The sequence below is a fragment of the Drosophila erecta genome, unplaced genomic scaffold, assembly GCF_003286155.1.
Source record: "Drosophila erecta strain 14021-0224.00,06,07 unplaced genomic scaffold, DereRS2 tig00000126-arrow-pilon, whole genome shotgun sequence".
NCBI lineage: Eukaryota > Metazoa > Arthropoda > Insecta > Diptera > Drosophilidae > Drosophila > Drosophila erecta.
Window position 1 is genome coordinate 13,511,691 of NW_020825209.1, and position 144,179 is coordinate 13,655,869.

Below are 144,179 nucleotides of genomic sequence, written 5' to 3' on the forward strand. Positions count from 1 at the left end.
TCTCTCCTCTTTCTCGGCGCTTTTCAGGGTCAAAGGTTAAGCGTTTGATGGACTTAATTGGTGGAAAGCTGGCATAAAGCGTAGCACAAATTAAAAGTCGCACGGCTCAGTTGGTCAACATATTTTTGTTTTGGATACATTCAATTAACTACATTTCTTTCGATTCATAGCAGGGCTATTTAATTAACCGAAAGGTCAAGAAATCCATATTGATTTTAGAATTGTTTGAGCCGTTGCATTGGAATTTAATAAATTTAAAACTAGCAGTTACACATTATTTTACAATCATTCAATTCCGTTTGAATGATAACTGAAGCAAATAGGTGAAAATCAATGCATACCCAAAGAAAGACATCTTTGGCTTAAGTCGGGGAGCGATTTAAATGAAATATCCTGGTAAAATAATCGGATTTCCCCAAGCACCGAGCAGCGCCGAGTTTCCTTTGGCAGATGCGCCATTGCGACGCCATCGTGGAGACAGGCCGCAGGATGTTTCCTCCAGACTGCATCCTGCATCCTGCATCCTTTTTCCTTGCAATCCCTGCGCCTGCTGTCCAAATCCTCAAATCGCATCTCTCGCATCGCAAATGCAGCCAGCACATTGGTCAAAAGCCCGGCTGGCAAACTACCCACATTGGAAAACATACATACATACATATACCCGCATATACACACATACTTGCATACGTACATATATACTGTTTGTGTGTGGGATTAGGCTCGTGTCCGCTGTCAGAAATTCCGGGGAGGGTGTGGTCATCTCGTTTTCGGGGTGGAAAATCGTGCTATTTTATTTCACTTTTTAGCCTAAAATCCCCTAACAAAATGGTAGTCATCTGTGAATGGGTTGTTTGCCCTACAAATTCTGTGCATTTTATCCCCTAAATAACTTCGATTTGTTGACCTCTTCAGCTTGGAATTTTCTTTCTTCATTTTGCTTAACCGGTTTTCCTCCGTATGTATCGATGTGTGGGTGGTTGATTCGCACATGTGTGTGTGTGTGTGTGCGCATGTACAATACACAATGGCGTCTCTTATACACACACACACACACATGGTAGCGAGGAAAATTCCATTTTCCATACTCAACTGTACTGCTTCGGAATTCGAATTGCTAACCGAAACATTCGCGGCAAAAGTGTTTCGGTGGGTGAGTGGGTGGGTGGTTTTGGGCGCTTTTTTGGGTGGCTCTGTACCGCCTCTCTATCTGTCTTTCCAAACGCTCTTTCTGTGGCCTGGCAAAAATAATCTGGGTAAATTTTTAGCATTCGCAAAAAGTTTGCAGTTCACGGTAAATTCCCATTCGATGGCCCGCCCCGTCCCACAAAAAAGTGATTTTCCCTGGGGAGTCAAGTGGCTGCTGGGCAAACAAGTGGATGGTACACTGAGAAAAATATGTACAAAAGCAGTCGGCAGATTCTTGATACCGAAGGTGAATAGAAATGGTTTTTGCTGCAATAGTTTACCATAATTAAACATCTATATATCGGTGCTTTTGTTTCTGAGTACCATTTGTACAAAAAAAACAATGTCTTGTCAAAAGCTAGAATCAAAATGTAAAGCGTATTTATATATAGGAAATTCTTGGTTCTAAAATATATATTTTCTTGTGTGAAATGAAAATGAAATGGGGATGTGGCAGATCAGATAGAAGGAGTTTGGCCAGGATTCGGTTTTCCTGGACGGCGGGTTTCCCGTTGGCTTTGGCTTTGGTCTGATGCCAAGTGATTTATATTTCTGATATGCAAAACACTCGCAAACACATCGCCAGCCCACCACATCGAACATTCCCTATATATGTATGTATATACCCGTATATATATATATTTAAATATATGTATTTGCGCACGACGACCGTTAGCGAAAATCGGAAAATTTGCAAGAGGCGAATGACAAATATGCGAAGGACATAAGCATAAGCAATGGCATAGGGACACTCGCACAGTCCCAGGATAAGCAGTCGAATAAGGAGTAGTCTTCCACCGCCCACATTTTCCCATTTTCCCCATCGTCCTTGTCGTTCCTCCCCCCAACGAAAAGTCCCCCACGGAAATCCCCCCCTTTCATCCGCTTTTGTGTGTGCCCGGATGTGGTCGTTAGATTAATGCGCTTTGGCAACTTGCCAGTACATAAAATCTATGTATGAGCACCGAAATACGAGTACGTGTGTATGCGCGAGTGTCCTTACATACACACGTATGTATCCCTATCGCCATACATCGCACATATACACACTGGAGACTTCGGATCCCATTCGCTTGGTGGAAAACTGGGAGCACACGTTCCTCGGCTTTCCCCTTTTCTCCACTTGCCCCGCGAAACTCTCTGCACTCTCTGGTCCAAATAGAGACGGAGATATCGGGAGAAGGACAAAAGCGGCCGGGTGAAATGGGGGAAATCAAAGGAAAGGGAGCAACTCTGGCCAGCATAAGCGGCCATCGAGGGTAATCATAGGCTTGGAGTCGAAATATAAATGCTCTACAATAGGTGCCATAAGATTTTCGTAAAATTATCTTGGCTTAAATACACAGTTGCAATTTACTAAATTGCTAATTTATGTGCGTCTTATCTGAACTATAATCTTATTCTGCTTGAAAATGTAGCTCTTTTACATACTGTTAAAATACCAAATTCTCTACCGTTATAAGATGAAGATAATAAGGATATTTTTGCTCGATTTTTACATCTGATATACGTACTTGGTATCGAAAGTCCGGGAGGGAGTAACCCTTGGCTAGCCATCCTTATATGCATGTCGCGCAGCCACTCTCGTTAGTCCAGATCCAGATCCGCTTGCCTAGCATTATTGGATTTGAATTTGCGCTGCCAGACGCGCAGGATATTGATGGCTTTTGCCTCACAGCCTCAGCAGCTTCAGCAGCCTCGCAGGCTCATTTGCATATGCCGCCCAGGATGCGGAGGGTGGACAAACACACAGAGTTGGTCGCCAGGGGGAATCAGGGGGATATGCCGGGGGTATTCAGGACATAACGAGCGATAATGCTAATGCCTTTATGGTGCACACATAAAATGTCCTTTTTCGCGAACATTGTTGCTCGTACGGCTGGGGAGGGGGGAGGGGGGGAGTTATAAAAAATGGATAGAAAGAAAGTAAGGTATCCAGGGTTATCCTGGCGATTTCAGCAGGGGGCGGAAAGGGTGGTTTGCGAAATGAATAACAAACCCACCACTGGCCCGTGTGACCAGTCGACCGCCACCACCCAAAAGGGACACCCACCCGCCAACCGCCGCCACCAACACTTGCGAAAATTTCAAATCCACCGGGCATTGGCATTGCCAAAAAACCAACCCAGGACATATGTAAATGGCGAGCGAGGGTGGCTCCTTTTGGTTCTTTCGCTTTTATCTGTGTAGGTGTCTGTTTGTGTGTGTGTTTGTCTCGATTGTAACCGTTTCGTCCTCTTGGTTCTTGGTGCTTGTATGTGTGTGTGTGTGTTATGTAGATGCCTTGGCCCATCATATATGTGGGCTTATGTACATGTGATTTGGACGCCCGCTTAGGGGATGGTCGGCAAGTCTGACGGCAACAACAATACCCGATGGCCCCACCACCTGCCCGCTCACTTAAGCACCCACCCACCCACTCGCTTTTGCTGATGGACCAGAAATCGATCGGTTTTTGATTGGGTTTGCCGACTGTACTCCCTTTTTACGACCAAGCAATCGGTTTCTTTATAGCAAACGATCTTGCGTTGCCTACTTTTAGGTGCTCGATCGCTCACGCTCAATTTATTATGGTTAAATTATAGCAATCTTTCCATGGCTTTACTTTTTCAACAAAAAGCCGATCTGCTTATCTGCTGAATCAAATAATCTGCACTTCTCTACTTAGTTTTGCTTTATTACACGTATTTTTATTCATAAAATTGGAACTTGAGATAATTAAATTATATATAAATTAATTATATATATAAATTCTTTAATTTGATATGCATCATTTTTTACAATTAGAATATTTATATATTCCGAGTTTTGAAGCCTTAAAATGACCACCAAACGCCACCTGTTGGCCAGGCCAGTTTCAGCCGTTGGCCAACAGATGGCGACAGTATGCTTATTGGACACGCGCAAACGTAAATGCCAATTGGAAGCCTCGAACTGGTTGCCATTTGGGGTGGTTTTATGGACAAACGCACACCAGTTCACACATGTGAGTGGCACACTCACACACATACTAGGCTTACACATATGCAAATCTGGATATACATACCATACTAGAGGGAAAATGCAAGGAAAAGGGTCGAGAATTGGTCAAGGAACCCGATTTCCTTGGAAGTTGTTGGGAAAAGTGGAAATTCGATATGATTCGAAGGGTCAATTGTCGCAGGGGTCAGAGGTGAGAACTCTTGTTGAACATTTCCTAATTGCCTATTATATGATGACCCAAGATTGCGCAGAAAATGGACAAATTGCTTGAAGGGTGAAGTGAGTCAGTCGTATTTTCTTGACTCAATTTTCATTTGCAAACGAGAAAAACGAGTTACCTTTTTCATCAAATTATTTACTTGAAAGAAGGTTTCCCGGTATATGAAATCTAGTTCAGCATAAACATTTTCTTTAGCAATTCTTTTTTTGTATTTGTTATTGTATTTCGAGTGGACCTGCACAACTGTACATTTTCTTCTTGACTTTTCTCCATTTCTCCAATGTGGACAGCAAGGAATTCGAGATCCCTTTTTGTCGCGCCTGAAAATGTCATAAATAAAACGCTCGAGCTGTGCTGTTTTTATACTTTTTTTTCGTTGTTTAAGTTGGGTTAGACGATGGAGCGTGTTTATTGAACGGGAACCCAGTTGCACATGTGCTCCTGGATAAAAACGGGGACCCGCAACAAACGCCACGCAGAACTCGAGATCCAATTGACAATGATAAACATAACATCCTGCAGTTGCCAGCCTGTCGTCGGGCATCTCAGATCTTTGGGATCTCCTCCAGCCCACATACACACAACATCTCGAGTGTCTTTCAGCGCGACGAACATTGCAAGTCGTATAGGTTTATGGCAACTCTGGTGCACGTGTCGACCGAAAAAAGGGTTGCCGATGAGCCATGGATCGTAATTTATGCCTTCAAGATGTGCATAGTTTAAAGTCAAAATCATTACACGTGCGAAAAACGTTTTTCTTAGTTAATTTCAGTTTGAAATCAAAGATTGTTCAGAGAAAAAGCGAAATTGAATGTAATCGGTATGTGTGTGTGTTATAAAAGTCAGTATTCCACTATTCATTCATGTTCATCCCATTTAGTGGAATTTTAGCTGTAGATCTTTGGAATTCTGCTCACTTGCTAATGCTGATCAATGGGTTAAGTGCCTTTTTTTAGCACCGAAATCCGCTGGCTGTCACAGCTGCCTTTTGCGCACACCATCGACCCCAATGTGTTGTGCCAACCGATTGCCCTGCTGCAAAAGGTCCTTTGTTGCCGGGTGGCCAGAAACGGAATCAGCATCAGCATTCGAATCGAAATAAGAGGACGAAGACGACGACCAGATCCTTGGACCAAGTCCATTGTGCGCTTTCGGAGGCTGTCAGGAAATCGGCGAGCGGTACGTGCAAAAAGCCGAAAAAGAAATCCCCATATATTCCTATATGGCGATTTAATATTTACCATGCTGGCTCTTCGTCGTCCTCGTCATCTCCATTTTTTACGAGTATTTGCGTCAGGACAATGCCGAGCGAAAGGTCAGCGTTGTGTGTTGTTTTTTTTCTACTTCTTTTTCCTCTACTCTCTGGTTGCCCATTGTTTTGAGAGATTTTTTGCGGTTTTTATGTAATCTCACGTTTGACGTATTGGTTTCAATGGCCCATGATCCGGGTGGTCCTGCTGCCTGTGGATCCTAGCTCCTGCTCCTTGTTCTCCATGCTTTTCGACAGCGGCAACACGTTCCCCCTGGCTGTGGCCCTCATCTGTCCATCAAATCGGAATCAATCAGCTTGGATCTTTTGTCCCGGAATCGAGCGAATTAGTTTTGGTCGCACCAGGCTGCTAATTAACGCCATATCTCCTCGCACCACCAAAAACCTCCCACCTCAGCGGTATACGTATGTGCGGCATTCACATGTATTGGCAATATGAAGTGACATGAATGTTTGTTGATATCGACACGCCAGTCACACACAATCAGGCCTATTGTCTCCCAGCCGTATGCAAATTGCTCGGAATCATAAAAACAATTGGCGCAGCACTTGTCAGGCGTTTCGATGCGGTTTCGATGATGACGCCCCTGTCAATAGTGTCCTGCCCGCACTTCCTCCCTTTTTTGCCGACGGTGGGAAAGTTCCATCCAGATTAAGCTGGCGAGCTAGAGAAATTAGGGGCAAAAATGATGGCTTTGTGTGGCAAGCATTGTTTAGGTATTGTAGATTTCTCAAGCTTAGAAGGCGCCTCAAAATCTGCGCGTCTATAAACACCACATTTAAACCGCTTTTGGAATATTTTTTAGCCCCTACAGGACTCTATACATTTAGCCTCCAGTGACGTTAAAGATGTATCAATGATATACATACTCGTATAATTCATTTTTTGCCGGTCACTTGGCCATTGTTTTTACCCACAGGAAAATTACGGGGAGAGGGAGAGGAAGAGGGGAAGAAATCTATGAACAATGGTCGAGGAACGAACCGTCAAATTGTTTTATTGGCATCTGACGCATTTGGCACGGCGATAAAATCAATTTGCCGCCCGCTAAACTCCCTTTTTTCCTCCACCGCTTGTCCAAGGGTCCGAGTGCAAATTTTTGCCAGAATTTCGAGCTCCGAGCACCGAAATGCAAATCCAGGGGCGTGAGGTATATGGTTTTCGGTGTATGCAATGCTGCACGCACGATTTCCCTAATCCATATTCAAATTCTTCGGACAATCGTACGGACAGCCGGCCGCTGTCCGTTCAATTGAACACTATGTTTGCGGTTGAGATTTGCTTTTATTGAAATGCGCGCAGGCGAAAGGCATACAAAAATGCGGCAACAGAGTAACAGAAATTAGCCAACAACCTAGAGGGCTGCAAATGGCTTTTGGGCCTTTTGGTTTGTTTGAAGAGTGTTTTCCGAGGGCGGCAATGGCTCATCAATGTGATTTGTAATTTTTTTGCTTTGCTTTCAGATCGATTGGCATCATCGCTGCGAAATGTTTTCTGTTTAAGATCCAGTTTGGTGAAAACCCCCCAGCATTAGCTGAATGTCTTGGCTTCAGCTCACTCATTTAAAAGTTAGTCAATGGTATTATGTCCAAGAAACGATATCTTTGCGTTTATTGCCCAAGGATGTGGTGATGCGTTTTCATTTTCATTTTCAGAAAAATTCTATAACGGGAAACTGTCAGAGCAGCGCGATCGCCGTTGAACTTGACTTTGGCATTGTGGAAAATGCGGGGCGGGGGAAAAATGCTCAGCGACGGGGGTGGGGGGGTTGGCGAGGGGACCCTCGAAACATTTTGGTACCGAAATAGATAAATTCTTATGACTGGTGGGACGCAGTGCAGCGAGCACATGGAGCGACTAAAATAAACATGCGCATCCGTCGAGCTGGAGTTCTCTTTCCCTCACGGATGCGGATGGGTGGACGCGGCCGCTTCTTCTTCTTCTACTTCTTCTTCTTCTTGTTCATCTGAGCTGATGACCGTGAGGATGCCACTGAGGCGACAACTCCGGCATCTGAGCTACACGGCCACAGTAGCGCCTCGCTAAAACTTACCGAAGATATTTACCAGCGAAGATTTTAAATGGCACTTCATTTCATTTTAAGTAAAACCTGGAATTTCTCTATGCAATTTACAAAATTTGACAATGGTTTTCTTGTGTTAAAATTTTCCGTGCGTGGGAGGTGCCACTGTGTTGCATGAAGCACGGAGGTGGGGCTGCGTGGGACGGGGATGGGGGTCCTGCCAGCGGTGTCCACACGGCCTCTGTTCCCGTTACATGGCCACGCATATGTGCCTGACGTCGACAGCGGCGTCGGCAGAAGCAGAAGCAGAAGCAGAGGCGGGGGCAGCGGCAGCGGCAGCGGCAGCAACGGTAGCAGCGACGTCGACGTCGGCGATTGCGTTTGACATTGACATGGTTGCTAGTCTGTTTACTTAATGTCGCTTCGAATGTGTTCCATTTAGCGAACCGTCCGGCAGCCAGGGGAACAGCCTCCCCACACCGCCGGATAATCGAGGAGTACTCCGTACTCTGTACTTCTGGTAGCGGTAGCAGCGTCCACATCCATACCCATGGCACATACACATCCTCGGCCTCATCCGTGCGCTCCTTCCTCTGATGCAACCCAAGGCGATGGATGGATATTGATGCGCCACAGCCGGCGTCTTCTACTTCGTCGTCGCGGAGGGTGGCTATTTATAGTGTCCGCTTCGATTTGTGTTACTGTACACAGCAGGCTTTCCCGCTTTTCCGCTTTTCCGCCACAGACGCGAGATATGTCTGAATCAGGCTTGATGTAACCCCATGAATCGCCAACGTTCATATGCAATCATATTTATTGGCACAGCTAAAAGAGATGAAATGCTACCTTGAGTGGCTATAGGAAATGTTTAAAAAATATCTGAGACTTGGAAATGTTTATCAAGTAGTCTCACCGTCAATAAAAAACACATTTAATCAAAGGAAAACAGCATAATAAATGAAAGGAGCTATATTGTTATATGGTAAAACCCAAACTCCAAGCCGATTTTATAAAAAAAATGCGCAGTTTAAACTGTACATCTTCCTTTTTCAAAAATATCTCCACTTTTTACCACTCCAATTCCCCGAAACCCAGAACACATTGACCTAGGCTCTAATAACTAATAATAGTGGCGGGGAAAGTGAAAAGGAGCACTGATTCTGGTGCAGGATATGTGGCAGATGGGGATGCGGCATTAAATATAGTGTAGTAAGTGTTCGGGGGAGGTCTGCGATGCGACAATCTCTTGGAGTCGGACCATGTGACACATGTGTGTCCATTTGGGCTCCCCTTCGGCATTTCTGGATTGCGGGCGCCTTGGATCTCGACTTGGTTTGGCTTACATTCGGGGATTCGAGTGGAACAGCGATGCCTGCATCCGCTCGCTAATGATGCACTCGTATCTGTAGTGTATATGTATCTGTATCTGTATCTGCATCCGTTTATGTATCTGTATCTGTAGCCACTGCACTTTGATTTATTCGGGCGCTTTTCAATTCCCACGACACAATGCTGCAGATGCAGTGAAACCCATGTGCCGCTTCCTGTACCCGCGAATATTGAATATCCCAATATCTGCGCCTCCTTTTACAATTTGAATTTTTTTAATATGTAGCCTCGTCCCAAGTGGTGCAATGTCCTGCCAAAAAGAAAAAAAAATAAATAAATGATCAAGGGCTGCGAAAAGAGTTTACCCCTTCGAAAAAACCGGAACTAATAGAAAAAAAACTATGCAGACAGTTTTTTATGGGCCCAGGGAAAGGGCGAGAGGCGCATTAGTTGACTATAATTTATTAATTTACATGCGTCCTCTGCATACAGACACATAAGGGTGTGGGCAAGGGTGACCCCGAGAGGGGTAGCTGTAGGGTCACCGCATCTTCGGGGTAACTCCATCGGCAGACCTCGGTTGACCCGCCACTTTATTTGATACGATACGATACGAAACGATACGATGCCATCCCATCAGAATCTGCATCCTCTTCCGCATTTGCATTGTCAATACCAAACCAATTTCGCACCCCATTCTCATTTTTTCGTGGTTCCGGTTAGGGTTCACAGGTCACAGTCACACACACTTCATAAAAAACGAGAGAGGCGATAGGTCGGGCTCTGATTTCCATATCACCATTTTGGCCATTTTATGCTGGCTGGCTGTTGACCAGAATATGTTTATTCATTAATGGGATGACTGATCACAAAAAAGGAAACCCCCACCCAATGAAATGTACTTTTTTTCACATTGAAAACTATTTAATCACATTCTAGTATACTGAGATGTACAATTTAATCCTAGCCAAAGTTAATCATAATACTGGGCATAACCTTACTGTGAAGGTTAAATTCCCAATTCACTCAGTTCCAAATACATTCCTTATTACCTCGATTTCTCACTCCCCTGGAAAATTTTTTCTATTTCCTCCAACTCTTTGCCGTTCAATGAATTTTCGCCGACTTTTCCCTTTTGTCCGGTCAATTGATTTGGAATGACCAAAGCATTTGACTCACCATCTATTTCATTAGTTAATGCCGGATTCCCTTCTTTTTTTATTGTTGGGATCTGTCTGTAAATTGCATTTCCCTCGCTTTTTGTTTCCCAATTCAGTTGGCTAAGGCAATTAAGGTGTAGATCCGCAAAAGGATCAATTGTTGGACACTTGGTCGCTGTGGTTTCCCTTGTTATTTTCCGCTTCTATTTTCCTACTTTTTTGATTTTGCCGTCTAATAATTAAGAAGGGGAAACTCGGTGAGCTAAGCAATTTTCGCTCATCACCAGCAGTCGCCGTGAAACAGAGATTAGGGCCAATGTCCTGGCAGGAAGTCCTGCCACTGACCGCAGTCGACACGAAAATGAATCGCCTGCCAAGTGCAATGTGTGTATGTGTGTGTGGGACCTGCGATGACCTGCTGGGTCCAGTTCTTGGTCGGCTCGCTTAACGGTACCAGATGTGCCCAGAAAACATAAAACTCGGCCAGAATTCAGGTAGAATGGCATCCTGGCGCTGTCCTTACGGTTTTGAGCTCTGTGTGTAGCTGTGATGTGTTTGTAAACACGCTGAAAATAGGATAATAGATCACAGCAGATACAGCCAGATACAGCAACACTGAAACAAATATGTCCAATTATTTATTTTGCACAAAGTTCCTGAAGAAGAAATCTATACCTTCATACAACTTTTGATTCGTGCTCCTAATAAATACCCAACATAGGAATGACGATTATAAATGATTACAATTTTTTCTCAGTGCCAGTATAGAAACGCGATCAGCATGCAGAAAGAGAGAGAGAAGAAACGGCTAGGAGCCCGGTATCCTGTGGATCCTGGCACTTGTGATGCGGGTGTACATGTGCAGGGCAATCATCAACTGGCGATCGACTGTGGGAACCACCGGAAATCATCATCTCTGTCCGTCCAGGGTCCATAATTCCCCATGCCATATAGTGCAGCGTAGCGATTTCCGAATTTGTAACACACATGTTCCATTCACTCATTCAATCGTCTGGTGTTTCCTCTCGCCCCAGTAGGAGCATCAGGTGTTTCTGGAGTTTTAGTTTTTCCAATGTTTTTCCGAGCAGTGAAAGTGCGCGATTAGAATATTTCCCACGCGAGGGTCAAGAACTGGCTTATTACAAGAGATTTCCAGATGGGCCAAGTCGGATTCGAGATTGATCGATTAGCACCTTTAGAGCGGTGAGGGTAAAGGTAAAGGACGATGGTGGAAACCAATTATACATGGATGCAAATCATTGGATACTCGGGGATAGACTTCTTCTCTTTCATTTTCTTTTCTACGTTGTTAATACACATCTTAGTGCCTCTGCACCATGCAACCACTTTCAATGGGCTTTAGATTCCTTTAATTCCCCTTCTTTGTCAGATATTTGCTCTTAGTTTCAGACTCTTGAGGAGCTCTCAACTTTCCCATGTTTCGCAATCTATTCAGTTTCTCCCATGACCAGCGAGGTGAATTGAAACGACCTCTGACCCCGCTAAACCCTCGACATTCCCTGCCAAATACAGTTAGCTCTTGGATTATTAAAAAACAGATCACAATGCCTCCTGCGAGGGATCCACCTACGACGACCTTTCATTGGCCGTTCAAAAACATTCAATAGCGAAACGCACAAAAAAAAAATAAGCAAAACAAAAACGAAACTTAAGACGCTCGGATCGTTTTTATAGCGGTACCAACATCCTGATACAACATCGAAGGATCGCCGGACGCAGGACGCAGGCCGCGTACTTGAGACACAAATGCCTAGCGGTTTCTCCATTCTTCTATTCTTCCCCCTGCTTTTTCCTTCTTTCTTGCTTTCTTCTTTTTTTAACAAATATTATACAATGATCTAGGGTTTCCGAAAGTCCTGGCCCCATACATTTTTTCGCACGCCAAAAGGGACTTCTTTGTGAGGACCCCGATAAAAAAATAATAGCAAATACCGACGAGATGGGATTGGGCCGGCGAAGAGAAAGGAAACTCGCCACGATCCCGATGATGAGGATGGCTTATCTGTTTATGAGGCCGCTCGGTCCGTTGCCCGGAGAAAATGTGATTCATTTTAATTGGGGTTTCTTTCCAGCGCATCTCGTTGTCGTCTTTCGTCTGTAGGCGTTTATACTCGTATAGTACGTAATACCATTTGCCGAAAATACTCGTACACACATGCTGGATAAGATCTGGGGACATCTTTGCTGTTCCGCTCTCTTTCGGCATCTGTTGCCAAAACCCATTTCGAATGTGTGCAAAATCCATTGGATATGTGAGATTGTTAGATCGTTTTCGATGGGATTATGATCATCATCGGCAGATGGATGTGGAGGCGGAGGCGGAGGAGGATGTGAGGAGGTGCCATCTACTTCATCTTCTGCGTCCCGCTAATGGACTTCCCCTGTGGGCCCAACCGGCCCAGACTAATTGAGATTCCAGTGCTCCGGTCCCGAGATCCGAGATCCGAGATCCCAGATTCCGATCATGTTTCGCCATTTACATGCTAACTTGGCTCGGACACGATCGCTTACATGTGTAAGCGACGAAGGCTTCTTAAATCGGCTTAGTTCCGAATTTCCATTTCTAATTATATTGTCATATGAACTGTGGAACAATTCATCTTGTTAAGCCATCATTACACTTAAAATACATTCTTGGCTCAGGAAGTAACTGCGAATTTGCGTCACTAGAAATACCCAGAACATTTATAAGTGCAGCGGTGAGAAATGGCTGGCCATTGTGCACTGTTTGTTTGAGTGGGCCTAACACTTTCAGCTCTGGCAACGTTCTTGGCCAACGGAATCCCCTGCCCCCTCCCCGAATAGCCACGGCTTCGGTTCTTTTTGGCCCGAAACACATAATGTGACTGCTGTGAATTTCACGACTCGCCAGTTAGCTGCCTGTTACTGTTACTGCTGAGACTTGGGAACGCCAGAGAGCGGGAAGAGTTCAAATTGCTTGAACTTTATGGTGTTCCAAATAGACCAGAGGACTGGACCTGGCCAATTCGGTATTGGTTGGTATTGGTATTGGTATCGGTATCGGTATCGGGACGGGGGCAACCTGCCGGTTTGTCCCTTTTTTGGCCAGCAACCCCGAGTTTCCAAGGGGTTTCCTCTGGCGGAGCAGTAGGCGGATGGGGGAGGGGGGGAGTGGCATGGGGCAGGGGGCAGGGGGCAGGGGGCAGTGGCTGTGGAGCATGCAAGCATGACCAGCGGTCATGAATCGCAATTGAAATTGGAATCGTTCTATGGCCAGTTCGGTTTCGGTTTTGCTATTTTGCTTTTCTGTTTAGTGACTTTTCTGTTTTTCTTTTTTTCGCGCAGCGCTTTACTATTTTCCACTGCGGAGAAAAAACGAAAACGGTTTCCGTTAAAAATATATTGTAGGCTCATAAACTATTTTTTGTATAATATTTTTAAAATACCTATAGAACTATGAGTTTAACATGGTGTTAAACGTAGGTACGTAGGACTTGTATGCACATTCCAAGTAGAAGATTTTCCGGCTTTTCAGTGTATTTCCTTGCTTTTTTCGCTGCAGCTTCGTTTCGGTCAGACTTTTTGGGGTTGACTGAAATTTGCCTGGCTGCTTCTGCCGGCAATCAAAAGTCAAAATCTTTTTGGTGGCTGGCCAACGAAAACGTGATGCAGTAGGAACCTAACCGCTGACGATGACTCTTTGGGCCTCTGGTGGCGCAGCCCATGATGGCATTTGCTAGCCACCAAGTTGGTAAAGTGCTTAAAGTGGCTAACCCACCAAGTGACTAACTGGCTAACTGACTGACTGACTGACTGGCTGACTGGCTGACTGACTGAGTGACTGAGGAGCGTCTGCGACATGGACCTCAGACATTAGCCGCCAAATGGCACAATTGCTTTTATTGGCTGGCGATGGCGATGGCGAGGGCCGTGTATCCGTATCTCCGACCGATGAGTGCAGAAGCCGCTCCCGTTGACAACTGGAGAATTATGAACATTTTGCGGGCTTGGCTCCAGCTGCGCCCCCCATGAAAAAAAAAGACGAAAAACAAAAAACAAAAAAATAGCCGTCTGAAGAGTCTGAATAGACCCCCTTGTGGCCCCCAGCTGGTGCGAAATCTCTCGCCGGGAACTGCCCACAAAAAAAGGAAGGCATAAGCACAACCTCAAGTTCACACATTCGCACAAGCGGACAAATTGCAAGTGCGGCTCAAAAACTACAAGATACAAGATACAGATACATTCGCTAGCCGGCCAAATGCAAATGTGTCAATTGCTTCAGCCGGACATTTATTTGGTATTTATGCGGCTCCTCTCGACTTCCAACCGAAAGCTGGGAAAATCAGACAGATAGTCAGGCAGACTTTTCGGCCAACTCGTGAGCCGTATTTGGCATACAATATTTTGACAATCCAAAGGATTCTTCACCTTTTGCCGCCAAGCGGGGGAGAATCGCTCGTGCAATGCACTGCTACACTGAAAACTATACACATTCCTTTGCAACCACACCAATGACTGTTTCAAGATTTATTGCACACCCGTATATTACTCATATTTTCTCTCCGTGCCTTGTACCCAATGGTCTCAGATCAGTGGATCTGCAGCGAAGTTGTGAAACCGATTTTGGCGAGAGGTTCGTCTTTGGGCCTCTTTTTTTTGTTGTAATTTTTGGCAGTGACTGGCACAAAAAAATCCTTGCCATCGGTACCTTCTATTTTAAGAATTTTTGCCGAAAACAATTTGGCAACGATCTCTTACCTTGGCATAATAACGTCGCCATCATCACCACCACCACCACCACCACTACCATCACCATCTCATGGTGGATGATCATCATCAGCACCATCATCATTATAGTCATCAGCGTCATCGGCGATCATCATCGAGCATTCGACAGTTGCAACTTCAGATTCGGATTCAGATGCAAGCTCAGCTCGCAATCCGCAACGCCGCTATTTACATGCACTCGCTGGCTAAAAGCCGGGCCCAAAGCCACTTGGCCGAAAGTTTCGGCAACATCTTGGGCAGTCATGAACATGTGGCACTGAGAACAAACTTCAGAAAACGCTACAAAATATACTTATGTTAAATCATATAAACATGCTTAATTTGAAATTACGTTAACGAAGTATAGAAACTTTAAATACTTAGATTTGAAAATACTGTGAGCGAAAAAGGCTGGAGATAAGCTGCTGCATTCGCTCAGTGCAGCTGATCGACTCCAGCCGCCTAAAACACTCATCATCATGTCGGACAAACAACCTTGTTGCCTCTTGGCTGGAGTGTGTGGTGGAGGGTAAGTTTGGGATATGGTCTATGAAGGAGTACGTGTTTCGCATGTTGGACTCCTGCTCCCCGAAGCGCCTGCTCCGCCTTACCACCAACTGGGTTACCCCTGTCACTGGGTTCTCGTGGCGCTAATGTGGCCGTACTTGCAAATCGTACTTGGATGGATAGCTTGTGCTTGCTCCATTAAAGCCCGAAATCGAAGTGGAGGGGGTTGGATTCTGATGCTCAAGCCGCGGCCCAAGCAAAAAGCCTGTCGCTTATGACAGCCGATGGCGCTGCCTGCCTGCCTGCCCCTGCCCCTGCCCCACCGACATGCAACCGAACCAACTCTGAACAAGTGAGAATTGCGCCAAAAATACCGGGCTGTCTCTGCAGGCATACCCTGTACTTTTATCAAATAATCTGATCGCAACCAACCTAACAAAACGTAAATACTCGTATGTATATGATTTAATAGCTACTTTCACGATTGGTATTATGTTTGCTTGTTATCTTGCATATAGTTCTCTCGTTTTTGTGCATTGTGCGCTGAAAATATAAGTACTGCTATCAATTGTCTACCGAATATTTGCCGCGTATACCCGTGAACTTTATGTTAGATAATGGATAGTTCAGCGGTGCGCGAAATATCTCGACATGAAGACAATCTTTTAATGATCGTGTGTAATTTACAAACATGTGGGGATGGGATGGGATGCACGGTGCCACCGTCTAAATCGGATTTTCAATTCGAGCTGGGCTCAGTGGCTTTGCATTGGTGGTTGTAGCTGCATTCGTGATTGTGTTTGTGTTTTGGAGTCGTAGCCGTCGTCCATCACCTGACCTCCGCTCGACTCCAATACCATCACTCATTCGGCAGGGCCAAGTTGCAGTTGCTGTTGCAGTTGCAGCAGTTGCAGACGTTGCAACAGTTGTAACAGTTGCGACTTTCGGTTGCAGTGCACCTTGATTCTGGGCATCAGTCACCCACTAAACGCGACTGGGATCCATCTCTATGCGCAGTTCCACATACAAAAATCCTGGTCGCATTTCGCAAGACGCTCGTTCACATGCCACTCAAGAAGTCGTGGCTCTGGATAAGCCCCCTTATGCCCCCCCCCTCGAATCTGCTCGAAGTCCCCACAGATTCTCCGCCCCGGAGAAAGAGAGAAAAATAGCGAGAAACAGAGAGACCGAAGATGGATTTGAACGTTTTGGGCAATTACAATAACTCAATTTGTACGGCCAGGCAATCGTTTGTCAATTGTTGTCCCGCTCTTTTGCTCTTCAAGTGGATTTCCCGGGGGGATCCCCAAACCGAACTGAGGGGGCAGTGCTGGAAAAATCTATGCTCTGCTCTACTCTGGGGAGTTTTTCCAATATTTTTTTCGGTCTCTGTTTTCGTTTTCAATTAGCTGCAGAGCAGTGCTATGCCGAGCAAAGAGAAAGGCAAAGAGAATGGTCTGACTTAATGGGGTCCGACTGTAGGCCAAGCGATTGATCAATCAGCAAAGATGGATGTGAATTCTACACAACTGAGTTAGGGAGTTGATTAATTTGCTTATTGTTGTTTAGCCAGTACAGCTTGCTAATAACTTGGTATTACATTTCGAATTAAGTACGTGTATTATCCAAGTTGCTTACTTTCTATGATCATCAGGTGCCTAGCTTACGTCACAGATGAGAGTACTCGATTTCCTACCTATTTCAGTGGCCACTGTCCCCTTCGATTTGACCCCCTCCGCAAAACCCCGCAGCTGAACTAATTTCATCGATATTCGCACGGCCTTTTATGTCTTGAATGCCCCAGGCGATCCTCGGACCTGATCCTCTGTTTGTTTCCCTGTCCGATATTGTTATTGCATCTGCATCTAAATCCAAATCGAAAAGCCAAACACAAATACAAGTCCCAAGCCGAATCCGAATCCGAAGCCGTATCTTTGGCTGTATCTGTATCTGTTTCTGTATCGACATCGCGTATCTGTATCTATGACTGTGCAGCGTTTAGGTCGAGTGTCTGGCGTTTAGCATTTTCAATTTACATATTACACGGCGAGTCCAACAAGCGAAAGATTTGTGGTCGACCGATCGGTCCATCGAGTGCACTACAAGAAATTGACCACTAATTAGCTTGCCAGCTATATTAAGTTTGCCCATTAGGTGTAGTTTATTTTAAGTGTAGAGGTACCTCCTTGCACACATTGAATTGTAACTGCTTAACAATTATGCCAAGATTTCGCATCGCAATTCAGAGTTAGCACTAAATTATTAATAGTGCTGAAATATGTATTTAGTGCATGATTATTACTATTTCTTTTTGTGCGAGTTAGTGGGCTGATGGGTCCGATTGGACCTACGAAAAAAGGCCAAAACGAAACAATTTATTGTGACATGAGGTAATTGCCATGGGCAGATATTGCTAATGCTGCTGCTGCTGCTGCTGCTGCTGCTGCTGCTGCTGCTGCTGCTGCTGCTGCTGCCCCTAGCTGTTGGCAACTTACAACTTGCAACTCGATAAGGGCATTGTACCGAGTCCGAGCAACTCGAGCATCACTGTCCCATGGAGAACAGTGGGATGGCAAATCGGGGGCAACGAGTGGGCCAGAAACGGTCATCAGGGCCGAAGATAGATCAAGGGGCCAGTTAGAACCAGCACGATGGCTCTAAGTCTGGCTTAGGCAAAGAAGAAGCAGCAGCCGCAGCCGCGGCAGTGAAGAAGACATAGAAGAACTTATTTGGTGTAACAATTATTTCGTGATTTAATTTCGACCTTTAGCGACCAATTTAATCGATCCACACAGGCACATAGCTGCCATAGCACCATTGTTGGCTGCCCAACAGCGTTACCCGAGTTACCTGACTTGCCTCAGTTTCTTTTGGCCATGTGGCTATGCGGCTATGCGGCTCTGTTTTCTGGCCAAGACTGGGAGTGGGCATTCGGCACTCGGCACTCGGCACTTGGCTTTTTGGCGCTGGAGGAGCTGCAAATAGTAGGAGCTGCAGAAAAGTGGGAGCACAAGTTGGACGGCCCGCGTGGTTCGCCTTCATTGTGTTTCATTGCCCCGCAATTCGTGCGCGATATTCTGCGGCAAGCCTAGCAGCCCACGGCCAGCGATGCACTGGCAGAAACTTGGGGTGTGTGCTCTAGCAATTTGCTATAAATTGAAAGAAGTTAACTGCACACGCATTCAGACATCTCGTAATGAAATCAGTGGAGTTCGGTGTCAGCTCTTGGCTTATCTCTCCTGCCAATTACCTAATGGGACGACTTTCTCTCAGTGCAGACTGCTCCCAGCAGCGTGCAGCAGCGGCAGCAGTTGCCGTTGCCCAGCGGGCGGATTGGGCGGCCGGAAGGGGGAAGCTTGGCTCGGACTGGCCTGGACTACAAGTAAGTAAGTTCCCACGTCTCCGCTCCATGGCAAGTGGAGCTCCTCCTCCTCCACCTCCGCCTCCTGCTCCACCACCTCATCTTGGACCATCTCACTCGCTCCTGCCTTCGCTGGGCGACAATGTCCCCAGAAGCGTTTCGAGCGAAAAATTTAAATTTCGCACCGAGCGGCTCTTTGTTTTGCTTTGGTTTCTGCTTTTTGATTTTGATTTTGATTTTGGCTTTGTTTTTTGTGGCTCTTGGCCATGACTTGGTTGGTGGGTCAGGTCTTTGTTATTGCTTTTTTCCGAACGGATCTCTGGTCAGCCGATCTGGCCGCTAATAATTGCCATTGATTTGGATTCGGATGTGGATGTGGATCATGGGAGCAATGGGCAATGGGCAATGGCAATCCAGAAGCCGGGGCAATTTGTGAAATTACATAAATCAGCTTTTATTTATTTAGAGACGGAATGGGCATGGGTGTCGTGTTTTTGGCTTCCTGCCATTGCCATTTCTATTACCATTCCCCATTCCCCATACCCCATTCTCAGCTCCCAGTTCCCATTTCCCATTTCGCAGTTACCAATACCAAATACCAAGTACCGAATGCCCGATTCCCATTGCCGTTCCCGCCATTGATTACTTATTTTCCCAAATAAATATGCATAGTAAATTGGCCTCCTCGTCGTTTTGTGCACAAAACTCATTTGAGGCTCTCTACTTTACTTTGTTGTGCCTATTTTCCAATAGTTTTCCTTTTGTTGGCAGCAGTTATCGAGCGGCCATCTCGGAGACAAGATAGAAAAAGTAAAAAAACGGTGGCTAAAAGGCCCGTCCCCTCCGGAGTTTCGGTTTCTTCAGCCTGGATTCATGATGATGCTGCTGCCCGGCTGAGTTATCGTTAATCGATCGCCGGCCTACACTAAAACCAAATCGCATATAAATAATTGAAAAGCAATGGGCGTGAGTTCAGGGACCCAGAACATTGCAGATTTCCATATGCAAGTCAGTGATAAGATAGGGTAATTAAGTATACTTCATACTACTTTGTTCCTCAAACATGCTAATTTTTTTAAATTGATAGTGAATTGATAGTAGAATCTCAGGCTTAAACAGTAACTAAACGCCCATTTTGTCTACCTTCTGGTCTTCAAAAACCCAATCACTGATCATTATTTGCCACAATTTATGGTCGCTGTTCGGTTATTCTCCCACATTTGTCGTTTTAAATCGCCTACATTTAGCGATTAATCAATCGAGTCCCAATGCTTTCAATTACCGATCCCACCGATGACCAGTCGAATGCGCAGTTTACCTGGGAAAATGCATTTCCAGGTGAATGCAGGTGGAGAAAACGGTGACGAGGATTTATGAACTCGTAGTCGGAAGTGATTAGAGTTCGCCCCCTTCCCAAAACCAAAACCAAAACCAAAAAAGACGAAAAAAAAGAAATATGTACTGCTAGAGTGTGTGTCCGAGTTCGAGTTGCGGTTTGTCCGTCCTGTTTGTTTCGTGTTCGATTGACACGTTCCAAGACCGATTTACCTCGCATTTTCCCCGATTTTCCCCGATTTCCCCCGATTTCCAACCAAAAAAGCCAACACACCACGCAGAATGGAACTGCGAATGCGAATGTTGGCAATGCGCAGACGCCGAATTCATTCATTGAAGTGGATCCCTGATCCTCGTGGCCAGGCAGTGGTGCAGTGCAACGGCGTGGGGCAGAGCGATCCGCTGGAGTCGTGTCTGCGCTGAAATTGAATGAGTTGTGCGCGTGAGCCACGATCGGTCCGCGGATGCAGATGGGTCAAGAGCGGTGCGGTGGGAGTGGGCACACTCAAAAAAACAGGCTTTAAAATTAAAGCACACCTTGCTTCTCCCTTTATATAATTTATAATTATATTAATTTATGCATTATAATAACTTGCGAATATTTCACACATGTTAGTTGATTTTGTTACTTTAGTGTTTGGGCCCCGTTTTCTCTCAGTGCTGCGTGCAACTGTAACCTGCACATAAATTGCGTGGCGGGGTCGCCAAAAAGCGAGCACAGTAGTAATTCATGTTCTGCGATGGGCGCCAACTGCAGACACAGCCTGCGGCGGCAACGGACCCCTTAGCGGGTGCCCACTGTCAACTGGCAGAGCGTGTGGCGCAGCGTTGTTGCAGCCCGCTCGCCTTTCGGTAATGAAGAATTATTGTGGCTCATTGTAAATGTCTCTAATTATGGTTCATTAATCAATAAAATTGTTTGAGCCGCTCGCTAGGATCTGAATCTGGTTATTGGGCGGCATGTCCATGGCATCCTATACGCTTGGATAGCTGGAAGTGCCTCGAGGTTCGCTGTTTGGTATGTTCGCCTGGCGAAAATTATGTTTTGGCGCTGAGCGCTCGGCGTGAGTGAGCTTTATGTTTGTATAGCCAGGGCCAAGCCAAAAACTATGTGTGTATATGCACTATGTATCGACACATGTCTGCATGTTGGGCCAAATCGTGATGCTTTTCGTAGTGGACACACGTTGCCTAAAGTTAGACCCCCAGTCCAACGCCTCCACCCCCACCATAGATACCATATGGCAGACTAAACTAAGCCTGAAATTGCTCGCTTCAGTTCCGCTGAACTTTCTTATCGCCCTGCATTTAATGGCCCAATATGAGTTGCACACACATTGACAGTTGTGGGGCCGCCGTGGCCAGCGCCAGTTGATAATGGCCAGGCCCTAACCCTAGGTTCTCGGTACCCAGTCCACACCGAAGTTTGCCAGCCCCGGTCCAAAGTCGCACTCCTTCGCGCTCCACTGACTGACTGGAAAAATAAGAGCCGGAGATCGGGGAACCCAGAAACTCGAAGAGCGCGCTTTTGTCGCAGTCCAACTGTCATTTCTAAGGTCTATTCCATGCACTGAGAGAAGTGCATGCTTGTACATTTGTTGGCGTATTTGAAATAATGTTGCAGGTGCTGATATTTTACAAGGAATTACAAGTTATCCAAAGCACAAAGCCCATAATTGTAATTAACAACATTTGTGCGAGTGTTTTTTCAGTGTAGTGGTAGTTTCAGTTCCGTACCGCCAGGGATCACGGCGCGTTGGCGACATTCGCCATTCGGCGAGTCCAAAAAGTGTACGTCATGCACATTTAGACATTTGCCAGGCAAAGGGCCACCACCTTGCCCAGGCCAGCTCCATCTAAACTGGGCTCTTATTCTGGATTCTCCTGGATGGCAGAAGGCATGAAGGCATGCGGCACAAGGTAGATGACACCATCTGGATCTGGGGTTGCAACGCTCTTGGCGCTTTACCGGCGTGAAATTGGTTTAACCCACTGGTCACAATTGCACGCACAGCCACAAAACAGATAGCCGAGAATACTTTGGAGCACATTAACATTAACTGAGCCGCGAAAGCGACAAGGGGCAGTCAGCCCAAACCGACCAGGCCAAGACCGAAGCTAACCCCACTGCCCCGCAGTCCCCCGCACCGCCTCCTTCTCAATTTAGTGTTATCTCTGTCTCGGTATCTAAACATGTGTGTTTGCTCTCGGCCCGGCCAAAACAACTTGGCGGCAACTGTCCAGGTACCACTGTAGATACTCGTATAGGCATGTACGCCTATATGACAAAACTCAAGTGCGAGTGCCTAGTCGCATTTAAGTGGAGTCGCGGAAGTCATTGCACTTGCAATTAGCCCTACCTTACCCACATATGTATCTAAAAGTTTGTTCCAGACCCCATCCCCAATAAGAATTAGATGGTGCAGTCATCATATGACTGAAACCTCGTGTAATCGCGCTCTGAAATCTGGAGAGTCCGATGAGTGGGCCAAATAATACTTGACTGACTTTGAAGATTTTTCAGGAGGGTGGGCCTGATTTTCCCTAATTACATCTAAAGCGTTCCACATATGCTGGTGGTCTGTATAATTTTAAGCAATTATATTTGTTCTTCTAACTGACCCAGAAATAAGGAACAAGAGCTTGGCAGAGGGCAACACGCAGAAACAATTCATTTAAAAGGGTTCTATAAATCGAAAAATAATATAATATATATGATACAACCCATAATGGCAGTGAAATCAGCATAATTAAGCCAACACTTGCCAAGTGTGTGTGGTATTTGGCTAGAGATCACCTAGATATTAAACTGATATTTTACTTGGGCTTTCCCTGCAAGCTTCTCGCTTTTCGCTCGATGGCCCTCATACTCCAAGTATTCCCCGTACCTTACGTACTTTCCGTACTCTCCGTACTTCCCATTAATTTGGGTAGAAACTCGAGCCCACTTTATCGGGCCATGGGCATCTGGGCATTTCCAGTCAGCGCTTAGATGCGCTTAGCCCGGCTAGGAGTGATTTTTAATAATCGTCGTAGTCTTTTGGCATAGTCGTCGTCGCATCATCATCATCATCATCAAGGCTTTTGGAAGCGATTAAACGAGGCAGCGTCACCTGCCTGCAGCACAAACAGCACAAACAGCCGAGAGCCGCAATATAAATACATATTTCTAAACAGTTAGTTACATTAAGAGCCGCAATGAAAACAGTAACTCACTTGTAAAAAAATAATTTGACTCGCACTTGGACTTTAATTTGCCGCAGAAGCCACAGTCACACATGGAGAAAATCATTGTGAGAAAGTTGCAAGATATATTTATACATTTATATATTTTCCCAGCCGAGGCGTTTTGGTCTAATATAATATATAGTTGCGCACAGCAAACCATGCTAATTGTTTTCACTGCACGAGCGCTTCTCGTTTTCTTCTCGCTGTAAGGAGTGTGGGTACGGGGCATAACGCTCTGATTTCCAGGGGCGTGGGCAGGGGGTGGGAGTGGGAGTGGGAGTGGGAGAGGGGGGGGGGGTGGCAGTGGCGACTTGGGGCTTGGAGAGGCGACAGTCAGCGAAGCGATGGGGCAACAACAAAGCTGGCTAGGCAGCCACTCACACGAGAAGCGTCTTCTTCGCTTTTGTCTCTCCGCTCAGTTCCGATCTTTTGATGATAATCAGCGGCTGTCCTCAGGTCCCCCAACTGGCAGCCACCATGGAGTAACCAGCAGTAACCATCAGCAGCCACCAGTTGGGCCCCCTGCACCACCGGCACCACCGACACCACTGAACAAACATTTGCTTTTGGCTTTTCGGTGGGCAGCGAGCGTGGAAACAGTTTTGGGAAATCACATGCGACATTTGCTCAGGAAGAGGAGCAGAGGCAGCAGCAGCAGCAGCAGCAGCAGCCGGCAATCTTCCGCAGATACAGATACAGATGCTCCGCTGGGCGAGCACGATTCCCCGGGGGCCCCAAAAGAGAAGCTCCTCCTCCTCCGGCCACCACATCAACCACCCGCCCTGTGGGCCCCGTTACGTGGCAGCCATTCGGCGACAGCTCCACCGAGCTGGCTACTGAACTGCTGGATCACTGGATCATTGGATTCCTGGATTCTCGGATTCTTGGATTCTTGCATTACTGGCGACAATTTGCTTTAAATATAAATCACGAAGAACACCAGAAGAGACAGAGACCACGACGATCTGGGCAATAAAATGGCCAGTCATATTAATAATGGCCCGGCCAATTGCCGCCGCTCCTTTGCCAGATTGGGTGCAGTTTTCCACATTTTCCTCAAGTTGAAATGCAATCGAATGGGAAATATATATCTTTCTATGAACAATACCCTACATACCTGGCAGCCAGACCAGCAAACTAGTCTTTCAATCAAAGAAAAGTAAATGTAGGCAATTGTTGCATAAATAAGCTTGTTAGAAAAACTGTCAACATGTCCTACAAAATATAAATCCAACTTTTCGTTGGTTTCCAATGAAGCTTTTGTGATAATTAATTGAATGCTAACCCGTGGTCTCGTTAGCCATCCATTGTCCGCCGCCCACTGGAAGCTTCCGAGCGATTTGAACTCTGGGAAATGTGGAGTAAAGGAAAACCTATGCCCATGCGGAGGTGTTGAGCCCCCGCCGCCCCTGCCAACAGTAGCACCTGGAGGAAAAGTACGAGCCAAAAAAAAACGAAGGCAAGAAAAAAAAAGTAGGGGGTCTGGGAGACGTGGCACATATCGTCTGCGGAATTGTCAAATGATTTACATCCGACACATGTATGCTAAACTCACGAATCTATCTGCGGCACGATTAGGACACAAGCTCACAGGCTCGGGCTCTCCGATTTTAGATGGTGGTGCAGCATGCTCGTGTTGCACCACCGACTCTTCGCTGGTTTCTTCTGGTGGCCATATATAGTATGTATGTATGTAGCCCTGGAAAAAATCACAAGAAGAAATAAAACGAAGGAATTGTAATCGTGGTTATGACTAATTTCGATGCACCGCCTGTCAGTCGGACGGCGACGATATGGGTGCTTCACTGTACCGCCACGGCCATCCGCTGAGCCCTCCCCCTCCCACCCCCTCTAAGTAATTGGGACCTTTCTCACTTTCACGCGCACAAATTATACGGTCGCGCAATTTTTGGTGTCTGCCCGAAATAATGTACGAACTTTCTTATTTCAGTTGCTTTCCGCACCAAAAAAACAAAAAATAATTCCCTGGCCCCCGATTAGGCCCTAGCTTAGCCAAAATACCCCAACCCCAACCCCAACCGCATCCCCATCTCATCGCTTCGTGTTTGGCTAGTCATGACTTCCGCTCTGCACTTTGGCACACATCCAGACAGCCGGCGATGATGCCCCATTATGTGGCATGTAGAGCGATGCAGTCCCATGCACAGCAAAACAATTATAAATCAGCAGTCAAGGATTTTGTTTTGAAATCTTTATAAACTCGACCAACCTAAGATATGCATTTAGTCAGTTTTTGAAAGAAAAAGGTTAAAATTCGGTAGCTTGTGCTTGTGTACAAGTTATTTATCATATGTGCTTGCCAAATGTATCAAGTTTTTTGCCGGTGTAACGATTGTTGCTGCCACAGTGGCAGTTGCAATGTTCCGCTGCCCACACAACAATCGCAGCTAGACAAACGCGATGCCATCGATGCCATCCCGCCTCGATTGAAGTCCGTTCGAGTGATTAAAAATTCTGGCCCACAGCCGCCCAAAAAAGTGAGGAAACCAGCCACCCACTCATCACCTCATCGCCACATCGCCACATCACCACATCACCCAGAGCTCACAAGCGTATCTCATCTGCGAAGAAGAGTCCGGCATTAATATTTCATACGGGGCCAGGTCGTCTTGGCCACCAGGTCATCGTTATCTGGCCCCCAGCTCGCTGCTTTCTTTTCACCTTTTCAAACTGGCCAAATTAAAAGTTTTGTTTGCGTTCGCATAACTTTTCAAAGACTCTTTGAATGTGGGCTAAAATGCGCTGCTGGGTGGTTGTGTTCTGGTCATGTGTGTGGTGCGTGTCCTCCCTTTAAATTTCCTTTCGGTTCGGGGAAAACTTTTCAATTCTTTTCCTGCGTGTGGGTGTGTTTTTTATTTTGTTTCGTATTTATTTGTTCCTGTTGTGCTTTTGCTTTGACAAAGCAAAAGAATGCAGGAAGGCTTATCAGTTGGACAGGCTGTATTTTAATTGTGGGCACTCGAGTGTAAACCACATGAAAACCCGGCGTCAGGTACAGCGACCCGCACAAATGGCCAGTAGAAATCCTCCCTCTAAGCTCCCAAAAGTTGTATTTTTCAATGGCCAGCAGAGAGAGAAAGTTTGGGAGCTCGATAACGATATTTCTATTCATAATCTTTTGCGTTTAGCAAACATATGCAACTGACCACACTCCAAAAGTTGTGCATAAAATGTTTTAAAACCCTCAAAATGATATATGTAAAATAATAGATGTCCAAATTGAACGGAATTGCTCGCAGTGCATGGCGATTGTGGCTTATCTGTGGCATTCGGTGTTTAATCGTCATGCGACTCCTGTCCACAAAGCCCAAAATTGAGTTTGCACAATAAGTGGACATCGAGTCCATTAGCTAATGGAGTGCCCCTTGAAAAATGTGAGTCCGCACAGAAGCTGTGCCAGATGGCCAATCTCCTACAGCCAAATCTCGGCGACAATCTGTGTGTGTGTGTGTGGCTCTTCCTTTAAGGTTTTTTGGATTTTTTTAGTTTGGAGTTTTTCATTTTTGAGTTTCTTTAGCTGTGACTGCTCCCATCCGCCTGTGGCCTGCATTTTGTGGGTGCGGTTCGCATTGGCTTTGGATGCGGATAACTCAGTGCCACCCACTCGCATTTGCATGTGCGGCAATTGCCAAGCCCAGACCGGTGGTCAGCTAGCCTTTATTGATGACTTTTAGCAGCCAAAGCAGCGTCGTTTAAATAATGAGCCCATGGGTCGAGGCCACCAACCGGCAACATCATCATCTCTCTATTTCTAGCCACATGCCCACACCTCCGCATCTGTCAGGGCAAGTCATCAATGGTTCGTTTTGGATCGGATTGGAGCGGTTTGGCCCGGCCTGGCTTGGCTTGGCTTGGTTTGGCTTGGCTTGCATCGATCCATCTCCATGGGTCCTCCTCCGAGATCAGCTGTCACATTGGGCAATTTCTGTTGTCCGTTCCGTTGCCCAATCTGTGCCTTTGCCATGACTAATCCACAATTCTCAACTAGTTACAATGCAAAGTGCCGTGTCATCTGAAGTTCGGCAGTTCGTAGGTTCAATCTCAATGTCCAGCTGATTTTGGGCCGGGAATTCACTATCGATTTTGCGCTGGCCGCTGGCATTTCGTTTGTCAACGCCGCTCAAGCGCGAAATTGCCACAAAAGTATAAAAGTAAGGCAGCTGAAATCGCAGCGTTGCTCAAAATCATAAGTTCGAGGTCCGACACACATTGGTGGGAAATGGGGTGAGCACGCGAAAAAAAAACCCATTAACAATGCCAGGCAGGAAAATTTCGATAAACTGGGTGTTGGGCCAACGGTGACTACAATTTAAACTCCTAAACGAATTCTTCAAATGAGCATTTATAAGAAATGCACATATTTCTCCAAGTGCTCCCAGCTCCACTTGGATCGCCGGCGATGAGTCCACGCATATTGGTGCCATATGATTAGCGGAGCGTCGCCGATGCATGACAATCCATCAGATGGCGATGGCGATGGCGATGGCTATGTGTACCCACACCAGCTCCGATTCCACGATTCCGACTAAATCTTGGCCCAGGCTTGCCACCAAGCGAAATAACATCATCATCGTCGTCGTCGTCGTCGTCGTCGTCGTTGTCGTCGTTTTTTCTTGGGCTTGTGCCATTGATGACCAGGAAAGCTGGGCGTGGCCGGCATGCCCCGTCAATTGCCCAACTTGGGCAGGGTTTTTTTCTTCGTCTTCTCCTGCTGAAGTGCAGAGGGGCAGGCGCACCCAAAAAAAACAAAAAAATAAATAAACCAAAATCCAAAAAGTGCGATCGCTTACAAGTACAAAATTGTCCCAGCCTACGCTTTTGGGCACCCCATAGCCCCATCTCTGTTCACTATATCTTTATCTTCCTATGGATATCTCGCTCTGGTGCGTGCAGATGCAGCAGCTGCGATATCTGGCCAAATGGGAGCAAGACATAAGGTATCCCGATTCCGATCCCGAGACCGAGCCCGATTCGAGTAGGCCCACAAACTCATTTCATATGCATCGATGTGGGGCACGGCCAAGAGATCTGTGTAGGATCCAATCCAGCAGGAAGTGGGCCCAGAGCTGGGGGTACCACCACCACCCCTGGATATATATTTAATCATCTCCGGCTAAATAGTTGGACTTGGCCCAGTAGTTGTGCGGCGGTGTCATGCGCCACCTTAACAGCATTTGCCAGCCAGTCAGCCAGCCATTTGTCATTGGAGTCGGGCTAGGCCGCAAGTAGAAAAAATAGTAATAAAATAGCAGGCCCAAAGATTAAGCACCGAAAGAAACGTGTATCTATCTGGGCGTTTTATGCCATAAAAACTCCAAAAAAGTATCTCAATGTTGCACCTCGTTAAGCTTGTAATTGGGTTTCCAATCAATTTGCATTCAAATCTGGCCAATTTAATTGTTGTTTTTTTTAATTTAAATGCGAAATTAAATTTTTTAAGACCATCCATGAAGTGATTGTTAATAGAGGTTGTAGCTGCACAAAACAGTCAGCCATTTAGTTGATCACTCTATTTTTTGACTGGGTCAAAAATACGGCCAATAGTCATGAGAAATCACGTGTGATTTATTATTGCATTGATTGCTTTACGCTCTTGTCCTTTTTTTGTTTTGTGTATAGACCAGGGACCGATTCATTCATTATGTGGAAGATCTGGTCGGGGCAAGTCATTCGAATTCATAGCGCAGACTGCGTGGGTTGTCGTCGCTTAAAAGCTAAAGAGCAAGGCGAAACAAAAGATTTTTGAGTTAATAAGCTTCAGGTGAACTGTGCATACCCTAACCTGCTCTCGTGGGGAGATCGCAGCTCATTTGTCATATCTGTCCATCATTTGGGAGGCGTCCGCACACCCACAACTGGGATTGCAGTGACCCGACGACAGATCCAGAGATACCAGTATATACTATATAACCCCCGCTCAATGCCCCGCCGATAAATTCGCATTGTGTGCACGCAGATTGCCATCGGGAGATATCCCAGCGATATTGCAATTAAGATAAGCCGCCTTTTGGCTAGAGAAACCCAAAAAGCTAAGGCAAACCAATGCAGACCAGGCCGAAAGAGCCGCTCCCCCTTCGTTCGTGACTGTGTCTACGGTTGTCTACGGCCCCCAGTCCCCAGTTCCCAGTTCCCTGTCTGCCGTCTCCAGTCTTTAGTGCCCCAGTCTACAGTCTGCTGCAGTCCCCCAGCTCCATGCTCATTCCCAACTCACGCAACCAGCAGCCAGGGAATGAGCCAGCTTCCGGAATTGACCAGCCAGACCTAGATGAATGTCCGATTAGGACTAATAGTGGCATAAAACAAAGCTAAAGTATAAATATGCACCATGTTGATGTATCTTCTTAAGACCAAAATTATGAAGGAGCTTTCTAATATATTTCTAAAGATTCTTGAAGGTGCAGATTACGAAGAAGTTCCTATGCCGTGACTTCCACAACAAGGCGTAGCAACCCTGGACCTATAAATAATAAATGTGAAACTGTATAATAATATCTCCGGCGCATAACGGCGAGATTTTCAAGTTCACCCCCTGCTATGAATATGTTCCGATGTTCCCGATGCGTCTATCTGTCCGATTTCTCCCGCCTGGATTCTTGAGCTCTGGAGGGGCTGGTCAGATGTGGAGCGCTGGGAGTGGCAAGCGTCTCTGAAACTGAACCGAAACCGAAAACCATTTCATTTTCCATTGCCACACCAATGTCGGTGTCAAGCCAACTGACAGTGTGCCGTCCATAGCATATCCAGTATATTGTATATTGTATATAGTATATAGTATAAGTATAAGTAGCAGCATCCCGACCCCAAGTCCCTCGCACATCCTCCCATACCCGAGATCTGTGCTCTACACGGCGGCGTGGCTTAAAATAACAATACTCGGGGTCTTCTCATCGGAGATCGGAGATCGGAGACCCGGGTCCGCTGCTTGGCCTGAGTTGAGTTCGCCTGCTCACATGTGTCTGCCATATGTTTGTCCGTGGGACAAACGGCCAGACTGGCGACTGGCCGTGGGGCTGTGGCTGTACTATATGTTATATGGCTATATGCTATATGCTGTATGCTATATGCTATATGCTATATGCTGTATGCTGTATGCTGTGTGTTGTATGGGAGCATCTCCCCGAATCTCCAGCAATCTCCCAATATCTCCCCCACTCTGCCGCCCAAGATGGCTGCCTTTGTCAATGTTCCATTTGTGGACACACTTGAGATTCCATTAATTCCAAAATATTTTCATTTTGTCGGAAATTTCAAGAAGGCAGCCAAATCAAACTACATCACATATCAAGTGCTGTTGTTGTCACTGGGTTTTATTTATGGCCAAGCGCTACTGTTTCGAATCCCTACCCCCAATAAAAATTGTCACTTGGCCAGTGATCGCATCATCGCAGCGGGAAAACCGAGATGGAGAGAATGGCACTTGGGGGGAAAGGGTATACCCCTGATACAGATACACTTGTGGTCAAAATAGTAGTTTTCATAGGCAAATTCAGTGTATACTCGAACGTATATCCTAAATACGTATAACATTTCTAAATCTAATCTAAAAAATGACATATTTTTGTCCCTATGGAAAAGTTTTAGATATATGCATTAAAATATTTCCCTAAATCAATGGTACCAATTTTGAAGTGGCTGATTGATTGCGACTTCTGCGACGTTTTGGTTAACCGCACTGAAAATCGAAACTGAATGTACACCGAGCAACCGATTTCAAGAAATATCAGACTGGAAGTGCCTCGGATCTCGAGTGGAATCTCCGATTACAGGCAGGACTCTAGGACATCGCGGCCAGTCAGGATACTTTCAAGTGGGCTCAAGTGCTCATTGCACTTGTCCTGGAATTTCAATTAACTGTTTTCCCAAAAGAAGTGCCGACGCTTCGAAGGGGGTAAAGTCAAGCAAGGTTCCCAGGCCAGAAAAACCCAGATGCGAACTCTATGTAGAGACATCTTCTAAAATAAGGTATAAATCATTCCCATATAAACGATTTCAAGTACATGGAGATGTAAAGTACTTGGCCGCTGTGGATTTTTGAGATTGGAAAATGGTAAACCATTTGAATAAATCGAAATGTGACATGATCTAGCAAACTAATGTAGGGTTAGTGTTCTTCTCAGTTCAGACAGCAGCATTATCTCTGGAACACGGGAGGCTCCTCTGTTTCAAGTAAAAGACAACCTTATTTCCACTGGTGTTCCTTCACCTAGTTGGCCCTACTCCTACTCCCACTGTTTTGTTGGGCCGACAACGAGGTCCGCCGGGGCAACCACCGCAGCCAATGAGGACAGTCGGTGGCTTTGCGGCCCAAAAAGGACGCGAAAAAGGACGAAAGGACGCGAGGACGAGGGCAGCCCTGTTGTTAGCCTTCATGGCCATCGAATGTATAATCGATCACTTGGGTGGCCAGGACACAGGCCGAGCCGAGTTTGTTGGGTCATCTAAACAAAGCCGACTGAGGCCTTTGGGGCAGAGGAACTCTGAGACGCGGACGGAAGACTCCAAATGTGGCACTCGCTCTCTTTCTCTGGCCGATGTTAAATTTGTTAAATCGATAAACTTTGTTTAGTGCGCGGAAACAACAAGAAGTAGTCAGCCAGCCAGCCAGGCGGTCGAAAGTGCGGCCAAGCGGGCGATTGTGATTGCGACCCCGTCCCAAAACCACAATCCACCAAAGGAGACCGACTGCTCAAACATCCAAGCACTCGCAAAAATAACGTTTAAAATGGGCTTCTTAACTTAAATGGCTGTTGCCAATTTAACGTTGAGGTATTAGATTGTTTGGCAAGAGCGTAGATATTCTAAGATCTAGTGTACTTGAAGTACTTGAAAGCTTAAAGGCGCAATCCTTTATGAAAGATATCTATTTTGTATAATATTTAGTATCTGATAAGTTTTTTGCCTGTGCATATAATAAACTATGCAACTCTCACCCGAAAATGCCATCAGTTCCTTGGATACGCGGCCTTACTTTGCTTATTTTTTTTTATTTTTTTATTTTTTGTTGCCTGGATTGCGTCAATCAACAATTTGTCAACTTGGCGAGCGGACCGCGACTTCTCTTCTGCTTCTGCTTCTTGGTGTGACATTAACTCATTGCAGACCGCGTCCCCAAAAGGGACCGCCCACTCCTCCAATCTCCCTCCGCTCACCTTTCAGCAGGTCGTTTAATCGATCAACGGATGGCCGCTGGCATTGAGAATCGAATGGGAAATCGGTGCCACCGAATCGGGTGGCTCAGTGGGTGAGTGGGTGTGGGTGGGCGCCTTGAGTGGGTGGGTGGTTCCAGTGGTTGACATAGCGGTAGCCAACTGGTGTGCCTGACCCCCAAATCGATCTAACAAAGCTGTTCACGCGACAATTAATAGTCGAACAAAAAAATTGGGGAACGAGATATCGTGGCATAATAATGAAGAGAGTGGCACCCCAAACAAAAAAAAAGCACAAAAAAAAAAGGAAGACTGATACCAAAAGTGGGAGCATAGGGATATAGGCGCTTTGGTAGCAGATAGCGGGGAATCCAGAACCGGTAGCTGTGATAATAGTCAGCCGTTGGCCAAAACAATTTGTGGCCATCAAACGATCGCTGATGCACTGAGAAAAACGCAACAGTTGCACAAACTAACCATTAGATTGCCCATGAATTTTAGTAGTTAGGTAGTTTCAGCACAGCAAGCATTCAACTTGTCTTATTGAATTTTTTGTATATTATACTGATTTACCTTCAGTGTAGCTAGCCACTTGGCTAGCTGGCCACTTAGCCGAGCGGCAATCACGCAGCTAATGGAGCTGGCCAAGAACTATGAAGTGGCCATTGGCCGTTGGCCAAGTGTGCTGGCCACGTTGATGATGGATCGCCGATTGAGCCGAGGAGCTCTCTGGGGCAATTTGTCGACACTTCTGCTGTTTGGGTGCCCTGATGTTTTCATGTTCCGATGTTCTGATGCTCTGGTGCTCTTCGGGTCCTCGGATGTTATGGTCTTCTTTTTGGTGGTGAGGATGGCAGCCGCAGGACCTCCAGCTGACATAATGATGCAGCAGTTGTGGCTGGCGGGCTTCTGCTGCAACTTCCAGTTGCAACTGCACTTTCGGAGTGCACTCTAAATCTCAAGCCTCGCTTCCTCTGCGTTTACGTTTTTTTTATATTTTTTTTTATTTTTGTCTTGCCTTACTTTCCCTCCTCGCATATGTCACATGCAATTTAAGAGAGAAAAAAATCCCCCCCTGTCTACCGAAGTCGCCACCCCCTTGTAATTGTCGGCAATTCTGCAATTTTCGTTATTGTTAATGGCGGTTTTTGTGTGTTTTTTTCTCAGTTTTCGTTTTGGTTTTTGTTTTAATTTCCAGATTTTGGTTTTGCCTTTGCCAAGAAATAACAAAAATGGAAGCGAAAATCTCACATCTCGCCGACAATGGATCGGTTCGGTTCGGATCGGATCGCATCGGATCGGTTAGAGCAGGCGTCCATCGATGGCTGACGGAGCCGGGCCTCCATCTGCATATATTAAAGGTAAGAATATGCACTGAAAGAATCGTTCATTAAACATATTTATCCAAAGTATATGCGTTCCACAACATCGCTATTATATAAACCATTCATGTTGGTATACAGAAATGCAGATTTTTAGCATAAAGTAATTTGCCTCCGAGAGTTTTTTACTCAATCCAATCATTTTTCTCAGTGCGTGCATATGTTATGTATGTGTAACCCCGATGATTGCGTACGATGCAATTGCGAAGGTTCCTCTCAAGTCGCGAATAGCAAGTCTGACAAATTCGCACTCGCCTTTCGGATTCGCGGGTAATTGCGCGACTCTCCAACCCTCCCTTCTCTTCTCCTCTCTTCCCTTCACCAACATCTCGATCCCTTTGATCTCGCCGAATCGGAATTGGAATCGGAATCTCATCCGCATAACTGCTATGCATGGGACAGAGGAAGCCGCCCCCACAAGGTTTTACCTTTGGCGGCCATACATACTCGTACATAGATGCCGAATGAGGTCAGTCGAGATATCGGGTGAAAACTAATAACTACAATCTGGGAAAACAGTCTAAGCAAAAGCGTTATGCAAAAGTTCAAAATAGGAGGAAGCCACAAATATAATATTGTGATATGATATTATTTTATTTTATTATATTATATTCTATTATATTATATTATATTACAATACATTATATTATAATTATCAGAAATGAAATTTAAATTCCGTTTCCTATTGAAAACCCAATTGGCCAAATATAAATATCTCCAAATTATAGTTTCTTCTAACAAACAAACTAAGAACTCCATTTACATCCCATTTCATTCCGCCGAGCGACTATTCCATGTGAGCGGTTACCGTTCGACTGATAAGAGTTATGGCGATACCCGGCGACCCCTATTCCGGCGACCCCCTCCCCCTGGACCACCCACTAGCCCTCACCTTGGAACTTCGTGGCACACATTGTTAGACCCCCAACCCCCTCCAACCCATTTCTTGCCCACCTCGGGGTGGCTCTCTCTTACCCAGCGAAATCTCTCTGTTCGAGTCGCTCTCTCCCCTACCCTCTATCCCTCTCTCGCTTGCTCTCAGCTACCTGTGTGCAGTCGGTTAGAGAGAGCGCGGCAGGTGGGCGGTGGGGGGATGGGGGTAGGATGGGTTATGGCCAGGGGGGGGGGGGGGAGTGTCAAACAAATGTGCGAGAGCCAATCGATGACGAACGCGCGTGTGCGACGCCACATATGTGTACGAAAATGCGTGCGAGTGTGTACGTTTGAATGCATGTTGGTGTGTGTGTGTGTGTGAGTGTGAGTGTATGAGGCCAGAGCGCGAATATGTATGCTACATGTATAGCAGATAGAAAAACTAGGAGATCTTCGTGGACCTAATGAGGGATCAACTTTTTTAGCACCAACAGAAAAGTCTCTCTTCACAGCGAGTTTTTTTTTAATATTCTGTTATCATTAATAACAACTGTTAACTTGAATTCGAAAGCAATTGATCTTTTAAAAGGTTAATTAGCTTAATAACATTAGCTCATTGGATATAAGATATGAATAAAAATATATAAGATATAAGATAGATAAGATATGCAAGCATACAACGTATGTTAGAATAGGCGAAGTAAAGGGGGGAAAAAGTTTAAGGGGAAACTCGGACCTGACATCCCCATTCCCTATTGTTGCCCCCCACCCCCCACATCCTACACCCGCAACCCACAAAACGAAAAACAACAAAAACAATTCGCACACTCACACGTATACAAAAACTACACATACGCACAAAGACTCGCACGCACACTGGCGCACAATTGGAGCTCTCATATGTGAGAGTGCGCTGATTCTCATATCAAAGAGCCTGACATTAATGGCAGCAGCGACGTCGGCTGCGGCAGCGGCAGCGACGCCGGCAGAGAGCGTCCAGTTTTTTGTTTTCTTTGATTCTTTTTTGCGCATATGGGTGAGGGGGAAGGGGATGGGCTCGGCGGTCCAGTGGGCAACATGTTTGATGTTGCGGTTGAAGGGGTGTGAGGATGGTGCCACATAAAAGGGGGGAAGATCGTTCATTCAGGGATGCAGCTAAGCCGAAGGTTGTCACTAGAAAATAAACCCCCACCACCCCCCAGCCGCCGTGACCTTTGAGGATCTCCGAGAGCTTACAACATGTTGCAAGTTGCAAGCTCGTCGGCTCATCTGTTGGCTCATGCGATAAGTGCCAAGCTGCTAACGGGCTCCATCAGACGCCTTTCGGCAGCCGAGCGAGTAGGTTGCGCTCCAAAAAGCGGTATGAATCAGTGGTTCTAAGCACTCACTCTGAATTGAAACAATTTAAATATGCATTTAATATGCATATACCATATTTAAATATGGTATATTTTAATAAAAACAGCAGTTATATTCTGACAAACTTGGCTTTAAATTAAAAAAAATCATTGATAAAGAAAATTCTTTAATATAAGATAAGATAACATTTTAGTTTAGACTTATTTCGAGTTCTAATCTATATTTCAAACCAGAGCTATCCTTTATATAAGCAATCAGTTGTCTAACTTTTGGTGAAAACTTAATTTTTTTCAAGTTCACTATTCAACTTTTCTTAGGCTTTTCTACGAGGTACCAAAAGAATCACATTTTCGCTGCGTCCTTGGCGCGATTCGTCACCTACGTGACCCTCTAGCGAGTTGTGTTCGTCACCTACGTGATCCTCTGCCGAGTTGTGTTCGTCACCTACGTGATCCTCTAACGAGCTCTGTTCATTGTTTTGATTTTTAGCGCGAAAGGTGCGCGCGCGCCCTAAACTCTTGTGGACTTGTGGTCATATGCCGTTGTCCTTGTTTATGTCCTGCCGGCGAGAGGGTTGCAAATGCTGGCTTTCGCAGCGAAAGCCAAATATATCTGTATGTAAATCAGAGTCCTCGCCCGTCGATTGACCAGAGTGACCAGTTTGAACGGCAAAACGGCACCACCCCTTCGCTATTCTTGCACGTGTTGTCTCGCTCTCGCGCGCTAACGGGTGTCGTATGTCCACCCCCACATACGCACACACACACTCATATATACGCACACAAACAGGACCGTACACTCGCACACATGACCGGCGGCAAATAAACAAACGCCCGGTTGCCACCCAACAACAACCCACCACCGCCGCACCACCCAAAAACACCGTTAGGAAAGGGCTGCGTTGGCGTCGGCGTTGCGTCGGCGTTGACGTCGACCGAAAATCAAATTGCCAGATTGGCATTAAAGTGCAAAAGCCTGAAATAAAATTGAATTATCTGCAGTCGCTCGCAGGACATCGTCGCGTTCGGACATGTTCGCCTAAGAAGCTCGCGTCTGGAGTTGGCACTCTCTTCTCAACACACACACACAAACACACACGCACACGGTACACGGTACACAAACCACACACTCTCTCTCCCTCTCTCGCTGAGCTGTGACGCTCTCTTCTTCCGGCGCTCGCAAGCTTTCGTCTTGCTTGCAACGCGTTCGCTCGTGTTCGTTCGCGCTCGCCAGTGTGGGCTGTGCGGCGTGCTTGAGCGTGTGCCTGTCTGTGTGTGCTTTGTCGCACTCTGGTTGTTGTTGCCCGCTGGACAAAAGCTGCCGCGCTGCTGCAGCGAAGTCGCCGAGAGCAGAGGCAGCGAAGACGCGCTCGCCGCTAAAACGTCGCAAGTAGTCGCGTACTTCCGCCGTTACCGTTAGCACCACACACAAAACGGAGCTGCTAACCGCTATACTGCATTACGCCGCCAAAACATACTAAAAACAAAAAAAAAAAACAAAAATAAAACACCGCTTTTTGTCGATTTACCGTTAGCCGTCGCGGTCATCCAAAATATAACTAACTTGGAAACAAAAACAAATCATAATACAAATTAAAAACCAAAATATATTTTGGTATATACTTAAAAAAAAAGGAAGAAAAATCAAAAGTATACCTATACACACTTTGTGCAATTTTTTTCAAGTGTCTCCGGCGTGTGTTATCAACAAAAAATACAAAATCCAATTGGTTAAACATACAGCCTGCGAAAACCCAATTGGTTTTCCCCTCTTTTCTATACAAATGAAACCGCGTGCGTTTGTGACAACAACAACAACAACAAAACTGCCAAACAAACAAAAAAGCCTTTAAGGAAGCAAATAAAAGAGTCCCCGTGCTTAAGGTTCCTATACTACAATTCAAATCACAGATCACAAGAGTCATAAAAGAAATACAAACCAAGTGACAAGTGTACCGAAGAATAGTTACTTTTTTTTTGGAAAATGGCAGCCCTAGAGAAGCCCCCAAAAACCAAGCTGAAGCTGTCTGATTAGGAAACTAAAAGCTAGAGATTCCAATTGGTGAATGTGTGATTGTGATTTTTTTTTAAACCAAAAACGAGGTTCGTGCAATATAAATAAAAAAAGGAGAGTAGGCCCAGGAAGAAAGGAAACAATAACTTGAAAAACTTTGTAAACGTAGGCCAATTGGAAGTTGGCATCCCAGTTGGAATTGGGAGATCGGCAGGACATTGCCCTTCGCTGGGTTTGTGTGCCTGTGTCTGCGAAGTTTTGAAACACCTTCGGAAACTGGAAACAAAAATGAGAATTAAAATGCCCGCGGTTCGAATTGCACAAGGTAAGTGGGATTGCGATAGCCTTCAGTTTGGGGCAAAACTTTTCCAGCTGCGATATCCCAATTGGGCTTTTTTTTATTTTCTGGCATAGCGCAAACAGCTGATGGAAGTTTTTGGCAAGTGCTGATGCAATTTTTATGGCCTAAAGAACTTGGAAATGGATTATTTTTAGGGCGGCCTTCGAATTCATATATGTATTTCATTCATTCTTCTTAAGATGTCTTTCAAAGATCTCTTGCTTTTCGATTTGTAGTTCAGAACCGAAACTTAGATGCGAGTTTTTGTGGTTCAAGTAAGATCTTCAGTTGGGTAAAGTTTATTAAGCAACATAGTTTTAACATAAAGCTAGTACAAGAGTAAGCATTCCACATAGATATCCTTGAAATGGGTTGACATTTCCTTAGAAATGGAGGTCAACCCATCTATACCTTCCACTAGCCAGACAATGAAGATGTGTTAACCGTGTGACGTGTGCCGTGTGGTCAGGCCATATCAGTAGGCCATGTCACGCATCCGCCGTACACCCGCGCCCATTTTATTTGCCATATGGAAGTTCTCCTTTAGCTCGCTTTTTTTGTTTTTTGTTTTTGTTGCTTTTTGTATCTAGTCGAGTTATCGCTGCGATATCGCCATACCTAAATCAGAACTCGCCTAGGTGTGTTTTGCAATGATTTCTCAGATTTGAGGTTTGTTTTCGGTTATTGTCCGCTTTACTTGCCTGCAATCGCTAGTTGGAAAGATTTGCTTTATTTTCTATATTCCGCCTGGTCATTCCGTGCAATTTCCCTACGCTTTTGGTGCGATTTCTCGGACGTTGAGAAATCCGTGCGGAGACGGAAAACGGCTTAGTTCAAAGGGAAATCAGGGCCGTAAAGTCATAAAGCTTGTATGGCGGGGCCACATTCATATGGCTTGGCAATATCATTGTCATAATATGTGGATTGTCCCGAGCCATAAAGTCATAATTTTTTCGCTCGTTTTTGTTTTTGGACCTGGTTGGCCAGTTTTTTGCACAGATTTTCCATTTGCCGAGTGAGCAAGCAGTGTTATCAATCTTATCTAGATAGCGACACAGAGCGAGTGGACAGTGACGCACTTGACGCGGCCAGTTGCCCACTCCCCAGTTGTATAGGAGGCATACACCTTTAAATTTTCTTTGCTTTTGTTTTTTCTTGAAGAGCCCCTCTCGATCCCATCCCCATGTCGTCAAACAATTTTAATTGCTCGCAAAGTTGTTTGCTGTTCTGGGGTTTTTTTTTTTCTTTTTTCTCCTCGTTTTCGGTCTATTTGTCTTACAAATCAAAACCAACAAAGCGGGGTGGCTCTGCCGCCCTTCTTTTCCAGGTAATATATTGTGATAAGAGAAGGTCTAATTGCTGACGATCGGAGCTCGGACTTGTTTCCAGATGGAGAGCATCGGACTTGGAGTGGTAGTAACCATCCTTATCGATATCTGATGTCCCCAAAATTGCTGTTGTTTGGCCTTTTTCTTTTGTGCCCCTGCCCCTCCAATATCCATTCTATCATAATTAATTGCTACAATTTCAATTTCGATTCGTTTATTTTTTTTTTTAGCTTTTTCAACACCCCAACCATTACGGTTCCTCTTTTTTGCTTGTTGACATTTTTCGTGGCAGTGGGAATCTTTTTGATCTCCGCAAGCAACAACAACAACAATATGAGTTTTACAGCATTTCGTCATGCCGCCCATGGGCGGTGTTCGTCTTATCGGAAACATGGGTTAAAGGGGGTTGCGAGGCGGGACAATGGGCCTGATGAGTAATTTCCGAGAACAAGTCGCAATGTTCATGTACAACAAGTTATTGAGAGTGCCTAAAGTGGGTGGGAGCCGAAGAAGAAATACCGGAGGGGTGAAAAGTCGGGAGATTTTCAAAACTTGACAGTCTAATTGGAGTTGGTTTCTGGGCCATGCCAAAAGTGTATTTCCAATTCAATGCATGTAAATAAACTTAGGCAAGTAAAAGTAAAAGCATCGAACGCAAAAAATTAAACAAACTAATCAATGAATCGATGGCAATTACAATATTCGATTAAACAATACACTTTCAGCTGTCGGCCAGTTAATACCTGCATATTCTGCAGACCGTTGAGCTTGGGTGAACAAACATCCTGTTCGATTCAACATTCATAACATGTATGGTCAGCGGTAATCGAGCGGCACGCTTTTGGGTCTACCGATTGCACCTGCCCACGTGCCCACACTTAACCCGCTGTTAACCCTTAACCCCTCGTTGACTGACCGACCGGGGGCTTGATAATTTACATTTCATCGATGGGTGGACATCTCACGGTCGTCCTGGCGCCTGCTCTTGTTTTTCTTCGCTCATTTCATTTTGCCATACCATTTTTAGCTTTTGCCTTTTTTTTTTTTGTACCTGGGGTTTCTTTTAATTTGATTATCGACCAAACAGTGTCCATTAAATGAGCGACCGACCGACCAGGCGACCGCTGCCGCCTTTTTTGTTATCCTGCTCATGTTTGCCATGGCAACGTCCTCCTCGCGTTTTCAGCCGCTTGCAATTGTTATAACAAATAACAGAGGTGCCCCTGCCACTGATGCCCCCGCCCCGGAAACCGCCCACTCCCCGAGGGTCCTGCACCCGCAGTGTCAACGTGTCGTCATGTGGACGTCAAACTTTTGTCCAGCTGCGGCCAAACAGTTTTGGATGTTGGCTCCCAAAGGGGGCGGCATGGGTAGGGCAAAAATACCTCGGGCTGAATGCCAACTCTAGTATTAATGTATAATTAAACTGCTCACAGATATTAGAAGATATGCTGCACAATACTGGCCACAACCTTAAAGTTGCATCTGTAAAACAGAAGCCAACATATCAGACCATTCCTTCAGAAAAGGTTGTTGGTATTTTTATTTTCTAATTCCAATCTTGCTAATCGCTTGTTAATTGATTTAGGGTACGCATAAGGATTTAATCGATGTTTATTTATCATACACCGTTTCTTTTGGGTTATCCTTGGGAGGCAAAGGCCTTCTTTTCTTTCGGTGTAGAAAACTGCTGCATTTGAATGCTGGCGGGGGGCAAGGACATGGCGGATATAAATTGAAACTGGCCCGTTCTGGGCTGCTCAGCGGGAGAGACGCCAGCGTCGCTCACATGGTCCAGACACTAGTGGCCCCTTCCCCATATGAAACGCCCACCGAAGCCCACTGGAAACCCGCTGAAAACCCCCCTGTGAAAACCCCTTTGTGAGCCCTTTTCCCTACTGCCACTGGCAGCATAATCAGCCACAACAGCGCTCAGCGAGTTACTTCCGCTGCGGCGAGTCTGAGAATCAGACGGCGACTGAAACTGGAAATGGAAACTCTGATCCGCAGGACTTGGTCCAAACTGTCTCGCTAGGTGCATCCGTTTTGGCCAGCGCTGCATGTACTGGCAAGTCCTGAGAGTCCTGTGTGTGTGTCCTCGCTGTCCTGGGAGTCCTGGGAGTCCTCCTCCCTTTCTCCCTCTTCCTGCATTCATATTTCACTGAATTGTTTTGCACCCGCCTTTGTTTTCCACTCGGTTTTTCGGCTTTTGTTCGGTTTTTGTTTGCCGACTTTTTTAATTTTTAAAGTTTTTCACTGGCACATAAAGCGCGCATAAAGTGAATAAGTGTGAATGCTTTGGTTATTATTCGCTGACTTTTAGTTACCAGTTTTGCATTTCAGTTTTGGCTTTTACACTTTACAATCGGGGCCATAAAGGTGTGAATAAAATTGAATAGGTAGGTGAAATTCTAGAAATACCATTGGCTTTTATTATTTACTAATTTGTTTCCACACCCACACTTCAACCTGCTAAGAGATTTTCGTTGAAGCGAAATAATAAAACAGCAAATATTGTAAAATAATGGCATTGCAGTGCAAATTGCAAGCTTTAATGCTCCCTAATTTACTTATAATTATTTTATTTGGCTAGCCAACTTGGCGTATACTTAGCCTCTACCAAGAGCAAACACCCGAAAAAAAACCCAAGAGCAACGGGGAATCCCAGAAAATGACTTAAAACAGAAGCTAACAAGTTAATGAATCTTTTACTCTTTTGCCTGCGTTTGTTTTGACGCGCATTTTCTTTGGAATTTTCCTCTATTTTTTGTGTGCCGGTTTTTCTTTTAATTTTTTTTTTTGTACGTTTTTTTTATGACGTCCCGCCCCGCACTTTGGCAAACTTTTCACTTTCAATGGCGAACGGAGGGTGGCTGGCTGGTGCGGCAGAACTTGGCACCTTTGTCATAGTTAAAGCGCCACCCTCCAATTTTCCCCCCTTTTTGTGTCTCTGCAAACACGCTTTCTTGTTCTCTCTTTTCTTTCGTTTGCTTGTTTTTTTTCCTTTTCTTTTATTTAACGCGTAGCCGGCGAGCAAAACAAACCGCAAAATGTTCGAAGGCGAACATCTGACTGTGAGTGATGATGGGGTGGAGTATCCTGCCACGCCCCCGCCGCCCACCGCCGCCCCTTTTCCTGCCTGCGCACGCGCTACAAATTTGCCTAGGCGCGAACGAAAATTTCAATGGGTTTTCCTTGGCTTGCTTTTTGTTTACTATTGCCATCTGCACATCTGCTCGCCCATCCCCTTGTAGCACGTGCCAAAAGCGAACCGGAAATGCGGAAGATCCCCCAGCTCAAGAAAAGCGGGTAAAAACCCAAAATTATTGCTGGTTACGAAAGAAGAAAATAAAAAATAATAATTATTTTGCATAAATTAGGCCAAGATCAAATAACTCAGCTGCGCAAAAGATGGGCGGTGTTTGCTCGACGAAGAGAAGCTGCAGCGTGATTAGTTTCGGGCCATGGCAGTCATTCATTAAGATCCACGGGCTTGGCAGCGCCTACGCAGTGTCAAAGAAACCCAAAGAAACCTAAAGAAATCCAAAGAAATCCAAAGAGATCCCAAGAAGCCTGAAGAGACCCAAAGAAATCTGAAGAAATCCAAAGAAACCCGAAGAAACCCAAAGACCACAGAGGAAGGAAGCGCGAAGAAGCCTCCAAAGCTCTATGTTGACGGTCTTTTGTCTTTTCCATCAGGCCCCCTCCTAAATAGGTTCGGCATGGGGTCTTAGTCTTGGTCTTCGTCGTTTCTTTGTTTTTAATTGAGCCAAGCAATTATTATTGTGCTGGCTCAGCGGCACTAGCTCATTCATTGATCCGTTTGCTCATTCATTGCGTTTATAAATAGCTCGGGCGACCAACGAGCAGATTGGAAATGCAAAGCCCACGCAATCCGTTGGATTGCCGGACCTCCGAAACCTCCGATCCGATCCGCTCCCCCGAGAAGTCGAACCCAGTCGGTGCACACACCCATCTATAAGTCGGGGTGGGTACAGTGCGTCCCGCAATTGCGCTTCTCCGTAAGGCTACAAAAGTTAAATATTTAGAAATTATTATAGGTCTATCATGCACTTATTGTTCTTTAAAGTTTGCATTGTTATTGAGTTTCTCATGAAATGTAGATTTGAATTTTACCTAATATTTAATTACCTCGCATCACTAGCATAGGTGAATCAATGTATAGCACACTGTAGCCACATATATTGGTAACAATTTTGGGATTTGGATTTGGGCTCTCGGATTTTGGATTCTACACCGTGGGCCATGTGGGTGTTTTGGCAGCGAATTCAATAAAAACTTCACAGCCAATGAGCTGGAGATAGAGATGGAGATGCTGGCTGGATTGCTGTTGTTTCTGGATGATTTTGGCATGTGACCAACTCCTCCTCGATGATTGCTGTCGTCTCCAGGTTGTGGGTGTGGGTGCGGCCAAAAAGGCTTGGACGAGTACGTGTACGTGTACCTCCAGATGGATGGATGGATGGATGAATCTTGGTCTTCTACCCTACCTCCCCACCTCTCTTATTTCGTGTTTCGCCCCGGCATAATTTAATTCAATGATTACCGATTTAAAACGAAACCAAGATGCGAATCCCAATCCAAAATCCGTATGTGCGTTGCCCCGGCACAAATAAATAAATCAATCAAAGGCCTCTGAACGCTAAGATTGAGGTCTCTGGAGGGATTTCAAAAGGGGACGGGGAGCGGCGGTGGGGGGCCTCACCTCAAATGCATGCGATGGTTCTTTGGGTCCACGGCACTCCCCATTTCCGTTTGCCAGCGATTTATATCAGCGCTTGGATGGATGCCCCAATCCCCAATCCCGTTTCCTCCCGTCATCTTTCTCTCCCTGAGCCCCACGCATCTTATCAGCATAATTATTATCATTAAGATGCCATTGTCACATTGCATTGCACACCTTAAAGTGGAGCTGGTTCCAGAGTCATCGAAGGGGATATGCAGCTGGGATGGCAGCGATGCGTTGGACGATGTTGGATGATATCCCTCCCCCGGGAATGGAAAAAATGGAAAGAACTTGTGAAGGAGGAGCCGTGGAGTATTGACTTTTTCCTGTGGGTGGAAGTGGGTTATGCGCAGATTTTCACATAAAATGCTCGCCTTATTTCTGGGCTTATTAAAGCTGTAGTTCTTCAAAGTAATATCATAATAATATAATATGAGTAATAATATAATAATATAATATATTTTCCCATTTCGCTTAGATTCTAAAATGCTTATTTAATTACTAATAAGCTTAATCTCATCGTGAGTCAAGAAAGTAAAATCTCTGAAGATCTTTTGACTTTCAACTTTTCCCTTCCTCATCGCCAAGTGCAGCTTCTTTGAGATGTACATAGTCATACATATCATATCATATAGTGGCTAACTGATTTTGCCCATTCGCATATACATATTTATGTATGTATGATAGCGTATTGGTTTTATTTTCCTTAGGCACGCGTGCGTTTTGCTGCGTTTCAATTGCCTCGTTTCTCGATTCTTGATTCGCTTGCTCGCCATTCGCTGTGGCTCCCACCTCTTCCCCAACTCTTTCCCAGCCCTCTTTGCAGGCCCCCATCTACCACTTCTCCACCTTTTTCCAGCCCACTCTCTATTGGTGTGCGTAAGTGGCTCTCTGCAGTCTCCAATCAACGGTTTCTACACGGCAAACAATGTTTAAGGCTTTTAAAAATTACATTTTAATAGATTTATTTTCAATATGGGATGAAATTATGTTCTTTAATTGGATCTTAACGAAATAAAAACAAATAAATATTTAAATTATAATGGATCATTATAAAATGATATGCATTTACCCTAAGTGCTATATTTGCTATGCTATATAACACAAGCACCATACTAAGTCTTGAATTGAAAGGGAAATCTTTGCATTAAACTTATAGCATTTGCTTGAAAGCAGTCATATTTTTTCTCTGTATATTCTCTCCTCGATCCCCAAAGACGCGCTCTGATCTTTACTATCCGTTCGCTTTGCTCTGCTTCGCTTTGCTGGCTTTTGCCTTTGTTGACGCCTCCCCTTTTTTATTTATTCATTCAGTTTCCAGTTACAATTCTGCTGATAACTTATTTACTCGGGGGCTTTGGGGCTTTGGCTTTGGCTTTTTTTTTGACCGTTTTCGTACCGGTTCGGGCCCGATTCGCCTTCGTGTCGATCGGTGGCGTCTTCGTTGGCGATCGGCTGTGTGAGCGAGCGAGTGAGAGAGAAGGAGAATATCGGTTGGGGAACAACAACCACAACAACAACAGGTTTCCAAGTACCTAACCCCTCTTAAATACCCTCGAACTGCCTTATCTGCAACTGTATTACGATATTTGTTATTGTCTTGACTGCAAAAAGCTGAAACTGCTTCACACCTGTCTGTTTGTCGATCGCCGCTGTCCCCCTCTCACGCTCTCCCCATCTCCCCGTCGCCCTGTCTCTTTCGCTCACGGTATAGCCCTCTCTCTCTCTATAGATCTGCCCACTCTTTCTCCATTTGGCGTGTGCGTCTGTGTCGTTGGACTTTTTGATTGGCCAGACCTTGATAAAGCCAACGTAAAATGGGAAAAACAAAATATAAAACTCGGGCCAAGCCCAGCGGTCTGTCGTCCTCTGTCCCGCTCACACCCACTTACTGCCCGATCGCCCCATCTCTTTCTGGGCTTGGCCACAGCATCGTCATCGTCTGCGATTTTCGATTGAGATTTTGCGATTTTGCTATTGCGACTGCGCAGCTTGCTCTGCTCTGCCCCGCTCCACACACACTGAAACACGCTCGAAAGTCAAAACGCCATTTTGGTATGCCCACAAAAAAATTCGTCTTACAACAAACAATATAGAGAACTACATCTTTAAGTTCCAGTCACAGCTTGAAGTCCCAAAACTCGATTGGCTGAGAAGTAAAGGGTTAAAGTGGTCGACTGGTCATGATCGAAATTCAAAGAAAATAAGCTTGTGTCTAAAAATCCCTCTGAACTTGCCTACTATATATTTAAATATACATATATGTACATATGAACAACAAGAAATTCATACTTTGCAACCTAAATTCCTTGTAATTGCTGTTAGAAAAAAGATCCTAGAGGCTTCAAAAAATATGAGTTGTGCTGACCTCGGGAAGTCGAAGGTTCCTAATTGAATTCCCAGTTGGACTTGGTGAATTGCTGCCAACTTAGCCGCCGGTTCTGGCCAGTTTCCAAGAGAGCTCGGGCCACAAAGTGCAAGGGCCTCTTCTTTCTGCGAAAATAGCACATGGGAAACTTCCTGCAGGACGCGAACACACATTTCTTTGTGTGCCTGTGTGTGCGTGCGTGTGCGTATGAGTGATGTGGCTGCATATGCATGTACATACATATGTGGAGGGAATTTATGCATCAGCAAACACACAGACAGTTATGACTACGGCTGCAGATACAGATTCAGATTCAGAGAAAGATGGAAAGCCAAGGGAAACGGAGGAGGGCAAATGATGGAGGTGGTGGATCCTTTTCGTCTCTTGGTCCTTTTACAGCCTCATTTGAAGGGAGGAGGCAGAGCAGCGCCATTGTTGGGCGCAAGTTGCGCATAATTGAAACATAAAACGCTTGGACACCAATTCACAAAAGGCCAAAAGCACCCAGCCCAACCCCCCCCCTTTTGCACCGCCCACTTTTGCATTGTGCGAGGCCAAAGAAAGGAGACAATTGTGTGTAAGAAAATGCAAGCAGAGGATCCAAACTCACTCCATTTACATTTACATATGCATTTATCCCAATGTGTGCATGTGCGTGTGTATGGGTGTGTGATTTATGGTGTTGTTGCTGTTGCTTTGAACGATTTGTTGTAAATTGAAGAGTGCCAAACCGCATATTTGAATATGGCAGCTGTGACTGGCTTAGAAGGCAAGCCCTGCTTGTGGGTTAAGTGAGGGCATGTGAGGGTTAAGGGAAAGAGCGGAGCGCAAATAGCTAATGGCTAACAAGAAATTCAAGAAATGGAAACAAGAAAGCTTTGCTGTTCAATAACTTTCAAGTAAATACCAAGAAGTATGGTATATGATATTGTACTGTTTCAAATCATTTTTGGTCAATAACATCCCAACTTCCTACCCAGGACCAGGGAATTGCCAAAGTGTAGCCCCTGGAAAACCAGAAGGATGTGTCAGCAGATTGGTGCGATTCACGGCGTACAGTGCTCTCTTGACCTCCAGTTTAACTGCCGAAAAAACGAAGCCGATGATGGCAGAATATTGAAAATGGAGGAGGTGAAGGCGGAAGTCGCAGGCAGCTGAAACAGAAACTGCAGCAGAAACAGAAGCAGAAGTAGGAGCAGGGCTAAGACCCACAGCAGAAGAACACATGTACAGCCAAAAAGACACTGAGAAATGCTGTGTTCTAACTTGAGGAGTATTTATGATTGCTAATAGAATGCAATACAGTGTTAGTACGTTCAGCTCGGTGAATAGCCAAGTCAATTGAGTACACAAAGCGTCAAAAGTATTTATTCAAATGAGCTCTGTTTCAAATGAAGCCCCAAAAATCCCAATTAAAAACGGGTCATTCATTTCTTGCTGTGCAGCGGATTCGGATTCGGATTCGCCGCTCCAGTCGAACGTTTTCGCTACTTTCATTTGTTCGCAATTTGTGTCCTGCCCTGCGGTGTCCTGCTCCTCCCGATTCCCCTTCCCCCCCTCGCAGCCACCATTCAGCTGCCAGTTGCGGTTAAGTTCTCCAAATTGCAGTCAGCAGTCTGGCCATAAACCCCCTTTTTTGGGTTGAAAGTCGGTGGGGTAACATGGACAGCAAATACATAACATCCTCGGCCGGGGGCCGCGGTGGAAGTCTGGTCCTGAGTCTCAGTCTCGGATCCTGGATCCTGGATCCAGGATACTGGAGACTGTCCAATAAGTGGCAAAAACGACGCGTGCTATCTAGTCATCTGCAGATGGAGTTGGGCGTTCGATGGGCGAGCTGTTTTCAGAATGGGCATGGGAATGGAAATGGAGTTCTGCAGTCCGGAGTCGATGTCTCTCCGCCAGACAACGTCCAAGGTCCACTTTTGTGTGGATATAAGTTTGGGTAGCAAAGAGGAGACTCGACTCGACTCGACTCCAACACGAATCACTCAGCCGCAGCGCATAAAGTTCAAGTTGGGCGATTCCCGGAGAACCGTTGCCAGGCAGCAAGGAATGAGAACGTACAAGGATGGGGATATGGAGCTGTGTCCTACGTAGCTGGATACCAAAAACCTCCTAGCCGGCAAATAAAATCAACAAAATTCAAGTTTTTATTGTTGCCCTGGGGAGGAAGGATTCGAAGGACTCGCCTGCAGTTCCAAGCCAGCACATATGTATCTGTATCCGTTTAGGGGAGTGGAGGAGCAGAGGCTGCGAATATATATGTATGTATATGCATCTGGAACGTGTACTATCAACGTCATCGGCCACATTTGGACGGCGTCTGTCCCTGACGGGTTTCTTGGTTTCACCAGCAGCAGTTGCAGAACCACCGACACCGACCCACCCTGGATCATGGCAAACCGTCCCGAACCACCGACTCTGCCTCATCTTCATCGGCATTGCACATCGTTTAAGTGTAGCATCCGGGTGTCCGAGTTCGACTTCAACTTCCACTTGTAGTTCGAGTCCGAACGAGAGGACCTGCGCTGCTCCAACCTACAAGCACACACCCAACCAACCAACCACCTACCGAAAGCAGCCCACTGAAAACCCCCCACAAGCAAACATAACCCGACATTGGGGCGCTATTGATTTTGGCCTGGGTTGTGTGCTGTCCACAAGGGATGCCGAATAACGCCCCCGGGGTTGGGACCCAAAAAAGCCGGGGACTAGTGGCGATTGAGTTTGAGTTTCAGATGGAATTGGAGCTGGAACTGGACGAATGGGCTTGAGCGGTCAGTGGGGATGTGTGTATATACGTGTATACATATATGCGTATGCGAGTCCGGTTTGGGACTCCGCCCATTCGGCAATTTCGGTAAAAGTAAGTCCATTTCTTGAGTGGCTTTGCAAGCGAAGAAATGTGCTCGGGGATTAGGTATTTATTGCTGCAAAAACGTTTTAAATATTACATTTGAGTCAGCATAAAGTAGATATGATATCGAAGGTGTCATCTTGAGTATTTGTATTTAACATAAATACAAAAAATACCAAGTTGGTAGAATCGATTACCATAATTACCCAGGGATGCAATATTCGTTTCGTTGGTACTCGCACTTTGCCAGATAGCAACCGCAATGCAACCTATAAATAAAGGCCTTCTCATCTCGTGCCCGTGGCATCGCCCGTGCCCTGAAGCCATTTAATTGCCGCCAGACGGAACTCCTGACCATTCGACCTGTGGCTGGCGGAGATTAGCTCCTTCCTCGCCTTCGCCATCGTCATCGCCATCGGCTAATAGCCAAGCCATAAAACAATACCAGAAGGCAAATCGAGGTGGGGATCGTGTAACCAGTAATGTAACTGAGACCCTAGACCACGGGCCACATTCGAGTGCATCTTACCTTATTTCTTCAATCCTCCAGAGAGCTACCAAGTTGCAATGTTGCAACTTGCAAGGGAGTTAAGGCAACTTTGACTTATTGCTGCGACAGATACAATTACAAACGATCGGCTGGCTATATGGCCTGGCCTGCGGGTCTTGCGGTCAATGAATGAATGGCTGGCTGGCTGGATGGCTGGCTGCATGAATGAATGAATGAATGGTCCACGCTCCACTCCCGAAAGCCATCCATATTCCAGGCCCAAGACTACAGACTTCAGACTTCAGACTTGAGGCTTCAGACCTCAGGGCCAAAGTTTTCTCACCTTTGTCTTTGCGATCGATCGGAAGCGATGGCAATCGCGATTTGTTATCACGGCTAACGATGGACTGCATAGAGCGAAAACAGATTGAGAAACCCTACATATATATACACCACTGTATATATCCATATCCGACTTGTAGGATCATCGAACTCTTTTTTTTTTGTATTTATTATTTTTTTTTTTTGCGGTGGAGATGCGGAATCTTCAGCTCTTGGCCATTGTCTCACCTGGAGTCTGGGGCTGAGCTTATTGCGGTTAACCGAAAGTTGTCTATAAATTATTAAAATTGTCTCATTATTCATATGGAATACAATAGATTTCATTTACGTTTCATTTTATTGCAACAAACAAACAAACAGCAGAGCGGCCAGAGCAACGAGAGCCGCAAGAACCGCAAAACCGGTCCCAGAGACTCAGAACTCTAAGGTGAACTAAAACTTAAGCCCAAGCCCAAACTCAAACCCAAACCCAAACCGAACCAAAGCAAACCAAAGCGATCTGAACCAGACCAGGTCCAATTGCCTTTGTTTTGCTGGGCTTGTTTTTGTTTTCTCTTTTGTTTTTGTTTTTATTTTTGTTTTTTAGGGGCCAACTGGGGGCTTGAGATCTTGGCCAGGCGGCCACTTCAGACCTGACACTGAATGCGTGGGAGAATCTTAATGACACACACCTGAGCTTTGGGCCCTCCAGCTGCCAAAGCCTTTCTCGCCCTGTGGTCCGAGTAAAAGTCTGCCCAGTTTTCAAATGCATAAAATGGGAGTTGCACATATTATAATATAAGGACACTTGACACAAATTACATTTCCTTATTTTCGGCCCTACTAATTCGGAAATTTCTGCCTCTCCTCTCCATTTGCAGGTGAGTTTCCCTCGAGGAGAATCTGCCCAGTTTCCCACCATTTTCGTGGATGTGGATGACATGGGGCTAAGTATTAGGTAAATGGGGTCCTTGGCCGCGGTCGCTGTGTCAGTTGTTTTGGCATTTCAATCAGATGAGCTCGAACATGGCCCCATTACATGGGCAGCGCGTGTAATCGTCTGGTCTGGACAAACTCACTCGGCTCTTGGTCTTTTGGCCCGGCTTGTTGCCTCTAATTATGTAAGTCCAAGCCCCAAAAGCCAAAAGCCAAAAGCCGGGACGACTCGTTAGCTTGTTGGGCCGGGTCGGTGTGTTTGAATCCCGATGACATCTCAATACTCGTACCATGGACGAATGGAGCAGCCATGTCAAAACCTCAGAGGGCGCATTGTCAATGTCCGAGGTGGATGTCAGGTAGTCTGTTCGTAGTTGTTCGTGTTCCTGATTCTGATTCTGATTCTGCTGCCTTCTGACTTTGCGTTTGCTTTCCCTGCTGCTGGGAACTTATCGGAATTTTCGTGCAGCGAAACGCAGGATTTTCCCGAACAACTCTGATGCATCGTCGCTTAATTAGCATCGGAAAAGTTGGGGCCAGTGGATGGGTTGGGTACTACACCTAATTAGTGGCCTTGACTGGCTGACTGACGGATGGATGGGTGTATGGATAGATGGATGGACTGCATACACAAATGAAGGAACTTGCAATGGCATTCGGCTTGCCTGAAAATTCTTCAACCAGCAAATTGAAAGTACACTTCTCCTCACATGCGCACAAAAGAAATTGTTTTAGTTTATTCAAAGTCCACAAATATCGTTATAAAATCTGCAGTTTTTATTTTTATTGATTTGATAGCTTATCAATACGTTTTCTTATCTCAGGAATATTTGTTGCTAATTTTTCACTGTGCATTTTATTTGTCAGCGGCTGACTTGCACCACATTCAAGCAGCTGGAAAACGCCGGGAAAAAGCAGTGAAACTCGGCGAAATGGGAGGGAGTTGCGGTAATGTTGCGTGCATGTCTTACACAATCCAAATCCCAGTGACGGCGTACGCAAATTTTCCAGCGACGAGTCGACGAGGGCGACTACTAAGTGAAACAAATCGCAGCTGCAACGCAGCTACCTGCATGCCACACACACGGAGCCGCCACCCACTGCACCACCCAACCTTCCCCAACTGCCCCCCAAAATTATTGGAAGGTGTCAATGCAGGGCGAGAAGCTGTCAGCCGACTGAATGGGGGCTGTCTGGGGTTAAGCTTGTGCGGCTGGCGGTTGCGGGTGTGGAGTGTGCAGAGTGGAGTTTCGCAAATGTGCAAAATATATACGAGTATGTGCCAAATTGTCGGTGAGCGTGTGCGTGTGTGTGTGTGTTCATGGGCCACAAAACACCAACACCAAATCCAAAGCCCCATAAATACACATAAATACACACGCTTCGATTCGGGCGGCTTATTGTTGGCCAGTAATTTATGCTGACTTGGCTTAAGTTTGGCTTAACATTTAATGCGTGTGTGGCTGGCGAATCCATATATAATTCAATTATTCATAGCTTGTCAATTAAGCTGTTAAGTTACTCAGTTGGCAAATAATAAAATTACTCAGTACTGTGGTGCATAGTGAAATATTTTAATCAGCTAATTTGCAGTCTCTAGACCGAGAAAATGGCTTTCTTAACCCCGATTTGCCGAAAGCATATGGGTGAAAATAAGTAAGGGCCAAATATACCCTAGTTAGTGTATCGATAACCACATCCCTTGACATCCCTAATCCAAGCCTCTTTCGGTGCACAATGGACCGTGGAACTTAACCCGCTCACCCTGCCACTTCAACCATTGTCCTTTGGCCGCTTTCAAAGCTCAAATCCGATTGATACCCGCGGCGAGGATGAGCCACAAACTCTTTGTCCTCTTCGTCCTGTGGGTGGGTTGTGTGTGTATGTGTGTGTGTCTATCTATCTGCGGCATGTCCAACTTGCGGCAAGTGCGTGTAAATGCAAATGTTGCCAATGCTCAGCCGAAAATTGGATTGACGGCGGGAAGGGGGCGGGAGAATGAGAGGAAACTGGGAACTGGCTGCTTGGAGCCCTCCTGCTCCTCCTCCTGATCCACCATCTCCTTCTCCTTGGACTTAGTTAAATGCGCTATGTTCGTCCAGACCGCAGACGTGTCCCTATTTGCTATCCCTGCCCCATTCAACTGCAAATCCTTAATACAAATTGCAAAAGTAACCACGACCAGAGGGCTCAGCTTTTGGTCTGTTCAACATTGGTTGATGTTTTGCTGTTGTAACTATTGCCTCTGCGGTTGACTCTCAAGTCGGTTGGTCGGTTGGTCGGTCGGTCGGGCATTCAATGAATTCAATTGCCGACGACCGCAGACGGCAAGAGTCGTCGCCGTTGGATGGACCTGGGCCCAACCAAATGGCACTGGGTAAAATAAAATAAAATGAAAAATAAAATACAACAGCGGAGACCCATGGCAGCATAGAGTGCACCGACAAAATCGAAACAACAAACTAAACTAACACGACGCCATCCCAGCCAAGCTGCACTTTCAATGTTACCCTGAGCAATCTGCCAGTTTATAGGGCACTGCGAGAAAATGTCACTGCCAACGTTTTGCGTAACTAATAACCGCGACTACTGTACCAATGTATCTTTACTAAAAACTGGACAGGCACTTTCAAATTTAAAGCCAGGACGAAACACAGACTATCACTTTTTCGATCTTTTGGTAGAAATCATTTTTGTGGAATTATAGTTATGATTTTTTTTCGAAAATGGTCAAGTTTTAGGATTTTTAGTTGTAAGTTCCACTTCATAGAAAACTAAGTCCAACAAGGTATGGCGTTCTGCATTTGGACAACATTAAACAAGTTGTGGATAAAATACTGATATTTTTACTACTAAAAATTACTAAAAAACAGACTGCTTCCTGCAGCTGACAATCTAACCTAACGATTCATATAAATTTTAAGATTAGTTGGTAAAAATAAGTTGTGGCCAAATTTTAACTTTTTTTATGACTTCTTTTTAAAAAATGTTAGTATTTTAATTTTAATTTTTAGCTGTGGCAATGACGCAGTATAGGAAATGAGGCTACGAATTTAACGAAGTATAGTATTACAAACTGTGAATTACCAAAGTTGTGGGTAAAATACTTATATTTATGAAACCAAAAATACGTATACTTTTTTTTTGTAAAAATGGGAAGAAATTTATGGTTTTTAGTTTTAATTTCGGCTTAAACAAAAGCAATTATTTAGTGCTGCAGACAACCCAAACAAACTCTCCACAACCAATTTAAGATGTTTTGTTTGACACATTTTTGCGTCTCTTATAAGGGACTTCTTATCATGAAATTTGAAAAAAAAATTTAAAAAATTTAATAAAAATTAAAAGCGCTACATTTGAATGCCAATCGATTAGAAAAGCAATGCCTAGCTGAACAGGGTATACAATTCAGAGGTCTGCCGTTTTTTCTACTTTTTTTGACTTGAAAGGGATTTTCGTTGGCCAACAATGGCAAATTTTTGACAGTGCCCTCGATCGCTACTACGTTTTTTTGTACAATGCAGTGCCGTCTTGCATTGCGTCACAGGCCGACAAGCGACGCACTGGGCGACTCTGTGATGCATCTGAATCTGTATCCAAATACGAATCCGAGTTGCATCTGCACTTGTGCCTAGGCACATGATGCAGTCTCTTAATCGTGCAACTCGAGACGTCACATTTTATTTTCGGCCACATTGATATGCAAGTGACGACAGCGGCAGCGATGGTAACGGCAATGGCAACAGCAACAGAAATGTTGCTGTGGCAGCGGCAACAGAAACAGCAACAGCAACAGCAACATCAACGTCGGCGGGTGGCAGCAGGTGCCCGAAGATATGCAGATGTACGAAAAGTATCTGCAACATGACTTTCAAACGTAATACAAACAGCTCATCCATATGAATGCCCTATGGCTGGCACCTAGGTCGCTCTGTCCGCTTGTCCGACAGTTTGTCCGTATGTCCGTCCGCTTGTCCGCTTGTCCGCCAGTTGTAAACCCCTTCGACAGTCGGTCGATCACGCGGAGCAGAGTGCGCATCGTTTCAAGTACGAGTATCTTTCAGTTACAAGGCTTTCGGCTCAAGTGTCGACTTCAACTTTCAACTTTGCATCCATGCGAATTTGAATTTATTTGAGTTGTTTATTTATTCCCTTTTCGGGTGTCTCAGCTCTGAACATTTTTATGATTTGTAGGTTAGACTGCTTAAGTCCGCAATAATCCGTTAGTGTGCCGCCAGATGCCAGTTGCAAGTTGCCAGTTGCCATTTGCCTGTTGCCTGTTGCCGACTGTCCGTTGTATGTTGCATACTCGCATAGCATGTTGCCTATGGCATGTTGCAGGTTGGTCGTGGGTCGCACGTCACTTGGGCCTTTGTTTGCTGCCGTTCGAATTGAAGGAATTGAAGGCTTCAAGTGCAGCTCTTTTGGCCAGAAGCTGCACAAACACTAAATGACGAGAGAGTGTGCCACATTTTCGATTCTCACGTTGGGTGACCTTCAGTCGGCGGTGGCCCCTCTTGCCACCCGACAGGTTCCCATGACACCTGCCCTGCCCTCACACTTTCGGCTGACATTCATCAATCAGCTCACAAAAAAAAAAAAAAAAAAAAATACTGGAGGAAAATAGAAAAACAGACACACTCTGGCTTCTTTTCATTCATGGGCACAATGGCCTGCGAGTTGTCAACGGCTCGTTGTTGCTGTTGCTGCCGCTGCTGCTGCTGCTGCTGCTGATGCCGCTGCTGCTGCTGATGCTGCTGGCTAGATGTTGCTCTTGGACTGGAGATGTTGCTGCTGGCCGAGTACCGAGTACCGTTGTCTCGCCGACTGTGGGAATCTGTTACCCTTTCTCTCAACGCGACTAAGCAAATACGAAATGGCTTTCTGCAACAACAATGAGCGACGACCAACCACAGAGCCACAAAGCTGACATCCAAACACTTTCCAGTATGCACACTGAACAAATGGTGTACATATACAATTTCTTTCCTATATAGAACCCACTCTGTGTGAAACACCACATATCTGCATATCTGGCTTATGTCGATTAATTAATGTTCCTATCTGCCTACTTACAACTTAACGTTAGCTCGTGTTAAGTAGTTTTCCAATTTCTTGCTCTGCATTTTGAATTACATTTTCGCTCAGTGTGCTCCAGCCTCCGCCGCTGCCGCCGTCGACGTCGCTGCCTGGACAGAGCGACCGTCAGGTGCATTTGAGTCGAGTTTGCCATTGTTTCAGGCGGCTTTTCGAGGCGCCCCCGCACACTGTCAATGCCTTTGGCCGTCCCAAAAGGGTGAGACCCCATCACCTGCCCACCGCCCACCGCCCACCCGTTGCCCTATTCTCCACCCACGGCGGAATCCGCTCGAGAAACGGAGGTAGCCCGTGAAGAAAAGCCACCAAACGAAACGAAAAGCATATGAAAAGAGAGGAAAAGCTGGTGGAAAAAAGTTTGAACGTGTTGTTCGGATTATCCGTGAGATAATTTCTTTTTCTCTTCGACTGGGTGCCCACCGAAAAATAAAAGACGGCGCAACAAAAAATAAAATAAAAAATAGCTGTCTTGTTCGCATTTGCTGCCTGTCAACGCCTCCCTTAGATCCCCCTGTATTATTCGCCCAGTGTATAAGTACACACATACTCGCATGCTTGTGTGTGTTTGTCATGTGCAGCCCATAGCCATTATTCCTAATTTCGCTTTAAATCAGATCTAGCTACATGCTCTCAACGAACTCTCCACCAACGCCGCCTGACATTCCCCAAAATCCCGATTGCCTGGCGCTTGCCACCAGCAACTTGCCGCCACTGCAGCAACTGGCAACTGGCAACTTGCAACTTGCAACTCGCAACCAGCGACTCGTCCCCAAAAGTTTCGGAAGGCAGCTCTTAGGGCCATTTCATTGTCCGTTGTCCATTGTCCGTTTCAATGCTGCTGTGCTGTGCTCTTGATGTTGCTGCTGCTGCTGCAGTTGCATCTGCTGCTGCTGCTGCTAATGTTGCTGCCGTTTCCATTTAGTATTTGTTATGGCTTTTCTCTTAATTTGAGGTCGTGAGAATCATGGCTAATTAATTGTCCGACCAACAAATACATATGCAAAGGCACATGTGTTGCATGCTGCCGATGGACTGTTAGTGTGCTTTTGTATTGGCCAGGACTTCGCATTGACAACTTTATGAAATGGCAAAGTTTTGGTCCTTTGTGGGCCAAAGGTTTCGCCACACTGCTGCCAGTTTAGTGTGACTTGTAAGGGAAATCTTGTTTCAGCGTTTGAATGTCCTGCGAATATACCGCTTCTTAAATTCGCTGATACGGCTCATTGTTGCCGCAGTGTTCCCAGTGTTGCTGCTGCTGCTGTTGCTGATTTTGCTGTTGCTGTTGCTCATGTTGATGGCGTGTTATTTAAATATATTTAAAGCAGGTAGAGGAGCTCAGCACAAAATTACAGTTAGACGAATTGGGGGAAATTCCTCAGCCGAAAGCTGCAACAACAAGGGTAAGACAAAGTAGCTAGGGTAAATGTGTTGCAGTTGCTTCTGCTGCTGCTGCTGCTGCTGCTGCTGCTGTTGAAGTTGCTGGTGTGCCCTTTCTGTGTTGCTGCTTCCGCATCGATTTTCACATTGGCCACTGTAGCTGCCGCTGCCACTTCTTCGCCAGCCTCTTCCTTTGGTTCATTACAATTTATTTTTATGTGTAATGCAATTATTGTTGTTGCTGCCGCTTGAATGTTTATTCGCGCTGCTTTGGCGGGGGCGTCTTAGAGGGGGTTGGGGGGGCTTAGCGGTGGGCGGGGCACTCCGCCGAGGTCTTTGTTACACTCTCGGACATGACAACAAAGACACGACCACGACACGTTGCGAATTTGCCATGAACATTGCAGTGGCTGCAAGTTGCTGCTGCTGCGCTGTTGCAGTTGCAGTTGCAGTTGCCGTTGCCGTTGCTGCGGGGTGAAGCTGCTATTTGCCGCAAGAGTGGGAGGTGGAGGCAGTGGGTGGCTGGGCGGCTGGTTGGTTGGTTGGTTGGTTGGCTGGTTGGTTGGTTGGGTGGTGTACTGACCTGGCGTTGCACTAAATACAAACACACACTTACGGACACGGACACATCTGGCGCTGAAGATCGCGCGATTTCTTAATATGAGAATATTCCCACCATTGTCTCTTTCGCTGATGAGGCTCCAGAGCTCCTCTATTTCTTCTGTTTTCTGTTTTGTGTTGTTGTTGGGTTTTTTCGGGGTGACTGACTTGGCTGTGGAGTGGGTTGTCCACTTCGATTGCATGCGAGGATCGGCGGTGGCTCCGAGCGGAGGAGCCCTCTCCTCTTGGCCCATTTAGCACCAGGTACTATCTACCCACGAGCTGCTGTTTACCGCTGGCGCTGCTTTAATTCCAGTTATGCGAACTTCTTTTGTCTTTTCCCAACTGCAGTGTGAAAAGATTCCGCATTTGGCATTCACATGGAATCGGTGGCGGCCCTTTACTCTGGGGGTCATTACTGGTCACCAGTTGTTTCAGTTCTTGGCTGTTGCTTGGCGGTGGGTGAAAGAACGGTTCTTGCGTGCAGCACACGTGGCCGTTCCCACCTCTCCACTAATTTATTTGCTCTGGAATCTGTACTTCTCCTTCAACTTCAGCTTCAGCTTCCCTCTGCCCCTGCCCCTGCCCTCACATTTTAATTAATAATTTATGCTCGGATTTTCTCTTTGCAGGTGAGTCTAACGGTAATGGCAGCACCACTGACACCACTGCCACCACTTGCACCACTTGCAGCACATTGTGCGTCCACCGAACGTTCCCAGGCAACATGATCAGTCCGAAAGTTAGAGGAACCAGTGAGTAATGAGCCACTGCTGCTAATTGGCAGTGATTTAAGTAGCTGGTTGCAGAACAGAAATCAATTGAACTCGAGCAATATGGGGATTTCTATTAGGCGTTATGATAAACACAAGTTATAGTCTACCGATTACAAAAATGCAGCCAATGATCAGCTTCGATCACTGGAAATCACTGTGGGTTACCTTAAAGGGAAACTCATTTTATTTTCCCCATCGCACCCATCGCAAGATCCTCGATAGTTGATCGCTGATCGGCGATCGGCGATCGCAATTGTGCAAATCGAGACCAGAAAACCCAGCTTAGCCCTCACACCAGTGCAGCGATCTCGTTTTGCGATCGAACAATGGGGCTGCACCTGCAATCGATCGAACAATTCATCAGGCGGGGATTAACAAAGATTTTCCCACAATTTCCCAGCAAAGTACCATCGAAATGCCCAGTGGCAGGAACAAGTATAAAATTTCATTATCGCGCACTTGCAAGACGGAAAGGCAAGGGAAATTGAACAAAATAAAGAGCGGGCCTTAGGCTTATCCCATTACACTAAGCGCATATGCAGGAGTCCTGTGTCTTTGGTCCTGGCGGTTGGGGTATTCAGTTTGGAAGGCTGGATTCTGAATTCTGGGTTCTGGGATCTGGGTTCCTGTGTCCTGCATCCTGAGGCCCAAAACACTTGTTGGCCGCTTCATGTTTCAGCAGAAAAGGCGCAGACAAAGCAGCGCCGGTGGAAAATGCGAAAAGATCCCCGTACAATGTACTTCGCGCAGCTACGCTGCCACTTGATTAGTTGCTACATGGAAAGAAAATCTGTATCTTGCTCCATTAAGAAACTATGTTAAATTCCAAGGAATTATGTTGATCCAAGATTTTAATTAGGACGAGATTAGTGCAAGTATTAATGCCACAAATTTGAGGAAAGTACTTGATGTAAAACAAATACATTTAGCATTTGACCAGTTTTATAAGAGTATAAAAAGAAAATACAAAAGGGCAATTACAAATTCAGTTTTTGCCAGTGCGTACGCGGAATAGCGGAAAAGTTGCAAAAATAGAACCCAGAACGCCGGCATTATTTGTCATGGGAAAGACGAGCAGGTGACTTGGCTCCTCCTGCGATTCCGTGCAGATCCTGCGAGATCGTCCTGCTTGGGGAGTTGGTAATTGAATTGATCGTGATTCGGATTTGTGGCCATTGTCGATCGATGAGGATGCAGATGTAGCCACGATCATTATGATAGCCGGCTACCTGAAGGCAAAGGCAGGGGAACAAGGACAAGGAGCATCGGGACTCGCAACCCCGAATTCAGAACTCAGTAGCAGGGGCAGTTGTAGCGAAATCGCCAGGACAATGAGTGCGCATTTTGCAGGCTGTCTGTCCAATATTTGCGACGTGTCATCGATCGAAGGATGCTTGAGAACCATCCCGCTCTCTTTTTATTGAATGTTTTTTGGTGCGTGAGAAAAAGGATTAAGGAGGACATGCATCTATAGGGCAATGCAGGACTGTCAACGTGAAAGAGGTAGAGGTAGAGGTGTGCAAAAATAGTGGAACGGCTTTTGGCGAAATGAAGAAGAGAAGGGCCAGCTGGCTGGCGACTGTGGGAATTTCTGGGAGCGAGCATCGGTGTCTGATTTTGATCCATTTCAGGCTAATCAAAGCGTTCGAGCTGCGGGGAGCACCCCGCGTTTTCCACCGTTTTGCCCCAGCCCCCGCGATTTTCCCTGCCAATTTCCCGACTGGATCCCGCTGCCCACTGCGGCATTGTCTGCAAGTTCAGTTCGATAAGCATCAAGTTCTCACGAACTTTTATTGTCCTCAAGACGACGGCGAAGACGCTGGCAACCTGGAATTGCAACTGGCAAACTGCACGAGCATCTGCCCCTGCAACCGCCCACCTCTGCCCACCACCACCCACTCGCCGCCCCCTTTTTCCAGGCAGAGCGACATTTTGCAAGCAATTAATGCCAAATTTAGACAAGCCTGTGCTCTTTCTTTTTGGCCCAAACAAATAGCCATGTTCAAAATAATAGTGGCAGTTGCTTACTGCAAGCGAAATAGGAGCTCGAAACTAGTCACTAATTTTTTCAAATTTTGTTTACTTTTGCACATAATTTTGTAAACTTCAATCGATTAACGCCTGCTGAGGAACTCGAGCTTCTTTTTGGTGCTCAAAGTCGCAGTTTCCAGATTCCTTGGTGCGTCCTTCGGAAAATTAACATCCGCCAGTCGCGCAACGCCCATCAAGCCAAAGATTGTGGCCAAGCTTTTGACTCCATAGTTGTCCAGACGCTTCGGGCACTTCTTCGATTGGGCAAACATGAAAACACCAATGCCAAACAGACCTAATCCATTGGTCAAGCGACAGTTCAGGCAACCCAGTTCGTTTCTCAGCCAAGATGTTAGTTTTTCGATCATTTTGAGTTTTTTTTAACTCGGATTTGGACGTTACAACTGAGTTAGCGCAGCCAACTTGGGATTAGTCTAGGTAAACGTGTTAGAAACTAAGGAACTTAACTGTAAATAGCTGTAATTATTTCATTGGCATCATAAGGCTCTCTTCAACATGTTGAGCCAGGTTTCCCGGCGAAATTTTCCACCTCAATCAGGCGTGAAATATGTGTTAAAACCTCGAAGAAAAAGGCCGGAAGTGAGTACGCCCCACTCACGCATGAAAACAGTCTGCTTTCGATATATGTTTTTTTTATTTTTACTCAGCTCGTACATTTCGTTGGCTTTTTACTTATTTGAGGCCCAGTTAAATTTTACGTGGCTCCCTGACCCAATTGCAGGCCTTACCTTGACTGAATCATCCAGCCGGAGACGGCGATAAGACCCCGGACCTTCGACCAAGCCCAAAAATACTGAAAACCAAGAAACAAACAAAATTCAAGGGGCGAAGCGAGACGCATGCGCGCAGCCCGTCGCTAATAAATTCACTCATATGCGGGACATGTGGAAATTCAAACTAATTAAATTGTAAAACGAAATTAGCTTAGATAATTTGTAGAGTGCGATTCGGCTGAACGGCTGAACGGCTTAACCCTTTGCCATCGCACGGGGCCCGCATTCATAGTCGACTGACATAATAATGCCTCAGATCGGCCAGGCAATTCGATATGCCATTGCACACGATCTATAGGCGCTTATCAGTTGCAAATAACTTGATTAATGATGTAGGTTTCGAATCGGGTGAGATTTCGGGGGTTCCATTAAGCGAGCGGTTAGAATGCGTTGCATTTGATTATGCTACTATGCTGCATTTTCCAGAAATCGATTTAATTTAAAGAGAAGTGTGGAGTACCCATGGCGCCACTTGTCGTGGGATTATCCCACTGGCTACTGCCTTAACCCCCTACTGCCCGGCGGCACTTGTGTTTTGATGATGCTCGACGGTGTGGTCTTAACCCTGTGCGATTTATTTATGATTACGACTCTGAGTGCGTGCCAGTTGCTGTGACTGCTGGTCACATCCTTTTATACACTCGCATACATCCCTGAACATCCATCTGTGCAGCGGCTACTGTGGGCGTTGTCCTGTTATGCTGTCGCTATTGTCCCTGCAGGACAATCCTCAAATGGTCAGCCAACTCGCCAGGTTGCCTGTGTTTACTCTGAAAACATTTACTCCTGTTGTCCTCGATTTTATTGCGGATAAATCACCACGTTGAGCAAAGGATATTTGTGGGTGTTGTAGGCAATGACACGCCCATTAGTCTACTAGAAGATGCGGCAATGTGCGGTAAAGGACCTCACCAGGCTTCCAGATGTTCTACTTTTGTGTTTGGACTATTTGAATCTAATTGTTGGATGGCTTTCTAGTTAGTTAGGGTGCTATTCCTTTTCACTATCTGTGCTTTCACTATGCACTATAGAATTTCACGCATATCTCTGATTTGTTTGTGTGGCTGATGATAATAAAACTTGCTGGCTTCCTTCGCTTCAAGGACCGACTCACCAAGTTGGTCCGATTCGGAACCATCTCATAAATCGAAGACTCTGATTACTCCATAAAATCGATATTGTAGACCATTCGCCATGGCATAAAGCCACCGCATTCCTCGCTTCTGAGGCTTTTGGCCGCTGCTTTCTTTCGGCTTTGGGATACACGAGTGTGTATACTTATAGTCGTTCAATATGCGAGACACGTACGGTGGAAACAGCCGCATTGAGGCTGCGGTTCAGTCTGTAAATCCGAAATGGGACAACAACACCTACGGCAGCAAACCATTCAGTTTACGGCCCCTTTTGACCAGGTCCAAAAGTCGAGGCCAAAAGATGGGCACGTCCACGTCCACGTCCATGTTCACCGGCGACCAAGAGATCTCCGTTCGCTGATGGAGATGTCACTTGAGTAATTGTCGTCATACGCTCGCCGCTCAGCTTATTTTCCTATTTTCATTACCTGCCACACAAAAGCCGTCAGCGAAGAAAGTTTTCGGTGTATGCGTTTACAGAGAGAGAAAAGTGCACAATTCTCTAGCTCAAAAAGCAGTTCCCTTTTAAAAGTAGCAAACAAGTCTTCTAAACAAATATAAGTTCCCTTTCATTCTGGTATTTTTTATTGATATTTTTGGTTATCATATTATTTGTTCTGTGTATTTTCACCCTGGACCTTGGACATTGGCTGGCCTGAAATGCGCCTTTGTAGTTGCACAATCTGCGTGTCAATGATGACGCTGCTCCCCAGAGAAACCCCAAGTTCCAGTTCCTCCACCTACTTCTTCTCCTCCGCCTTCTTCTCCCTCTCCTTCTCCTTCTTCTCCTCCTCCGATCTCCAATCGTTTGGCATGTCCAAGATGCGAGTCCGTCCAACGTGCAGCTATTTAGTGGCTTTGTCCCTCGCCCCCGCAATTCCATATCTCGTCATTCGCATCTGGGCAGCGCCTTTGTGTATCCGTATCTGTATCTGTAACGCTGCGTGTTTTGTATCTGATGCCCCTTGCTATACCAGATATATCTACGATGTGTGTGCGTGTGTGTGTGTGGGTCTGAGCGGTCTTTTGGGACCGAAGCGACCTGTGTCCACGTCCGCCGACAACATTTCATCATCGTGATGATCGTGAAAGGAGCACCTCGAACAATAATTGTCACTGGCACAAAAGTAATCATAATTTCGGAGTTTCTCCCTCACACTCTTTCATCTTTTTTGGGTCCATTATGCAGAGTGACGTGTTTCACCTTATTTTTGAGAATTAGCAAACGTCTCCCAGGTCCACTCAACCGTTTCCCAAACAAAGGTCGAAAATATTGGAAAATATGTGTGTACATACGCGTATACTCGTATACAAGAAGATGCCGGGTAGCTGATTGATTTGGCCGACCAACATGATGCGTGAAGATGACAAATCCAATCACAACAACAAAGGAGTCCTGCGAGTTGCTCAAGGAGGACATCAGCAGGTTGAGGGTCAAGGATGCGATAGTCGGGAAAAGATAACGAGCAGTTGCACCCGAAACTGATGAAGAAAGAAAGTGGATTTAGGTACAAGAAAGTGCAAGTTTCCTGGGAATTCGAATTCATTTTAGAAGATCCAATAGACTAAAAGTCTTTGATGACTTTTTTCAAATCCTAAAGCAGAAAAGACTAAAAAAAAATATTTGAAAAAGTAGGAAAATCAAGGACTACACTTTCGATGTGTATGCAAAAAAAAACTTTCCCAGGAAAAGTGCGTGATAGCGCAACAAAAAACAAACATGTTTCATTTTGAAACATATTTTTTATTGAATTCATTTCGTTAGCTTTTTGAAATTTGGAAGTTTTTTAGCTGATCCGCTACCAAAACCGTTACAAACCGATCAAATTTCCATATTCACGCTTCCACGCTCTTTTGCTAAAAACAATTCCAAGTGCTTGCCGCAGGATTTCTATCTGCAACACGCAGAAAGCAGCCAACCCAGAAAACCAAAAAATCTGACAAAAAACGGACAAAACTGAAAGGAGCAAAGCCCCGAAAACCGGTCACCCTTCCTGTATGCCATAAATTTTCCGTTAAAAACGAATGCATTTCCAGTGAGATTTGCTCATTTAAACGAAAGCTGGCCCAGGAAAACGTGAATATCAAGGGAAAATTATCGAGAAGAATGACAGCCAAAGGTAGGAAAAAAGATGCAAAGGTAAAAAATTCTAGCATCCGAGGAGGGGAGACGACAATTGCCCGTCTTAGGGTGAGAGAGACCCACGAAACCCAAGACCATCTTCCTTTTTATCATTGTTTGAATTGAATTAAAAAAGCGACGGTAATCAATGCGAAGCTGCGCCGGCTGCTTCGTCCTTGTCCTCGTCCAGGACCCTCTATCTAAATCAGGCGAAAAAAAACCTTTGCCTGCCTCACATGTGACACAAACGCCACCCCACCCCTCGCGATTCATATCTTGGGAAAATCTTGGCCACCACCCAAAAAAAAAAAAAAAAACGGAAAAAGGAAACCCAAGGCGCGCACACACACACAAAATCGGGAGGACGAGAAAAAAAACAATAAGGACACGCACGAGGGGCATAAAAAATTAATATCGGGGAAGGAAAAAAATTTGCATAGAACAAAAAATGCCGTTACACACACACGACGCACACACTGAGGCTACCTGGACTCAAGCAGGACTCGCCGAATTCGCAACTCCCGCAGATCCTTAGGGGGTTGCAAAATGGAACGGTAGGGAAAAAAAATCACACAGCCCCGGGACAAAAGGAAATCGAAAGAAACACAAAAGGAAACTTTGAGGAAAGCAGGCGGCGATCGGTAAAAATTGCATAAAAAATAATTGCAAGGCGACAGGACGCGGGCTGGATGTCCTGTGCCTGGATGATGTCCTCCCCTCCGCCCCTTCTGCGTTTGATTAAAGCGCACAAAGGACAGGGACCAGTTTGTTTTTTCTTCCTTCTTCTTAGCGTTCCAGGACATTAGCAGCATCCTTTTACAAAGCAGCTCGCATCTGCGCAGGCGCCGCCGCGTCTTCGTCCTGCCGAGGGGTAAATCAAATGCGCGCGCAAAAAACCAGGGTTCGTTATGCCATAGTATGGTTTAGTAGAACAAAAAAATCAAAAAACAACACACATGAGGTACAAAAAATTCGTTTACCCTCGTGACAAAGGGAAAGGATTAAGCAGCGAGGCAGAAGAAGAGAATCTTAGAGAATGTTACGCATCCGCCTGTCCATCTCCATCTCCATCTTCATCTCCTTCCCATTGCTATCCCCTCTATTATTAGATATATGCATTCAGGGGGAAGGGTATTCTGGGATCGGGGCTGGTCGCCACACTTATTGCGCAGCTTCCGCGATGTGAACTCCAGAGAGAACTGCGCACATCCCATGCTGGGATGAACTATGCCGAGAATGGGAGAGAGTTCAAGGAACTCCGACGTTTCCAGGATCTGTGGAGCATTGTCTCCATAAATAGCTCACTAATCTGAAACGGAACTCGAGCATCACCCTGCTACACCAATGTCCCTGTTTCACGAACCTATCACATTTTATCTCCCTGCCAAACTTGATATCCAAGAACTGAACTAAACTATCTATAGCATCAGCAACATCATCGTATGATATTACAGAACCCTATCTGCCCACTACACTCATTTCGAACACCTCGTTCTGATTTTAGCAGCAGAACAGTGTCTTAGTGAGGGAAAAGTGTAGCCAATAGGAAGAATGTACTCTTTAGAGATCTTACAGTTTTACTAGTCTTGACATCAAAATAATATTAATATATTAAATATATATCTATATATTATTAGCTTTATCAAAACTTTTGCTTGTAAAGAAATGCACGTCCAAGCGGATATGACCTATAAACGTTAGGATATATAGGAAATAATATAATAAAATTATCATTTTAGTTAACCGCAAGTTTATGCTTCAGCTATTCAACAATTTTCAATGTTTATTGATTATAGTTAAGTGATGATTTTACTGCGATATTTCTTAGGTCTATCTTGGGTTCGAAACCCCAGCGTGGTTAACTCCAAGTGAGAGCCTGTCATTGGTCAGTGGCTCGCTGGCCGACAACTCGTTCGCTCCATCCACACCCTCCCCCCTTCTGCTACTCCCCCCTCCCCCTTCCAATCTTTATGCCCATGACATAGTTATAGTTTCACTCCTTCGCCGCCGTTGTAACCCTCTGCTGTGCGTAACAGCTCAATTTGGGCAGCGATTAGCGGCGGACAGTCGCTAGTTTTCCTTGTGTGTATGTCCATGTGTGTAGAGAGATTTTTCCTGCAGAAGGGGGGAGGGGGTTTACGGGGGAGCAGTGGCAGTCGCCGTCGCTGCCTAGGTCGGCGTCGACGCCGGCAGCGACGGACAGTCGTCCGGAGATGAATTCATCCCCCTATTTCCCATGTATTGTGCCTTTGGTCCACTCGCAACTCGAACATGTGCGAGGGAGAGGTACCGAGGGCAAGAGTGTGAGAGGAGGAGAGGGAGACAACGGGCCAGCAACCCCTGCACGCGTGTGCGTGTGTGTGTGTGTGAGTAGTGGTGACTACACACGTTTTTTCCTATATGGTTTTTTTTAGCCCCGACCCTCGAGGGTCAAAGGGAATGAAGAGCGGTGTGTGTGCGCTGTGTGTGAGTAAAAAACGCTGTCTCTGCCGACGTCGACGACGACGGCGACGGCACAGCCTCAGCGGCAGGATGGAACGCACGACGACCGTCGACCCTCGAGCGTCCCAGGAAGCCAACTAGCTGTCAGTCCACGTGAAGCCTCCGAGGGGTCAACAACACACTGCACACGACCTCAACTCAGATTCAGATCCTTCGGCCGACAAACACGTCGATTTAGCAAACATTCAAACATTACCTCGCATTCCCCACAGTCACTCGAAACGGTTTAACCGATACGCAGCCGATACCCAACCGTTACCGTTACCGTTACCGCTACTGTTACCGCTTCGTGTCTTGTGAAAGTGCTCAAATTTTAGGAAAAATAAACACAAGAAAATACAAACATTCGAGGACAACCACACGCAGGACAATTGGATTACCTACGATCGTGTGTGTCTGTCACTACAATCTTGTGCCTTTCGCTTTTTTTTTAAACACAAAAACTATTTTTTTTAAATCTAAAAACCACAAAAACAACAAAACTTGTGATGTGTTAAATGTTTAAAACGTAAAACCAAACATAAAACAAAAACACAAGACACCACAATATTTTTTTTTTACAAAAGTCAAGATGTACAACAAAATGCTGTCGATCAGTGAGGATCATGGATTCCGTTCGCTGAGCCGTAAGTTTCAAATTTAAAAACGAGAAAAGCTCATTAGTTTAAACCTAATTTGCGGCATGCTTTGAGTGACCATACCAAAAATCGTTGTTATATCATAATCAAGAGCCCCAAAAACACTTCCCAATAAGCAATTGCCCAGAGGCGTGTATCTTGGACTGAGATAACCGCAGCATTTCTTGGAACTTCCCAGAAATTCCTATAACAGCTCTTCCTGTTCTGTTCAGTGCTGGTGCGGTACTTCTTTTCTACCATGGTGTTCATGGGTGCCTCTTTAATCATTTGCCGTTGTCGCTCTATGTTGTCCCCCAAATAGATACAAAAAAAAAAATAAAAAATGTGCGGACAATTTTTGATAAGCGCGTTGTACTGGGAAGAACAACCAGAACAACAATAAGCCAACGCCCGCACCCACACCAGCACACACCCGAGGGGAAGAGGGTAAAGGGGGGGCAACCTACTTACCTACCTATATGGATCGCAGCTATATTTACATATGTCCGTCGTGACTGTCGTTGACTTTCGGGAAATAAAACAAACCTCTCTATATCGCCTCTCTGCACCTTGCTCACAGTACAAATACAAATATTTTAGCGACAAAAAAACAGAGCAGAGCAGAGGGTAAAAAACAACGACCTGAAAATGAAAAGTAAAACTTACAAGCCACATATGTCTTATCAAAAGAAGTGAGCAGAGAGCAACAATGGGAACATTTCATTGGCTCTAAGCAAATAGAGCGGGTCTTTTGCCATCGGTCCACCTTAAACTTACATTTCGATTACAAACGGATGTTCAAACAACGCGCGACTTCAAAAGGCCAATTGGATTTCTCTCAGCCAACCGGAAGTACAGTTGCACTTAGACGAGGCTTAGCAGGGTTCTTAAAACAGGCGTAGAAGCCTAGAGCAATTGAAAAGGAAATGTACTATATTTAAAATATACCCATAACTTATCTTATTTGTTTCTTTAAATACGAAGAGTTGAAAACAAAACAGCAGGCTTCGAAACTGTTTAAATTTAAGCGTATTTACTATAATACATTCCAGTTTTCACCTGGCTTATTTAAACATTAATTGCTATGTATTTGTGTTGCACTTTCGGTTGAATGCTCTTTTATTATTTAGTGTTGTTGGGCCCATACCTTGTGCCCATTTCCTTTGGCTTATCAGTCGCCATGTGTGTCCAGCTTTAACACACAGACACACGCACACACGCACACGTGTACTATATGTTAATGCCCGATTCCAGGCCGCGACCATATTTGCATATGGCTCATTCACTCAACCTGGCGGGGTAACTGTGGGCCTGTACCGTCCGTCCGTCCGTTTGTCCGTCCGTTTGTCCGTCTACGGGTCGGTCTGTGGTCTCCGTTTTACGGTCGGGGTTCCATTTGTTTGCTCATTTGTTTGTCCAGATATCCAGTCGCTTACCTTGCCGCCATATGCGGGTGTTATCAGCAGTCAGCGCTAGCTTTTGGCTAACCGCTTCTTCTGCTCGTTGCTTTTTTTTTTTTTTCCGCCCCAAAACCCCGTGAACCCCCACCTGAGCCCCTGGAACCCCGTGGAACGACCCGCCAAGCCACCGAGCCATCAGAAAACGAACTCTATTGGGGGACAGTAGGCAAATAAAACCAAATTTTGTATGCTAAAACACTTTGCGAAGGCGACCGGTGTGATAAGGCTTCGAGGGCTTTGATACTCGTATTGTTGCGCCCCCGCACAACAGAAATCATTGTAATTCCAGGCGGTACAGTATATACATACACATATGTACATATGTACTAAAAACACTATGTGTGTACGACATACCGCTCTGTTTGTTATAGTTTCAGCTGCTAAACACCTTTCCACGTATCCGTATCGCTATGTTATCCACACATAATTTGTTTAAACAAATTAAGTCGGGGGCCGCTTGACTCCAGTTGATTTTCAGTTTTTCAGCTGCTGACGTCGCTTTGTCACTGTCAGCCAAAAAATAGAAATAAATAAAAAATCAACCGCCTGTTGGACACAACACTTACATATTTATATATATATATACTTGCTACTACTACGCTCACGCCGACTGCTATCGCCCGCCACGGAATTTTAAATTTGTTTAACCCTTTTTTGTTGTTAAACTTTTAAATGAGTTGGCCAAAAAACAATACAGCCAGTCGAAAGAACAAAAAAAACGAGCGTTGTCTTTAAATATTTACTTAGCGTTTTCGGGGCGTGCGTTATTATTATTTCTACTCTGTTTTTTTTTATTTAACAACCCGTCAGCGAAGTGGAGCACTTGGAGTCATCATAATTGGAAAACCATTCAGCTGTCTGTAGTTTTCGATTTCGCAGCAATTTGGCAGGGAAGGTGATTGAAAGTGAATGGTTTCGTATATTTATACACACAGTGCCTTAATTTCCTACTTTAATATTAATAGCAGCTGTGATTCCTTAAAGCGGCGCAAGTTTCGCTGTTTTCCACCATTTTCCCCCCGATAGTTGGTCCAGTTTTTCGTGGCTGACGCCATTTTTCATCGGGGTCCTCTGGCCTGTGTCCTTCGTCCTGCGAAAGCGAGCACCTAAAAACAGCCGACGAGGACGACCGTGTGGCGCTCTCTGGTTTTTATGGCATCGCCGCAGATAGAGCAGCCACCCATAACCTTTGGGCCATAAAACCGAATCCTTCGAATCCCGCGAATCCCTCGAATCCTGCGACTCCTGCGACTCCTTGCCTCCGCACATGTGTGTGCTTCTGCCAGGATGGGGGCATAAATTAGCACAATCAACGTATTGTTTTCCGCCTGCCACGCCCCCGCCAGTCCGCGGGCAGTCAATAACACGAGAACGTTATAAATAACAAAAATACAAGGAGCCGAACGAATTTCATATTTTCTTGTCCTGATAATTTGCGCAAAACTTCTATTAATATGTTAATTCTTAATTGTCCTACTTGGCTAACCCCCAAGGATACAGACTACACCACACGAGTGTATATACAATTGTCTGTTGGGGGGCGGCGATATTAATGGCCGCAGGCTTGCATTAAATGGCCAGGAGTGCTTTAGGCCAAAGTCGCAGCTCGTAAATATTTGGCTTAAGCTGCGCGGTTAGCAAATCGACGCACTTCCATTTATTTTCTTGGCTGCCTTCCTGCTTTCCTGCTGTTACTGCCGGCCGGAAAACGTCTGAATTAATTACGCATATATGCAAGAGGGTAAGCGATGCCAATGACATCACACTCCCACCAGCTAATAAATTCTGATTCCTGCAGGCGGCCAAAATGTAGCACTTTATCGGGCGATCGGAAATGCATAGCAAATTACCCGGTAATTGGGTGGCAAGAGTAGTGAAACTTCTGGACTTCGTTTATGAAAGTGAAATATCAAATATTAATAGAATAAGCCCGCCCTTTGTCTGCCTATATATACACATCTAGGTATATATATTGACTGTTTGATCTGCTTAAATCGCATTCGATTTGGTCACTGCCCGAAAGGGTTAACGCAATTTATGACTTTACGGTCTCCGTAAGCTGGCACTTTTATGAAATCTATTTGGCAAGGACTCTGTTGACACTTGTCAGGCGGACTGACACATTTGACAGCTTCACACCCTTTCACCTTTCTCCGCCAATTTCTATTTTTTTTTTTTTTTTTCGATAGCCCCCTTGCCCCTGAGCATTATTAACCCTCTTCAGCTGGCGCAATATTGCGCTGTGCATGCTGTCAATAAGTTTCCTTTTCATAAATAATCGTAACTTGCAGTCTGTGTCCGCTGTCTTTGCTAATCTGTGAGCAAACATCTAATCTAATCGCTTGGGCAAATACCATCGGGCCACGCCCCCGGCCATTTCTACCGCTCGACCACGCCCCTTTTGCCGGCGGACAGCAGGTAAAAGAGCAGCTCACCTTTGAACATACCTGTTTTATTTTTGGGCCTGGCCAATGGCATGCCGGCCAATCAATAAATAAAACACTAATAATCAGCCGGAAAATGCCCGGACAAAAAAGGTCAAACAGGACGCGGCGTGGAGGAAAAACATATTTTTTGGGTGGGAAAACAGCATATATGAACGAAATAAACGCGAAAATTGAGCGCAGCCCACCCAGGCAATCAGCAGAAATTAGAGGCGACATCGTGTGTGTACATGTGTACATGTGTGCATCACCCTCGTCCTCGTCGCAGGACAATCAATTGATAAAAAAGCGTAGCTCCTGGCAGGACAATGGGAAGGGCGGGCAAAATATCCCCGCTTAGGGCGCATTAGTTATTGTTGTTTGGACCCGGGAAAACCGCAAATTGTTCGAACTGCCCCCGGAATGGACATAAAAAATAGAAAACAAGTGGCAAAGCGACAGGGAGTCAATAATTCATGGATCTATTTCCTAATTGACAACTGTGGCTGCGGATTGGGGCGGGGATGTGCTGTAATTGAGGATGATGTCTTCGACTGAAATCAGCTATCCAATTGGATGGATAAAAAACTGGACAAATAATATTATGTGTGTACTGATTATAGTTTTTGCTATGGCATACAAAAGAGAGTGAAAACTGGAGCATTACTTGTGTGATTGCAGTTTGTGGGGAATGACGAATAAATAAATAACAAAAAAGTTTCGCTTGACCGAAAACTTGTGCATTTTCGATTTCAACTTTTTCCCCCGAGTGTCCTGGGGCATCAAGGAGTCCCTTGCGTTTTTTTCTTTTTGCTCTGAATTTTCCCACTCCACAACAAAACCTTTCTGGTCAATCAAGTCCCGTCGATGGAATCGAAAAGAAAACTTGAACTGCCTTCGGGCGCTCAAGTTGTGCCATATATTTTTATATATGTGTATGCACTGGTGTTGCTAATTTCTGGCCCAGATAAGCCATGACAACCGCAGATACTATTCCATATATACGAGTATGTGTGGCAAAAAGCAGGCGAATTAATTGCAGAGCTACTGGAATTTATGGTCATGCACACAATCAATTTGCCACCACCACCACCACCACCGCCACCACCACCCAAAACCAAAGCCAAAGTCCTAAATTCAGAGCTGGGAATCGGAATCTCCTTTTCCACACCCATATATGCAAATACTACTGGCGGTTTGGGGGCGGTTGTTGGGCTATTTTTATTGTTGTCTTCCCCGGCATTTGGCAAATAAATTAAAGTGCACAGAGATTGGCATTCGCGGCATGGGTCTCACTCCTCCGGAACGACGAGCATATTTGCTTATCTGTCCAAATGTAAATAGGGGATTTTCACTTGCACTGAGAACAATTAATGAAGCCAAACCGATTGGGCTAAATAAAGAGGCGCGAATATTTATGAACTGAACTGAGCTGAACCCAACTTCTCGATTCCCTCTTGCAGATTCCGATTCCACAGAGAACGATGCCGTGGCCACACAGGACATCCTTACGTGCGGCGCCTGCCAGAAGGCGTTTGCCCTCTCGGACATTGTCAAGTTCATACAGCACAAGGTGCTGCAGTGCAACAAGGAGAACTACGGCCAGTGCGCCACCCAGAATCCGCAGATGGATCGCGATGCGGAGGAAGGTCGCCCGCTCAGCCTTGTCAACCGCCGCCCCTCGATCTCCGCCCCCATTTCCGGTCGCAAATCCGCTCCAGCGTCGGCGGCTGCCGCAGTTGCAGCGGCAGCGGCAGCAGCAGCGGCAGCAGCGGCGGCGGCGGCGGCCAGCAGTACGGCCAGCGGATCCAGGATACACACACCACCACCGAGTCCGGCGGACCTTTTGGCCGACGGAGCCAGCAGCACACCCAAACGCCTAGTAGACGGTGAGTCCTCAAGCAAGGCTATTTCTAGCCAGGCTATTTGTTTGCTCTGCTCCTCATTTCGTGGCATAGTGAAATGTACTGGCCTCTGCTCCGTGTACTAACCAGCTGACCCCTTGAATGCTCTTTCAGAGAACGACAATACCACGCCCAAGGACAGCGAGACTGCGGGCGCCACCACCCTCGATTCGAATGCCGCCCCCTCCAGTCCGGCGGCCATTGAGCGCCAATCATCCGGCGACAGCAGCTGCGAACTGGAGGAGCAGCAGGATCGCCAGGATCGGCAGGAGAAGCAGCCGCAGCAGAAGCAGGCGAAGGTCAAGCAGGAGCCCTACGACGAGGAGGGCGTCAATCAGCATCAGACTCAGAATCAGAATGATGATGACGATGAGGAGATGGAGGAGCGCTCGCTGGCCAAGCGGCCCAAAATGGAGCTGGTCGACGCCGAGGCCAACACAGTCCACACAGGTGAGTCCCCCACCAGCCAGCACCCAGCAGCCCCCACTCCGGTGCAGGATAGCCATACTTTCCCATCCTATCCAAATAGCATGGCGCATATTTGGGTGGCAAAATTAAAATTCCCTCCAAAGCAGCAGCAGCAGCAGCAGCAGCAGCAGGAGCAGCGTTGAATAAAAAATGTGTTTGATGTGATGATCGGGCCGCGGGCACTCGGCGATAAGCTGCAGCTGCATTAAATCAAAACAACCAAACCGAAAGCCAAAACCAAAACCGAACCCCTGGCTCTTCTTCAGTGGCAATGGGCTAAGAAAAAAGCACACATAAATAATAATACGGGGAAAAAAGCGCGGACACTGCGGGCTGCGGACCATGGACTATGGACTATGGGCAACGGAACACGGAATACGGACTATGGACTATGGTATATGGAGTCCGTGCTGCAGACTGCGGACTGCGGACTGCGGACTTCAAAGCGCAGCACTCAATGCTGATAAACTGCAGCGGCTATGGCAGTGGCAGCAGGACGAAAAAGGACACTCGGACAGCGCGACAATCGAAGCCCCGACTCGTCGTTCTCCTTCCCTGGCCTTTGACTTTGACATTTCAATGCAAATGATGATGAAAAGCCAAAGACAGCAATACAAAAAAAGAAAAAAAGAAAAAAAGAGAAAAAACAAGCAGGACTATGGCAACGGTTAAGGGTAACCAGGCAGGACAATAAAGCCGCAGCTCTGCAACTCTGAAGCTCGGGAGCTCGGAAGCTCGGGAGCTCGGAAGCTGCCCTCGAGGGTAATTTGAATGCCTCAAAAACAGCAGCTAAGGAATGCCAAGGGGGTGAAAGGCCACTTGACTGGACAAAGGACATCGCACTGGACTTGACACACGCACAAAAGCGGGCCAAAACAACAACAGGCATATTTAAGGGAATAAAAAACGAAATAAAATAAATATAAGTATAAGTGGGCAGAGAATTCGCTCGACTTCAACCTACCGAATGAAGTTGTTGTTGCTTGAGGTCCAGAGAGGTCAGCATGGGAAATGAACGCGAAGGTCGCGTGTCAGCCGAAAAGCGATTGACTCACAACATCAAACTGGCCTTAAAAATTGGAATGGATATATCCCGATATATAGATGCGCAGAAACAATAGGAAGCCATTGGGGAAGGGGGAAGGGGGGAAGGGGCAGCTACACATACGCCATTTAACCCTTGAACTTTTGCGCTTTTGACACGAACAGCGAACAACAAAAGTCACTGACAATACGGCAAAAAGTTGTTTGACTCTGACAATGCCAACTGACAAGTCACACAGATGCGCAGATACAGATACATAGATACAGATACATCTGGATATACAGATACACAGATACATCGCACTGAGCTGCGTTAATTACGCATTGTTCTGTCTTTTTTTCCCATTTTGTTTTATACATATATATTTTGTTGCTGTTGCTGTTGTTGTTCTTTTCTTCTCTGTTCGGTACTTTACTTTAATGGGCTGTCCAACCTAACTCCTTCCTTTTGGGCCATTGTTGGCCATTTGGTAATTATAAATACGCCATGGCAACCAGCCAGGCAGCCAGTGCCCCGCCCGTTGAATAAAAGAAAGGCAACTGTCAACAAAATGGATATTTGTTGCAAAAATGTAAATGCAACATGTCCTTGCCACAGGACTTTTCACCTGTCACCGCGCCGTGTTAATTATCAATTTCGAGGCTCAGCATGTCGCGACCGCAGCAACAATGAAACCCCATCAAGGCTTAAGGGTTAAGGGGTTAAGGGTCACAGGTTCGGCTGGGGCGGGGGGGGGTTAAGGCTCAGACCGCAATTATTGACTCATGCTGGCACTGAGCCAAAGAGAAGAAAAAAAAAGTAGAGCAGAGAGGAGAGGAGAGGCGAGGCGAAAGCAGCGTGCAAAAAACACGGGCGAATGGTCGAGTGGTCGAAATCAATGGCTAATGCCATCGGTTCATGCAACTCCACGTCCTGCGGAGGATTAGAAGTCGCCCGTCGGTGTTCCACGTCCCTTGGTCCTTTGTGCGGCAGGGGCCGGAAGAGGATTCACACAGACCGACTGGTCGACTGGCTCAGGATGCTGACAGTTGGCGAAGCTGCAACAATTATCCCATTACGCGCGCAACCCTTTTATTCTGATCGCCACCCGCTGCTTGGAAATCGCTCATACGCACTGTGAGACGGCTGCACTTCCTGGCGGTCAATTTGCCACTTCCGGTGCCAGGATATCCGCTCTTTGTCTGCGCTGCGCGCCGTGCAGAGGCAGAAATATGTGCGCTTTTGGAAAGCGATTTTAATGAAATCATTTTTATGCAGATTGCCAGCTAAAATCTGGCAAATGAGTTTGAAATAGCAGCTGAAAACTGTACGCACATGAGATGAATATATTATTGTTATGAAATTTTCTCGGCCTAATAACCGTATGCTTGCTTAAGTAATGAGACCTTTTTCCCATTTTTTGCTGTTGCCAAAGAGTAAATAATATTTAAATTTATTTTCCGTGTCCAAACTTCCCGCATTCGACAGCTGACAGAATCAGAACGTGCCAAACCCGCGCCTTTTGTGTTTTACCCGCTCTGCTCAGCCTTCCTTTTTTACTTTTTTTTATCTAAATGATTATATTGAAGCGCGTGCGCATCGCGAGCTGGGCGATCAAGGATCAGACAAATAATGCCCGATGTTTTTCGACAACTTTTACCTCTTTTTTGTCGCTCGGCGATCGCGCAACCCTTTCCGCAGGCAGCGTTCAAGGGTTGCTCCTTGTGTTTTTCACGGGGATGCGGCATTTGGAACGTATTATCTGTCGGATTCATTTGCATTTCCTGTGGCATGCGGGCCAGCGATCCCTGATCTCCGGCTCCCCGGGATCCTGATCCCGCCGCCGAAAGGGTCGAGGCGAAATCATGTTGAACACGACTCACCTTTGACAGCGCCAGGAAGCTGTTTCACTTTTCTGCCCCCTGCCAGCACAAGTTTAGTGCCGTGGATTGCCATAAAAAATTGTACGAGAAATAAATAAAAAAAAAAAAGGAAAAGTGTGGAGAATGCGTGTCCTGTCTCGTGCCTTTCCATTTCCATTCACTTTTATGGATCATTTTCGGAAAATGTTCATTCTGTGCGTTTTAAAGGTGTCATTTAAATGCAGAGTGCGTCCTCATCCGGGGGTAGTTCGTTCGCCATAGTTTCCATTGGCATTAACACCTTGTTGTCCTCGGTGGCGACATGTGGCCAGCTCCTTGGCCCTCCTCGCCTCGCCTTGGCTTTCAATTTTTATTTATTAGAAAATTTTCGTTTTTAGTGGCGACGCAAAAAACAAAAAAACCCAACAACGAGCAGGAAAAGTGTCTGCTCTGCGCATTTTTCATAAATTTTCCAATTTTACATCTGTTGCGCGGCGCGGCACATGTGTCGCAGGACATGGGACACAGGACGCAGGACATTCGGTGGGTGGTTTTAGGGCTGCCATTTCCGCCATGGCAAATTAACAAATGTCGCGACAAAACCGCAACAAACTAAAGGACACACATGTGCGCGCCAGTGTGTGTGCCTTTGCATGGTCCAATATCCTACGCTATATTGGCAATCTCCGTCCCCGTCCCCGGCTCCATGCGAGTATGCGTGTCCTGGCGCATTTTGGCATGCCAACCGCGCGCGCTGCAAAATCAATAAATAAATAAATACTGGCTAGGATCCGCGCCTCCGCAAAATGCTCATTAATAATTAATAACGAAATTGCCAGGCAACTGGCAAATGTGTGCACGGCAATGGGAAACTTCTAGCTCAGCTGATAATGCAATTTAAACGTGCTCGCAAATTAAAGCCACCACTCATTTTTACACCAATTTACCCTAATTTGCAGTACTACCAGTGCCATATCCCGCTAAACGACACATTCGCTTCCTGTACTTGCAGAACCCAGCAACTATACGTGCTCCACGTGCAAAACCCGCTACACCTCCGCGTGGCGCCTCATCCAGCACGTCCAGCACTCGCACGGCGTCAAGATCTACGTGGAGAGTCCCGGCGGAGGCGCCACATTGACGGTGGCCACGCCCGCCGCCCTCAACAACAGCGCTCTGGCCTTGGCCGCCGCCGCCGCAGCCGCCGCAGCAGCAGCTTCCGCTTCCGGTCTGGCGAGTCCGCAGCCAGCGGTCAGTCCCAATCCCGCAGTAACATCGGCGGCCAAGAGGAGCAGTCCGCTGGGAGCAGCGGCAGCGGCATCGGCCATTCTGTCCACCTCGGCTAGCTCCGCGTGCTCCAATTCGCTGGTGAACACCAGCGGTGGCAGCATGAGCAACAGCAGCAGCAGCATTGGCTCGCCGCAACAGCAGCAGTTGCAGCTGCAGCAGCAGCAGCAGCATCAGCATCAGCAGCAGCAGCAGGCACAGCAGCAACAGCAGCGCGTGCAGCAGCAGCAGCGAGAGAACCTGGCCTCCGCCATGGCCGCTGGCATGCGTCATCATCCGCTGCTGCCGCCGCCAGAGGCCATGCACGCCAATCCCTTCCAGCTGCTGCGCATGCCACTGCCACCAGCATTGGCCCAGGCCGGAAATGTAGTTCCTACGGTGGCGCCGCTCTTCGGACGCCCCTCGCCCGCCGATCACTACCGCATGGAGCAGCTGGTGAGCGAGCAGTTCCGCCACCATGGCTTCAACCTGGCCGCCGCCGCTGCCGCCGCTCAGGCGCAGTTCAATGCCAATGGCCAGGTGGTCGGTGGCGTGGTCTCCAGTTCGGCTGAGCCACGACCGCCCTCGTCGAGCAGCAGTGGCAGCCAGAGGGGATCGGTGCCCCCGGCTGCCCTGCCGCCGCCATCTCTGAGCTCCCAGCAGCAGCAGCAGCAGCAGCAACAGCAGCAATCGGTGCAGCAGCAGCAGCAGCAAGGCGCCCAGCAGCAGCTCCACAGCAGCACAGCACAGCAGCAATCGGTGCAGCAGTCCCAGCAGCAAGCCCAGCAGCAGCAGCAGATCACACCCGGTCTGGTGGGCGGAGCTGGTGGCTCCCTGAAACTGGAACCCCAGCAGATGGATTTTTACTCGCAGCGATTGCGTCAGCTTGCGGGCACAACAAGCCCTGGAGCTGGCAGCACTGTTAACTCGAGCTCGCCGAGTCCTCGACAGAAGCAATCGCCGCATTTCGCGAGCCCCTCGCCCTCGCAGCAGCAGCAACAGCAGCTAGCCACCATCCCGCGACCCCATTCCCTCACTCCGCCCGAGAAGATGGGCGATGCCAGCTCGGAAAATGGCAGCCTGGGCCTGATCCTGGCCAGCACTCCGCGTTCCGCAAGCACGCCGCCCTCGAAAACGGGCGAGGTGTCCTTGCAGGAGCCAATTGCCCACTGCTACTCCTGCAGCTACTGCGACAAGAAGTTCCGCTTCGAGAACAACCTGATCATCCATCAGAGGACACACACCGGCGAGAAGCCGTACAAGTGCACCGCCTGCGACTTTGAGTGCTCCCACATCCAGAAGCTGATGAAGCACATGCGGGTGCACCGCAGTCCGGCGGACGAGCAGGACAACCAGGATAACCAGGACGATGGCAGCAATGCCGATTCGCTGGAAACAAACGAGGCCGACAACGACGAGGATCCCAATCCCGACGAGTCGGAGGAGGAGCTGGGCGACGGCGATAACGATAACGATCCCGATGGCGATGGCGATGGTGACCTCGATGGCGAGGACGAGGACGAGGATGAGCTGGAGGACTGCGAGGACATGGACTACAAGGCAGAGGACCTCAGCGTTAGCAATCGTATCGATGGCAAGAGCCAGAGTCCCAAGACGACGAGTTCGGGTGCCACTTCGCTGGTGGGTGAGTTGATGGACAAGTTCGGTCTGTCCAACATTGCCCAGTACAGTGAAGCCTACAAGCAGGCGCTCCAGGAGTCGGGACGCAAGGAGGCGGCCGCCGCCGCCGCCGCAGCTGCTGCAGCAGCCGACAACAACAATCGCGGTGGCGCCGGTGCTCCGTTGAGTGACAAGCTGAATGGTCTGCCTGTGGCCGCACTGCGTCTGCGGGATGAGTTCGCCAAGAACTGCAACATGTTCCAGCAGCCGCAGGATGCCGGTGCTCCCTCCCAGGTGCCGCTCTTCAATCCCTTCCCCAATCCCTTCGAGCTGAGCAAGCGGATGAAGATGGACGGCGGCGACTGGTGGGGCATGTCGCAGGCTCTCCACCGCAATGAGGCACTGTTCGAGAACCTGAAGCTGAAGCCTCTGGGCCTGGGTGGCGCCAACTCGCTGATCCAGGGTCCGCTGCTCAAGAAGGAGAGTCGCCAGCGCAACGACACCTGCGAGTTCTGCGGCAAGGTGTTCAAGAACTGCTCCAATCTGACGGTCCACCGCAGAAGTCACACCGGCGAGAAGCCCTACAAGTGCGAGCTCTGCTCCTACGCCTGCGCCCAGAGCTCCAAGCTGACGCGGCACATGAAGACCCACGGCAGGACCGGCAAGGATGTGTACCGCTGCCGCTTCTGTGACATGCCCTTCAGCGTGCCCTCGACGCTGGAGAAGCACATGCGCAAGTGCGTCGTCAACCAGGGCAAGGCGGCGGCCGCTGCCAACGCGGTGGCGGCCGCCCAGGCGGCACAGGCTGCGGCGCAGCACATCCAGGCCGCCGCCCAGCAGGCCCAGGCGGTACAAGCCCAGGCGGTGCAGGCCCAGGCGGCGCAGCAGTCGCAACAGCAGCAGCAGCAGCAACAGCTTTCGCCCATGGGCGTCGTTGGCTATCCGCCGCAGTTCGTCAGCGGTCACAATCTCTCACTGCCGGGCAGCGTGAGCGGCGACAATGACTCGAATGCCTCCTCCAGCTTGACCGGCGTCCATCCCATATCGCTCAAGGAGGAGGCATGACTTTTCAGTGGGTTTCCCGTGCCGCTGGCGCCGCCACCGCCACTGCAGCAGCATCAGCCGCATCAGCAGCAGCCGCATCAGCATCAGCCGCATCAGCAGCAGCCGCAGCAGCAACAGACCAGTCGCAGTCGCATCATGTCGCGCATCTTCTAAAGGTGTCAAAACGATTTAGAAAGCAACAAGAGTATCACATATATACGAGTATATACCAAGCCCCCTGTAAATATGACTTTTTTGAAAAAAGCCCCCATCCAGCTCCTTCCAGGCGACGAAAAAAAACGACCAGAGGCATTTAATACCAAAGCAATAACCGTTATGTAATATAATTTTAAAGATTCAAACCTTTTTTTTTACGAAAACAAAAACACACCACATTTTTTTCCAACATTTTTTTTCGTGCTTGTAATTTATATATAAATATAGTATATAAATATACGTAAATGTAATAATATAATCGACTAGCGAGTAATTGTGTGGACACACATTTTCCAGTGTATTTTCTAGGACTAAGTAAGAAAAAGAGCAAGGATTTGTATAAAATGAAAAAGAAACCTACTAAATCTAAACATAAAAAAAATATGCAAAAATTCTGCTCCCAGTGAGCCACAAAAATAAGCAAAATTATACTCTAAACTTAAAGGCATTACTATATGAATATTACCGATATGGGCGCGAGTGAATGAATGAATATTTTTTTCATCGATGTACATTTTTTAGTAAATCTAGACCCCTAGCACTAAAGACGAACACTTGTAAAAATCCTAAATCTAATTCTAATCATGATTATCGTATATGTATTCGTTTTATTCGAGTTCCCTTTGATTTCACTTCCTTTCCTCTCCTCTCCTCCTTTCCACTCCTTTCCTATTTTTTTTTTGCCTAGACATAATTCTATTATTAAATGTAATTTAAACGAAAAAACGAAAAATAATCAAATTTTTTTACATACATAAATAAATATAAATGTAAAACACAAATTTTTTTTAAACAATTTTAGTCTAAGCTGACAAGGAAAATCATGCATAAACTTTGAGGCAGGAGCAAATTGAAAACAGATGAAGATGCAAATTTGTACGTAAAACTTCAAGTGAATTATAAGAAATAGAAGAAAGCAATTAACAAGAAAATACCGAAGCAACAACAAACAAACAAAACGACAACAACTAGATTTAGAAGACTGAAGAACTGAGAACGAAAATTGTTTTCTTGCTAACAAAAAAGAGAAAAAAAAAAGACAGAAAGAAAGTGAAAGACGAAAGAGAGCTGGAAAACGGACAATGAAATGGCGGAAAAAAGGACACGAGAAAGTGCATTTTTTTATAACTAGTTTTTTTGCTGTTGATTTTCGTTATTTGATTGAAACTAAAAAAAAGAAAATTGAAATCCAAAATTTTGATTAATATTTAATTGTTTGTTTTTGTAGTAAAAATACATTTTTGTGAGCAAAATTCAAAGGCGCAACATTAGTTTAAACCTTGTTTTGTTTCGAGTCCCCCAAAATCCCACCTGGAAATCCCCCTACTAAAGCAGTTTAATTTCCCCAAATTGCCTTAATACCGGCGATTTCCACAGTTTCTATCGACGAAGTTTACCGTGCATAATTTATCGAATTCAACATGTACTAAATTTAAGAATGAGGTTTTAATGCATTGTGTTTAACATATATAGAACATATATATATAAAGCGAAAACTGAATAAACAAAAATCCATGAAAATTAAAAAAAAAACCCACACACGAGTTATGTTTTATTTTGCAACATTTTTGGTTTCAATACTGATTTCTTCCACGAAAAGCAGAGCAAAGGCGAACGGAAACCGAGACGAAACGAAGCAAACTAAAACTATCATTAAATCTTAGAAAATTACATGTAGCTATAAAAAAAGAAACCTTTATACTAAACAAAATTAAACCAGGACGTTGTCTCATTTGGCCGAGAGCAATAGCAAGGAGCGAATTAAAGGAAAAACAAAATGGAAAAAAAACAAAAATATTTTTCAAATGTGTGTAATTTTTTGAAAGTAACAATAACGAGAATACGAAAAGGAAATGGAAAACAAAAAAAAAAACAAAAAACACAAATTTAAAAATTAATAATTAAATGATAGTTGTCTGTGTTACGAAAATACAAAAAATATAAAAATACAATTGAAAAACTGTAAGCGAGCAAGCGAAAGCGACTTTTATTTTGCCATAAATGATTTTATAGCAACATGGAACCTACATCCCAGCCTAAAAGTAGGCAACCCGTTTAAATCGGAAACGATCGTGCGACGAAAAAGTGTTGCCTACATGTAAGGGCTGGCGAAGCCCGACGCCAGGTGGCGCTCTCATTTCCGCTGGCTAAATGGGTGGGAAAATGCACGAAAATATGTAGGGAGGAAAATGAGCGCGACAGAGAGAGAGAGAGAGCGCCCAGCACATGACCCCCATTGGCCACCCGCCGCCCCCCGCTGGCCCAACCCCACGTGACCACTCGACCAGCCGGTGACCAATCCAAGCACCACCGACCGCCCCAATTGTCATGTGCGGAAACTTCAATTGGCATCTGGCTGGCGAGACCGACTGAAAGCGAGACCGAAGCACTGCCCAAACCGAACCTCACACATGCGACGCCGCCAGCGCAGCCGCCGTCGCAGTCGACTGCGGCAGCAACCCCACCCACCACACACACACCACCCACCAACGCCCACTGGCCAGTTCGAACTTCGAACTAGCGCGCTGTCGAACATGTTCGACGCCTCTGGCTCTGCGCTGGTTGCAAACGGTCATCGAACATCCAGCCCCTTCGGCTGGAAAAACTAAATAGTTATGTTTGTGGGAAAATCTAAAAATAAATGAGATTATTAAGCAACATACATTAACGTATAGTCCGAGAAACTTAATCCATAATTGACACAGATGTAAAGCGGAAAAAGAGCATTGAATGTAGTTTATTTGTATTGCAATCTGGCCAAGGCAAGTGGCTCCGTTAAAAGTCAATAAAATTAAGGTTTTTGTTTCTGTTTTATAGATCTACGTTCGTCAACTTTAAAGGATAAGAGGTCATAGGTCCCAGTTTGGTCACCTTCTAAAGTAGCTATTTGCTAGTATTAGTATTGGTATTAGTTAGTTTTCTAAGCCGTAAAATGAACAAATTTGCCGCAAAAATCGAACCTTTTTTGGCAAATTTCTGGTTTTTTGTTAGCATTCGATCGTAATCAATAGGTTTCTACTGAAAACCAACTTCGGGAATTGTACAAATTCATTTTTGGCCAAATGATGAACTCTTGGTGGCAGGAAGATTTAAGTTTCAATCGATTGGCAAATATCCATGACAATTTATGTTTTGAGTTTTTGAATGAAAATATACCACAAATAAAGAAAACAAATAAAACTAAACCGTTTTATTTAGTAAAATTTTTCCAAAACAATGGAATTCCGAAGACTTCTTAGTTTCGTCCTCTGATACATTTACTTTGGTAGGTTTTTCGTAATGTATGCAGCGTACGTACCGCTTAAATAGCTGCGCCTAAGTAGTGTTATATAATAATATACCAATATAATAAACTGTGCCGTTCCACTCCAGCTTACTTTGCTCCGCTCCGCTCCAGAACGGACCACAAGCAACCGCTCTACACATCCAATAGTCTCCATTGGACTGCCTTTTGCTGGAAGGCGGCGTACCGCGGTTGAAGGTGGGCAATTAATAACAGGGTGCTGCCGAATGTGTGGACCCCACTTGGTGCGCATTATTCATTCTCCATTTGCAAGGGGTCCGCAGTTGCTCGTCCTTGGCTGGGGTTTCAGTCCATGCCCTTTCCCTGCCGCTCCAAAAACTCCAAGCGGATACAAGGACTGCGATTCGGTCTGTGGCTTTACTTTCAGGCAGGAATTTGGGGGGGAGTGGCTCATTGGGGAAAATGAAGCTGGAAGGATGTGAAGGCGACATTTGCTCGTGCAGCGACTAATTCAAGTATGTGTGTATAACACACATGGCGGGTAGCTCACACACATGCGACCATCTCTTTCTCGCTCTTCCTCCTCGCAAGGGTGAAACTTTTACAGTTAGCTGGCAGAGATTCTTTTCTGATGATAAATTAATTTATTATGTTCGAATTGAAGCGCTCGCACAGCTACCAATGTGAGCGGATGTAGCCTGCATTTGTATCTGTGACCGGAGTCTGCCAGGATGTGCATACACATACGTATGTATCAAGTGTGTGTGTGTGTGCCTTTCAACCCCTTCGAGTGTGCACAATTACAAAAACAACTACAGGAATAATGAACAACACCATCTGACCACTTGAATAATTTCCAAGTGGCGGGCGGCAGAGGGGCTCTGTGCCGGGTGATGTTTTAATTGAAACCCTGGCCGGGAATGGCTGCCACAGCCCGGGCAAAACCACCCAAACCCGCCCACAGCCACCGTAAATGCGAAGGGGTTTTTGGCCACCGTTGAGCAAACATGGCGTCGTCCACGGGGGCTACGCAGATCTTGCGAGATCCCCAGGCCTTCAGCTTTATATATGCATATAATATGTATGGAGTACAACTTTACACTTCTTTGCGCTTTGTTTTTTATCATTTAGACGACGCTTTTCTTTTTCCACGTTACCGAAACAATAAAAAGGCTCCGTCTCTGTTTCTGGCTTGCCAATGCCAATGGAATGATACCACAAACTTCTCGCACAGACGCGAGTCGCGGGGCGGAGGGGGGGTGTGGTCAGAGGGGGCATGAGTGGGCGTCTCACCCGGAAAGCAAAGAAAGTCAAAGAACAAATGTCTATGGCTCCAAAGTCAGAACACATTCATATTCGCCAGTTGCTACATAGGCGACTGCTCAACTTTCTTGAACCCTACAATATTCCTACAATATTACAATTTGCTTATCGATTGCTTAGTTATGAAGCAAATTATATATTTATTTGCTTAAAAGTTTCCATTTTGTAGTATTTCTGAATACTTATGAGCATGCATAGTGCAAGCGGACTAATACACCCGGCTTTCCAGGGTATGCGGACAAACCGTAAAGGATGCACGCGCATTGCCGCCACAAGCAAAAGGCAACCGAAAACGGGAATGGAAACCGAAACTGAATCCGAATCCGAATCCGAATCTGAGGCGCAGACTACGGCGGCTTTTTCGTAGCCATTCCATTCGTTTCCGCAGCTTCATTTTACACAGAAAGAAACAGGATCAAGCACTAATGATCACATTCATGCTCGTGACTATAAGTTAAATGTCAGTCTTGGTATTTTATAAAAAGTGTATTTCCACACATATTTTCCACAAATTCAAGTCATTTAATTTAATAATTTCCACATATTCACATGCTTGAACTGTAGATTTTTATTCCGAGTGTAGTGCTTGGGCAGTGGGCAATGGAACCCTGCCCCCTACGCCGCTATCCCCTCTCCACGCAGGACACACACACGCACACACACATTTGGCAGCCGGGCACATGCATGTGTGAGTGAGTGTCCTGGCGCTGGATATCGTGCTCTAGAGACCAAATGGAAACTTAAGCCTTTCTTTTGTGCCAGCTAAGGACTCTCATACTGTCCATGAACCTTTGTGGCGTCATGCAGCGGGGAGGGGCTGGGGGCTGGGGGGCTGGGGCTTGGGTGGATGGAGTGCAGGAGCGGATGGTCGAGGTCCTTTCAATGCATCCTTTTTGGTGCGAGCGAATTTCGTGTGCATGTGAGTGTGTACTAGGTGTGGGTGTGTGTGTGTGAGTGTGTGGAGTGCAAGTGCACATTGTCTTTGCATGTGTGAGGAGAGCATGTGCGAGTGTGCGAGTGTGTGGACACACGGCAGGACACCAGGCACGCTCGTTCGCGCACTCGCTGGTTCGTTAATAAGAGCCCCAAAGCGCAGCTCCGGCGGCATCCTGCGTTGTCCTTAGGGGGCAGCACTGCCCCGACATCCTGGGACGTCCCCCAGCCGTCTCCTCCCCCCGAGGATGCACAGCCACGCCCCCACAGGCGCTGGCTAACTTGGGCCACTGCCCACACACACACACGCCGGAAAACACGGAAAAAAGGATACACAGCACAGAACTCCTCCGGTAAATTCAACATTACTTAAATGTACTCAATAATAACAATATAATATAAGCGACTATTTAAAACATGCAAGATTCATTTTGAATGAAGCCAAGTACAAATATTTGGTGCTATTATAAAGCTCGGCTTTGTAGCTTCATATTTTAGTTTGCATATTTAGCATTTAATATTTAGCTAAATAGTTAAACAAATTAAAATGTTACTTGGGGGACTTATTTTCTGCACATGTAGGAGAAGAACGAGGAGCCGCAGTGTGAGTGTAAAAAGGAGAAATAATGAATAAAAGAATCATTAAGCTGGCGTGTGTGTGAGTAGGGGAGGGCGGCGGGGGGTCAGGAAACCCCCGTGGAAAACCTGGCCAGTGGAGAGTGCAACTTTCCCGCTCGCCCCTCGTCGCCCGCTCCATTCACCTCTTGCATGGCTGACATTCAATGACTTTTCTAACTTTTCACTGGGTTGTTTGCATTCTTTAAGCCCTCCCCTCCCCTCCCCCCCGGCGCCCGCCCCTCTTCCACCAGCTCCACCGCCGCCGCCGCCGCCACTGTTTTTTGTTGTTCCTGGGACTCTTTCAAACAAAAACGCGAATGCGAATGCGAATGCGAATGCAATCCCGAGTTGGCTTTGCCTTTGTAGTCCGCCCATTTTCCCGCTTCTCTTATTTGGAAAATCCATTTGTCCACCTGGTCCGCCCACACACACTCACACACACACACCTGGGTAAACACCTGGACCAAACTTTGTTGCACAATTACAGAGCTGCAAAAGCCAAGATAGATGGGCAGGCAAATTAAAAAAGTATATATACATAAAATGGGAATAAAGCGTAGTGTCACTGTGGAAATGGCGGAAAAGTAACGTGTTTTGGGCTGCTGCTTCTTTAATTAAACTCTAATTGCGTGATTAGTGAGAATTTAGATGCTGCGTGCCTATGACAATTGCCCCGGGGCAAATAAGCAGCAACTCAACCCTTTTGGGAACTCAGTACACTCGAGCACATGCTGAAATTTTTATGACAACCGAAGAGCTGCGATGCACTGGCATAAGAAATGCTCTAAAACAGGCTATCTGCTTATTTTTCTCCTGCTGGGCAATGCGAATAGCAATGCGTTTGAAAGATACTACAGTATTGCTCTTAGATACATTCACTTGTTAGCAACCCTTTCGACCGCCTTTTACACCTTTGCATATACCATTTGTATATTTTGGGAAAAGCAGCCAATTCTTTCGCCATGTGCACAATTTGCATGGCTTCACGTTTTTACCACGCTCACCTGAGAGAAAAATCAACCCGCGCACGGCTCTAATTAAATTCCACACTCGGCTTAACCCCCCGACGTTTCCGCTTCCGGTTGCTGGTGATGATGGTGCTGATGCTGCTGATGCTGGGCATGCGAGTGATTCCCTGTCTAAATGGCTTGGCCAAAGGTCAACAAGTCGGCCCAGTGAAATCCCCGAAAGTGGTGTCGCAAAATAACTAGTTTTCCAGCTCATTTGGAGAGTGATCTGTGGCCCAGCTTCCGAGATCAGTGGGGTTAATTGGCCTGATCTCTGACCCGGCAGCTTCCCCTGTTTTGCAACGAGATGAGGATGCTATTGGAAAAAACCAGCAAATAGACACCTAAATTTGCCACTTTCCCCATTAAAAGCACAAAGTACATTCAAATGAGCCTCGCAGACGCACAGCAACCCCTGGAGCGGGATGAAGCACCAAAAGGGCAGATAGACCAGCGAGCCAAAGGACCAAAGGACCAAAGGACCTACATGGACCGGTTCCTTGCTGCTGCTGCTGCTGCCGCTGCGGTTGGATGCCTTTTTGTGCTAATGTCGCACTATTTATTAGCCCTAGGATTAATAAATTTTATTTGGTCACCGTCCTAATGAAATCAGCGGGGCAAAAAGGGGGGATATTTGCGGATTTCGGATTTTGGCAGCCATTTCAATCTGCTTTTTTGGGCTGCCCAGGGGGCATGTATGCCCCATGTGTCTCCTGTTTGTTTGTATTACTCACGCAATCGCACTGCCCTGAGATATTGTATCTTCACACACACACTCCCATAAACACCTACACGCAGACCACACACCCACACACAGAGCCGTAGGCAGAGTGCCCTTTAAAAGGGTATTTTTCTATGATTTCTATGATTTTGCGGGCCATTTTGTGAGTCAAGTTAAGTTAAGTTTATAAAATTATTTTATATGTCAAACCGAACACATTGTGGGCCATTTTTATAATTATCATATTGCACCCCTTTTGGGGAGCCCATGTCGATGCCCCAAAATCATTCCCATCCACATAGGGAAAGAGCTCAGAAGTTGCCAATTTGCCTTTTTGAATTTACGCATAGCTAAAAGTATCCTTTCGGTAACCACAAATATTTACCCAGCTCAAGGCCCAGGTCCTGCGGTTGCCTCTCCGCCAACCAGACGCGAGTGCGGATGCGGATGCGGATGTGGAGATGTCCTGTTCCTTGGCCTACGGGCAACTTGCAACTCGCCCGCCGGCTGCCTGGTAATTTTCAAAATCTGTCGGACCATCATTTTCAATCTCTCCCCCAGAACTTATTTTTCCATCACCAAGTTTTTGGACCAATGCTCATATTTACACATCCTTGCCCGCCTTCGAGTGTGTGTGTGTGTGTGTGGAAGGGACTTTTGAAATGAGATTAAAAACGGCAAATTCCTGGCTGAGGGCTGCCGGCTCCTGGCTAAGAGTAATGAATGCGGTTTCTGCCCAAGTCAAATTTTAGAAAGTGTTTTATTTGACTAGGTCTGCGATGCGCCCCTCGGCACAAAAACACAAACACACGCACACACACACACACGCACAGCCAGACGAACCACACACTCTCAAACCCAAAACCCCTACACATACATATGCACTCACACTTGGCCAGACGGAAATTGGAAAATTCGCTGGAAGTTGCAAAAAATACAACCAAGAACATAGTGGCGAAAGTGAGCCACTTTAATAGTCGCCTTAAACTGGGGAGCTTAGTACACAAGTCTGAATATAAATGAATCCATATGTGCGCCTAATAATATTAATGTTGCAGATGCAAGCTTGAAGATGGAAAACAAATTCTAGGTCCGAACTAAACCAACTAAATACTAGCATTTCCAGCTCTGTTCAACAAATGGTGCTATTTTTATTCCCGAAAAGAATTCGCGTATCTTTGGAATCTAAGCTGCCCCGGGCGCACAAAGTTCATGAGCTATCGCAACGTTTATCGGGATGCGGCGGCCTGTAATCGAAAACATTGAAACATTTTGTAGGCATTTATGCAGCTCATAATGATTTACGACGCGATTTCGAGGCACCGGCAACAGGAGCACGTACATGCCACAAGCTGCTTCCCGGTTTTCGTGTTTCTGGCTGTGCATATTTTTTGTGCATATCTCTTTTTTTGGTTTTGGGCAAGGTCGCGAGTGGTAACCTTTAATCTCGGCGTGCGTGCCTCCCAGTTTTTTTTTTTTTTTTCCTTTTGCTGTTCCTGTTCCGATCGCGAGTCCTTTCTATGCCGATTTGTAGCCAGGCAGCTGAAGACGTGAAATGTTTTCGAAACAATCGAGTGTCCGCCATGACAGAGCCCTCCTACTCCCTTGAAAACTTGGAAACTTCGCGTGGAAGGGGGTGTCCCTTTTTGGAAACAAGTTTCCGCCGGGGGTTGCAAAGCGTCGAATGTCCTGCCGCCGAATGCAAAGCTGTAGCTCAGCAAATTACCAAAGGCCAACATGCCGGATGACCAGCGGCCAACCCACCACACCCTTGGACAACCCGTATCCCCCGGAATCCCCTGATTCCGCGAAACTGCAGAGCCAGCAAGGACACCACTCCACCACCCCACGCCCCGCGCCCCGCGCTTCCTTGGCCCGTTGTGTGTAAATATTTTGAGGCACGCGTGTGTTCCTTGCTCTCATTATAAAGTTCGGCAATTCAACCCCGGCAACAACTGCGCTTCCAAATGCAAACTACATCGTTTTCATTAATGCGTAGCATTTAATAATTTACAAATAGCCAACTGAACTCCAGCTTAAGCTCAAACTTGGTTGGTGTGTTCCCATTATAATGTTTTCGTTTCATTATTCATTCATTATTCGTTTCAGTATAACAGTTCTATTGAATCATATTTTGTTATCAATGAAATCATGAAAATGTGCAATTATTGTAGAAAGTTCAATGCATTTTCATATTTCTTTGTCATGATAACTGCCATCTTTTTGCAACTCTAAGATGAGTGCCCTATTATCTTCAACAGATATTTTGTTACAAATATTCCAACCTTTGTCCTTTTATAAGCAAGCCGCCTAGCAATTGGACCTTAATATTCTTTTGATTTTGATTTTATTTAATTATTTCTCTACATAAACTTCAACGTCAACATTTGATATATGTAAGTATATGCGGCTCAATTCCATGTGACTTAACTGATTTTTTGAATTATTAGCAGTCGCTCAAGAACTTTATAACACTATTATTTTCAGCTCCTTATATAAACAATATATCCGATTTAAAAGTAAATGGTTTAAATGGTTTGGTCAATTGTGTATCAAATTTCTTTAGAATTATAAATAATTCTCTTCCTTAAATTATATAAATTTCAAAGAAATTAAATGATACATATATAAATTAATTAATTATAGCAGTCGCCCGAAAACTTTATAACACTATTATCTTAAGCTCCTTCTATAAACAATAAATCCGTTTTAAAAGAACGGAATTGGTTTGGTCAATTTGATACACTTCTTTACAATTATAAAAATTCTCTTCCTAAAGTTATATAAATTATAAATGCATTAAATTATATATATATAAATTAGTCTATAGCAGTCCCTCAAGAACTTTATAACACTATTATTTTCAGCTCCTTATATAAACAATATATCCGATTTAAAAGTAAATGGTTTAAATGGTTTGGTCAATTGTGTATCAAATTTCTTTAGAATTATAAATAATTCTCTTCCTTAAATTATATAAATTTCAAAGAAATTAAATGATACATATATAAATTAATTAATTATAGCAGTCGCCCGAAAACTTTATAACACTATTATCTTAAGCTCCTTCTATAAACAATAAATCCGTTTTAAAAGAACGGAATTGGTTTGGTCAATTTGATACACTTCTTTACAATTATAAAAATTCTCTTCCTAAAGTTATATAAATTATAAATGCATTAAATTATATATATATAAATTAGTCTATAGCAGTCCCTCAAGAACTTTATAACACTATTATTTTCAGCTCCTCATATAAACAATATATCCGTTTTAAAATTAGGGAAATGGGTTAATACACTGCTTTAAAATTATAAATAATTCACTTTCCAAAATTATATAAATTATAAATGCATTAAATTATAAATATATTAATAAATTTATAGCAGTCGCTCAAAACTTTTGTAACACTATTACTGTAAGCTTATTCTATAAACAATATATCCGTTTTAAAAGTATGAATATCAATTGTTGTCAATTTGATACACTTCTTTGGAATTATAAATAATTCGCTTCCTAAAATGAAGATCCTTCTGCAATATATAAAAGTAATGAAAAGTATTAAGTCAACATGTTCCAGAGTAAAGCAGACATCTCAGGGAAGAACGACATCCATTCCCGGATAACCAGAACGAGAGGGCAGTCCATTAATTGATTATATAATCGGAACAATTGCCTCGTAAGCCCCCAAATGAGATGCGTACATCGGCGGGCGGCGTGGCTAAGTCGCTTTCTAATTATTGGTAATCCCGAGGCCAACGGACATCTTGAAACCCATTCAACTGACTTGCATAGTGGGCGAGAGCGAGAGCGAGAGGCAAGCGGCGGTAGAGTGAGGCGGAGCATAATGGCGGCGGCGGGTGGATTTCTGGATTTACGGCTCGATGGTCCGCTGTCCGTATGTCCACATGGCCGTATATCCCTTTTGTCCGCGCATCCCAGTGTCCCTGTGTCCCTGTGTCCCTGTGTCCCAATGTCCCCGTGTCCCAATGTCCCCGTGTCCGATTGTCCACGAAGGATGGCCATAGCGCCGGTGGTGTTTACTTGCCGGCAGCATTAACCCTTTTCCAGCTCACGAGCACACATACCACGAAGAAGTCGCTGCCTTTGTGTGGGTCACCCACTCAGTGCGCCTGCCTGTCCGCCATCGCAAGGACTCGCCGTGGCGAGGGGCAGGGGGCTAGAGCCCGGGACAAGAGGCAAGGACCCCATACTCATTAAAAGATTCTGACCATTTGAAAGCGAATTTAACCTTTTGTCTTCCCAGGCATCCGCTGGCTCTGTGCGATGTATGTATGTATGTACGTGTATCCTGGCGCATCCTTTCGTGTGTGCGTGGCTTTTTTGCCTTCTAATTGTCACTTGATGGCATGCATGTGGCTCTGGGTGTGTGTGTGTGTGTGCAGTGGGTGTAAATTAATTTGAGACTACTTGAAAAATATTTAAATAACGCATGTGTGTCTGTGCGCGTGTGCTGGAAGGGAAAAAGTATTCCAAACAAATCACAAACAGATATTCGGCATTCATTGTTTTAGGTCTAGACAACATTTGCCATTTCCTCTCTATCCCAGGACAACCCGTCAGCTTCAACCCATTTCATCTGCCCCACCCACCCGCATCACTTCGATGCCCCCGGGCAGTCCCTCTTCAAGGATTGTCAAATATCGTGGCTTCTCCGAGGATTACGAAGCTAGCAGTCACATTCGCGGGCCCTGAAATGTATGCTATGGCATTTTGCTAATCAAACAAATGCCAGTGGAAGCGAACGTACTTGTATTTCCTAATCACTCTTACACAATATTGGTAGCTTGGGAAAATTCGGCTTTGGTAAAAGCTAAGCGCCAGTCGGTAAATCATTTTCAAAGCTAATTCTGCATAAAATTATAAGGCAACAAATAGTTAACCCTTTGATGACCATCTGCAAAAAGAAAGTTGTAGCCATTCAAAATGTAAATTTGAAACTGTGATTTACAACCCATTGTTCGATACAAATTAAAATCTAGCTGAAACCTAATCCGATTATGTAAATAACCCCACAAGCTCGCATTTCTCCTGTCGATATATCGCATCCACAAGATACATGATCCACTTTCCCTTTTTAACCCCTTCGGCCATATAGTCATCTCTCTCGCTCTTCTGACTGCGAGTCCTTCAATTTACGAAAATAGGGGTTGATCTAGCCCGCAGATCGCTTGCAACCCCTAAGTATCAGGAGAGTCCGAGCGATTGGCCGCCAGAAGTTCTGATCAGATCGGGGAGTTGATTTCCGTGTGACCTCTGCTGTTCGGATAGGGAACAATATTCGGGACGTGACTGTCCCAAAGGGAATCGTGCAGGATTTCGGCACTCTAGGATCCGCCTTCAGTTGTAGACATTCCCTCGGCGGACTAGGCAGCGAGATTTACCACACATACCACACGGATAGAGGTACCTAAAATTAAATTAATTGATACCTAAAATTACCTCGAGTGATGTGGGTAGGAAATAACTTTAAAAGGTATTTCTTGTTACAAATCTTTGAAGATTAACTAAGTGATTTGTATTTAATATTTGGTTTGCTTGCCAACATATCAAATAGGCACTAAATGCAATATTTGGAAGAAAATGGTTACATTTGTGCTTGCCCGTTGCTATTAAAAGAAAAAAGTGGCTCAATATCAAATTAATTTAGTACTGCTTAGTTGTTGAGGTACAGCGAAATCTAAATGCGATATTTGGAAGAAAGAGGTTCCATTTGTACAGGCCTGTTGCCTGAAAAAAGTGGCTCAATACCAAATTAATTTAGTACGGCTTAGTTGTTGAGGTACAGCAAAATCTAAATGCGATATTTGGAAGAAAAAGGTTCCATTTGTACAGGCCTGTTGCCTGAAAAAAGTGGCTCAATATCTTAGTTGCTTAGTTGTTGAGGTGCAGCAAAATCAGGCTTATAGGGGTGAATTCAAAGTGAAGCCAGGTTTTAAGTTACTTCTCCAAGATGCAACCCCTAGCCCACCAATATGGTCTTAACCCATCGACGCCTTAATCAGTTTGAACTCTGTCCCGCTGCTAATCAAGATGACCAGCAGCAGTGATCTCGACCCGGGCTCCTGAGTCCCAAGATGACCAGTGGCCGGAGATCAGGAGCAACCCTTGCAAGGGCGACGAAACGGGTTCCTCAAGCAGCCCCGTAGGGGTTCATCTTAGAGGTCCTCGAGATGGCACTCGACACACTTCGCCAATTGGGCAGTGGTCAAGGGACCGGGGCCAAGTGGCGAAACCCCAATTAGGCATTTTCATTAGCGTCGGAAAATGCAAATGATTGATCGCATTTGCCGCTCGGAAAAGCCAAAGACAACTGACAGCGAAATCAGCGCTAAAATTAATCATGTTTGTGCGTCAAAAAATGGAAAACTTTTGCTGCCACTGCGACCTTGCCGGGATGCGAAAGGACTCGCAAGGACTACTCGAAAAAGTGGTCGGAGGTGATGATGCCGGCGGTGTCGGGTTTCCATTGCTGTCAGTGCTGTCGGTGTTGTTATTGCTCTTTTATAAGCCATAAAAAAGCATCAAAATTGCACATTCGCCGGCTGCCCATTTGCCCATTTGCCCATTTGCCAGATGGGCCACTTGACGTCCGCGAATTCCCGACGGGAGTTCGGCCTCCAACTTTTCTGGGCCATAACTCTCCGAGTAATTGACAGATTGCAATTAGAAATCGATGCAAGAAGCCCAGTGGCCAACCTAGCAAAAAGTATCGAGTTTCAATTCGAGGAGGAAACCCAGCAAATTTGCACCTTTTCCTTAGGGGTGAGCCAGTTGGGGCGATTCCCTTTTCGGCCGAGTGGAGTCAACTGGAAAGCAGTTGATTTGGCTTATGGATTCTGGTTTAAGCTGGGTCAGTTTAGGACTGTCAAGGCGTGCTCCCTCCGGGAATTGGAAGGTGTGGCCCGATGTTTGGACACTCACTCAGAAAATATTCAATAATATGTTTGGGTAATCGATACGTCAGGTCTGAATGCCCACGAAAAGTTAGCTTTGAATATATTATATAAATATTATTAAGAATAGTATAGTAAATTGCATTATTCATTCCTCAAATAATTAATCATACAATCGATTTATAAGACCGCGAATAATTTAAAAAACTAAGCCCATCAGGGCATCGTTTTGTAAGTTTTTTCAAACAAGAAAACCACACCGCAAGCCCTACGTATCAATTCACTTTCGCTACAAATGCTTCTTAGCCGAAGAAATGTGTATATCGAATTTCAGTTAATCAGAAAATGAGCCCAATATCCCGACTAGGACATTCAATGGCCTGGAATCCCCCGCCATATGCGGGAGTAGACCCAAAAGTTGGGAATGGACGTGGGGCAGGGACTATTCAAATAAGTGAATGATAGATGGCGATTGGGAGGAATATACACACACATATGCCAGGGGGAGGGGGTCGGAAAATGCTTGTTGCCGCAAAAAGCCTTAACAGTGGCCATAAAATACCCCATGTTTCGCATAGGAAACCCCGGCCACCAGAAGTGACAGAGCAACCCTCTCTATATGGTAAGCCGCTGTATGTAAGAGTCTATCCCTCGTCCAAATACTCGAAGTGACCGGCCGAATCGTAAAAATGTAAGACGAAAACGAGCTCAAGAATAAAAACACATTAGATACAAGCAAATATCCTTTCCGCAGTCGCATGTCCTTTGCACACACAAACACTGGCGCGCACATACAAATTTATCTCCATTTGACCCTCTTCAAAGTGCTTTTTATAGTCATTTAGTGTTTTGGCCCTCCCGTCAAGTACTTTTATTACACACGTATAAATCCAATTCGGCATTCGGCGGCGTATATGTAGGGTCCAAGGATCCAAGGATCCAGGATTCAAGGATGTTTGGGTGTGTGCAAAAAGGTGGGACGACGCCAAACGAAACGAAACGAAACGAGAGTCCAACTAATGAAACGGAACCAAGAGTCGGGAAAGGACCCAGGACCCAGGACCAGAGACCAGGGACCATGGAACCCAGGGACTTTCCTTGGACCGCGGCGCCCAAAAGGACCACAAAACACATGCATACACAATGCCCACGGCAACAACAGAAACAGCAACAATTTGGTTGTCAAAACTACACTCGGAGAAGGCAACCCACACGCATACACGGCGAGAAAAGCCCTACTCTATCCCTTGAATATATTCCCAACAGAGAAATTACATTAGGCAAATGCTGAATTTGATTTAAAGATTTATCATTGAGCATTAAAATAAACGCAATAAAAACAGCCCACCAAAAATGTATGTTACTAGTGCCAAGTTCGTTGTAAGGATTGAATTCTTGGTTAGATTCAGTTAAAACTTTTCTCCCGGTGCACATATGCAAAGCAGATGCCAAGGCCCTTCGCCGGTCGGCGTGGGTCCCACCCAGCGAGTCCTTTTTAAAATTTTAAGACATGTAAAAGGTCCTGCATCGTCCTGCGCGGCGGCGATTCGGCAGCTCCAACTGGCAGCCCACCGAAGGTCCAAGGATGGGCATTCGAATATGTATCGCCCGGCAGGATCTACAGTCCTGGAGTCCCATTGTGTGTGTGGGTGAGCTTATGGCCTTGTATGTTGCCAATGTTATGGTATTGGGGCTGGGATATCTGTTTGTTCGTTCGTCCGTTTGTTTGCTTGTCGCTCGGTTGGCGTTTGTGTGCGTGTGTCCTGTGTCCTGTGTCCTGTGCTGTCCTGTCCGGCCTTTCCTCCTTTTACTCCTTTTGCCCCTTTCTCCCCCTTTTCCGCTTTTTTCCGCCCCTTTCCCCACTGCCGCGATGTAGAACTTTCCAACCCAACATCACCGCATCTGCAAATGTTGTTGTCCTTTGGGTTGTTATTATTTTAAATTTCTGTTTTCGGTTGTATTTTTTTTCTGCGTTTTTTTCTCCTGTATTTCACTGTCCTCTGTTTTTGGCCCTTGCCTTTTGCATATGGTCGTCCCTTTTCCTTTTGGACCATCGCCATTTTGGTTCACTTTTTGCCATAGCTTCTTGTCCTTTGCGAAAATATTTGTTCTGCTCATATATTTTAAATAACTTTTTTTTAGTTCAACACACCACAAAAAATTGCTAATTTCAATTCATTTCGGCCAATATGTCAACGGCCAAATATGTCAAGTACGAGTAATTCAAAAAGCTATTTTATTTAAATTGAAAATGGCCGTTTTATTTCCAAGCAAGTTTTAGCCTTTGGAGCGATACCTTTTAAGAAATCAAAGAAGCCTAGTCTATGATATGATTTGGGCTATCCAAAAGAAAGCCCATTTTCGAAAAGGAAGCCGCAGGAATGCGACCCACCCACAATTTTTCCACCACTTTGCACAACAAAAAAAAACGAGAACAGACAAAAAATGAAAACCCTTTAAAAAACAATACACGAGCTGTAACAGGGCCATTAATTTCCCAATTTACAGTCTATTCGCAAGCCGTTGCCAAAATTGTTTAAGGTTTTAAAACCCACATACACACACACACATGGAGATACTGATAGATGTGTGGGTGGTGCGAAGGGGTGTGAGTGTGGGCCAGTGGCCATATGTCCATTCCGGAGAGGAATTTCCATCCAACGAGGTGTGCGGTGCGTGTGTGTGGGTTGTGGGTTGTCTTCTTCAAGGACCGCCAGCGAATGGGGTGGTAAATGCTGCCCAAGGGACTTGTAGCTGGATACCAACAAAGTTTTTCAAAAAATAAACGAAACGCAGAAGAAAATACGAAGGAGAAGCCGCCAGGAGCGCAGCAAGGACTTTCGGCCAGCTGGACATACACCAATGCCCTTCCAGCCCAAAAACAAGCAGCGAAATATCGCTAAAAGAACGAGTACTCACAATGATGTGTAAATATTGAAGCACACTTTTTTTGGTACGGTGTGCCACATAAAAGTAGGGTGCTTAAAGGTCTAGCAAACTGACTCTCCTGACCGAAGGCAGCTGAAACGCAAAAGAAACGCCACCACATGGTTTTATTATATTGTGAATGTGATTACCTTAAGGATATGCAATAAGCACACACACACACACACACACATACACACGCCCAAGAGGCAAGGATCCGGGCACTGGGAATGATGTGTGGAGATAACCAGCGTCGGCGGAGCAACCCATTTCGAGGCTGGACAGGCGACGACCCATCTACCATCGCCATTGCCATCTGCAGCCCATCCGGAACCCCATCCAGAGCCCATGCTCCACATCCTCCATATCCTTGCCATCCTGGCCCACTGCATGCCCAGCAGTCAGTCGTAAAGCCAGCCGAAGGGGCGGCGGTTGGCTGGTGGCTGGTTGGCTGGTTGGGTAGCTAGATGGATGGGTGGGGCTCTGAATGGAACGCCGGAGCCACAAAGATACGCGAGATACGGATGCAGAAAAAGTATCTCACAGATACAGATACCGCGCTGAGCGCTGCATGAGCATTTTCAATTAGTGCAGACAACGAAAGGCCGAACGAGGGCCATTTACAGATTTCCCGCAGACTCCCAGTTCCCATATAACCACTCTGCAAGTGACCACATTCATATCGCTCCTGACTGGGATGCCCAATGAAAAGTTGTCCATCTGGAGAGTCGCACTAAGCGCATTTAGTATTTGCCAACTTTCGCTAATTTTATAATACCAATGTGCCTCAAGCTGCCCTCGCTGACGGCGAGTCATGTGCATGGGAATGAGTTGCAGTTGATGCGGAATATGAAAAAAAAAAGAATAGGAGATGTGGAGATGTGGAGAAATGGAGGAGGATGTGAGGAAGATGTATGCAGATGTCATGTGGACCGTGTGCAGCACGTAGCATCTGTGGACCGTGGACCACCTTGGCGAGTCCTGCGAGTCCTGTCAACCGTTTTTGCAGCCATTCTGCACGTTCATCCTGCCAACTGCAACTGTGCGAGTCCTGACAGGGGGGCGGGGGGTAATGCGTAATGGGTAGGAGGAGCCGGGGCAAAAACCGAGGCAAACCGAAAATCGAGGATAAGAACGGATAATCTAATGTCGCAAGGATCTGCCACTCACGGCGAGTCATCGTCATCGCCACACACACGGCCTATAAATAACTGCAAATAAATCAAAATCTATCAATGCGAACAATTCGATGTGTTACAATTGACTTTGCCGATCAAAGCCGTCCTGCCTCTGGCTTCGCTGCATTTTCGTCCTTCGTCCTGCGGCCTGCGTCGTTTTTTTGTGTCATACCTTTTGTGTGGAGTGCGCGACCAGAGAGTATCCTTTGTGTCAATATTATTAGCAGCAGCCGAAGCAAGCAATCGAAAGGATAATGGCCGAAAGGGTGACAGGGCACTGGGTTACGAAATGCACTGGAAAAAAGGCACCCTAAATCATAGCCACAATTCTATGATTTCAAAAATCATTTTTCATATGCTTTCCTATTTCACTTGCAAGACCTATTATCCTTATTAGTTTTGTTTGGCAAGAACTAGTCAACTTCCATCTAACAACAATTAGTCTCAAATGAATACGATTTCCCAATTTTCGGAGCAAGAGTCCTATGTTTTTTCTCGCTGTGCAGGATGTGTGGCTTTCGAATTTCCACCACTCCTGCTCGCAGTGAGTGTGCGAAATTTTACAGTAATTTAAAAGAGAAAAAAAATGTTTCACCAATTTAATCAATATTACACAACCCATTCGAGAGATACACGCACACCAGGCGTATCTGATATCGATGCGCTTCCTAATGGACACTGCGCTCTAATTTTATTTATGATCCAATGTGCCGAGGGAAAATCGGGAAATCGGGAAATCCGCGAACCGAGTTGCAGGGATGCAGGACGGATTTCAGGACGAGCACGCAGGATGAGTGTGAAAGGGCATGTATCTGCGGACTGATATCCCGTTGTCTGCCGATTGAATTTACGCGCTCTGTTTGCCATTTGGCCTGTGTCCTGCGTCCTCTTTCCTTTCATCCTGTCACTGGGCGGTGGGCAATTTTTTAAAATAATGCTGTGCTATTTTTTGTTGGTTCAACTTACCGCAATACAAACGAAACTGAATCAACAGGGGCGGGGAAATGGAGTTCAACAAGGCGAATGCTGTGAAAGTGACGCCGATATGATTTCGTAACTAATTAGAGAGTGGTTACCACTCACAAAAATTATAAGACTTTAAAACCTAGTATTCTATGCCATTCAAGTATAGTTACTACAGTAGCCATCTAACAAATTTAAATACTATGGCAAATAGATGAAACCGTTTGCGTACTAACATGAGTTACGTTCTTCACCCTTTCGGCGATCCCATCTGGTGAAAGAAGCAATCCAACTAAAGTGGATAGCCCACCAGGATGAATCAGCTCATATCCCCGCGCTGACCGGCGAGACATTCCGCAAAATCATTTTACCTCCTGTGTCCTTAATCAGGAAACCCACAGGACGCAGGACGCAGGACGCAGGACACAGGACACAGAACACAGGGCAGGTTTAGGCCAAGATCTCTAACTGCCACCCAAAGAAGTGAAACCGAAACCGAGAAAACCAATGGAAAGGCGAAAGAAAACCCAAAGGGGCCCCCGAGGGCCGTTTTGCACTAATTAATAACAGTAAATTCCCCCAGCGGAAGGACTCTCGCTCTCGCTCTCCCTCTCCCTCTCCTTGTCGCTCAAACTCACTTGGTCCTTCCTGGTTGTTCAGGACATTTAAGGACAATCCTTTGGGTTACTGTACTGACAGCTAAAAAATGTCGCATAGTTTTTTACGTCTTAACGAGTGTCAACCACCGGAGTCAGGAACTCAGGAGCTCAAATGTCCTGCTGGCTGTGTCTGCGCATGTGTGTGTGTCCATGTGTGTGTGCGTGTGTGTGTGTGCGAGAAATGTGTGTCCACTGGCAGATTCTCCCTTTTAGCTAAATTGGCAAAAAAGAACACATCCAATTCATACCATTCCGCTCCATTCAACGCTGACCCACCCACCCTGCACACAAGTGTATTGGAACCCTGCTCACTACGCAGCTACGAAACGCTGCTAATTCATATTCAAATGAATGCGAATAAACCCCAATCACAATTATTATGAGACATGTTAAATGGACCAAAAGTCCTGACAACCAACAACAATGATGCCCACGCGGAGGCAAGGATGCGGCGACTCACACACTCATCAGTTGGCCACATTTGTAGTGCAAGATGCGCATGTCCCTTCTGAAATCGTCGGACCAACGAGTGGACATGTGGAGGCTGGTGGCTGCTGGCTGCTGGCTGCTGGCTGGAGCAGCTTGAATGTCCTGGAAATGGGGGCGGCAGGACGCGGGCTGGGTCAACAAAAGAGAGGCCCCTGGAATGGTTCGCATTTCAGCCATGAATGAGAGGTATTCATTTGCATACTGCATATGAACACAGGACCTGCAGCAGCGCATTTTGCAGTCCTTCTTTCGGCTGGCGAATCAGCGTAGGTGGCAGAAAAAACTTCTCTTTATGCACGTTCCACTCAGAAAATTCGGCCCCTCTGCCGATTAGTTATTAGCAATACGAGCTCTCCTTCAAGGGGATCAGCGATTCGAATACCATTTTGCGCACTGAAGTTGGACAATCTGGATACTGGATTTTCCCGGAGTGGCGGCCATGGAAGTGGGTTTTCCTGGGCCGCGCCAAACAAATAAACATGCTGTCAACTGCCGTCTGACATCGCACGTCCCACCGACCGCACACCACCCACCACCCACCACCCACTACCCCCCGCCCCCCGCCAAGTGGCGCCTCCTGCCCCGTACGCTTTATTCCTATCGCAGGACACAGCCACATTTGCATACGTGCGGCCAATGTCCCAGGACAAACACGCACACACACACATGCGTTTCATGTGGAAGGGCCGTTGAAAGTTTTTGGGAAAGAACTTTCATTAAACAATGCGACTCACCCGACGAAGGTCCAAAACTCGGAACACACAGGACTCTGGGTCTCCAGCTCCGGCTCCATTCAACTCCAGGTCCTCCAACTGCTCCCCAGTTCCTCTGGTTTCACACTCAGAAAATTGTGCTGTATTCAAATAGGTAGCGCCAAATATGCAGCTTATAAAATAACTTGAAATATAGTAATATAGTAACAATATAGAAATATAGTAACAATATAGAAATATAGTAACAATATAATAATGCCCTTAATGAAATACATCAAATTGCATTAGACTTGTATGATCTTTTTATTCCTATTTTTTATTTTATTGTATGGTATTTTTTATTATTATTAACAATGGCTAGTTACTTTCAGAAAGTTTTCTCACTCAGAAAATGTGGGCTATATTCAAATAGGTAGCTTCAAATACATATACATATATATAATATAATAAATTTAATATATATACATAAAATTGCAATAAACTTGTGTGGTCAAATATGCAGTTTATAATATTACTTAAAATATATAATACATATAATATAATAAATATAAAATAATATATATGCTAAAATTGCAATAGACTTGTACAACAATGGCTGATTTCTTTCAGTGTTGCAGGAAGCAGTGGGTGAGTGCGTGATTGTTGATTGTGCGTACATGTGTGTTTTTTGTGTGTTGCTCTGTTTTGTCAGTTTTTTGAGTGGAAATCAGGGGAGGGGCTTTCCATGCAGCGGAAAACTGAGCGGCAGAAGTGTGGAGGAGGTCTGCTAGCTCCCAGCGCCATTCAGTCTGCGCCTCCACAAACGAAAAAATGGAATGATTTTAATATTAGCTAATGGATATCGCGCCGGCACAAACACATCACACATCACACACACACACACACATGGGCGTTCGTCCTTAGGTCCTGTTCCGATCCCCCCCCCCCCCCCCCTACCGATGCCGCCCGCCACCCTTTTCCCGCATGACGGTATGATATTTCAAACGCTTAATAATAGCACTCGAAAATAAGGAAATGACACAGCCATTATTCCGTTGTGCTCTTTATTTATTTTTTATTCTGCTCCCAACCACACTCACACTCGCATTCACATTCACATCCACATCCACACTCGTATTCATATTCATATTCAAATCCAAATCGCTGACAGCGTCGCGCTTTTTGTGGCCCAATTATTTTGAAATTGTCTGCGAAATGCAAACGTTTAGTTTTTGCAAATGGTTGCACAGCACAGGATTTTGGATGGCAGATTTGCGATTTACCTCATCAGTAGACTCGAATGGCAAAAGTTATTGTTCACAGCGAAAAACTGCGGAATGGGTGTCAACTTTAAAGGCAAAGATTTGGCATCTGGAGTAGGTGCCTGCAAATAAAAGTTCTTAATGAGAGGCGACCATCTCGTGTTATGGGTTATTAAATTGTTGACCACAATTTATATTGCAAGCCAGTTGTGCACAGTAAGTCACTCTGGAACTTTACGATCTCGCATTGCCTATTCAAATAGTGGACCCCAATTGCCAAAAGTTTTGGGGCCAAACAATGAAGATACAAATGCGAAATCCAATCGAGCGTATAAATTATGGCTAGTTAACCTTTTCGCAGGACCTGCAGGACCCCAAAGTCGCACTCAATCATGGTCAAATCTTGACAAAAGTATTTACTCGCATGCCCCGAATTATGTTTATCCAGCATGCATATTTCATGGATCTAATGGTCGACCCAAAAATGGAGTGGGCTATGTGGATGTGTGGGTATCAGGTGAGTGGAATGCAAACAAACAGATGCCAAAGGATCCGGGTTCCAGGGATCCGGGCCCCGAGATCCGGACAACTTATTCCGAATGCTAAATCGTTCGAATCCTTTTTCCGGCACACTCCAGTGAGCAGGAGAGCTCACGCTCAATAGCACAAGGACAAATGCAACTGGCCCTTGGCCTCCCAAATCGCCCACACTCCCACTTTCCCACTCTCCTTCTCGCGCCATGTCCTTTTGGGCATCCATTCATTCAGCCATCGGCATTCCGGGCAAGAGCAAGGAGCAAGGAACCCCGCCCCCTCCCAGCCCACCGACACATGTCCCATCCATCATCACACAATCACAAAATGAGTATCATGAGCCCAGTCCAGTCGTAACCCCCCGAATTCCCCCATTTTTCAAGGCGCACACGTAGCATTCTAAGGGCATAAAGCGTACTTATCGGCTTTTCCCCGAGCTCGGCCGAAGACCGACTAAACAGGAGCTGAACTGCTCAAAATACCCAAAACCAAAATCTCGAATGTCCATTAGCATACGCCGAATCCACCTATACCCAGTTTTTCAGCCCTCACAGGCGTAGTCGCCGCCTTTTGTGAGGGGGATCATGTTTTTACTTATCGCATACTTGGAGATATATTCAGTTCTTAATTGTCTCGGCTTGGATATGGTTATTGATTATTGATTTAACCCCACTTCGCCCACACCCCTGCCGTTCCGCAAGTGCCCCCCTCAGCCCGCAGGATCCCTAGCCCACCGCCGAGTTATCCTGCCCACGTCTGCAGCCTTTGGCTGGAAGTTTCTTTCGCTCCTTCCTGCCATCGAGCCACTCGGCAACTTGCCACCCACACAGATGGTTGGCTATAGAGCGGCGGGGATTGGGGATTGGGGCAAAGGTCTTCGGGTTGACTCCGCTTTTGGCCAGAGCACACAGACACACACGGTCAGAGGAAAATCCACACCATCTGCCACACCTTACACCTAACCCAACAATCCAATTCCGAGGCAACAATATGCTCCGCAGCTTCGCTTTTTCTTGGGCAGCGTGGGAGTGGGGGGGTCAGGGGTCAGGGGTCAGGGGTGGAGAACAGGGGCTTTTGGTAAGCCAAAGGGGCAGCCATATTGCAATGTATGGCCAGGGCGCTTGGAGCACGCAGCCAGCGAATGTGGACGTGATGCTCGAACCTGGAAGCTGGAAGCTGGAAACACCCACACTCGCCGCCTTTGAAACCAACCCCTTCATCATTTCAAATTTAAATTTAACCTTTTGTCTTAATACGGCCAGGCGAACAACGAGCACGAGCTCCTGTCTTGGGCATCATAAAAACATCGTCAAGTCGATGGGATAAGACCGGAGTCCGCAGTCCGGAGTCCGCAGTCCGCAGTCCTGAGTCCTGAGTCCGGAGTGCAGACCAGAAACCGGACCGAATGGAGACGTATGTGAGGCAAGAGGCGAGTGGCAAGAGGCAAGTAGCAAGAGGCAACGCAGAGCGCCAGCTTAGACCCGTATTATTGGGGGAGGCAACTAATTTACGGATTTGCCACCCACACCTGACAAGCGACTTAAGTGGCAGTTCGGAAGGAGTTATGCTCCGAGCATAATGTACACGTTAGTCCACATTGAAGTACTCGCTCAGAAGACGCTAATATATACATTTACTTGGCCATCTAAACTAATACATAAATATAAATGGTTATAAGCATTGAAGTATTTAATAAAAATATATTCTAATGCGTTAGAATTCTAAATTACAGAAATGTAGTCCTTTACCTTGCCATCTAAACTAATATATAAATATAAATATAATATAATATAAATTTAAATATATATAATATATAAATATTGATATAAGCACTGACATATTTAATAAAAATATATTATAATCAGTTAGAATATATTATATGGTTCCATATTGAAGTACTCGCTCAGAAGAATCTATATGGCAGAAATGTAGTCCTTTACTTTGCCATCTAAGCTAATAAATACATATAAATTGATATAAACACTGACATATTTAATATAAATACATTCTATATACAATCGCAGTTATTCACGGGCGATAATAATGGAATACCTGTTATTTGGTGGCAAGTTTTCGCTGTGTAGCATTAAATCGAAGATGGTCAGCTGAATGAGCGCGCTCTAAGTCGCCCCAAAAGTTACCTCAATCAATGAAGCGGCAACAGGGAAGAGGAGGATCCCGCGACGGACTGGAGGTGGATAAGTGGGAGGTTCCTGAGGAGGAGGCGTGCGACTGCCAGGAGCAGGAAAGGCGTGGGCTTGAAGGTGGCAATGTCCAAGGGGAATGCTAAGGGAAATGGCCAAAATTCAAAATGGCCACTTGAGGGGTGAGTGGAAAGCCAGCGGCGAGTTCGCTTCTGTAGTGGACAACTTGTACAGCACACACACACACACACACACAAGCGAATGCGGCAGGGGCGGGGTAGGGGGTGGCAGATGAGAGGAACGGTCGGGGGCGGGGGTTGTGTTGGTCGCGGGGCAGCAGAAACGGAACGACATCAGAGTTATCAACATAAAAGTCAATCTGCTGAGGGGGTTGAATGCGAGCACAGTCCACAAATGGGCTAGGCAGCGGGGGAGGGGGAGGGGGAGGGGGTGGTTGTGTTGGTGGTAAAGGGGTGGGCTAAGGGGTTACAGTCGTTAAAGCCCCCCTTATTGACCCCTTTGTTGGAGCGCTTAAAGGCAAGCCCACAGCCACACGGAAAGAAACGGGTGGCGCAAATTCACGAAAATTGATGTATCTATACATCTACGCCTTAAAGACATTCAGGTTCGCTGCAATGTGTTGCAAGAGGTGGTTGCAAGCTGCACTTAGATTCAGATAAATGCACATTATATATATTTTTGCGCACTGCCTAAGCTGGACTCGCTCGCCTTCTGTTTCCCTACTTTTGACCCACCTTTTTCGAAGGACTCGAAGGACATTGTGCGCGCTGGTCGTAAGTGTTGGTGGCCCGTGATGGACGGCCCACGGAGCTGAAGTGGCTGCCAGTTTTGTAGCTGTTCGTGGATTGAAATCGCACATATTTCACCTTGTCTGACTTGTCTGCCTTGTCTGGCTCGTCTGCCTTCCCGCTCGCACCCGTTTGACCAGCCAGCTATCCCGCACAGGTCCTGCGAGCCCCGAATGTCCTGCGTTACGTTTCGTTTCGTTTCGTTTGGTTACGTTTTCCAATGAAATCGAAAAGTCCACCCCTAATGGCTAGCTAACAGCGACCAGAAAGCTGGAAGCGCCTGGACCCCGGACATCGAACGGACCTGAAGCGGCCATTGCCATTCAACCCCATGCAGCCGGTGTCCTTGGAGTGGGACAGCCCACTCCCACCAGCCGCTCAGCCGCTCAGCCGGCTTTTATACAATTACACTTATAAATGCCTGGCTGCGATATCAAGCAGGACAGGACGACATGGAAAAGCACACACTGAAAGGGGGAGGCGAAGACAATCGAGGGCCTCCAAGCTCTTGAAAGTGGGATTGGGGCTGTTCTGCCCACCCACCCCTTCAGCTAATGGCTAATTTTAGCACTGGAAGTCTATAACTTGCCCATAACCGGAATACTCAACTCGTAATTCCATCCGGCTAGTTTCTAGTTTGAAAGACTGAGCTGATAACACAAGGCTGCTCTATGTTTTATGTGTTATTTGGTATATGGGTAAATCACACGATTTAGCAGAGTCGAATTGAAGGCTTCTGATGGAAATTGTGATAGTAGCAGTGAGTATCCCACTTCAAAGCTGGCAAACCCCCGAAGCGTGGCCATATCTGCGATCTCTATCGAAGGGGCGACAATGGGAATGGGCTAATTGATGGCACTTCGGCGGGACCACTTGACTGGATCGGTGCGTCCACCGGATCGAGGACTTCGAAAAGCGCAAATCCGATCGAGGAGCACCGATAGCGTAGAGCGATAACGCGTCCATCCGATCTACGCGGCAGCCGATCGGATGTGAAGGTGAATGAATGCGGATGACTCGCGGATTTGGCTACTCCGCGCTTGAAAAAGGGGTTAAATAGGCGCTTCCCTAAGTCCTGGCAAAGCAAAGGGGTTGGTACGTTGGTACGGCGCATGGAGTGCGTTTTTACCTGGGAACGCGACATGGAAATGGGACACGTTGGTGGGACATCTTCGGATCGCGTAACCCCTTCGGGTAAATCGCGTTAATCCCGGCCAGGTAACCGCCAGGAAATTATCATTTTTCATTCGGGCCTGACATCTGGCTGCTCGCAGGACTTCGAGGGATAGCAATGTCAAGATCCGCATCCTGAAGTGCCCACAAAAGGAAGTGCAAAGGGGCTGAAATGTCAGCGCAAGGACTCGCCGAAAGCCGAATAAAAATAATAAAAAAATAAAAGGAACAAGGAACGAGGAAGTGGAAATGGAAATGTCACACGGTCAGAAACTCTGACTTATTCAACTCTCCTAATTGAAATCACTCGTCCTTTGTTTTTCGGCCCAACAATGAGTTCGACCTGTCACATGTCAACTTGGCAAACAAATAAGCGAAGGCCAAACAATAAACCACTCAAGGCCTACTCCAAGCCAAATCGAAGCCCTGTAAAAATGTACTAAAGAGTAGTCCTTGAGTTCAGCCGACGCTTTGTCAGTTGGATTTGCTTGGGGCCTTAACTCAGAGCCAAAAGAGTCACAGAGTAGTTCAGTTCACATTTTTCTCCCTCTAGCAACAAACCAAATTCACAGCAAACAAATTTACAAAGTAAAGATGTCGAAGGCAACCAAGCTGCGATTCGCACTGATCACCGAGGATGCGCTGGACAAGCTGAGGCCCCGCTCCCAGTCGGAAAATGCGCGTTCCAAGTACATGAATGACATATATGATGCCATCAGGACGGCGGTCAACGAGGTGGTGGACGAGAAGATGCAGCAGTTGAATGCCACCGTCAATCGAATGGTGGAGAAGCGAGTGGGCCAAATTCTGGACTACCACCTGGTCAGCGAGCCGTTGGCGGGACGCAGTAGCTCAGTGGGAAGGAAGAGGGATACCGATCAGAAGGGAGCTGCGACTGCCGCCCCAGACGAATCAGTTAGCTCGCTGAGATTCTCCAGTCTCAAACGTGGTCGCAGCAAGAAGCCTAATCCCACCAAGGACCATGTGACCTTCGCCCCCGACGATCAGCTGACCAGGAGGTCCAGGACCAAGTCACAGAAAATCACTGTAATGCCCATTCATCGGGAGAACCAGGTGAAGAGCACAACGTCGAACAGCAACCACAGCAGTCCGTCCATGACGACACCTGCACCACCACTCAGCATGGATCACAATAAGCTGGATGATGACGATTTCGATAATTTGCCTGATGTGGAGGAACCCTCCATCCTCAGCATGACTGCCAAATATCTCAAGAAACTCGAGGATGCCCGCCGTCGCAGGCAGCTGCACTAGCTTACATACCCTGTACTTCAACTTGTGTTGGGATACCCGGCTTTCTCCAAGCGAGCGTCCCTATGCCATTAAACAATGGGAATGGGTTAAGAGTATAAATTAATGCGGTTTTAATGTATATAATATATAAGTGGGCACGTCCTCCTGATACAACAATATGCATTTATTACTTTTAAAAATACGAGAAGGCAAGGTGGAAACCCTGAAAGGAGGCCATCTTCAAAGGCGGCTATCCCAAGGCTTAACCCCCGGCAAACGCATTTCCATTTAGGCTAGTTTCCATATCCATCGCAACCACATCCGCCCCATGACCTCGCCAAAAAATGAGAAATACCAAATAGCAAATACCCACCGTTGAAGACGTCTAATCCATGAAATATGTAAAGTGAAAAATTGAATCGCAGGCAATTGCAAAAATCAGCCTGGTTACATTTCCGTGGGCAGGGGGTGGATGGTGGACAGGGGCTGTGTGGGGTTAAGCGCCGCATAGTCTTTGCCGCTTATCAACGAACTGCAGACAAGGCCAGAGCATCAATCAAGCGTTTCCAATGAATGGCTATCGACTGAATTAGACGACCAGCTAGAATATTCCCAGTTCCCATTTGCCACTCTCGTTTTACACGGCGCGAAAACGCGGCAGCTCTCTATTAAACTTTATTAAATCACTGCTTGGCTAATCACTTCTTTGAAAGACGCACAAAATGCTGCCGAAATATGTACAACATTTGCACTCTGCACTATTTATATGAAGAATGAGTGCCTTATTATTTTCTCAAGTGTAGCTTTGCCCACTTTTTGCGTCTTTTGCAAATTCTGGACCACCACCCAAAAAAAAAAAGAGAAAAAGTGGAAAGGACAGGCCATATTTTTGCGGCTTAATATGTGTTAAAAAATGGAAATAAATAAATGCGAACCGCTGGCGAAAAATGTTTTCCTCAGGATGGCTGGCGAAAAGGGGGCCGGTGGGTGGTGGGTGGTGGTTGGTGGGTGGTGGGCGCTGTGGGTGGGGCTGGCTTATCGCTATCCTTGTAGCCAGTGACAGGACATAACATAACCCCCGGTATCTCCAGTGAGCCATGCGTGGGCGCCTTTTGCTCGGATGTGTGTGGTCACCCCGGAGAGGTCAAAGGGCGCGGGCGAGGGCGAGGGCGAGGGGACTCCCCTGCGCCACGAAAAGGGGTAAAAGTTGCTGACTAAGTACTTTGGAAAATTGCTAACATGTCTGCTATCTTCTGGCCGCTGCCCGCCCGCGTTTAGCGGTAATACATTGTCATTTATGTATATAGTAATGCTCGCACTGGGCAGGGGGATGGAACACCATTTTCCCAATCCATTTGCCAGGCCAGTGGACAAGTGTTGGGTGCCATGTTTATGCTTTGCCGTTGTCTATCATTTTGAGGAACCCCGTCCGCAAAACGGAAAGCCCCTCCGCGCAAAAATTCCTTTTGAAGCCAAGTTCGCGTTCAATTTTTTTCGCTGCTAGTCGCCAATATAAAATCCACAAGCGCGAACAGAACTTCATATATGACAGCGGGGGACAATCGAAGGAGGAGCTCCAAAAAAAAGGGGGCTGAGGAGGCGGTGGGCCAAAGGACACGATGGCCAAAGACACAAGCCGCTGCGCGGCATGTTTGTGATTTTCGAAGCGGAAAATCAAAGTTAAGCCCAGTTTATACCGCAGTGCTGTACCGAAAAATAAACTCATGTTTCAAATGGCAAAATGGTGTTTCATTTGATCTGCACTAAATGAAGTACACTACCTACTTTATACTGTAAACCAATGTGTAGATATAACACCGCTAATGTGAAGGAAAGCGAATGTGTTTGATAATTGGAAAACCTTTTTCATGGGATCCAGTGTAAACGAGACTTAAGGACGAAACACTGTGCCATTTTTAGTAGTGTGTGTGCTCCCCCTTTCGTTTTTCGCGTGTGTTTGTGTGCGTTCGTTCGAGTTTCAGAAAATTGCATTTTTTCATATCATTAGGTTTTATTGGTTTCTTCCTGTTAAATATTTCCCAGCTCCCAGCGGCTCCCGCCAACCACTTGCCACGCTCCACGCTCCATGGTCCATGGTCCATGGTCCTTGGTGTCCTGCTCCTTTTGTCTCGCCGGTTGTCAAAACAACAACACGGCCACACGCTCCACAAAACAACCTGAACATCGCGCATGGATATACGTACGGATGTATCTAATGCGAGTATATAGTGCATGTGTATGCGCGTATGTGTGCCACATACTGATACACATGAGGCACGCATCATATCATTCGGAAACGACGGCACCGCGAGTCCTGCGACAAGCGCCTTGGCAGACCGACAACTCCTGCTCCTGCTCCTGCTCCTCCTCCTGCTCCTCCTGCTCACTCTCACTCACTCCATTTGCTCCCTGCCCATCGCATCCTGAACATCCTTTGCTGCTTTGCCGCTTCTGCGAGGCGACAAGTGCAAGCTGGCGATTTCCCTGGGAGCCTTTGTTGTTCTTTCACCATCCCCAAGGATCCCCAACGCACATCCTTAGGAGCATCTCCCACCTGCGATGAACAATGCCCAATCGATTTGGTAGCCCCGTAGCAATTAAAGGCCATCAGTGGAGCGCAAAAGGTATTCTCGCATCAAAAATTGTATAAGTACTATAACAGAGTTGAACCAAAGGCACTAGAATAATATTATAATATTATGATCTTTGGTTGAACCACATTTCACATTTCATCTACAAAATGATGTGTGTAGAATATATCTCGCCCAATTTCGAATAGTAGCTACCAGCTCGATTTAAAGTTCGCTTTAGTTCGATTTGTTCGCTTTAAAAATCCACAATTGCAGACAATTGTGTCCTCCAAGTTGATCAACTTCACTCCATTGACCAACTTAAGCCACAGACGGCGCAAAATATTTGTCCAGGCAAACACATTATGGCTGGCACGCAAAAAACCTCCGATTTCCATCCACCACGGCCCAATGCCTATGTAAATAAAGGTGGTTACATAGTGTACGAGGACACAAGCACGCACACACGCACATGAAATACGTGATACATATGGGTCCCACGTCAAATGTCCTGGCCGCAAGCACAACAATGCCCATGGCAGCCCACCTGCGTAAATCAGGATCTGCAGGACCTCTGATTGACTGCCTGACACATGGGCGGGTGCAAGCGGGGGGTGTGGGTGTGGGTGTGGGGGGGGTCCTGATGGCGGAGCGGTCCTGGAGAGGATAACTGGTCAAGAGGCAAGGCGACCCAGCGGGCAAATAGTGAATCTCCTGTGTCGCCGCAATATGCCGCCAGGCCAGCGAATCGAGACCAGCTGCACTGGAAAAAGTGCTTTCGCCTTCTCGAATCGGGTAAATGCTGAATATTCGCTCGAATATATTTTATAAAAATACTAGAATATAAAAATATATTTTTAAATGGGCTAAAAGCATGATATCATATAAACTAAAAGAAATCATTGTTGGTAGGATAACTTTTGTGCAGTGTGGGCTTTCTGCACACATGCGTGAGTGTGTGTGTGTGCGTGCGTGTGTGTGTGTGGGCGGGTGCTCCTTGTTGATGATGCGCTTCGGTGGACGCCGCCCAGCGGAAGAGGAAATGAGAAAATAAAAATGAAAGAAACAGGACGAACAGGACGAACAGTCCGCGTGGCGTTCTGTCGCCCTTGCCGATTCCGCCCGGTTGGTTTGCGAAATTTTTGAATTGGATACCACTGGCACACACCTCCCCAACCCCTCCCCCCTCCCCCTTCCCCCATTCTCCATTTCCATCCCTTTCAACGGACCTCTGTCGTCTGTCGTCCTGACCAAAAGGCAGGTCCTGCGACTTGGTATTCCTGCGTGTGTGTGTGTGAGCGCGCCCGTTGTATTTGAAATTTTGCATATTAAAATATTGTCGTGCATGCAAAGGTCGCTCCTGCGAAAAGGAATACGGAAAAAGGAAAAAGGTGCCCGGCGCCGTGCGTCGCTACACTGTGGCGAAATGCCACAGCTCTGGGATCTTATAGTTGGAAAAAACACTGCAGTTTACAATACAAAAAAGGCCTCTATTACTTATGAACTCTATTACTTGTAAACTTAATGCACAATTCACTCCACTGGAGTTACCTGTCCAAATATATGCGATTAAATATGCCTGCTTGCTGTACTATTTCGCTCACATTCAACCCACTGTAAGCTGTTGTTATTAGGAACTGTGGAACTGGGGAGGGGGATGTGGATGTGGACGCCGGATGGTGGATGGGGCGACATTGGGACACAGACACATCGCCTGTGGTAACACAATAACGAATTTCCGTAGCAACTTCATCGCCGAGTCCTGCTCCTGTTCACTCCACCCGCCATTCCTGATCCCTGGATGCCCGGATCCCCGGATCCCCGGATCCCCGGATCCTTGGATCCGTGGATTGGTGGACCCGCTGCCGCTGAAATGTTATCCAGTTTACATGGTCCTGCTTCATTTGGAACTTTTCCCTCTGCTTTTTCGCCATGCTTTTTTGCCGCGCTGCGCTTCTTACATTTGCCGGCTGAATTCTGCAAGGACACAGGGACAAGGACATGGCGAGTGGGTGGGCCAGGACATAAATGAAATTATACACTCTCCCGTGGCTGCACTCAGTCATACGGACAGACAAGCCATATGCCAATAATAATAACAATAATAGCAATAATAACGAATAAATACGGCAAACAAACAAACTGAAAATAGGAAAAGTTGCCAAACAAACAAGATTCGCGAAAGTATGGGGAAACAAACCGAAAACATTTTTTGGGGTAATTTGATTTGAGTATCGAACCTTGGCTGGCGCTCACATATTTTCATGGAATAAAATATATACTACTATGTACCAACGATTAAATCAAAATGGTAGCCATCGAGAAATAGGCAATTTTGAAGAAATGTGCTTCAGAGAAACCTATCAATATTTTTGCCGCCTAATCCTTTGGCTCTTGCGATTTCGCTCGTAAATCCAAGTGACAGACCGGGGCAAACCATTTTGCCCATTTGTCGAACGTCAGTCAATGGGTTCCCAATTGTATTCCCTATTTTCTAGGGGGTCTGAAAACCCGTTACATTCCTTAACAAAGCATTATTGCACAAGACATTTGCAGTTTTCCTTCGATCCGTTTTAATGGATTTCCATTTGTTGGCATCGCCAGCCTCTCCCTTGCTCCCTCGGCTTCTCCTACCCTTTCCACATCATTTTTTGTAGATCGTGAGAAAGTTGTTAACCCCTTCGAGGCCACATCCATAATTTATAATGATTAGGTACCGTTCGAAGAAAAGGAAAGGTAACAGTTGCTGCAGCGAAAAGACGGCCGCATCCTTGGGCCGCGAGGGGTAGGGGTAGATCCTTGCAGGATAACGGAGGCTGCCGACCGCGACAGAGGCGTCATCCCTCGGCAAGGGGTCGGCCATGAAGGACCCGGGGTGCCAGCGATGCCAGTGGTGCCTCCGAGGTCCTTGGCCAGCTGTGATCCCTAATCTCGCAGGTTCCAGGGGATCGCGGGACAACAGTCGAGCACTCGAGCAGACAACAAAGCCCTGCGGCGCATTCCCTAACTAGATGATTGATCCACAATCGGTTTGCATCGGGGTTGCCTCAAGGACTTCGTCTTGGGGTGGTAAGTGGAGAGCTTGAGGTGAGCATTACTGTAAGGACAACGCCTTGCAGAGAATTTTATCAAATACATTCTGCTAGCAGGCAAAGTGAAGCACAAGAGCATCGCCAAAACTGTCAACTACAACAGTGTTGCATAAATTATTAATAGTAATGTATATCCAATCGATAAGTCATCTAGCTCCGCCCGCCCACATGATGATTAACCCAATAATTGTGGCCACGGGTGAACTGACCCCTGGTCCTCCGACTGACCTCTAATTTCGGGCCAATTCATTAATCAGGCAATTAGTCGGGCTTAAGTAGCCGCTGCCAAAACACACACACACACACACGCAGACGCAGACGCAGCAGCAGAGAGGGGGAGTCCTTATTATACCATAAACGTATAAATATCAATTTGATCTGTCAAATATTGACACATCAAACCCTAAACAAACCAATGACAGGCTACCCCTGCGCCATTTAGCGGCAATTTATGAGCAACAAAACACCCAAAAAGCGAAAAAAAGGACACAAAAAATTGGTGGAAAAATAATAAATGAAAACACTGACAGAGGGGAAAAGGGATTCGTTTTCAGATCATTTCAAGGGTCCTTGACTTTCCGGCCCGGCCGATGAGCCAATGAGCCAATGAGACAATGAGCCAATGAATGATGCTGTTCCTCGTCCCATGAGCCGAGCAATTATGCGTATTATATAACATCGTGTTTGCAGTTTAATGTCAAAAACTGTGTTTTTTACCCCAAAACGCGATGAGCGGCTAGGGGATGCTGAACCCGAGGCCGACCTGGACCATAGATCCCGAATGCGAATCCTGTTTTCTGGGTTCAAAGTGCGTGTGAACTTGAGGCTGTGCGGATGCTGCCGCATTGTTCAAGGTGTGAAGGCACCGATTAGGGCCACAAAGCCAAAACAGGAGCCCGTGTAATGCGATAAGGCGCCAATCCCATTGTGCCCATTTTTTTTTTGGTGAAAAATACACAGGCGAAACTAGGGGAAATTCCATTCCATTTAGCCATTGAGTGGCGGCGGCTGCAGCAGCAATTAGTCAAGTGGTTAATGAGTTGAGCGGAATCGCAAATCGGATCGGATAAGCTCGCACAACTGTACACCTCGTGATGGATTTGGGATTTCGGTTGCCCCTACCCCCTACCGCCGGCCTCACCCCTGCCGCTTTCCACTTTCCATTTCACTGTCGTTTTTTATGCGATTTTGTGCATTTTCCGGCACATTGGCGAAACTGCAATTGCAATTGGTCTGGGTCGAGGGTCTGTCTGCCAGGATGGATGGGTGGATGGGTGGATGGGTGAAAAAAGGGTTAAGGGCTTTAGAGGGTTACAAGGGAACGGGACGCGAGGACAATGACAAAAGGCGAAAAATTAAAAAATGGCACAACAGGCAAATTTCGCTGATTTTTGTTAGGGTTGCAAAACGACAGCAGCGTAAAGAATGGAAATGAATTTTTCAAAACTGTTTTCGAATACACAAATTGAACGATGCTAATGCCCACTGCGATGCACTGGGAGAATTTCGGTCAAGCTTTGAAAATGTAGTTTGCAGTTCGAAGATATTAATTAATTAATGAGTTTTTCATATAAGTTTTATAATATTTTTGAAATGTACTTTACAGAGATTAGATTTTAAGGCATCTTTACAGCTGAAAAATTTTAAATTATATTTAATATTACAATCTCTTGATTCAACATTTTAAAGCAAGGAAAAGTGGTACAAAAAACCTTGAGCAGGCGAACTTAGAACTATATTCAACTAACCTATCAACTAAAGAGCCAAAACTTCAGTAAAACTAACTAAGTGAAGGATCTGCTCGCACTTGATTGTATAGATGTTAATTTGAAATTAAATATATTTTTGTTTCGTTTGATTATAACATCAATTTATATTTGCTTTATCGTGCAGTTTACAAGTTGAAAAATAAAAGGGAAGATTGAGGATCTTTTTTAAAATGTTATTTTGAGTTGTTTGCCATTTTTTAATATATTATGAGTATGTGCGCAATTTGACCAAATGGGTGGGAAAACTTGTTTGTAAACTAGTAATTTATTTTTAAAGGACAGCTTGGAGTTCCGATTTATAAACGGATATAATTATTATATTATTATTTAATAATATTATTTAATAATATTTTCTAATATTTAGATAATCATCTAATGCTTTTATGGCTATAGAAACAAATGTAATTCAAATGCCTATAGAAATTGAATATGTTAGTTACGATATTCGAGCGGCGTTTAGGTATTCTAACTATATTTCTTAATGTTCTTAACTATATTTTACCTTTGCCTGGCAATTATAGCCGATAAGTGCTTCCTTGGCGGCCTCATCAACTCAGATCAATCGAATTCCTTGCCCCAATGCAGCAATGTACATATGTGTATGTGTAGATATGTACGAGCATAATTCGAGATCCCGCATCCTCGTGCTCATCCTCATCTCCATCCGATTGAATTTCGAATTTGGGCTAGCAACTGTCCGCGGATATCGATTGCCGATGATGTTGGCCAGGTGTTGTGTGTGCCTGCCGTGCGTTGGGATAGCTGGGATGCGGCTTATGAGGTCCGGATTCCGGATATTGGCACCAGCACCTACCCCTTCCCTGCTCCTGCCCCTGCCCCCTTCCAGCACACAACCCCTAATGCCCACATTGTATCTACATACGAGCGCACATTTGCATGGCCTCATTTCTTTTCATCCATAATTTCGAATTGCGAGCGAATTTTCCCCGCTGCCGTGGCATAGTTTTCCAGCTCAGTTCGGCTTTTCCCGTGCGCAGAGGGCGAAGGGGGAAAAAGGATTATTTATTTATTACGAAATTTTCGTCATTCGATGCGCGGCTGTGGCGCGTGGAAAGGTGGAAATCAAAGGTGGAAGGACTCGGAAAAGGACGCCGCAAATGTCGAATTATTCAAATGATGATTCCAACCCCCTGTGATATGCAAAAAAAGAAGCGGCAACCAAATAGGTGGAAATAAAAAGCGGGAAGAGCGGAATACGCACACAGGACACACAGGACATACAGGACATGCGAGATACTCGTCGCGTTGATTTTGTGTGCACTTTTTTTACCTTGCGGCAATCTGGCGGCACACACACACACACGCACACGCAAACACACACGTTCCAAGTGGAAATGGCCCTCATGTTGCCGCGTTGTTGTTATTGCTCGTCCTTTGTAGTTTGCATGTCCCGTTTCGTCATATGAGATCGCGAACGTTTACAAATTTTTCATTTTATTCAAAAACAAGAAAGGCACACCCTTGCACTCCCAGCACAACGAAGCGCGAATGCTCTAACAAATATTAAACATAAATACATTAGATTTAAATACATAACTTAAAGCAAGCAAGCTAAACTGAGTTGAGAGGCATACTCCATATGCTCCATAATTTACATAATAAATACTCCATATTTACTCTATGCTATTGAGGCATTGCAAAATGCTGGTATATTCCTTGCAGATTCAGTTAACCGGAGGGACAACTTGGCGTATATGGTTTTACCAAGGCCCAAATGTACAGATAGCCACATAGGCCACATACCCCAGGTCCTGAAGAACCACCTCCAACCGAATGGACAGAGAGGAACAGGACGCACTCGAGTGTGTGTGCTGCACAAAAAAGTCGCTTTTAAAGACATCTGTCCCATATATTGGTGTATCTCCCTTGGTCGCCCAACCCCCCTTAACAAAAAAAATAGTGGCGACCGCAGTCGAAATTTGAATTCATTTAATTTGCACCTTGTTGGGCCATTTTTATTTATCATTTGTTTTGTTATCTGGTTTTCTCGTCGGTAACTTTATATACTATGCTGGCTAGCAACATCTGTTCTTATCGATGGAGGCGGTCGGATGAAAAATATGCTGGTTGGATCGGCAACTGATATCAAGGTGCTAAGGACTGATAGAAATGCTACCTTTGCATCTATGTGAACATGAAAAACTGAACAATAAATACGACACTGTATTGTAAGCTGTGCAATAAAGTGCGATTTTGCATGGCTACCTTTCGAAGGCAAATAAAACCCAAATCGAATCTAAATCAAATTTGAGTAAAAGCCACCAACTAGACAAACGCAGAGACCTTAACCCGCCGTACCACACGCACATTCCCATGCTGGACCCATGTCCTTAACCCCCTACTGGCCCTTTCCCTGCCGAAAACCAAATGCGCAAAGAAAAAATGCGAAAAGTTTGCATAAATGTCCACAAACATGTGGCCCAGTCACAGTTGCCTTCATTTTGGGGAAAGCCCCATGCCACAAAGAAAAACCGAACCCTTAACCCCCAATCATAAGCAACTCTTTTATTTTCCTTCTTTTCTTATTTTTTCCTGGCTGCTCATTGGCGTCGTCGGCGACTTTATAAAAATGTTTGCCCTTCGGTTTGTTTGTTTGTCTATGCCTCGATTTGTTTGTCTGTCTGTGCAGTGTGAAAAATAAATGACACTTCCGTGTCCCAGAAAATGACCACTCTGCCTCCAAAGCTTCGCTGAAAAGTGAAGAAATTCGCTGAATATTCAAAAATATATGCTTCTATTAGCATATATGGAAATCCTTAGAAGTTCTTCCAAGTTATTCTATTAAATTCCTGTAGGTAGTTTTTTTCCCAGTGCAAGCGAGTGCGTGCGAGTGTGCTGTTGTTTGTTTGCTTGCCCGACTGCGTTTTGTGTCGTAAATTTAATGGGCAGTCGCAGTGGCAGAATCGAAAAGGAAACGAATCGAATTGAATGGCAAACTGGGAGCCATGCATAAAAAATTGCCAAAGCCAACGGGCGTGCGTGGGGTTAAGGGGCCGGCAGCCAGGGGTTAACTTCGATTAGCCCAAAATGTTGTCATGGCCTGTGGTCGCACATATGTGCCGTCCTGCGTCCTGCGTCCTGCGTCCTTCGGTTTGCTGGGTGGCGTGGGTTGGGTTTTTATATTTGTGTATGTGGTCATGGGGCCAGGACTCAAATAATATCCACCCACATCACCCCACATTGATTTCCCCCCGAATTTCTGCATACGCGGCAAAAATAAATAACAAAAACTCGAGAGCCGGCAGAAGAAGTTGGCCGCTGCTAGGAAATTTATCAGATGGCACGACTAGCAAACACCCTGGATATCGCCAAATCTGTTCTTTGTAATAGAGGCTTAGATTTGAATGGTAATATAGCAGTGCTAATGAGCAAAGGTAGGAAGAAGGCTGTTTTCCAACTTGAAAAACAAGGCAAACACACCATTTTCACTTACCGAATAATTTGGGCTCTGAGCTGCAGGTTCCAGGTCCTTTTCTTCGTCCTTTTTTCGGTTGGCGGACAGCGTTTCCCGGAATATAGGGCCATTGATCAAAATTGTTACAATAATGGCGAAATATCAACCCCATGTGCGCGGCCCACCCACATTTCGCAGGCCAGTCCGGCCACCCCCTTTTCCAGCCCCCTGCCACCCCCTGCCACCCCCGACCATCCCGCCTCCTCGCATTTCATTCCGTTTCATGGCGGAAAGGAAAGCAAATATCGCCATTGCCGTCCAACATGGCAACGGGAAAACGGACAACAGGACTTCGGATGTAGACTTTGCAGGATGGCGAGTTCGCGGAGGTCGACGCGAAGGCGGCGGAAGGGGTGGGTAGCTGAGGGGAGTGGAGTGGAGTGGAGTGGAGTGGCGAGGCAAGTGGGTGGTGGCAGTGGCAGGACCTCGTCTACCATTGAAAGCCCTTTTTGATGGCTGCCCTGGATGCTGCCGTTGGTGGTGGCGGAAGGTCCTGGCAAGGTAGCAGGCGGTTGCCAACGCGCCTCTGCACTGAATGTCCAAAAGGAGCGAGGCACCCGCTGCACTGAAAAGAACCAGAGCGTCAATATAATCCAGTAATATAGATTGATAAGTAATATGTATATTAATCGGTTTAAAAAGGGTAAATTTAAAATATAATAACCTTTTTAATTCCCAAATTTTATAATTTATTTTTTTTTTTTATAATTTTTTTAATTGGTTTAAAAAGTGTAAATTTGAAATATAATAACTTCTATAATTCCCAAATTGTATAATTTTTTTTTTTTTATAATTTTTTTAATTGGTTTAAAAAGTGTAAATTTGAAATATAATAACTTCTATAATTCCCAAATCTTACATTCAGTAATCCTTGAATAAGTGCTTCTTACGCTCCACTTGATGTGGATAGCACAAGCACCCGCTTTTTCGGCGAGTGCACATGTGTGTGTGTGATTTCGCATCACATGGCTTGGCTTCGTAATGGCCACAGTTGTTGTTATGGCCAAAGTTCGTACGTGAGGGTCGAGTTGCAAATAGGCGGGTGGGGGGTTGGGAGGGAGCCTGCTCACAGGACATCAGCCATTCGCATTTGGTCCTTTCTGGTGGCCGTTAGCTGGTCGGGTCGTTTGTACATATTGCATCAAAGAAAACTTTTGCCTGGGTAAAAATAAAGCACACCACACGCAGTCGCAATGGAAATGGGTAAATGGGGAAACTGGGGAAAATGGGAGAACCGAGCAGGCGGGCAAAAAGAAAACGGCTTGCCATAGCAAACGGACAGGGGGCAACGCCAAAGGACATGGCCAAATACGTGTGTGCAAATGCTCATGTGTGCACATTGTACATATCTAATACAGATACATGTGCGAGTATGTACTGCTGGCTGTATCGCAGCAAACAGGCGAGTCCCTAACCACGCCCACATTTCGGCTTTACGCCCATCTTTCAAGACGTTTATGAAGCACAACGCGCGAAGAATTGACACTGGCCAAGCTAAAAGACCAATAAATATTTAATATTTAACATTTACCTTACTTCCTACACAAACGGTCAACGCTTTTCAATTAAAAATCCAAATCGAAATACATGTAGATATCGAAATATAATCTACGCAATTGATTTGGTCATAGCCACCAACTAAGCCAGTTGATTTGGTCATAGCCACCAACTAAGTTAGATCACTACCTCAATTTCAAAGCTTGCCGAAAACAATGTCTTCAAATGTAAGACTGCAAGTAGCTGCCCCCAACAACTCTGCCCCGCCCCTCAGCCCCCTCTTCAGGACCCCATCTCCACCAAGCAGGCAATCAGAGTCCAGATTTCCATGGCCAGGCCAGCACATGAGGAGCGGGGCTGATCTCTGCGACAAAATATTAGTTCTGTCAAAATAAATTTCTTTGAGTAATGTAATCCCATTTCGTGGTTTTTCGAGGGGAGTTGTCTGTTGGTCGGAGCGGGGGGAGCGGGGCTAGCGGGGGAGTTGGACTCATTTTTTGCGGCCTCCCCTGCCCCCTCCGCTTTTCACCCTCTTGCTCGCATTTCGCATCACGCTGAATATGAATGCGATAAATCTGTTCGTGATTGTTTTTTTTTTGTTTCGCACTCACACACACATGTGGTTTCTTCAGTGGATTGTGGGTGGTGCGGAGGTGTCCAAAAATAAAAGAAAAAAATGAATAAAAAAATGGCAGAGCAATTCGCTAATCCCGAGCAAAGGGGCGGAGTTCAGGCACTCGGTCTCAGTTTCATTTTCAGCCGAATGTAAATCTGAATGTAAATCTGCGGTTTTGGCGGCAGCTTCAGCTGGCCTTTATTACACTATTTCCTAAGCAGTCCGCTAGGCTTAAAAAATGAACGCGATGCACTGAGCAAAAGCAACTGCACTCAAAAAAATATGTTTCTTCTTATATTCATCAATTTAATTGTATTCGTTTTATTTCAGTATTGATAATTCTGATTTTCCAGCATATTTAAGGATATTTAAGGATATCTAAGGATATTTAAGGATAGTCAACAATATTTAGGATAGTTACTAGCATATATATTTAGTTTGCCAAACTATAAGCTAATGTTATTCATGTGTATAGAATACAACGTCTTGGATACTTTGCTGATTTCTGTAGCATACTTTTAAGCGCGATTTTCTAAGTGTATCCTGTGCCGCAAACTCAGTCGATTATGGACACATGTATGGTCGTTTCACGCACATGGAGACGTGACCAGGTGGGTGGATTGCCCCTCCCCACCCCCCACCCCTCAGTGGGTGGGTTTTTGTGTGGGGTGTCGCTCTTGACTTGGGCGGTCGCTGGATGATGACAATGTCTTCTGACAGCTCCTGCTGCCGCCAGTGATTGCCAAAAATGGGACACGATGACGGGCACGAGAGATTGCAAAGCGAAGAGGAAAAAAAATAAACCATAATATATGTACATATGTGTGCATGTATAAAAAATGAAACCCTGATACGTAATACACTCACACACGCACTCCGATCCCCGAGCCACAGACATTGATGAGGCCAAATTTCTGTGATTCGTCATCTAAATAGGTTTTCCCTTCCCACCAACACCAACACCAACACACCAACATACACACACAAGCACTGCGCGAAATTGCCACGCATTACACACAGATGCACACGCTGGCCGCGAAAAATTGTCCAATCTATGGGAAAATACTTGGCAACTGGGCAGATTTGTGGAGAAAGGGTTTGCCCAAGCATATTTGGGCATCTCAGGATGCTCAGGTTCAGCATCCCACATATGTACATATGCATAAATTACAAGTTTTAAGTATTTTTAATCTTCGATTTTGCTTTTTAGTATTGGTATTTATTTATATTCTAAAATAAACATAGTATTTATGCTCCACAGTTGGCAATAGTCAGTGTTTGAAAAAAAAGAGGACAATAAATTTTAAACCTAAATTCATTGAATTGTATTACGATCGAGCGGCTGCAGGCAGACGAAGGCAATATCGAATACGATGCGAATGTTGCGTAACTTCTAAGTATTTTTAGATGCCGATCCGAGATGCGTCGGCTATGTTCAGTGTTGTGGGTGCGTGATTTCTGGAGGTGCTCTACGCCTTGGAGAGGAGTGCGGTGGTGTGGTGTGGTGTGGGATGGGTTGGCATGGAGTGGGAGCAAGTGGTCTGACAATGATGGAGAACGAGAGCAGACAGCTTGATCAGTTTAGCTTGGAACGCTTCTTGGCGATGGCATCCTCGACGGCACGCAGTTGCTTCAGCAGCTCCTCCCGTCGCGACTTTTTGCCATCTTTGTCCTTGGCGCCGTCCTTATCCTTATCCTTGTCCTTCTCCTTGCCATCCTTGTCTTTGTCCTTAACGTGATCCTTCTCCTTGTCCTTGCCGTTGCCGTGCTCCTTCTCCTTGTCGGAGTCGGCTGAGTTGTTGGGTGAGGCCAACGCCGAAACACCCACCATGTTCGATGTTTTCTTAATCTCAATGGAAATAGGCGAACGCTTCTTGACTGCTTGTTCAGCGGCTGTGAATGATTAATGAATGAATGAAGAGCAAAGTAAATACAAAGCCATGCTTACGCTTCTTAATCAGCTTGCGCTCGTTCAGCGCCTTGTCGGTGGCTCTCACTCGCTTCTGGGGCGTGTCTCTTGATCCCGACGAGCTGTCCGACGACGATGATCCCGACTCCGAATCGGAGTACGAGGTATCAGATGAGTCTGAAAATGATTTGTAACCAGCATTAGAATGAGTGTATTGCGTACATGCGATAAAATTATCTCTTACCTGAGTCGGAAGTGCTCGAACTGCGGCGGCGTCTCAACTTGTCAAATTTCTTGGGTGCTGGCGATGACAGCTTCTTGCGCTTAGAAGCTGGACTGTGGCCAACGCCACGCTTGTCCAGAGCGGGTCTCTTGTACGAGGGCGAAAGGCTTCCCTCTGAAATGAGAAAAACGTACGAATAAAGGACCCGTATTAGCAATGAAGCGACTCGATCAAATACTCACTAGAAGTGTGCCGCGGGCGTCGCGGTATCTGGCTGGGCGAACGGGCCGCACGTCCATGACGGCGTGAGGTGGCGGCGGCGGCGGCTAGCTTGTGCGAGCTGCCACCGTAGCGCCGCTTATGATCTGACGGACTGCTCGAACGCGACGAGTCCGAGCTGGAGTCACTCTGCGAACTGTTCGAGGTGGAGTACGACGAGTTGCTGCTGTAGCTGCGCCTGTCCCGACGACGACGGTCTTCGCGATCGTATGATCCGCGTCCAATCGACTTGGATCGCATCCAGGGATCACTCCACTCACCACCACGTCCGGCGGCCTCAACACGCTGTACGATGACCTCGCGCGTTGGCCTCGATCGGCGATCGTCCTCATAGTGCGGCATCCGATGGGGCGGCAACTCGCGATATCTAGCCATGCGGCCGTACGCATCAACATCCTCGTACTGCGGTGGCATATACTGGGACCGGGCGTAGCGATCGGGCGGCGGTCCGTAAACGGAGTACTGCAAGGGCATTAGAGCACGAGGATTGGCATGGGCAACGCCATGCGCGTGCATGGACATGGGCATACTGAGTGGATTGAGTGGCTGTTCCCGCACAGAGGCCGACGGCGGCGGCGGTGATCGGGCGCTGCTGCCGCCACGATCCTTGAGGTAATAAGAGTCCTTCTCCATTTCATCGGGAGACAGTGTTAGGTTCATCTTCTTGTCCTCAAAGTCCATGTCCTGTTCCTTACGTTTGTTGGCTTTGCGCATCATCTCCTTGGCAGTGCGCAGGCCGCGCTCCCAGGCATTCTCCACCACAACCGGAGCTCCGTCAGGCAGCAGTGTGCGTGCGTCGTGGACGTGGGCACCATAAATACTGGGCGCATGGAGGAGCGCCGGTCGGTGGTGCAGCGGTGGCCGCTCATTCCGATAGTCATGATAGTCGGCAGTCGCCGAGGCGTGCGAACTGTAGGCACTTCCTCCGGCACGAGCGGCAGCGCTCGATGATGCCGCTGCTGGGGCGGGAGCTACAGCCGAACCACCACCCTGCATTGGGACCGAGCGTACCAGGCTCTCGAACATCGTGTAGTTGCCCTTGTCTGTGACGCCGGGATGCAGGAAGCGACAGCTCATGCCCCAAGTGCACTGGCCGCGTGTGTAGAATCGACACACCGGCTTCGGTTCAGTCTCCTCCGGTCGCTTTTCATCCTCGTCGGACACCTCGCCCTCCTCCAGTTCATCCTCCAGCTCATCCTCGTCATCTTTTATCACTATGGTTGGTGTCAACCTTGACATTTTATGCTTTGCCTTTTTGCCGTCCTCCAGGCTGCCATTGCCGGCGCCGTCTATTCGGTTGTCTTTATCATCGCCTTCTTCCTCATCGCAGCCCACGCAGATGACGGCGACTTCATCATCATCGTCTTGCGACACCTTGGTCGCACTTTTGGCCTGGTTTGTTTCGTTGGCTGTGTTCTCCATCAGTGGTCGCTCCTTTGCCTGCTCCGGGCACTCGCCCTCCTCCGCCTCGAAGTCCAAGGCGTCGTCGTCGTGCGTCTTGACCAAGTCCTCCTCCAAAGCTGGCGCTGGTGCTCGCCCATTGGACGCTTCGTCGGACTGAAATAAATATGAGTTATTAATCGTTCAAGCTCTATAGATTAGAAACTACAATTAGAAACTAGAGCTCACATGGGTTTCTTTTGCGAAAGCCTTTTTCTCATCTCCGCTTGTCGCCTTGCCGTTCTGCTTCGACTGCTTCTGCTGCACCTCATCCTCCTCGTCGAGAGTGGGCAATGAATCATTGGATATAGCGTCATCCTCATCCTCATTCTCATCCGCCGGATGCAGCGAATTCTTGGAGAGGGCGCGCTTCTCCTCGCCCTCGAGGTCGCTAACATCGCTAAGGTCCTCGTGACTGATGTTCAGATCCACGGCAGCCTGATTGTACAGCTGGGGACTGTTGCTCCGACTGCGAACGGATGAGAGAAAGGAGCTAGGCTGTGACTTGGCGCCGGGCGAATCAGGTTGTTCCGGTTCCCCAGGCGTTACAGCAGCAGACTCAGATCCTGGTTCATTGGATTCACGCTCATTTTGGAGCGTGTGCTGCTGCTGCTGCTCATGTTGCTGATGGGCAAGACGCTGCTGCTCCTGCTCCGGCTCCTGGTCGCCGTCATCCTCGCTGGAGGAGCCGCTGGAAGAGCTACTGCCACTGCCACTTCCGCTGCTGCTGCTCGAGCTTTTCTTCTGCTTCTTGGACAAGTCACTGCGACTCGAACTGGAACTGGAGTTGGATGATGAGCTGCTTGTGGAGGCGGCTCGAACGGATCGATCCGGATTGGGGCCACCACCTCCGCCAACCGATTCGTCAGCCAGATCCGGAGCAACCTCCTCCTTGTCGTTGCTGGGCGAATTCGACCGTGACTCCGAGGAATTGGACGGGGAACTGGCACGAGAATCGTCCGATTCCATGTCAAGGACCATGGGTTCGCCTTACGCCGGTGCGGGCAACTCTTTCCTTGGCGGTTCTGCAGGAGATTCGAACAGATTGAGAATTAGTTGTGCTGGCATGGCTATACCTACTCCACGCCTTGGACAAGTCTCAGAGGACTAAAACCCGCCACGTCCTGGTGGGGGAAATGCAACCGGGGCAAAACTAGTGAAGCAAGTCGATATTTCGTTGGAGGCTTCTGACGGCGATTACTGATTGATCGAGCGGACAAGTTTTGAATCTAAAAAGCAAGGATTACTAAGTTCCTAAATAATAAAGGCATTTGTCTGTCTCGAATTTCGATTCATGCTGATGGAACGCCAGCAGTTGAAACCAAGTGGTATTGCAATTGTTCATTACAAAAGTCAAAAACCGATAAGTAAATCGATAGCAGTGATATTGTGCAACCACAATAATCGAGAAGTGCATCCCACTGGTTCGATTACAAACTATCGATTATGGAGGCTGGCCTAATCAGAAAGGCAAGGGAAACCAAAGTCAAGGTCAAAAGCCCCCAACAAATGCCGATAGCTCCGATAACGCGATGGGGCATAACAATCGATTTTGATATCATATTTTTTATTTGTGGGTATGAGAGGGAGAATCAAAGTTTAGATCAATAAGTTTTTTTTTTTTTTTGCTTTTAACTTTTAGAGGGGTTCTTACCTTCATTTTTTTTATAAGCTTTTATCTTTTTAATTTATTGATTATATTGTGTGTGTGCAAGTTTCTTTTTGATTTTCTCTTTGTACTCTTGTACTTTACTTCGATTAATTTTCTTTACGCGAACGAGAGAGACAACAGAGAGCGAGGGAGAGAGAGTTTGTAAGCGCAGTGCAATTCGAAAAATTCTTTCAATTCTGGCGCTCTCTTCCCCTCACACACACACAGTTAAGGACACGCACACACACACACAGGTGCACACACAGAAAGTAAATTATTTGGATTTTTGCGGACTTTTTCGCACTTTTCGCGACCGAAATTGAATTTTCTTAACAACTTTAACCACTTTTATTCACTTACTGACTTTTGACTTGAACGGTTACTTTTTACTGGTTACTGTATTACTTTTGCAACATAACTTTTTACTTTTTTCAGTTCAGTTTTCATTTCATATTTTTTTTTGGAGGGGAAAAATAGAATACTTGAAAATATATCAATTTGTTGGTCTGGTATAGACAATATGCTCGATTTGTTGTTGCTGCTTACCTATGCTTGAGTAGTGTGAGTGCGAGCAAGAGCGCCGATGCGCTGCCTCTACTTCTGCCGCACTCTGCGCCGCGCTTTCCCTTTCAATCTTTTACCGCTGGAGACGGACGAAGGGCCCGTTTTTCCGGCGGCTCGGCGATTGGATTACCTGGAAGCGCTGGAAATTCGCTGGTTTGGGGCTGCGGAAAATGCTCTGGATGCGAATTGCGTTTAAGGACAAATTCTGTTCCGAGAAAAAACGCTAGCCGCAGAAAATATGGCGGCTGTCAATGTGACCGTGGATGGCGTGGCTGGAAATCGCGTAAGAAGCGTGCGCGTTGTCGGTGCGGTGTCTTAGCTTTCGTTGCGGAACTTAAAACTTTAAGCTATTTTCTTTTTAAATTCAAATCGATAAAGGATATGTCTTGGCGTAGTGATTATAGAAAGTGACTTATAAATCACTTCCTACTTTGCAAACGAGCTGTGAATAGGGCAGATATAATTAGTTCAAATATCGAAATGGTTCGTGTCGTGGCTAGAACGGTGTATTTTTTTTGCCAGTGCTGCCACTCTGTCCACAGAGGCGTCCACAAGGAGGGTTTTTATTTATTAGGCTGAAGTAAAATTACTGTTAATTGTAATGACTTTTTTTCAGAAAACCATATCCAATAAATTTACAACCAAACCATTTTCAACGAGCATATATTTTAGTAGTCATGACTTCAAATATCTCTACGACCCTGACAATTGCCAGCCTGCATGTAGTCGAAAAAAAAAACACCGGTCAGCTGGACTCCGTACTGTTGGCAAAATGTTGGAAGTTATCAAAATTGTTGCACATTCGTCATAATTACGCAACTGTTGGAATACAACCCACGCGAAGCGCACCCCCCTCGCCGACATACCACTGCCTAGTTGAGTTTTCCCGCCGGTGGCGTGTGTACACACTGGCCACCAAATGCAGCGACTGACGAAATCGTTACGTTCACTTCCATTTCCCGCGGGAAAAATCCTGCCTCCAGCGCCACGGGCCGCTTTGGTGGTCAGGCGGGAGTACTCCTCGGAGCTGCCGGAGCCCGTGGAACTCAGCTTCGATGCGTACGTCGGCGATAATCCAGAAACGAGGCCACCACTGCTCACATACCACGGCCTCTTTGGTTCCAAGCAGAATTGGCGGGGAATCAGCAAGGCTCTGGTGCGCAAAGTTTCCCGCAAGGTGGGCTACCAAGTTCCGCGAGGAGTTTGCAGTTTGTAACCCCAAGTATTTACCCCCATGCAGGTATATGCCATGGATGTGAGGAATCATGGCGAGAGTCCCCATTCGAGTGTCCACAATTCCAGAGCGATGAGCGAGGATTTGCGATGGTTCATGGAGCAGCGCAATCATCCGAGTGCCGCCTGCATGGGACACAGCATGGGCGGCAGGTCCATGATGTACTTTGCCCGGAAATACGTGAGTTTCATCTCATGTACAAGGCGCTTTTAATAATCATTTCCATCATCACAGCCCGAGTTGGTGGAGCGTTTGATAGTGGTGGATATATCGCCGATAAGCGTGCCCCGTTCCACGGGCGAGATGGCTGAAATCTTCGATGCGATGCTCTCCCTGGACCTTTCGCCGACCTTGTCCATGTCCGAGGGCAGGAAAATTGCACGGGAGAAGCTGCTCAAGGCCACCGAAGACCAGACCGTCGACTTTATCATGCTGAATCTTCGCAAGGATCCTGATACCGGGGCGTAAGTTGGGCACATATGGGTATTTTCGAACTGTTTTTGAACCCAGTACTCTTCCCTTAGCTTCACTTGGGCCTGCAATGCCCAGGTGCTTCGTGACTTCCTCACCCGCTTCGACAAGTACCAGACTCGTCTGGAGGAACTGCCGCCGTACACGGGACCCACTACGTTCATCTGCGGCACACGATCACCCTACATGAGGTAAGTAGGATCTTAGGTGCGTGAGAAACCTAAATAAATGAATCTTTTCGCCATTTTAGACCCGAGCAATGGCCGAAGATTCAGGAAATGTTCCCCAATTCTGAGATCCACTGGCTGGAAGCCGGACATCTGGTGCATTTTGAAAAGCCCCAGGAGTTCCTAACAATAGCCAGCGAGTTCCTGAACAGAACCGATTAGACCAAATTTGATATTTTAGCCAATTGTACAAAGAAGTCAATCGTAGATCGACTTTAGCTGAATTGAAAGCACACTTGTTTCTCTTGGAATCGGGGATTCGAATTCATTTTTTACTCATGCACTCCAAAAGACGTTATTCTTCGACGATCTTCGCAGATCTTCAAGAATCTTCACCGAAATGAACGGGATGGCACTGTTATTCTTATGAACGTGATGTGCGTTCTGAACTTGATTATTTTTCAGTTAGTTAATAATATATTTCTCAAGCGCCATTCACGAAATGGACTGGAAACGACGACGCCATGGGTTTACCCTCCTTAAAATAGTTTCACTTTGTAGTGGTGTATGTACATTTAAAATGTAATTTAATTTATCATTCTTGTTCGGCGTGTAATCGTTAGATTTTTTAGAGTTCCAGTTTCGTTCTTCATTTTCCATCTGGTTTTTGTTAAAAAATATACATACACAGACACGAAAAAAAAATGCCATGAAGAAGCTGATAGATCTCGTATGATCGTATGCTGCATACAAAAATTGACGGCAAGTATTTTTCCGCAATTTTTTCAATTTTTTTTTTGTTTTAATTTTCCAATTCGTTTTCCTTTGGTTCCGTGTGTGTATACGTACGTATTATATATATGTTGTTTCTTTTTGGGGCATGTGTGAGTGTCCTTACTTATTAGGAATAAATAAATGTGTATAAATACAGATATAAATCAGGGAAAATCACATTGCACTTAAAATTATAGAGTCAAAGTGGAAATCATTGATAAATGAACACAGTCCGCGTGCTTCAGTGTGTGTTTGTTGTGTTAAGTGGGTGTTTACAGGAGTTATTATCCTTGCTAAATACATCAAACAGGAATGGTGGGTAAAACTCTTGTGCTAAGGCTAAAATGGCTGTGATAATATTCCACGATTCGATTCGATGTTTGTGAGTGTGACTTTTGTGGGAGTTTCGAGTGTTTCGTGTGTGTACTTTGTGTGTGGGAGTGTGTGTGACAAGTCATTGATTTTGTCTCACAGCATCTTTAGTTTCTAGTTCTTTAGTTATTAGTTTTGCTCTAGTTGTAGTTCCACTTTAGTTGGATTTCTAGACTATAATGCCGCCATCGTAGGCGTAGTCGGCTTTGTTGTGCATGACGAGTCGGTTTTCCACAAAGTAAAAGCTGTCCGAGCGCGTCTCAAAGGGGCTCGATATCATCTCAGCAACTGAAAATGCAAACAAAAATGACTTAGTTATGTGTACTCTCATTTAATAGGCGCGCATACAACAAATCGTGCATTTCGTTTAAAAATTTGTCATTTAGGTGACATGGACAAGCCTCATCTCACAGGCGCAAATCGTAAGCGGCCTTGACCCACTAAACCCCCCATAAACATTTGGCAGCAACTTCCAATTGCGTGTCCTGCTGACTGGGGTTATGTAAATATGCTCACCTAGGTCGGGTGGAAGGTTAGGAAACTCGTAGATGTGCTCACACGTATTCTTCGAATATGGAATGCAGTAGCCGAACTCAAAGTCAAATGTCTTAAGCAGGCGATCGCGGAAGAAGTGGCGTTCGATCATACGGAAATTATTAACAGGCTGGCTGCCCACAGTGAATTCCACACTAAACAGAAAACAAACATAAATGGGAAAGTTACAAATGAAATTAAAAAGCACAAATACTGCGTAACCTACGTGGCTCCCACTGTTTTGAGGTTGAGAAATGCCGGTGTGAACTGATAGCGCACATAGCGTCCGGCATTTGGATCGGCAGTGTCCTCCAGCGACAGTTCCTCGGCTGCCGCCAGCATGGTTTCCTCCACGGACAGTCCGTCCGGATATTGTTCGCTCGGCGGCTTGGCGATCTCGAAGAGCACGGCACCGCTCTCCAGGTCACGGATCTTGAATCGCGTGAAGTCAATCTCGAACACATTTGCATTGGCGGAGCAGAGATAGTCGTCCGTGATCTTGGTCAGGTGGAGCACCTCATCGGGACTCACGCTGGACGGCTCCGCCGGTCGTTTGGCGTCATTGGAGGCACCGCCGCCGGCTGCCGCAGCTCCCGACGATCCTCCACTGCCGCCGTTGGCCTCCACTCCTCCACCGCCCGATGAAGAGGATCCTGCGGCCGAGGAGGACGACGTGGTCACTGCGCCCGCACTCGACGACTGCACCGGATTCAGTTGCTTGCCCACCACGCTCATTTCGCACGGAATCTGCTGCTATTATTTGTCTATAGTCTTCGGGATCGGGTTCTCAGGCTGAACAGCTTTTCAAGGCTCCTGCTTCTGCTCCTGGCTGGCTGGCTGCAGCAGTGGTATCCTTTGATCTCAAGCTACTATGTTGACTCACTCTGCGAATAAGAGGGAAAAGGCTTTGTTAAAAACGCTGAAGTCAACACAAGAAGTTAACTTAACAACAAAAATACCTCAAAATGATGATTAAATCTTAAAAACCCTATATTTGCAACACTGCATAATCACATTTTACTGAACATGCCAAATAAGATGAATCAAAACTAATGCGAATAATAATTAAGGTAGATTTAATGTAAGTGAAATGTAGTTGGCCAAATTACCTTAACTGAGATGACACAAAAATATACCTACAATATGCACATAGTAAATTAGATCTAGGAAATTTGCACATATCTGTAATATTAACAATATTTGAAAGCTAAGCTTAGTACTCACCAACACAAGCGCACGAGTGTAGAGTTGCATTAATTGTGGCAGGATTTTCTGGTGGAAAAATAGGGCTTCCTCTCCGATTTCCTTATTATCCTTTCGCTTTCCACTCCTCACTCTTTGGGAAATAAAATCGTAGTTTTATACAGAAATGGGGAAAAATAAAGGAGTTAAGTTAAGCAAATACAGCAAAAATAAAAACACTACTTACCCACACAAATGCAGGTTGCAAGTGTTGCCATAACATTTAGCTGCCAGCAACAACAACGTCCACAACCATCACAACAAAAACAATAAGCACACGACGACGACGACAGCAACAAATGAAATTCGTTTGAAAATCACCAGCAACAGCAACAACAACAACAAATGACCCAATTTCTGGAAAAGCTGCGCTCTCTTTTCCCTTTTTTCCTTTGTGTTTGTTTTTCCTTTTTCGGTTCGCGTCCTTTGTGTTAGTGGCTGTGCGTGTGTGTGTGTTATGTGTATATGTATGCAGGGATTACTTGTTTGTTTGTTTTTGTTGTTGTTGCGCTGCCCGAAAATCAATTATATCAATTTGACCGGCATTACAATGCTGCTGCTGTTGTTGTTGTTGTCGTCCGCAATGCAACTTAACGCATTTAAACGCTAAACATTGCACCTTTTTTGCCCACTTTTTTGCACTACTCAGCAATCGATAGTATATCGATGATGCATTACAGAAAATCGGTGTTACCGTACGAACTTGGGGAAAAACTTGAGACCAGCGTTGCCACACAGCAGCAGAACAACATTTTTACGAGCCAGCAGGGGTCACACTGCTGGCGCAATATTCAAAATATTCCAAATTTCCTAAAATTACTCGAAAAAAGCTAATTTCAATGCCTTGATAACTTTTTAGTTATGTTGCTTACCATTATTTATTGTATAACCGAAAGTAAGCCATCGGTTGCAGGAGGTTTTACAGTACACACAAAGCTTTAGAATGTTTGACTCATTTTTCAGCTTAAATTATTTTGCAAAATGGAAACTAAGAATGAAATTTCATATATCCCGTCCCACTGCTTAGTTAACCACTAAATACAACGTGAACTCGAAAAGGTTGTACTTTGAAAGCGTGCAAATGTGTTAAATGGCGTGTTGCGATCGCCTTCCTGTGCATTTTTGTGGCCCACAATTAGTTAATATGCATGCAGACTGCCTGCTTCTCTTCTTCTCAAGTGCCGTCGAGCGCCCCTCAGAGTGGTTTCCCTTCCCTTCCCGTTCCCTAGGCTGCAGATAAGCCAACCTAAAACTCAAGTGTCCTATCCGTATCCCATTCCATATACAACGCACCCATACCGGACCCATTTCGATTTCCATATTCAGACGCATGGGCGCCAATGCCAGATCATGTTTATGCACTGCAAGAAATGCCGGGATAAAAGTATTTTTTAGATCTATTTTAAGGAATTATGCTAAGTAAATCGGTATTACACTTTATAGATTTTATGTTAAAAAAAAATCATAACTATGGTATTAACCTTACTTTTGCACTCTCATTTTTGTATATTTTTCTTGCTGTGCGAGACGAAAGTACTTGAGTTCAATTCTAACTCCTCCTTTTCACATTTCCTCTGCCCCTTGCCGCTGTTATTGTTGGCCTTAAGTGGGTATTTTAATATTCGCAGCCGGAGCCAAAGAAGTGTTAAGTTTCAGGGGCCACATATGCACACATTATCCCCCGTTCGCTGTCCTCTGCCCCCGCCCCTGTATTTTTCTCCATTGGCGTCCGCGTTTCCTGTATTTTTTCAGTTTTCAGTTTTAGGTTTTGTTTTTTCTTACTTCGGTATTGGTGTGTATCTGTGTGCTGGCACTGGGAACGTGTTCGGCTCTATCTTTAGTACAGTTTGACTGGAGATCTCCAAACTGACCCCCCTCCGCCGCCCCTCTCTTGATTTATCCCCAAAAACTCAGAGAAAATCTGCAGACAGCCGGGCACCTGAGGAATATGCCATCTGACAGGCCGAAAGGGTCGAGAAAGATCCCAGGAATTTGCGGGATAATCCATCTTTTGAATCAGTGGAAATGCCATAGGCAGGATTCGGTTTCATTTTAGCTAAAATTTGCAGTTTCTTGAGATTAAACATTTCCGCACCCATTCTTCATGACTACATGACTACAACAGGTGGCCGGCCACTTAAAATAGATCAAAGGATCGCTTTTTATATTGCTATATATGAATACTTTGCCAGTAAGTAAGCTGTGAATGTGATTATTATATACGAATTGATTTGCTGTCCTCTTGAAACCTCAAATACTTAATCACCTGCAAACATGTGCTGTTTTTCAGAATTTATTTACATTCCAAATGTTCTTGCTTTCTAATCTTTCAAGCTGGCTAAGCTTTACAAAATATGTGGTAAAATCACCATCGATTCGCATTTACATGGCGAACTTACATGGAACTTAGCGTTCGATTGTTAGCTGATGAGTTTTGTTTGAATATTTCTTTCTTTCATGGACGGATGGCGGGGAGGGGTTTTCGAGCCACACAACTCAAGTACCCCCTGCGTACTTCAGTGTGGGTTCGTGTGTCTGTGTGTCTGGGTATCGAAAACAAACAGTAGAGCAACAAAAACCAAAAATCGTGGGCGATAAAATTCGTACTCGAACGGGCGACCAGGGGCGTTACTGAAAGGGGGCTACAAACACTGCCCAAAACTGGTTAAAGTGACTAAAATGGGATCTTAAAGTCAAGTTTTGCATTGCTCACATTTTTATAAAGTACTGCATACCTCATGGCGCACTGCTACAAAATATTTCTGCACCCCCTTTTCTTCGGTGCTTTCTCATAAAACCCCCTCGCAGAGCACGCCACTGTGCCTCCAAGTGGCGATGACGTTATGCGCGCCGGACGGTCTGGCAATGCACACTGCACACCGCACACCGCACTCACACACAAACACACCACACACTCACAACAACGCCTGTGCGTGTGTGAGTGTGTAAGTGTGCACACCCCATAGAGTAACACCTCCCAAGCAGCGCGTTCAGTTCGTCAAAAGCGCCAACAACAACACGTCATAATACACTGAACAGAATTTGATGACACAACAGCGGAGTAAGGAACGTTTTCGCTATCAGGACTAGAACGTTTGTGGATCGATGTTGCTCGAAACTGCGGGCACTCTTGAAAGGATGAATGTGTATTTGCTTAGGATCACCTTTTTTGCTGAGTGCAGCGAGTATAAGCAGCACAAGAGCCACAGAGCATAATCTAAATGCAATTCTCCTTGGAGCCTTGCTTTTTCGAGCGATTGCTCAGCCGAGATACAACAGCAGTGGGCAGCGGCAACGACGTCAACGCCTTCGCTGCCCACTCCGCCGCCCCCTCGCCCGCCCTTTCGTCTTACCCTTGCCCTTTAGCCCACCCCCCGTTTCTCGCAGTGTACGGGCGTGTGCGTGCCCGCGTGTGTGTGAGTGCAGTGCTGCGTGTGTGAGCGTGGATTTTTCTGGCGACAGACTGTCTGGCCTGACTCTGCCGACGCCTCTGCCCGCGCCGCTGCCGCTGCCGCGGTCGACTGCGACGCCTCTGCCCGCGTTTGTTTGGCCTGCCTTTATATGGTGAGTGCTTCAATGTGTGCAAGCGCACAGCGCGGGGCACACAAATAGCGCCCAAAGCCAAAAGCGGTCTCCGCTGTCAATTATGCCATACGAATATTTGTTGTTGTCTGTAAAATTTGTACATCTCATTGCACAGCATTTGTTTTTTCGTTGTGCTAATGTAACTATTTGAGTATTTTCGATTTTGATCTAGGTTCCTTGTTTCAAACTTAGGAGATCTTACAAAGAACTTGATATTATCTTAATTAAACAAAACAAATATCTGGGTTCTATTTTCATGCCCACCGCAGTGTCTGTGCCTGTGGCTCTAAGAACGTAGGTGTGCCAGTGTGTATGTCTGAACGTTCCGTCCGTTCCGTTTGTCCGTTTGTCCATTTGTCCGTTTGTCCGTTTGTCCGTTTGTCCATTTGTCCGGGGCACGAATGTTTTGTTATTGCGGCGTTTTGTTATTGTTCCCCCGTGTTGATATGGATTCTCGATGGGTTGGCGTTGGTGTGTGTTGGTGAGTGCATTATTGTGGGACGGTTTGGAACTGCTGGATTGTAGGATTGTAGGTATCCCAAAACCGAAACCCAAACTCTAACTCAAACCGAAGCCCAAACCGAAAACAAAACGCAAGCACTCACAGTCACACATACAGTGGGCACTTTTGTAGAGCTTGAACTTTACCTTACAAAGGGTTGCTCTTGCTCCCTTTTGAAACTCTGACCTTCAGAAGGAAAAGGAAACCCGGTGCTCAAGTCCCGGAGTGCCTTTAATTGCCTGAATATTCGTTATTCTGCTGCTGGAGACTGGAATAAAGTGCAGACCTGGCTGTACAGCCAAATGACAAGTAAATGGATCCAAATAGGCGTTTACTTGTGGTGAAAAATACCGAAAGAAAACCTGCAAACAAACAAAGACGTGCACGCATAAATATCGGAAATAATTTATCTATATATTTTCGAAAGAATGCCCACATAATGTCTGTCCGCAAGCAGGGCCAAAAAGTTTATTTGTTTGCCCTCCCAAGGAATAAACTTGTGTTTCTCCACCTACAAACACCCAACACCCAACATCAGCAGCCGCCTGCTGCATTTGCAGCATGCTTTATGCCCCATATGTGCGGCGTACATGCGTTATCGGACCCCAAATATTGGATTTACATAGATAGTTGACCCCAGCCCTGTAAACAAACCCCATTTCGGAGCTCAGTTGGATGTCCCGCGTACAGTAGGCACTGGAAAAGTGTGCTTACAGAGGTGGGGTGCTGAAAACAGCGGGGGGATACACGAATACCACATCCAGACAGATCTAGAAAACTATCCATGCTACAATGAAACAATCTTAGACTGAAACTAAGACGTTCCATAATGCCAGTTCGTGGATGTTAATCTATTATACAAGAAATTATGTCGTGAAAAACTTGTTTCGGGATTCCGATTCATCAGCATTTACTCCGTGTATCATATTTATCGCAGCTCAGTTAAATGCAATCCTAAAAAAGAGACAAGTACTTCCTATCGACTTTGAAGAAGGACTAATCCTAAATCCCCCTACCACCACAAAGGGCCACAAATCAATTGAAAGATATGGGCGGTTTTTCGAATCTCAAAACCGATCCTCAGCGATGGCTTTTCCCCTTAACTAATGCGATGGCCCGTTGACATGGGACACTTGGGCACAAATCATTGCTGTTGGAATGGTGTCTAGTATTTGGTATGCGGCAGGAGAACCCATCTGATTCTTATCTCCGATCTCTGCCTTTCTCCTCTCCATTTCAGATCCCCGAAATGGTACGTCGGTTGTATGTTAGATCCAAAACACCTACTATTTGGTGCCAATGTAACGCCTGCGAACGGAATTCGAATTTGATTTATGACGCCCCATAGATTTCATACCCATAATTAGTATTTCGGGTGCGTTTCCCCTCTGACACACTGCATATAGTGCTATTGTATTGTGCCACAGTGCCATGGGTCTTTCGGTCTGAGCGATTTATGGACAGGTGGCGATGTCGGCTGGCTACTGTGCACCCGATTTCCTCACACGATTGTTCATGCCACGCGCGTATATCGCAGATATCGCATATAGAAACATGCATATATGTAGATAGGATGGGTTGATAGATAGACTGGTAGATAGGCGGACAGGCGGACTGGCGTTCAAACGGGGGGTGCGTATCTAATGAGGTCTCGGGTGGCTCATTTAACTTTTAAACGAGAGGTACCGCCGCCTAAATTATGGCCACCTGCGATGTCCCCAGCTGAATCACCAAATATCGACATCGACATCGACGCTATATATGCATAAGCACGACCACGTATCCAATAATCTTGCCAGCTACCGGATATGGATCCATTCATCATCGAAACATCTCCGGTAGAGCCATCATCATTAGACGGCTATGATAAACGACTGGGGTTTTTCTTGGGATGACATCCCAAGTGCCACCACAATTGCCATACGTCAATAAAATGTATAAAATATTACACTATTGATAGCTTGTTAACGTATAAACAACTTGAAATTGGTTTTAAACCATTCTGGGCGGAGTTGATGTTGGAATTTCAACCTTCCATGATGGAAAAAGATTTAATATCCTAAACCTTGAGTTGGACGCTATTGCATTCTCGTATTCACGCTGAAAATCGATAAAATAATCAAGCCATTGATAACCTTTTATTGCATCAAACCAAATCCGAATTGATTCCCGAATCCGACGTCCAATGAAAGATCGCACAGGTAGGATACACTCAAGTAGAGGAATACCTGTGGATCGTAGTGGTTTATGGTGCGGCCGTAAACGCAAGCCAAGTTCTTTACGGCTTCTCCGGCACAAACCTTAAATGTGGATTACGCTAATATTGCCCCCTAATAAAAACGGACGTGGTCCAGGGTCGAGATATTGCGTCTGATTGGTTTTTCCCACGATTACAATTAGCCGGACGGACACAAACTGACCTGAGCTGACCCGCAAAAAAGACTCGGTTTTCGGCAGTCGGAACTGAAGGAAACTGTGGGCAGGTCAGCGCAATGGATTGTGCACTAAGTTGCTTAATCCGACGGGAAATCCAAAACACAACCCGAGCCCGATCCTTCGCTCCTTCGATTTAAGCCAAAGTTAGAGGCAGAGGCACACATGTGTGTTTCGTTTGGACGGGAAAGCCCCATTTTAAAGCTGGACCAGCGGCAACACATGTTAGGACCGACACAGGTTCACATTCCCTGGAAGGATGCACCTCTGGGTGATTCCCACAACCCGCAGCAGGTCGACGCGGGAGCCACTTGTCCCGAAAAAATCCAAGGTAGCTATCAAGTGGCGTTTAAGGAGCCTCAAAATTCAAAACACTGTATCTCCTTAACGCCACACAATAAACGGACATATATCTATCTATAGATATTCTATCTATATCTATAGATATATAGAATATATCTGCATGTGCCCAAAAATGCATAATATAAAACGATCTTTACTTTTGAATTTAAAGAATTCGTAATTTAAAATTGAATTTAAAGAAAAGAAGATTTTGAATTCCCAAATAATAATACCAAGGCTAGCTAGTTAGCAAGTTAGTATCTAGATCTCAAAGTCTAAGATGGATCATCATTTGGGATTGAACAAACCGAAGTGTTTTCTATTCTTGAATATAAAAGAAAAGATGTGTATGCGATCAGTGGACAGCGGAATCACCACCTAACACCCCACAAACATGTTAGCATCTTTCGAGTGCAGACCAACCCACTGATGATGATCAACCCGTCCAAAACAAACTATCCAAGTGGCAATGGATCTGTGAGTCACAGCTTGTGTTTTGTAGCAATCTCAGATTTCCTCAGACATGATCACCAGCTGATCTATGGACTTCTTAAGCCCATGGACTCTCGTTGCACAATTATTGGGCTTTATTTTTATAGGAATCCAAATCCACATCCGATTTCTTCAATGCACTTCGATCTTCTTTCACCTCACAGATTGATCGACAATCGACGATCGATGGCTGTGTGAAAACAAGTTTCGTAACTATGTAAATTAACCTCCACACAGCAGATCACGCGTTGCCAGTTACTTTTCTGTCTGATCACGAAAGTGCAGGCCGATGAAAAGGGAGAAGCTCCAACTGGAGACACCGAAGATTGACCATCCTCTCCGCACCTTGGGCTTACACAATTACCTGGCATGGAGTTTGTTGACTTTGAATATGATCATGTGATTAAACAATAATATCAAAATTTCATACTTTAGGGCCACGATTTGATAGCTACAGTGTCGTTTTTGTTGGTTCGATAGTTCTGGAACTACCCACTATACTGCTAGCTTCAAGAACCAAAAGAGAATCAATATGGTGCCATATGAAAAGCACAAACGTATGCAAAATTCAAATATTTGGCCAAGTAGAATAGATCAGGGCATTACCAAAAAAAGATCGTTGGCCAGGCCACCCACACGCGCATCGAAAATGCTGAAATTACCAGAAAATATTGCTGATCGAAGTGGGAAGTTTGCAATGCAAAAGCGAGTGAAAGTGAAAGAACTTCCCGTTGTACATACATACATATATACTGCACACATATGTATGTGTGCATGTATATGCAAGCCATGCTGTACAAACAAACATATTAAGCTAATTTTATGTTGACTGGACAGAAAAGCGCTGCAATTATGGCCATATCGAATACACAAATTCATTCAGAACGTACTCATACAAATGCATTTATGTGTGTATGTCGACTATACATACATACATACATATGTATGTGCAATGTATCTACGAGGCCCCAAAAGAACTGCATAGCAAAATGCCTTATATGGCTATTCTTCATTTGCACCCATTTACACGAACGTATTGCGCTTTATGGGTTAACAATTAGGGAATTCTTGGGGTTCTAGAATTTGTTTAAAGACATATAGAGGGACAAGAGGCATTTGAAGTAGCATGAGAATGAGTTACACTTTATAATCACACAGTAAAAATAAACCATACTAGTAAAAATCATATACGAGTTCAAGAACTACATAACAATCATTGATTTCTAAATGCATATACATACATATGGTATAGCTAGTCGTTTATAGTAAGTTGGTTTAAGATAACCCTTTTACTCCGCTGTTCCTCCAAATGAAATTCTCATTTCCTACCTCCCAGTTAAGCATATATCAATTTATTGCTTGAGTATAGACATCTATAATAAGAGCCTTCTTAAGTGTACAGTATATACTATGTATACCATAGTCATCGCTATAGTCATACCCCTTAAGTGGAAAAGTACCGAGCCACATTCCGAACTTAGTAGTTGTACATAGTTGGCTGGCGATTGTTGGTTGCGTGGTGGTGCAGCAATCGATCGATCGATCAGTTTGCCAAAGTCGAGGTCGCACCACAAAGGGGATATACTAATATACATATGTATGTACATATGTACATCTGTGTATGAATAAATGGGGGTATATAGGGTGGCATGAGAATGTGCGCGAAAAGAAAAGCCTAAGGGGGACCTCAAACTACAGGGAAACCTCTAACAGCAATCGCAATGAATTCAAGATTAAAGTTGATCTCGAGAACAAGTTAGCATCTCTATAAAGGATATCATTTTCATAGTACCATGCCTTTTAGAGCACCATGTAATGCTGGGAAATCTAGACGCATAACAAATGTTTTGGGAAAATAGTGGGGGAAGAATTGAATGAGTTGGGGTAACGAATCAAATGGTTTGTGGGGATCCCAAGTATAAAGCCACTTTTGGAATTTCGCCTGTACCGCAGAGCGTCGACGTCGGCAGCGGCAGCGGCAGAGTCGTTGGCAGCGACGACAGAGTGTCTGGCGGCGTAGCAAGACTGGCGACATTCTGTCTGGTGTCGATCGGCGCAACGTTGCCACTTTTCATTGAATCCGCTCGCTCTCTATCTCTGTCCCCCTCTCTCGCTCTCCTTTTCGCTCTTGTTCTTCGAGTACCTGTTTGGGCGCTCTCCTTTACTCTCTGCCTTTTGCTCGTGTGGAGCAGACAGAGCGACGTCAGCGATGAATGTGGATGAACATGAAA

The 144,179-nt window shown here is 45.8% G+C and overlaps 5 protein-coding genes and 1 long non-coding RNA gene across 9 annotated transcripts; 4 read left to right on the top strand and 2 right to left on the bottom strand.

Annotated features, from left to right (window-relative positions):
- The first annotated feature begins 33,812 nt into the window (after positions 1-33,812).
- LOC6551677 lies at positions 33,813-82,045 on the top strand. 3 transcript variants are annotated; one of them, XM_026982101.1, is made up of 4 exons: positions 33,813-33,878; positions 73,930-74,355; positions 74,485-74,820; positions 78,737-82,045. In XM_026982101.1, exons 1-4 carry the CDS (start codon positions 33,839-33,841, stop codon positions 81,673-81,675), a joined length of 3,741 nt encoding a protein of 1,246 aa, XP_026837902.1. In that variant the 5' UTR covers positions 33,813-33,838; the 3' UTR covers positions 81,676-82,045. The 3 variants fall into 3 exon arrangements, with proteins under 3 accessions (XP_026837902.1, XP_001978526.2, XP_015011392.1); XM_001978490.3 differs by lacking the exon at positions 33,813-33,878 and adding an exon at positions 37,126-38,469; XM_015155906.2 differs by lacking the exon at positions 33,813-33,878 and adding an exon at positions 68,457-68,592.
- Positions 82,046-94,966: 12,921 nt separating this feature from the next.
- Positions 94,967-97,492, top strand: LOC113564509. The gene is made up of 3 exons (XR_003408054.1): positions 94,967-95,143; positions 97,212-97,324; positions 97,388-97,492. It is a non-coding gene; the product is annotated as an uncharacterized LOC113564509 (long non-coding RNA).
- A 12,376-nt stretch (positions 97,493-109,868) lies between these two features.
- On the top strand, positions 109,869-110,882 carry LOC6551678. The gene has a single exon (XM_026982032.1). It carries the CDS (start codon positions 110,056-110,058, stop codon positions 110,734-110,736), a length of 681 nt encoding a protein of 226 aa, XP_026837833.1. The 5' UTR covers positions 109,869-110,055; the 3' UTR covers positions 110,737-110,882.
- Positions 110,883-124,930: 14,048 nt separating this feature from the next.
- LOC6551679 (zinc finger CCCH domain-containing protein 18) lies at positions 124,931-130,297 on the bottom strand. 2 transcript variants are annotated; one of them, XM_026982581.1, is made up of 7 exons: positions 129,783-130,297; positions 129,240-129,351; positions 127,775-128,610; positions 126,109-127,702; positions 125,888-126,040; positions 125,683-125,820; positions 124,931-125,627 (listed from the first exon to the last, which is right to left on the bottom strand). In XM_026982581.1, the coding sequence occupies exons 3-7, from the start codon at positions 128,564-128,566 to the stop codon at positions 125,311-125,313; spliced, it is 2,994 nt and encodes a 997-aa protein (XP_026838382.1). In that variant the 5' UTR covers positions 128,567-128,610; positions 129,240-129,351; positions 129,783-130,297; the 3' UTR covers positions 124,931-125,310. The 2 variants fall into 2 exon arrangements, with proteins under 2 accessions (XP_026838382.1, XP_015010593.1); XM_015155107.2 differs by lacking the exon at positions 129,240-129,351 and having other exon boundaries at positions 129,783-130,295.
- A 219-nt stretch (positions 130,298-130,516) lies between these two features.
- Positions 130,517-131,962, top strand: LOC6551680 (protein ABHD11). Its single transcript, XM_001978493.3, has 5 exons — positions 130,517-130,977; positions 131,041-131,214; positions 131,269-131,498; positions 131,559-131,696; positions 131,756-131,962. Exons 1-5 carry the CDS (start codon positions 130,720-130,722, stop codon positions 131,892-131,894), a joined length of 939 nt encoding a protein of 312 aa, XP_001978529.1. The 5' UTR covers positions 130,517-130,719; the 3' UTR covers positions 131,895-131,962.
- Positions 131,963-132,875: 913 nt separating this feature from the next.
- LOC6551681 (protein unc-119 homolog) lies at positions 132,876-135,293 on the bottom strand. Its single transcript, XM_001978494.3, has 5 exons — positions 134,782-135,293; positions 134,577-134,688; positions 133,579-134,236; positions 133,335-133,507; positions 132,876-133,106 (listed from the first exon to the last, which is right to left on the bottom strand). Exons 3-5 carry the CDS (start codon positions 134,085-134,087, stop codon positions 132,988-132,990), a joined length of 801 nt encoding a protein of 266 aa, XP_001978530.1. The 5' UTR covers positions 134,088-134,236; positions 134,577-134,688; positions 134,782-135,293; the 3' UTR covers positions 132,876-132,987.
- Between the last annotated feature and the right edge of the window lie 8,886 nt (positions 135,294-144,179).

What these genes read in the sequence shown, in the direction of transcription:
- LOC6551678 (XM_026982032.1), top strand. Translation starts at nt 110,056, where the DNA reads ATGTCGAAGGCAACCAAGCTGCGATTCGCACTGATCACCGAGGATGCG.
- LOC6551679 (XM_026982581.1), bottom strand. Translation starts at nt 128,566, where the DNA reads ATGGTCCTTGACATGGAATCGGACGATTCTCGTGCCAGTTCCCCGTCC. An exon ending in ACGCCCGCGGCACACTTCTA is followed by an intron (nt 126,041 to 126,108) that starts GTGAGTATTTGA and finishes TTCTCATTTCAG; the next exon opens with AGGGAAGCCTTTCGCCCTCG. An exon ending in TTCGAGCACTTCCGACTCAG is followed by an intron (nt 125,821 to 125,887) that starts GTAAGAGATAAT and finishes AATCATTTTCAG; the next exon opens with ACTCATCTGATACCTCGTAC.
- LOC6551677 (XM_015155906.2), top strand. Translation starts at nt 68,538, where the DNA reads ATGTACAACAAAATGCTGTCGATCAGTGAGGATCATGGATTCCGTTCG. An exon ending in ACCCAAACGCCTAGTAGACG is followed by an intron (nt 74,356 to 74,484) that starts GTGAGTCCTCAA and finishes ATGCTCTTTCAG; the next exon opens with AGAACGACAATACCACGCCC. An exon ending in GGCCAACACAGTCCACACAG is followed by an intron (nt 74,821 to 78,736) that starts GTGAGTCCCCCA and finishes CTGTACTTGCAG; the next exon opens with AACCCAGCAACTATACGTGC.
- LOC6551680 (XM_001978493.3), top strand. Translation starts at nt 130,720, where the DNA reads ATGCAGCGACTGACGAAATCGTTACGTTCACTTCCATTTCCCGCGGGA. An exon ending in TGTACTTTGCCCGGAAATAC is followed by an intron (nt 131,215 to 131,268) that starts GTGAGTTTCATC and finishes CCATCATCACAG; the next exon opens with CCCGAGTTGGTGGAGCGTTT. An exon ending in AAGGATCCTGATACCGGGGC is followed by an intron (nt 131,499 to 131,558) that starts GTAAGTTGGGCA and finishes CTCTTCCCTTAG; the next exon opens with CTTCACTTGGGCCTGCAATG.
- LOC6551681 (XM_001978494.3), bottom strand. Translation starts at nt 134,087, where the DNA reads ATGAGCGTGGTGGGCAAGCAACTGAATCCGGTGCAGTCGTCGAGTGCG. An exon ending in CTCAAAACAGTGGGAGCCAC is followed by an intron (nt 133,508 to 133,578) that starts GTAGGTTACGCA and finishes TTTTCTGTTTAG; the next exon opens with TGTGGAATTCACTGTGGGCA. An exon ending in TAACCTTCCACCCGACCTAG is followed by an intron (nt 133,107 to 133,334) that starts GTGAGCATATTT and finishes TTGCATTTTCAG; the next exon opens with TTGCTGAGATGATATCGAGC.